The sequence below is a fragment of the Elephas maximus genome, chromosome 8 (assembly GCF_024166365.1).
Source record: "Elephas maximus indicus isolate mEleMax1 chromosome 8, mEleMax1 primary haplotype, whole genome shotgun sequence".
Lineage (NCBI taxonomy): Eukaryota > Metazoa > Chordata > Mammalia > Proboscidea > Elephantidae > Elephas > Elephas maximus.
This window is the reverse complement of record NC_064826.1, coordinates 114,746,500-114,890,678: the sequence shown is the minus strand read 5'-3', so window position 1 is coordinate 114,890,678 and position 144,179 is coordinate 114,746,500.

The window sequence follows — 144,179 nt, the reverse complement described above, 5'->3', positions numbered from 1 at the left end:
GTAATCTTTTTTCCCATTTCTTTTGACTTCAACTGGCCAGGGCTTAATAACTGACTCTCCCTCCCACGAAGCTTCACCATAGCCAGCCCAAGAGTCAACCTTGACCAGGAGTCAAAAATTCAATTATCCATGTGGCCAAAATCAGAAACAAACAAGTAAGTGACATTTGCTCCTGCAAGCCGTGGCCTTGGGGGCCTTCCAAATACCTTCATGTCCACAGATATGTCTTCTTCCTCAACCCTCCTCTTTTATTCCAGGCAGGTCAAGAGAATCTGCCATCCAGAAGTGAAATCGGCTCAGAACCCTACCCAACTTGGATGGACTCTTGGAGATACTAATCTGTCTTCAATTTATTTTATGGCTTTAAAAGCCGAGGTTTGTGATTCTTTCTTAACAAACTTCTTGCCCTTTGAATAAATTCCATCTTTAAGGAGAAAATGTAAAGCTAGTGGGGTCTTATTCATGTTATTATTATTATTTATAAAGAATCACTAACCACATAGGAACACTAATCCTTTTGACTAGGAAACTTTGTGGGATGTTACTAAATTCCACCTTATAAAAGACTCTAAGTCAATTGCTGTCAGTCTTTTATGACTACTGGCTGGTTAGGGGTAGTTTTAGCCCTTCCTTACCAATTTGGATACCCTTCATTTCTTTTTTTCTTGCCTAATTTCTCTAGCTTGGACTGACAGCCAGTGTTGAACAAGAGGGATGATAAAGGGCATCCTTGTCTGGTTCCTGTTCTCAAGAGGAATGTTTTCAGTCTCTCTCCATTTAAAATATTGGTTGTTGGTTTTGTATAAATGTCCTTTATTATGTAGAGGAATTTCCTTTCTATTCCTAGTTTGCTGAGAGTTTTTATCAGTAATATGTGTTGGACTTTGTCAAATGCCTTTTCTGTGTTGATTGGTATGATCAAGTGATTCTTTTGTTTTATTCATGTTGTAGATTATGTTGATTTATTTTCTAATGTTGAACCATGCCTGCATACTGGTATGAATTCCAGCTGATCATGATTTATTTATTGATTGATTGATATACTGTTGAATTCTAGTAGCTAGAATTTTGTTGAGATTTTTTTATCTATGTTCATGAGGGGTATTCATCTGTAGTTTTCTTTTTTGTCGTTTCTTTGCCTCGCATTGGTATCGGGGTTATGCTGGCTTCATAGAATGAATTCTAGGATATTCTTTTATTTTCTATTCTCTGAATTAGCATGATATTATCATTGTTAGTTCTGTGAATGTTTGGTAGAATTCTCCAGTGACGCCATCAGGCCAGAGCTCTGTTTTTGTTGGAATTTTTTTTTTTTTACCCTCTTCATTCTCTTCTTTTGTTATGGGTTTATTTAGTTTTTCTGCCGCAGTTTGTGTTAGTTTAGGTAGATAGTGTGTTTCTTGAAATTTGTCCATTTCAAATTTGTTAGAGTACAATTTTTCGTAGCATTTTGTTATGATACTTTTTATTTCCGTTGGATCTATTATAATATCACTTGTCTCATTTGTTATTCAAGGTATTTTCTTCCTTTTCTGTTTTTCTTTTGTCAGTTTGACCAGTGGTTTGTTGATTTTGTTGATCTTTTCAAAGAGCCACCTTTCAGTCTTGTTGATTCTTTCTATTGTTTTTCTACTCGCTATTTCATTTATTTCTGCTCTAATCTTTATTATTTTCTTCTGGTGTTTGAGGGTTCATTTTGCTGCTCTCTTTCCCATTGTTTGAGTTGTAGGGTTAATGTTTTGGTTTTGGCCCTTCTTTTTTGATGTGTGAAAAACAAAACAAAAAAAAAAAGAATTTTTTCTTTTTTTGTTGTTTTTATTGCTATAAATTTACCTCTAAGCACTGCTTTTGCTGTGTTCCAAAGGTTTGGTAAGATGTGTTTTTATTCTCATTTGATTCTATGAATTTTTTAAATTCAATCCTTGATTTCTTCGATACCCAGTAATTTTTAAACAAGATATTTTTTAGTTTCCATTTTTGTTTTTTTTTTTCTTTGCTGTTTTGTTATTGATTTCTACTTTTATGACATTATGATCAGAGGAGATGCTTTGTATAACTTCAATGCTTTGGATTTTGTTGAGGTTTGTTTTGTGGCCCAAAGTGTGATCTATTCTAGAGAATGTTCCATTTGCACTGGAAAAGAATGTATACTTTGCTGCTGTTTAAGTGGAGTGTCTATGAGGTTGACTTGGTCGATTGTGGCATTTAGATATTTTATATCTTTTTTGAGTTTCTTTCTAGATGTTCTGTCATTCATTGAAAGTGATATGTTGAAGTCTCCTACTATTGCTGTGGAACTATCTAGTTCTCTTTTCAATGCTATTAGAGTTTATTTTCTGTATTTCGGAGCCCTGTCATTGAGCACGTATATATTTATTATGCGTATATCATCCTGGTGTAAAAACCCTTTGATCATTATGTAGTGTCCTTCCTTATCCTTCACAGAGGATTTATCAGAGATTAATATTGCCATTCCTGTTCTTTTTGGTTATTGCTTGCTTGATGTGTTTTTTTTTTTCCATCCTTTGAGTTTTACTTTCTTTGTTTTTGTGTCTGAGGTTGATCTCTTGTAGACAGCATATAGATGGATCATTTTTTTTGTATTCCATTCTGCCACTCTCTGTCTTTTACTAGTGCAATAGGCCATTTATATTTTCTGTAATTATTGATAAGTATGGGTTTACTGCTGTCATTTTGTTGTATTTGTGTGTGTGTGTGTGGCTTTGATGATTTCTTTGCTCTGCTTAATTTTCTGTGCTGAAGTCATTTTGTTTATGTATTTTCTTTTCAAGTCTTTCATTTTTGTCGATTTTGTGTTTGTTGAGACTTTATGTTTTTCTTTTTTAATTTGATGGGTAGGGTAGTTAGCTTCCTTTGTGGTTACCTAGAAATTTACTTTTATTTTTCTAAGTTTAAAGCACTGTATTATATCTGGATATCTCCTTGACTTCCTCTCTATTTGAAGTTCTATTACTACACTGTTTATTCCCTCTTTTTTGTTTTGACATTGTCATCCTTTATACATTGACTTCACTGGTTCCCTATTTTCAGCCTCTTAGCTTTGCTTTGTTTTTGTGAGTTCCTTATCTGGGTTGCTATCTGATTGATCTGTCCTGTGTCTTAGTCTTTGACTGCTGTCTACATGGTGTTGGTTCTCTAATCAGAGGACACCCTTTACTATTTCTTCTAATTTTGGTCTGGTTTTTACATATTCCCTTAATTTCTGTTCATCTGGAAATGACCTAGTTTTGCTATCTTATTTGAGACACAATTTTGCTGGACATATAATTTTTGGTTGGTTTTTTTTTTTCCCTTCAAGGCTTTATATACGTTATTCCATTGGCTTCTTACCTGCATGGTTACTGCTGAGTAATCAGAGCTTAGTCGTCTTGGTTCTCCTTTGTAGGTGACTTTCTTTTATCCTTAGCGGCTCTCAGGATTCTTTCTTTGTCTGGTTTTGGCAAGTTGGATTATGATATGTCTTGATGATTTTCTCTTGGGGTCTATTTTTTACGGGGTTCATCGAATGTCTTGGATGGATATCTTCTCCTCTTTCAGGTTTTAGGGGAATTTTCTGCCAATAAATCTTCATCACTTTTCTCTGTGTTTTCTTTTATTCTCCCCTATCCTGGTACTCTCATTGCTCAAGATATTTCCTCTTAATAGTATCCCATATAATTCTTAGGTTTTCTTCATTCTTTTTTTTTTTTTCCTGAGTTTTCCACAAACAAATTGGTGTCAAGGGATTTGTCTTCAATCTCACTAATTCTGACTTTCATTGTCTCAATTCTGCTCTTATGACCTTCTGTTGAGCTACCTACTTCTGAAATTTTATTATTAATCTTTTGGGTTTCTAGTTGCTATTTTTGCAAGGTTTCTAGCATCCTCTTTATTCAGTCATTTTGTTCTTGTATCGTTTTCCTGAATTTTTCTATTTCTTTGTCTATTAAAAAAAAAAAATTTTTTTTTTTTTTTTTTATGTATTCCTTGATTTGGTGTGTGTTTTGCCTGATCTCTTCCTGATCTCTTGGAGAGCTCTGTATATTAGACTTTTGAATTCTTTATCAGGTAATTTATTGCCTTATCTTCCTCTGGAAGATTTTTTGGTTCTTTATTTTGTTCACTTGCTAGAGCCACCTTGTCCTGCTTCTTTATGTGATTTAATATTGACTGTTGTCTCTGAGGCATCAATAAGTTATTGTATTTATTTACTGTATTTTGTTTACTGCATCCTGAATTTTTGTTTTGTTTTGTTTTGATATGTCCAAGTAAACTAGGTGTGTGTGCTACTCTAGTTGCACACACACCTTCAATCTGGCATCATTGAAGCTCTCACCTCCTTTCTCCAAGTGGTCAGAGAAGCTACTGTGTGTGTTAACTGGAGTCTGTTCACTCTTCTTGCAGGGGTACTGAAGGTGTAGGTCACGTTTTTGGTGATGTGATGAATCTGTCCTGTTGGTTACCTGGCTGTGAGTGCAGAGAGTGTTATCCCTGGTCATTGGATTGCGTGTTGCGCGTGTGCTCACTGCTTACTGGTTGGTTGGGGTGCAGGTGTGTGGGTCATCAGTCACTGAGTATGTGTTGCAGAGACTGTCACCTACAGCCTGGGGTAGGTAGGGCTACTTGGGGGTTCTTGGTGTAGGCCTAGGTCTCTGGTTGCAGTGGGAGGCAATGTGGGGAGGCCAGGCAACAGATTGTCAGCTGCTCCTAGGTGCCCAGATGGAGGAGATGCCCCTTTCTGCTAGAGCACAACATGGTGGGGTACTGCAGCTGGTCCTTGGACATTGGGTACCATTGCCTAGAGGGGTTGGATGGCACCACTAGTTCTCAGGCTCCTGTTCTGGGCAGCTAGATGGAGTGGGTGGTACTTACAATCCTCAGGCCCCTGATGTGGGTGAGTGGGGGCCGTCCCTAGGGGTGGGGCAGTGTCAAATGTCAAAAATCTCCAGCTCTTACTTGGCTACTACTAGCGAAAATGGGCTTCAGGTGGATGCCCTGCCCTTTTTTATCCTATTGAGGGCATGCCATGCTGGATTGGGCAGAAAGGCACTGGTGTGGGTACTCATCAGGGGTGAAGGATGCAGCAAGTCCGTGGACCCCCTACGCCAGCAACTGGGTGAATAGGCAGGCAACAGTGGACCTGCCATGAGTCCCCAACTGTCAAAGATTGAATTGTGTTCTTCCCAAAATACGTGTCAACTTGGCTAGGCCATAATTCCCAGTATTGTGTGGTTGCCCTCCATTTTTTGATTATAATTTTATGTTAAGAGGATTAGGATGGAATTGTAACACCACCCTTACTCAGATCACCTCCCTGATCCATTGTAAAGGGAGTTTCCCTGGGGTGCGGCCTGCACCACCTTTTATCTCTCAAGAAATAAAAGGAAAGGGAACCAGAGAGTTGGGGGCCTCATGCCACCAAGAAAGCAGCACGATGAATAGAGTGCATCCTTTGAACCCAGGGTCTCTGTGCCTGAGAAGCTCCTTGACCATGGGAAGATTGAGGACAAGGGCCTCCTCCCAGAGCCAACAGAGAGAGAAAGCCTTCGCCTGGAACTGATGCCTTGAATTTTGACTTTTAGCCTAGTTTAGTGCGAGGAAATAAATTTCTCTTTGTTAAAGACATCCACTTGGGGTATTTCTGTTACAGCAGCACTAGATAACTAAGACATCAGCTTAAAGGGTGTGGTGATATTGAATGCCGCTGAACAGGTGTCTTTAGCCTTTTATTCTCTTGTAGTAGTGCTTTATAGTTTTCCTTTTGTAAGTCTTTTGTGTCCCAGGTTAGGTTTATTCCTACATATTTTATCCTTTCGGAGAGCATTGTAAATGGTATTGTTCTCTTGATTTTGTTTTCAGAGACCTCCTTGTTAGTGTAGAGGAACCCAACTGATTTTTGTGTGTTGATCTTGTACCTTGCCACTTTGCTGAATATTTCTATCAGTTCCAGTAACTTTCTTATGGAGTCTCTGGAATTTTCTATGTATAAGATCATGTTATCTACAAATAAGGATAGTTTTACTTATTTTCCAATTTGGACATACTTTATTTCCTTTTTTTTTTTAATTTCCCTTTCTTGCCTTAGTGCTCTAGCCAGGGCTTCCAGTATATTACTGAATAAGAGTGGTGATAAGGGATATCCTTATTTCATTCCCATTCTCAAGGAGAATGCTCTCAGTCTTTCTCTTTTGAGAATAATTCTGGCTGTTGGTGTTGCATATATGCCCTTAATTATGTTGAGGAATTTCCCTTCTATCCCTATTTTGCTGAGAATTGTTAGCAGGAATATGTGTTGGACCTTATCAAATTCCTTTTATTCATAGATTGAGATGATCATGTTATTCTTTACCTTTGTTTTATTTATGTGGTTAATTACATTGATTGATTTTGTAAGGTTGACGCATCCTGGTATAAAACCCCCTTGATCAAGATATCCTATTTTTTTGATATGCTGTTGAATTCTATTGGGTAGAATTTTGTTGAGAATTTTTGTGCCTATATTCATGAATGATATTGGTCTGTAATATTCTTTTTTAGTGGTGCCTTTGCCTAGTTTTTCTATCAGGGTTATGCTGGCTTCACAGAAGGAATTAGGGAGTATTCCTTTGTTTTCTATGTACCAGAATAGTTTGAGTAGAATAGGTGTCTATTTTTTTTTTCTAAATGTTTGGTAAAATTCTCCAGTGAAGCCATCAGAGCCAAGGCTCATTTTGTTGGAAGTTTTTTTTTTTTTTTTTTTTTAATGACTTCTTCAATTTCTTCTTTTGTTGTGGATTTATTCTATTTTTTTTCTCTTTTTATAATCAACAACTGATTGTATTGAAGGAAGAAGTCCAAGCTGCACTGAAGGCATTGGTGAAAAATAAGGCTCTAGGAATTGAAGGAATATCAATTGAGCTGTTTCAACAAATACATGCAATGATGGAAGCACTTCCTCATGTAGGCCAAGAAATATGGGAGACAGCCAAATGAAAAACTGACTGAAATAGATCCATATTTGTGCCCATTGCAAATAAAGGTGATTCAACAGAATGTAGAAAGTATCAATCAATATTGTTAATATCACACACAAGTAAAATTTTCCTAAAAATAATTAAAACATGATTGTAGGTGTACATTGACAGGGAACTGCCAGAAATTCAAGCTGGATTCAGAAGAGTAGGTGGAATATGGGTATCATTACTGATGTCTGATAGATCCTGGCCAAAAGCAGAGAGTACCAGAAAGATGTTTACCTGTGCTTTACTAAACTACGTTTCATTAAGCTATGCAAATGTATTCAGGAGTGTGGGTCAGAACAAATTAATGATAACATTGTGAAGAATGGGAATTCCAGAAAACTTAATTGTGCTTCTTGAGAACCTGTACATGGACCAAGAGGCAGTTGTTCAGACAGAAAAAGGGGATACTGCATGGTTTAAAATCAAGAAAGTTGTGCGTCTGGTTTGTATCCGTTCACCATATTTATAGGATCTGTATGATGAGCAAATAACCTGATAAGCTCAACTACATGAAGAAGAATGGGTCATCAGGATTAAAGGAAGTCTCATTAACAACCTATGATATGTAGATGACACAATCTTGGTTGCTGAAAGTGAAGAGGCTTGAAGAACAAAGACCACAGCCTACAGACCTCAACATAAAGAAAATAAAAGTCCTCACAACTGAACCAATAAGCGACATCATGATAAATAGCCAAAAAAAAAATGAAGTTGTCAAGCATTTCATCATTTCATTTTACTTGGATCCACAATTAGCGCTCATGGAAGCAGCAGCCAAGAAATCAAATGATGCATTGCATTGGGCAAATCTGCTGCAAAAGATCTCTTTAAAATGTTAAAAAGGAAAGATGTCACTTTGAAGACACCTGGCCCAAGCCCTGATACTTTCAATCACCTCATATTCATTCAAAAGTCGGACAATGAAAATGGAAGACTGAAGAAGAATTGATACCTTTGAATGATGGTGTTGGCAAGGAATATTGAATACAGCATGAACTTCCAGAAGAATGAACAAATGTGTCTTGGAAGAAGTACAACCAGAGTGCTCCTTAGAAGTGAGGATGGCAAGACTTTGTCTCACATACTTTAGACACGTTATCAGGAGGGACCAGTCCCTGGAGAAAGACATCATGCTTGGTAAAGTAGAAAGTTAGCAAGAAGGAGGAAGACCCTTGATGAGATGGATTGACACAGAGTCTGCAACAATGGGCTGAAACATAGCAACAATTGTGAGGATGGCGCAGGATCAGGCAGTGTTTCTTCCTGTTTTACAAATTGTTGCTATGAATTGGAACTGACTCAATGGCACCTGTCAACGACAAAAACAAATTTGTGTTAGTTTAGGTAGGTATTGTGTTTTTATAAATTTGTCCATTTCTTCTGGTTTTTCAAATTTGTTGGCATACAATATTTCATAATATTATGTTATGATACCTTTTGTCTCAATTGGTTCTGTTGTAATGTCTCCCATCTCATTTCTTATGTTGGTTATTTTCTTCTCATTTTAATCTGTTGTCATTTTGGCAGGTGGTTTGTCAATTTATTGATTGTCTCAAAGAACCAGCTTCTAATCTTGTCGATTTTTTTCTATTGAATCTCTGTTTTCTATTTCATTTATTTCTGCTCTTATGTTTGTTATTTCCTTTCTTCTTCTGCTCCTCTTTTTCTGTTTGTTTGATTTCTTGGGTTAAGCTATTGATTTTGGCCCTTTCTTCTTTTTTGGTGTTTACATTCATTGCTATAAATTCTCCTCTGAGCACTGCCTTTGCTGTGTCTCAAATGTTTTGATATGTTGTGTTCTCATTCTAATTTGGTTCTAAGAGTTTTTTTAACCCATTTTAAATTTCATCTATTATTGAATAGTTTTTAAGTAAGATGTTATGCTGTTTCCATGCATTTAATTTTTTCTTTGTTCTTTCAATTACTGATTTCTATTTTCTAGCATTTTGATCATAAAAAAGGCTTAGCATTATTTCAATATTTTTTAATTTATTGAGGCTTACTTTGTGACCTAAAATATGTTCTATTCTGGAGAATGATCCATGTGCATTGGAGAATAATGTGGACTGTGCTGCTGTTCAGTGTTTTGTTCTGTATACTTCTATGAGGTCAAGTTGGTTGAATGTGTCATTTAGATATTCTACATCTCTGTTGAATTTCTTTCTAGTTGTTCTCTCCATCATCAAAATAGGTGTGTTAAAATATCGTACTAGTATTGTAGAGCTGTCAATTTCTCTTTTCAATTCTGTTAGAGTTGTTTTATGTATTTTGGAGCTCTGTCATTGGGTGAGTAAATATTTGTTATGACTATATCCTCTTGGGAGACTGACCCTTTAATCATTATATAATGCCCATATGATAACCTTCTTTGATTTTCATTTAATTCTTATAAAGAATTTTGACTTAAAACATTTTTTTCAGGGATATCATTGCCACTTCTGCTCTTTTTGGTTACTGTTTACACCATTTTTTCCCCTCTTTTTGTTTTGAATTTGTTGTATTTTACATACTGATATCTGGTTTCCTGTTTTCAGTTTCACAGCTTTATTTTACCTTTGATAAATCTTTTTCTGTATTGGTATCTGGATGATGCTGTCATGTGTCTTAATTTCAGGTTGTTGTCTGATGTCATTGGTTGTCTCTCTGAAGGACTCCCTTTCATATTTCTAGTAAGCTTGGTCTGGTTTTTATAAATTCCCTTAATTTCTGTTTATCTGGGAATGTCCTAGTTTTGCCATCATATTTGAAAGACAATTTTGTTGGGTGTATGATTCTTGGTTGATAATTCTTTTCTTTAAAAGTTATATACATGCCATTAAATTGCCTTCTTGCCTGCATGGTTTCTGCCAAAAAATCATCACTTAGTCTTAATGATGCTCCTTTGTAATTGATATTTTGTTTTTCACAAGCTGCTCTGAAAATTCTTTCTTTGGTTTTCGAAAGTTTGATTAAGATATGTCTTATTGACTTTCTTTTTAGGATCTATTCTATATGGGGTCCTTTGAACTTCTTGAATGGAAACCTTCTCATCTTTTATGATATTAAGGAAGTTTTCTGCCAATAAATCTTCAAAAATTCTCACTGTATTTTTTTTTCTCCTCCTCTTCTGGAATTCCTATTACACGCAAATTATTCCTCTTGCTAGTGTCCCACATTACTCTTAGTTTCTTAAGTTTTCTTCATTCTTTTTCTGATTGTTCCTCAAACAAATTAGTAGCAAGGGACATGTCTTCTATTTCATTGATTCTTTCTTTTATTGATTCAATTTTATTTCTCTGTCCTTCCATTGAATTATCTATTTCTGATATTTTATTGTTAATCTGAATTTCTAGTTCCTTTTTGCATGGTTTTTAATTGTCTATTTAAGTTGTCATTTTGTTTTTGTAGTGCTTTTCTGAATTCTTCTAGGGTTTTGTCTGTATTTTCCTTGATCTCTTTGAGGATCAAATATTTAAGTTTTTGAATTCTTTACCAAGTGGTTCTATTACCATTTTTTCTTCAGGAAGGTTTTTGCCCCTTTATTTACCTCACTTGTTTTGAGTCATCTTATCCTGTTTCTTCATATGATTTGTTATTGTCTGCTGTCTCCAAAGCATTAAGGTGTTAATTAATTGATGTATTTCTTTATTGATTGTATATACACTTGTTTCATGCTAGATTTTTGTTTTGTTTTGATGTATCAAGAACTTTGTTCCTTCTCTTTCTCTTTAAAATTTCCTTGTATTATTTTAATTGCTGAAGTTTTGTGGTTCTGCTGTGTGTGTGACTTTTGTGGTGTCTGTTGAGTGGGCATGATTTCCTCTCTGCATGGTCTGTCACACTCACATACAAGTCTTCTGTGGTCAGTCTCATATAACTTCCCTTACCAGACAGAGTGGAGGTGGGAGAGCAGGTTCTTTCCCTGATAGGGATGACAAGTATTGTTGGGTCAGGGTCCCTCCATAGCCCTTATGTGATCATGAGTCCTTCTTAGTTGGCGCTAGCAGTTTGTCTGTTCTGTGGTGGTTAAGGAAGGATGCTCCATATCTACTGTGAGGAAGTATTACCCAAATGGACAGGGTAGGCACAAATTGGCATCTCAGAAGGTGGTTAGGTGTCAAAGGGTGTCAGTGCAAGTACAGATGGTCTGTAGGAACTATTTGGGTGTGGGATGTGTGGTGTTGCAGCTGGACAGGTGTTGAATGAGGGCACTAGGGTCTCCTGCTCAAAATTTGGCAGAGGTGCTGATGGTGCCTGTCAGTATGTGACTGGCTTTGATGATGAGGTGATGTGTCTGTCTGGCTGTCCACCAGGTGTGGGTGCAAAGAGCATTCTCACTGGCTGCTGGGTTGAGCAGTCCGTGTGCACCATTAGTTGCCAAGTGGTCAGAGTGAGGATATATGGGGAGCCAGTCACTGGGAGGGTGGCATGGGAGTTCATATCACCAGTTGCCAGGTGGGCAGGGCAGCTGGGGTGGGGGAAGGGAAGATTTCATGCCTTAGTTCCCCAGTCTGGTGGAAGGAGTACACACCAATTGTTGGGTGAGTGAGATCGCACAAGATTGGGCGGGTTGGATACAAGTTTCTGGTTACTGCTCAGATAGTGTGGGAGCATGTGCCACAGATCACTGGGGGGGGGGAGGAATGGGGGAGCAAGCTGCTAGTCACCAGAAAGGCAGCAGTTGGAGAAGGGGTGGGCATGCCCCAGTCTCTGGCTTAAGCACCTGGACACTCAAAGCAGAGTGCAATCAGTGATCAGGATCTAGCCCCAACCAAATGTGAGGAGAGGGGTTTATCCAGAGTCCAGTCAGTAGGGGTTCTCTCTAGCTGTCACTCAAATATCCATCACTCCACAAGTGCAACCCACCCAAATGATCAGGAACCACTGCTGGTGAGTAGTTCTGTCCTTTTTTTCTGACTCCCTCCCAGATCTTTGGTTGCTTGGATTCCTAGGGCTTTTGCCTTCTTTCCTGAATTTTCCCTCCTTAGATCCAGTTCATGTTCTGCTCACTTTCCTTTGCTCTGGGTTTGTCTACACAGTGTTTCTGGCTCCTGTTGGCAATTCCATGAAGCTGCCTTCCTGTGCTCCACACCAGGAAATGCTGCTTGTTTTGTCTCGAGTTGGTCAGGCTGCTTCTGGCCATAAGCCAATATTTTACAGATTTATTATATTATTATGAATCATTTCTTACAGCATGGTAATAAGCATTCTGTAGAATTGTATTCCATAAAGTTTTAGGAAAATAATTATACCCCTTAAAATATTTCATGTTCGCACAATTTTGGCTTCTCATATTCTATGGAAAATTTTGACTCTCCAATTGCTTTAAATTTTCTACAGTCCCTTCATTATATTCTCCACTTTCACATTTCTTCTTATAAACTTACAATCTTTTCAAGATTGTTCTGAACTTATGTATTTCTTTCCCTCGATGTTATCTTATCTGTAATGTGTTTAGGATTTCTTCATCAATATCTAAATTTTGCCCCATGCTAACATCATAGCTAGTTCTAAGCATCATAGTAGTTCTAAGCATGAAGATTCAACTTCTGCTGTGTTTTGTTTTGTTCCTCCTTATAGGCAGTGGTCCCCATTTTGCTAAATGCTGAACTTATAATTTGTATAGTTAGATGACTTTATACTCACAGAATCTCTTTCAAAGTGAAGAGAATAAATGGGTATTTCTCATCTTACACACACCTACTCTTGCATTGCAGTCTATACATTTCCTTCTAATCATTCCAACCAAGTCACTTATTTCCAGCTTAATTTTTCGCCAAGGTTTTGAATGTTTTATATGATAATTAATGGCCCTTTCAATTTTAAAATAATGATAAAATACTTACAGAATAGTTTTCGTATGAACATGAAATTAACAAAATACATTTTTATCTTCCCAAATCTTTTTGTTTGTTTGTTCTTTCTATTTTCATATGCCTTGTTTGATTTCAAAAGCTTGTCTTTAACAAATATATATGACTTTTGTACAACAATTTAACCAGAAAATGGGGGAAAAAGTGAGCAAACAACAGAAAAACATAAAACTTTTCCCATGACTTCAAAAGGAAAGGGAGCAAACAATGCCTAGTGGTGATTTATCATCTTGTTTATAGGGTAACCAGACCGTTTTTTAAGGAGAACATTTCACTCCATTTATGATTGTATAAATTATGGTTAAAGGCATTTTTTGTTGTTTCTCTGTTGCTGCAGCTGCGTAGGGACTGTGTTGAGAGAATTTGATATAGTATTGACACTATTTTATGAAAGCGGTGTCATGTTTTATTTGTGCAAATGATAGCTGAGAGACCCAAGTGACTGTCACTTATTACTGAGAACATCAAAAGAAAAAAGCAGATGGGAGTGAAATAGACTGAGCTTGGGCCAAAAACTAAAAGAGTTTGGAGAAAAAGAAAAGCTATGCTAATTTCTGTCATGTAAAAATACTGCTTAATGCTCTATTCACCCTTCCTAAAAGTGGCAGAAAACTAGTTAATTAGTTAGAACAAATAACCTTTTCAAGCAAGACTCTAAGGAACACATCTGCAGAATAATCTTCAGAGGGTCTGATTTTATTTTAATTTCATATTTTTAAAAGCAAATTGTTTTTCCTTTCCTTTTGAACTAATATAACTTTTATAGATTTACACATATACTCTAGAGGAGGTAAATGGGATTTAAAAAAATAAAAATAAAAACAATAGCATTTCTGGGCACAGGTGGTTTATTCCCAAACTAGAAATAATCACAACATGCTCTCAATAAAAATGGCTAAAGGAGTCCCATTTCTAATGCTGCAGAGCTCTTTCTTACCATAATATTCAAGGCTATCTGAAGTCTGACCTCAACTCATCCACTTACTATTTCTCCTACTAAATCACAACACTTTCTCCTCACCCCATTCTTCCCAAAGTGTCCCCGTTTCTGGCCACACCTGATTAATTTCCATTCCTGATAAAAACAGGGATTTTCAGGCTCTGTGTCTTTGTGAAATTATGACAGAGAACAGAGTGCTCCCCTTGTGTCTATTATGTACTTCTCTGAAAAATTTCACCATCTTTCACAAGAGGTCTTGAAAGTATTCCAGAATTTTCTCCACTTTTCAAACATGCCCCCCAGTCATTATCGTTCTCATTCTTCCCATCATGGTCACTATAATCATAACCAAACCTAACAAAATTAGAGATTATTTTCATTGGCCTCACATTTCTATTTCAAATAATAGGGAAGTGGAGTCTTGAGTTCAGTTTGTAAGGCAACTGAAACTTACAAAGTTTAGATGACCCTCTTTAAGAAAAAGAACACAAAATTACAAATATCTCATATATAGAGTGAATATGAGTTTAGAATGCAAAAATGTATTCAAAAAAAAGTTGAGAAGCTGACAAATACTACAAAAATCAAATCCATTATGTAGAGTCAATTTGGACTCACAGTGACCTATAGAACAGGGTAGAACTGCCCCATAGGGTTTCCAAGGCTGTAAATTTTTACAGAAGCTGACTGCCACCTTTTCTCTTAGTAGCCGAGCACTTAATCATTGCACCACCAGGGCTCCTGACAAATAAGACATTACAAAATCCAGAAAAATAACATTATATTTTCATTAATAAACTATCTGAAACATTTTAATCATATTTTATTGTACATTTTAGTTACATACCCTTTGATTGCTCTTTCAGATACAATTATTTTGGAGTATCGATTTTTTCTTTCAGAGAGAATGAAAAATAATTTAGTACTCCTTTAGAATGGCTGATCAAAAGGTTTATTATTGATAATTCAGAAAAAAAAATTTTTTTCCACCTATACAACTCATCATTGGTAAAATCATGTAAATTTTTAGTGTTGTATTAAACTTGGAAAATCTTCCATCACATTTCTTTTCTGTTTGAGTTATAAGACTTGGAAGAAATTCCCAAGCAATAGGATCTGCCTCTGTATTTTTAAAATTATGTTTTTTTTCCGCTAAGACACACTTCCAGTGCCAGTCACTGAATATGACTTGCCCTTCACCCACCTGCTTCAATGCCTGGTGAATCTGCAGACACAGTGGAACAGTATTCCTGGAATTCATTCCTTCTCCAGATCAGCTAGCAAAGGCATAAACGTTCAGAAAGGTAAGGATAACCACAAGAGCAATAAACCCAGACTACAATATATCCCTGAGTTAAGTTTTCCCTAGCAGATTCCCAAATTCTCAAAGCTATAGCAATACCACCCAACAACTACAGAAATGTAAGAAACATAAATTTTAGGGAATTACAATTAAAATAAATATCTCTTTCTCTGATGTATATCTGTATCTATAGCTGTAGTGGTAGATGTTGCTATCTGCATCTCTGTCTCTATATATTGTTGTTGTTATTAGGTGTTATTGAGTCCATTCCAACTCATAGCTCCCCTAAGTACAAAAGAAGGAAACACTGCCCAGCTCTGCACCACTCTAGCAATCACTGCTATGCTTGAGCCCATCATTGCAGCCACTGTGCGAATCTATCACATAGAGGGTCTTCCTCTATTTTGGTGATCCTCTGTTCTATCAAGTATGATGTCCTTCTCCAGGGACTGGTCTCTCCTGATAACATGTCCAAAGTACATGAGATGAATTCTCACCATCCTTGCTTCTAAGGAGCATTCTGGCTGTACTTCTTCCAAGACAGAATTGTTTTTCTTCTAGCTGTCCATGGTATATTCAATATTCTTCACCAACACCATAGGACAAGTGTACCAATTCTTCTTGGGTCTTCCTTATTCATTGTCCAGCTTTTGCATGCATATGACCCAGTGGCATATGAGACGACTGAAAATGCAGGCTTTGGTGCAGGTGCACCTTTGCCCTCAAAGTGACATCTTTGCTTTTGAACACTTGAAAGAGGCCTTTAGAGCAGATTTGAACAATGCAATACAGTGTTTGATTTACTGACTGTGTTCATAGGCATTGATTGTGAATCCCAGTAAAATGAAATTCTTGACAACTTCTACCTTTTCTCCATTTATCTTGATGTTGCTTATTGGTCCATTTGTGAGGAGTTTTGTTTTCTTTATATTCAGGTATAATCCATACTGAAGACTGTAGTCTTTGTTCTTTATCAGTAAGTGCTTCAAGCCCTCTTCACATTCAGCAAGCCAGATTGTGTCATCTGTGTATGGCAGACTGTTAATGAGTCTTCCTCCAATTCTGATGCTTCATTCTGCATATATTCCAGCTTCTTAGATTGAATAAGTATGATGAAAGGATACAACCCTGACAAACACCTTTCCTGACTTGAAATCAACCACTATCCCCTTGTTCTGTTCAAAAGACTGCCTCTCGATCCAGGTACATGTTCTTCACGAGCAAAATTAAGTGTTCTGAAATCCCCATTCTTTCCAATGTTATTCATAACTTTTTATGATCTACACAGTTGAATGTCTGCATAGTCAATAAAACACAGGTAAACATCATTCTGGTAGTCTCTGCTTTCAGCCATGACCCATCTGACTTCAGCAATGATATCCCTCATTCCATGTCCTCTTCTGAATCCAGATTGAATTTCTGGCAGTTCCCTGTTTGCCTACTCCTACAACCACCTTTGAACGATCTTTAGCAAAATTTTACTTGTGTGTGATATTAACAATATTGTTTTGTAATTTCTGCATTCTGTTTCATCACCTTTCTTTGGAATGGGCACAAATATGAGTTACTTCCAGTTGGTTTGCCAGGTAGCTACTTCCAAATTTCTTGGCATAGATGAGTGAGCTCCTCCAGTACTACACCTGTTTGTTGAAATAATTGGTATTACATCAATTCTTGAAGACTTGTCTTTCACCAATGCTGTTGGTGAAGCTTGAACTTCTCACTTCAATACCATGAGTTCTTGATCATGTGCCACCTCCTGAAAGGGCTGAATGTCAACCAATTCTTTTTAGTACAATAACCCTGTGTATTCCTTCCATCTTCTTTTGGTGTTTCCTGTGTCATTCAGGATCTTGCCCACAGAATTCTTCAATATTGCAAGTCAAGGCTTGAATTTCTTTCAGCTTGAGAAATGCCAAGTTTGTTCTTCCTTTTTGATTTACTAACAGCTGTTTCTTCTCATTTTGAGTCCTGCCATATCAGCAAATGAAGGTCCTGAAAGCTTTACTCCAACCATGTCATTAAGGTCAACTATATTTTGAGGCGCCAGCACTTACCCAGTTTTATTTTGAGTGCCTTCCAACCTGAGGGGCTTATCTTCTGGCACTATATCAGACACTGTTCAGACACTATTCGTAAGGTTTTCACTGGCCAATTTTTTTTTCAGAAGGAGACCACCAGGCCCTTCTTCCTAGTCTGTCTTAGTCTGGAAGCTTTGCTGAAACCAGTCCACCATAGGGTGACCCTGCTAGTATTTGAAATACCAGTTGCATAGCTTCCAGTATCACAGCAATATGCAAGCCACCACAGTATGACAAACTGATACACTAGTGGTAGATATATATATATATACACACACACACACTTTAGAAATAAAAATACTAAAACTTCTGGGCACAGATGATATATATATATGATTTTAGTAAGCAACCATAGCGCTTAACCACCGTACCACCAGGGCTCTATATACATATGTATGTATGTATGTGTGTGTGTGTGTATATATATATATATATATATATATGGAGCCTTGGTGGCGTAGTGGTTAAGAGCTCGCTGCTAACCAAAAGATCAGCAGTTCAAATCCACCAGCCACTCCTTGGGAACTCTATGGAGCAGTTCTACTCTGTCTTACCAGGGTAGCTATGACTCCATGGCAATAGGTGTATTTTGTTTATATATATATATGTATACATATATATAATATATATATGTATGTATGTATGTATATATGCCTTCTTGTGAGGAGCAATTTTTGTGATCCCTACCAGCCAGGTCCTGGGGATGGCCAGCAGGTGGAGGGAGGAACCCTGAAATCTCAGCTTTTGTTGACACAGCAACAATTCCACTGCTGGAAGGTGGAGGCAGACCCCTCTTACTCATGCAGGAGGACTTTAGAGGGAATGTGTAAAATCCCCAGGGCTCACTAGCTAGCTCCAGCCCAAAGCTACATTGCCTAGAGCTCTGAACACTCTGGACCCACTCCTTTCAGGAGGAGCAAGGTTATGTGACTGTTATGGATTGAACTGTGTCTCTTAAAAGTATGTGTCAAGTTGGCAAGGCTATGATTCCCTGTATTCTGTGATTGTCCACCTTTTTATCATCTGATATGATTTTCCTTTGTGTTGTAAATCCTACTTATTCGTTGTCAATGAGGCAGGATTAGAAGCAGGTATGTTAATGAGGCAGGACTCAATCTACAAGGTTGGGTTTTGTTTTAAGTCAATCTCTCTTGGAAGTGAGCAGAGAGGCAGGGGAACCTCCAAAACTTCCAAGAAAGTAGTGCCAGGAGCAGAGCGCATCCTTTGGACCTGGGGCCCCTGCACTGGGAAACTCCAAGACCAGGGGAAGATTGATAAGAATACCTTCCTCCAGAGCCAACATACAGAGAAAACCTTCCCATGGAGCTGGTACCCTGAATTCACACTTCTAGCCTCATAAACTGTGAGAGAATAAATGACTCTTGTTAAAGCCATCCACTTGTGGTATTTTTGTTACAGCCATACTAGATGGTCTTTAGACATTCTTGGCAATGGCTAATGCTCATTTCTTGTCTGGTTTCTGGGCAGTGAGAGGGTCACCTCTGTGGAGCAGACCAACCCTGCTTCCCCCAGTGGTGAGGGGACTGAGGGAAAGCAGATGCTCAGCCGTCCATATCATCGAGGAGGGATCAATACCTTCACTCAGGATCCAGGTTTATCACCATTTACCTACTGGCTTATGAACCTGATCTGTCTCATATTTGCCTATTGCAATTGCATGTGTATGATTTCCTTTCAATAGAAGTCCTTAAAAGAAAAAAAAAGTAGTAGATGATGTATATTTTATCACTAAAACTTCCATTGACTCTCCAGCAATCTGAGCATACAGAACTCTCAGGTGCATAGCTAATAAAAATGTAATTGGGGCCATAGCTCTGAAAGTGCATCATGGCTGAATGGCGGGTTTTATCAATCCTTTCTTTACCAGCTACTAATGATTTAAAGAAGGCAGTTGTTGTTCAGCGGTAGAATTCTCCCCTTCCATGGGGGAGACTCAGGTTTGATTCTTGGCCAATACTCTTCATACATAGCAACCGCTTGACCATCAGTGGAGGCTATGGTGCTGAACAGGCTTCAGCAGAGCTTTCCAACTAAGATGGATTAAGAAGAAAGGCCTGGCAATCTCTTTCCAAAAATCAGCAATGAAGACCGTGTGGCTTCCATGGATCAGATCTGCAACTGATTGTGGTGATCGACCAGGAGCAGTAAGCATTTCATTCCATCGTGCATGAGCCAAGCAGTTGTGCTATGAGTCCGGGACCCACTGGACAGCAGCTAACAACAACAATGGCTTAAACTTCTTAGCGAATGATTCTTTATTAAGATTATCAGTGAAAATGTGTTGGTTTATTCTTCATTCTAGTTCCTGCTTCATTAAAACCAAGATATTTCTAAACCTCCGAGACTTTCTTGGTTATTTAAGTGTTAGTAAATGTTATTGTTTAGTTGTCTCAAATGTTATAAATTTCAATATCATTTTCATTAAAAAAAATTCTATTTTTTTAAACCATAATAATTTCACACAAATTTGACAAGGTGAAAAATTAGATTCCCCTGCAGGGGAGAATTTATGAACTAGCACAGAAAACTTGTGGTATGTTAGTATCTGGATCTCCCTGAAAAGAACAACTGAAGCAAAGTTCAATCTTTGTCTTATTTCTTCAAAACGATAAAAACATATTTAAAATGAAATGTGAACAAGTTATAAAATATTTGACAAACATGAATAGCTATATTGTTAATGATGTTTCTATTTAATAATAAAACAATTATTACTCACAGACATAAAAATAAATTAAATTTGAAATTTACATTATACATCATTTATTGTTACAGGTCAAAAATGTGAGGGACCATATTGTTTTGTCAAATTATTTAAAACATTTCAGTTATAATTATTTGACTACTGATTATGAAGTAACAATTACAACCTTAGCCATCATGTTTATTGTTAAATACTACTATTCTCAAAGAAGTGGCTGGTTTCAACATAGCGGGGAAGAAGCTAACTACGAAAGTAAGAGAAGTCAGAAAAAGCTCTGTTGTTTAACAACAACTTACTTAAACATATATATGAAATGCATATTTCGAGGGAAAAAAAAAAAGGAAAGAGGGTGGTTACCCCAAAGACCAGTTCTGGAGCACTGTATAATAATGCGATCATGATTTTCAGCTTTTATTTTTCCTAATTCATTTTGCATGTTTCTTCTCAAAATATCATATATAAGCCAACTATGTTATGGCTATAGTCACTAACTTATGGTGTTGTACATGCAAGGCCTGTGGTCAGAATGTAAGGGAATATTCGTGACAGTCTGTGCAAGGTCTTGTTGTTAAGTGACTTACTAAAATTCATCGATGAAATAAGAAAGGCACAAATCACTACATTATAAAGGTTTTTTCTTTTTTTTTTGTAATTTGTTCTTAACTTCCTGGGAAAATGTAACAAAACAAGTGCTACAGTGGTATAAAGAGTAGAGTGGAAACAGAGAACCCCTGAGGGACCAGGAGAGCAGTGGGATGCAGACCTTAAATTCTCATAAAAAGACCAGACTTAATGGTCTGGATGAGACTAGAAGAATCCCGACGGTCATGGTCCCCAAGCCTTCTGTTGGCCCAGGATAGGAACCATTCCCGAAGACAACTCATCAGACATGGATTAGACTGGACAATGCTGATGAAGAGTGAGCTACTTGTATCAGGTGGACACTTGAGACTGTATTGGCATCTCCTGTCTAGTGGGGAGATGGGAGAGTAGAGAGGGTTAGAAACTGGCCAAACGGTCATGAAAGGAGAGACTGAAAGGAGGGAGCGGGCTGACTCATTAGGGGGAGAGTAAATGGGAGTATGTAGTAAGGTGTATATAAGTTTATATGTGACAGACTGACTTGATTTGTAAACTTTCACTTAAAGCACAATAAAAATTATTAAAAAAAAAAAGAGTAGAGTGGATGTTTTCTACTTGACGACATCAAGAAAAGTCTCATAAAAGTGATGGTTTATAAGATGGGCCTTGAAAGTTAGTAATTGAAGGCAAGGCCCACACCAGTCAAGGGGAACCAGGAGATTGATCAACAGTTGATTCATGCAGCATTAAAAGAGCTACAGAAATCAGACTTTCTAAAATAAAAGAGGGAAAGTAAAATTGCCTAAGTCCTAAGAGTTTTGGAGTGAAAGGGGTCTGAGAAAAGTCGATGAATTTAGTAAATAGAATTGACAAAATCTGCAACTGTATTAGATAGCACTTGGAGAATAACCTTAATCCCATATAAAATGGCATTTCTTCCCTATTGATTTTCAGTTAAAAAATCTACTCTCCAATGCTGGGCTCTTCCATCACTATGCTATGCAACATTGGGCTCAGGAGAATTTTTTTGTTTTCATCTATTTCTTGTAGTAATTTATTATCTGTATTTTCACTTTCTCCTCCCAAATGTATTCTTCCTGTGCATTGGGAGTTTAGGCTATTTTTCTTTTCAAATGATGATCTTTTTAGAGGCTTGTGCCTGGTTTTGTTTTCTCATTACTCACTAACTCACTATTTAGGAGGGACTGGACAGGCTCAGAATCTCCTGTAAACAAGCTGACAGATGGCCTGTTCAGCGTTAATCAGGGCGTTGTCTTGCAGCTGTGCACAGGACTCTATCATGAACCTGTGTTCATGCCCTGTGTCTGTTCTAATAGCTGGAGATGCCCCTTCTAAGAGGTTGGTGCCTGTTTCATACTGGTTGCTAAATGTTGATCTAATAATTATTTCTATTCTCAGATCTCTATACGGAATATTAGATGATGCACCTGCTGTTTTGCAGTCTTTTATTACGTGTGACTCTGTCCCCTGAGGGGAGATTCCTCTTACTCCTGTTATCTGGTTGATTTAGCATGAGGAATGGGGTTTATTGCTGCATAAGTTAAAATAGTATGTAAGTAATGAGTAAATAAACTAGTCCTTCTCTTTCCAAAACACACTCACATGCACGCAGACACACATCGGCAAATGTCAAATCACGCTGTCTACTTCACCCTTCCAGACTCTGTTATTTAATATCATTTGACTCAGAAAATCAACAAAGCTGTACCTATTATCTACTTTCAGCAACAGATTCATTGCCTTTCTGGGAACTGAAGTACCTGTACCAGGGCTGAAGTAAGACTATTAATGGACATATTAGGCTGGGTGGTGGAAAGACCCTACTGTCTTAGAAAACACTGCTTATTTCTGTCTTTTCTCACTGTGCCCCACTTTTTGGCTAAGGACACCAACGAGTGTTGATTGGTAGAAATCTCTCCAACTATTTGTCAAATGTGTGTTAAAAGTTTGCTCTTGTTACATTTTAGTGCATATTTCTACAGCAACATGGTGGAGAGAAGGCATGAAGATAAATTAGCTTCATCTTCATAACTCTTGAACTCTTTGATGAATGCAATTATGTAGCAAACAATTATCAAAATATTTAGCCAATATTTTAGGCCTATTTCCCCTCTTGATATTTCCAGGTATTTTCTCACTTCTTGTCTCCTTTAGGTGTGGATTTCATTCCCAATGGTAGTAGGGTTGTTTCTCTTTGTGATACCATCACCCCACCAATAGTAACACAGAGGTGGCCCCTCTTAACCTTGAAGCAGAAACAGCTGTGATTTTAACATCTAAGTTTGAAAATGACAGCACATTTCTCTAAATCTGACTGGTCAATCTCAGGAATTTGTTCAAATATATAAGTATTTCTTTTTAAAGTAAATTGGTGTATTTTCAAAATCAAACACATTTTCTATTCTTTCACTTGTGCCCTTTTATAGCTAAACTGTTCTCAGCCTCCTCCAAGAACATGATAATCTTGTGGAAAAAGGTCCACGTAGACGGAGAGTCAGCAGCAAGATTGACAGCTAAAGGTTGCTGTTTTAGAATATTTGTGGAAAAGTACAGGATAATGATATGTCTTTTCAAATACGACACACATTGGGTACCACTTAGGTAGCTTTTTCAACTATCAGAGAAAATGTGTCTCTTTGTAGTGTGTTCTGACTCCTATAATTTACAAAGTTTTAGTTTTTCTCTGTTCTTTTGTAGCTGTAGACACCATTAACTTAGCAATCTTAAAATAACACACTCGAAAGTGAAAGGCATGAACTATGAGAACAAATTAAAACTTTCTATTTAGAGAATAATTCTTAAAAAATACGTCAGTGCCGTGGCCATTCCTTGGGCAAGTATCATAGATTTTTAAAAGCTGGTAGGATGGTGGTTAAGTTCTCTATGGAGAAGAGTACAGAGGAGATTATCCTACATCTACCCTGGCCAGGGATCAAGGAATCCAGGTGGCCCAGGACATACATATTGCTTACTTAGCGAGGGGGTGGGGGGAGGCGGGCAGGGCTCAGGCAGGGAGAGGGCTAGTTTTTCTTTCTCCGTTTCTCCTTTCTATACTCACTCGACACATATGCACTGCCATTAGTCTCTACGTCTGAACCAAATTTTGGGTGACTGATCTAACCTACTCCTGAGAAGTGATCACAACAAAGGATGCTAGTTATGAGCGTGTGTACTGAAGGTTAGAAGTGGTTCATCTGTTGTGGTGGTGACTGAAAAATATCTTGGATTTTTATGTGCCCCCTAAGAATGGGAAGGGGACAGCAGTAATGACTGAGAACATAGCTAAAATAGCCCAAACACTGGGCCACCAAGATGCCTTAAATATGACATAAGCGAGATTTACATAATTAATTTTAAACAGTAAGCACATATTGAAGGCCCAAATTCATTGAGTAAACTGCATGCCAATTATAAACAGAGATGTCAAATGGGATGATTTAATGTTGTTGGATATAATGGGAAAGAATGGGAATAATATATTCTTATGGTCTCATTCTTAAAAGTTGCAGGGAAAAGCATGAGCAGATTTCCAAAACCAGATGATTATTATTTTTTTTTAATAGAAAGCATGTTTTAGTATAATTAAGATTATAAATTATTTTATAACAGTTCAGAAGGTCTTCATCAAAACAGAAAACTGTTAATGGAAAGGCAGCCTGGTCAAATTCAAAGACTTAAATGAAGAGGACAGCTGATGAACATTCTTGCTACTTCTATAGTTTGGTCCATAAAACCAAAAAAAACCAAACCTGTTGCCGTCAGTCAGTTCTGACTCATAGCAACCCTATAGGACAGTGTAGAACTGCCCCATAGGGTTTCGAAGGAGTGCCTGGTCGGTTGAAACTGCTGACTTTTTGGTTAGCAGCCCAACTCTTAACCACTACACCACCAGGGTTTCCAGTTTGATCCATAAAGAACATCATTACATACATGATAAACCATATTTTGATTTTTTTTTTTAATGTGAAGGGGAAGCTATTAAAGACATAGCCATGTTTCTTGAATATGTTTACCAAAATATTTGTAAAGGAGCCCTGGTGAAAAAATGGAAAAGTGCTCGGCTGCTAACTGAAAGGATGGGAATTCGAATTCACTCAGCTACTCTGCAGGAGAAAGATCAGGCTTTCTGCTCCCCGATAAAGATACCGGCCAAGAAAACTCTATGTAGTAGTTCTACTTTGTGGCATGGGGTCACTATGAGTCAGAATAGGCTCAAAAGAACCTAAAAATAACAACACCAATTTGTAAATATTTCAAATTCTTGATCTTTTCACATGTGCAATAATTTCTCTTTTGTAGAGATATTTTAAAAATAAAATGAAAGAGTGTGTTTGGAAATGTTTAGTAATATTTAACATGCAAAGATAGTATTTAATATGCTAAATGTAATTATTATATTTAATAGTAAGAGTTTCTTTGTAAGCAAGACTTGCATTTTCTCCCTTAGTTGAATTTAATCTTAAAGTTAGAATTGCCACAGTGGTGATTTTCAAATATGGGAAATCGGTATTTTCTTAGGATGGGTTCTCTAGAGGAACAAAACCAGTGATGTGTATGTATAAGTATCTATAGATTTACTTGAAGGAAATGGCTCGTGCAATTGTGGGGGTTGGCAAATTCAAAATCTGCTGGCCAAGCAACCTGCTGAAGACTTCTTCAGGCTTACATCCCAAGAACCGGAGGTCAGGCAATGAGTAGAGCACACAGTTGAGAGAGAGAGAGAGCCTTGCTGAAACATCCATTTATATACTGGAGGCAGGCCATACCCCCAAAGAAACTCACCTTTTAACTGATTGGCTGATCACATTAGATCACATCATGGAGATTTATTTTATATTTTATACCATACCATACCATACCATACCATACCATACCATACCATACCATACCATACCATACCATACCATACCATACCATACCATACCATACCATACCATACCATACCATACCATACCATACCATACCATACCATACCATACCATACCATACCATACCATACCATACCATACCATACCATACCATACCATACCATACCATACCATACCATACCATACCATACCATACCATACCATACCATACCATACCATACCATACCATACCATACCATACCATACCATACCATACCATACCATACCATACCATACCATACCATACCATACCATACCATACTATATTATATTATGGAAGAGCAATTAGTCCAATGTCTGTCAAACCACTGAAAATCATAGCCTAGCCAAGTTGACACATAACATTAACCATCACAAGTATCAAGACTAAAATAAGTGAGGTCACACAATGTTTGCCTTTTGGTGATTGACTTATTTCACTCAGTATAATGTCTTTCAGCACCATCTATACTGTAGCATGCATCAAGACTTGAATTCTCTTACTGGCTGAGTAGTATTCCGTTGTATGTATATACCACATTTTGTTTATGCATTCATCTGTTGATGGACACTTAGGTTGTCTCCACCTTTTGGCTATTGTGAATAGTTCAGTGAACATTGGTGTACAAGTCTCTTTTTTAGTCTCTGCTTTCAGGTCTTTTGGGTATATATCTAGGAGTGGAATTGCTGGGTCTTACGGTAGTTTTGAAAACCCTGGTGGTGTAGTGGTTAATAGCTATGGCTGCTAACAAAAAGGTCAGCAGTTTGAATCCACCAGGTGCTTCATGGAAACCCTATGGGGCAGTTCTACTCTGTCCTATAGGGTTGCTATGAGTCAGAATCTACTTTACAGCAATGGGTTTAGGTTTTTTTTTTGTATGATAGTTCTATTTTTACTTTTTTTGAGGAACTACCATACTGTTTTCCACAAAGGCTATAACATTTTGCATTCCCACCAGCAATGGATAAAATTCCGATTTTGCCACGTCCTTGCCAAAATTTGTTATTTTCTCCTTTTTTTTGTTGTTGTTCAATCTGTCATCTTAGTGGGAGTGAAATATTATCTCATTGTAGTTTTGATTAGCATTTCTCTGATGGCTAAAGACCCTGAGCATCTTTTCATGTGTTTGGTGGCCATTTGAATATATAACATTGATTAAGTATAGGGTTGCACAGCCGATTACTGTTGTCACTGTCAGTAAGTTGTACACCTGTAAAAAGTTGAATTGGTGATAGCTATTTTTTTTTTTTTATGTGATAGATTTATTTACAACAACGACAAAAAAAGAGTACCACTGAGGTTGCTTATGTACAATCAAATACCTCACGGGATTTGTTTCTTGATTTGGAGGTTTAGGGTCATGGTTTCCTGAGACATCCCAGTTAATTGGGCTAAGAGCATATTTAGTGCTTCTGATATACCGCCTTGTTCATTGTGTAATGCCTGGGGTCTTAAAGTGACCATCCAAGGCACGACAATTGGTCTCTATTTTCCTGGAGCAATATAGGAAGAAGCAGAATAAGGAATAGGAGGAGGTTTATGGAATGTGTGGCTAATTGCCTCCATGAACAACTTCTTCCTTTGCCATGAGACCAGAAGAACTGGGTGGTGTCCTGCTGCCATTACTGAACATTCTGATCAAAGTTTACATAGAAGAACCCTGATCAAAAGGGGTAAAATGCAGAACAGAATTTCAAATTCTCATGGAATCCAGACTGAAACTATTTTCCTGAGATAATCTTTAAAGCTTAAACTAAAAACATCCCCTGAAGCCTTCTTAAAACTGAACAATAAAAAAAAAAAAAAAAATTTTTTTTTTTTTTAGATTAGCTTAATTAGTGAAAAAGGACTGCTTTGAGCATTGTGCTCTTTTAAGAACTGTCTATATGGGATTGAAGTGACAATGCAATTCAAAAGATTAGATAGGAAGCTTAGGGTGCAGTGGATTTACGTCAATGAGGGATAATTGTCACGGATTGAATTATGTCCCCCCAAAAAGTGTGTATCAGTTTGGCTGGGCCATGATTCCCGGTATTGTGTGATTTTCCTATATGCTATAAATCTTGCCTTATGATGTTAATGAGGGAGGATGGGAGGCAGTTGTGTTAGTGAGGCAGGACTTAATTTACAAGATTGGAATTGTGTCTTGAGGCAATCTCTTGAGATATAAAAGACAGAAGTGAGCAGACAGGGGGACCTCATACCATCAAGAGAGAAGCACCGGAAGCAGGGCACATCATTTGGACCTGGGGTCTATGCATGGAGAAGCTCCTAGTCTGGGGGAACATTGATGAGGAGGCTGACACAGAGAAAAAGGCTTTCCCTGTAGCTGATGCCCTGAATTCAGACTTCTAGCCTACTGGACTGTGAGAGAATAAACTCTTTGTTAAAGCCATCTACTTGTGGTATTTTTGTTATAGCACCACAGGTGACTAATACAATAATCAACTCAGAAAAGGAGGGTGAGTATGACTGCACAATTCAAAGAATATGATCAATGTCACTAAATTGTATATGTGGAAATTGTTGTATTGGTGTATGTTTTGCTGTGTATATGCTCAACAACAACAAAATAAAATTTAGAGAAAAAAGTTTGTGTCACATTTATATTTCACTTATTTTTCTCATAATTGTTTTTTCTATACTTGAAGAACTGAGAAAGATGAGAATTAAAAGAAAATTTGGCTGTGTGGAGTACCACTTTGTAGGTAGTCCTGCGTGTTCCTGTGTTCTTTGGCTTATCGATGACCCTCATATAGTGTCTGTCTTCCCCCATATGTGCATACCTTTGTATCTAATCTTCTCTTTTTATAGCTGAAAAGTGATTGGATTCAGCACCCACATTAATGGGGTATGATCTAATTAGTATAAAAAAGAAAAACTTATTTCCAAACAAGATTACATCCACAGGCATAGGGGTTAGGATTCCAACACATCTTTCAGGGAGACACAATTTAATCCATGATAGGCAGTTTGCCATCCTTACCAAACTTCTTTATCTTTTATCTGATGTGCTTTAATTTCTCCTTCGTTTTGAAGGATAGTTTTGCCAGATATAAAATATGAAATTCTTGGTTGACAGTTTTTTGTGGGTTTTTTTTTTTTTTGCACTTCGACTATGTCAAGTAATGTCCAGAAATTTCCATCACATGATGAAACATATTAAAAATCCAAGAATCACAACAAATTCCAAGTAGGACGAAGTCAAAGATATCCATACCTAGATATGACATAATCAAAGCACAACTGGAATATTGAAAGCATCAAGATGTAAATTTCCTCAATGATTGTTTAATATATGCAACCCACCTGCATATAAAAAGTATTATACACTATGACAAAATCAAAATTATCCACAACTAGACGTATAATCAAACTGTGGAAAGCCAAAGACAAAGAGAGAATATTGAAAGCAGCAAGGAGAAAGCGTCTTGTCCTAAGCAAGAGTTTGATCTTGTCCTACTTGGAGATTATTGAGCTTCTTGAATATTTAATATTTTTTATCATATTTGGGAAGTTTTGGCCATAATTTTTTCAAACGTTCCTTATGCTGCTTTCTCTCTCTTCTCTTCTTCTGGGGCTTTGTTATGCATATGCATATATTGGTACACTTGAAGGTGTCCCACAGTTCCCTGAGACCCTGTTTATGAGTTTTCTTTCTTTTTTTTCGTTCTGTTCTTCAGAATGAATAATCTCAATTGGCCTATCTTGTAGTTCACTAATTCTTTTGCCCTAAGACATCTGATATTGACTCTCTCTAGCAAATTTTTTAATTCCTTTATCGTACTTTTCATTTCCAGAATTTCTAATTGATTCATTTTTATAATGTATATCTCTTTTGATATTTTCTATTTGGCCAGACATTGTTCTCATATTTTCCTTTATGTATTTTTACATGGTTTTCTTTAGCTCTTTGAGCATTTTTAAAACAGCTGATTTAAAATCTTTGTGTAGTAGGTCCAACATCTGGGCTTCCAGAGGACAGTTTCTATTGATTTTTTCCCCCTGTACATAGGCCAAACTTGCTTGTTTCTTTGCACCTTGCATTTTTTTTTGGTCAAAAATAGGACATTTGAGATAATATAATGATATCAGATTTTTTCCTTCTCCCCAGGGTTTGCTGTCATTGCTGTTTAGTGACTTTTCTGCACTTGATTTTTAAAGCCTGTATCTTTGTTGTGTGTCTCTACTCAGTAAGTTTAGCAGTCAGGTAATGATTGGATAGAAATTTCATTAGATACCTGGAACTAATGAATCTCCCAGTCTTTTCTGAGGGGATGTGTTTGCGTGTGTGTGTTCACGTGTTGGAGCAAACTGTAAGCACTCAGAGAGTTTACAATTTTGCCCTAGCCCTCACTTTCTGCTTGTGCACAGCCTCAGTGCGAACCAGAGATGAGATCTTAGGGCCTTCTCAGTCTCTGAGTATGTGCACAGTCTTACATGTCAGGGAAGCCTTCTGGAATCCCAGGAATGGGTTGGACTTTTTCAAAGTCTCTATAGACATCTCATTACTCAGCTTTTCCTCTAAGGTGTTTTATTAGACTACTATTTTCCCCAGTTGTTATCCATAGAAACCATGGTGGTGTAGTAGCTAAGTGCTATGGCTGCTAACCTAAAGGTCAGCAGTTCGAATTCACCAGGCACTCCCTGGAAACCCTATGGGGCAGTTCTACTCTGTCCTATAGGGTCGCTATGAGTCGGAATTGACTTGATGGCAATGGTTTTTTTTTTTTTTGGTTTTGGTTTCCCCAATTGTTATCCATATTAAGTAGCCATAGTATTAAGCCAATCAACAAATACTCCCCAAGAAGAGGGTTTTAGCACTGGGAGAGTTCAGGTGAGTTTAAATAAATCTTTTGAGTGGGGTCTTCCAGGGAACTACCAGGCAGATCAAATCATAACTATTCTTTGAGAGTGAGAATCTGAAAGAACTCCAGCTGCCCTTCTGCTCCCTCTGGCATCGTAAATGTGGACTGATAAATTTCAACTCTACTGCTGAGCTAAGGAGTTGGGGATGGAACTAAGGTAAATTAAAACACCAAAAATTTAACATTCTTACCTAGATTCAGTTGTTTTTCTTGACTAAATATGTCCCAGGTTGCTGCAAGTTTTAGGCTAATTTTCAGAGTTCTGTAAATGTTGATTTTGATAGCTTTTCCAATGCTTTCATGGAGGGACAAATTTTTGGAAGTTCTTACTCTGACATTTTGACTTATGCCACCACAAAAAGTAAGTTTTTAATTAAAGGTTTGATTTTTTTATTAGAATAAGAATATTAACATTTTGCATTTCCTTTATGCCATTTTTGGGAGGTTGGGTTTCTAGCACAATGTCCATTTTATTTATACGTGTAGCTCCTGACTTTTGATAGGGTTCTGTTTTGATTACTCCTTCTTAAGTCAGTACTGACCTAAGTGGAATACCTCATTTTTAAAAAATTTTATTATTATGGCCATAGCCTACTACACGCAGTGTTTTGAACAGTAAATCATACAATTGAATGCCTGAGAGTGAACATCCGAAAATGATAACATCAGCAAACTACGTGCTGCAACATTGTACGTCATACATATTACATATACATATTACTAATGACAAGATCCACACACACGCACATAATTGTGGTTTGTTATAACTCAAATACACCGTAAGTTGGAGACTACCTGTATTATCAAATTTATGTAATATCTTCATATTGTCTTTAAGTATTTTCATGATAAGTATTTATGTCACTTTCATTCCTGACATTGCAAATTTTATTTCTCTCTTTCTTTTTTTTTATAATAAGTCTTGCCAAGTATTTATCCAATCTGTTAGTCTTTTTTAGAATAATCATCTTATGGTTTTTATTAGTTTTGCATTGTTGCTGTTCCTTAGTGCTTTAGTACCTTAAAACAACAAAAATTATCATCTTAGAGTTATGGGGATCAGGACTGTGAAATGTTTCCTATAGGGAGAAAATGAAGATGTTGGCAGGGTTGCATTACATCTTGAGTCTCTAGGGAAGATTCTTTTTCCTTTCTTTTTTCTATTTATAGAGGCTTCCTGCATTAATTGGCTCATGGCCACAGTCAGTAACTGCATAATTCTGACATCTGTATCTACTGTCATCTCCTTTTCTCTTACCTCCCTCTTTCCCTTATATAGTCCTGTATGATTATACCAGTAGCATATGAATTATCCAGGCTAATCTCCTATTTCAAGATTCTTAAATTAATCATATCTTTAATTTTTTGCCATGTAAGGTAACATAATCACAAGTTTCGGGAATTAGGACATGGATATCTTTGGGGGGCATTATCCTGATTACTGTCTTCTTTTATGGCTGTTCCAAATGTATAATTGTTTTATTTCATTAAATTCTGCTGTTTATTCTTTTCTTTTACTTTTTTTAGTTTAATGTGATGTTTCTTTCTGACTTTTAGAAATTCATGACTACACCTTGATTCTTTGTTTCTAATATATGCACTGAAGGTTAAAATTCCCTCTAAATACATCTTCAGCTATAAACTGCAGGTTTTGCTATGCTCCGTTTTTGTTATCATTCTACTGAAATATCTCCTAATTTTAATCCTGATTTAATCTTTGATCCCTGGACTATTTGGAAAAGCCCTGCCTGCATAATTTCCAAATATTTTGAAACCTCTAACCTATTATTGTTGTTGTTAAATCATCCAAATTCAACCATGGATTGAGATCTAGGGCATATAAAAGCACCCACAAATCAAGTAATGGACAAGCTATGCAATGGAAAGTAGGACAGGATAAAAATAAGCATGCCACTGAAGGAAAAGCCCAGTGGCTGGCAATGTATAAAGATATTCTCAAAGTCACAAATATTCAGATAAATGTCAATGAAGACAATAAGTTATTACTTTAATACCATCAAAATTGCATAAGTTACTAAGTGGATAATGCAGATCGTTGCTGATGTTCTAAGGAGAGGTGGCTGGATGGCATGTGGGTACATGCACATAGCCAGTTTCTCTGACAGATGTTTGTTTTTATATTCCTGGAATTATAAACAATGCTAGAGTATATCTCATGTATCTGTGTGTGTGTACGAAAACACATGTTGTTGTTGGGTGCCGTTGAGTTGATTTCAACTTGTAGCAATCTCATTTGACAGAGTGGAAATGCCCGATAGGGTTTATTCCACTATGATCTTTACAGGAGCAGATCACCAGATCTCTCTCCCATGGAGCTGCTGGGTCTTTTAGTTAGCAGTGCTTGACCGTTGTACCACCAGGGCTCCTTATTTTAGCTGGTATATTTGAGGACAAATTGTTGGATATGGTATTTTACCAAATCTTATGAGACAGTGTCAAAGGAAGGTTTTCATAGATTACATAGATTTCATAGGTTAAAACTGTGTCCTAATGGACTGGAATTGTAAGAAGTTGTTAGATATTCTCCGCGTTAAAAAAAAAAAAAAAAAGTGGCAAAATAGATTAAGCATTACCAAATTGCTCTGCAAAGTACATATTTACATTATTAATATTTTTGGGCAGCCTGGTATATTTTTCCTAACCTCACCCAAACTAGCTCCTAGACTGTTTTACTATTTTTTCTTTTGGTTGGTCTAAACTGATATCTCATTTATTCTGTATTTCTGTGATTTATACCATTATTATTTTATTTTTCTGAAAATATTAACTAAATTAATCAGAAAACAAGAAAATAATAAATGTTAAAAAGGAGGAAGAATAATTATTATGAAAATTATGAAAAGTTGAAGATACAATAGTGTACCTAACAAGCTCAAAAAAAATAATTAAAAAAATGAGAGTTAATAACTTGGTCTATTTCATCAAAATTTTTTAAAATGCATTTTTCTTATATTGTAAATAATCAATTTAAAAGTTTATTGGGAGAAAAGATTGTAAGCTTCATAAAAGACAAATAAAATGTAGTTAAAATTCTGTCTTAAAATGAACGGTGCATGAATTAAGACCATTATATTGAGAGATGTGACATTTTCTTGGATCGAAGACTAAAAAATCTACTAATTCAATCCACTAACACTATATTAAATTCATCTTACATTTCTTGAAGGTAGTACTGAAATTTATACAAACATTGAGTTATTTAAGTATTACAACATCCCTTCGTGGATAAGAATCAACATAAATCCTGTTCCCCAAAATGTGAAGATTAATAAAACCCCTACTTTCTCACTACTCAATCATCTCTGTCATAAGCTGCCCATGCAGCTCTCTCTCTCTCTCTCGCTGCCCCTAGTTACCTGAGCTAAATCAGAACTCACAAATTAACAGGACACTGTCCTTCACACATCCAAATTGACAGATGCCAGCTGCAAACTTGCAAGTTCACATGACACCTTCGGATCTGGTGGTTGCAAATTTGGGACTTTCCCACCTACTCCTTCAGGATGCTAGCTTCAAACTAAGGGGCCTCCTCAGACTTCCTCACTTTCACCTTCTGGCTCCCACTACTATTTAGGGTTTGACAATTCACTGTAATAACTCACAGAACCCACAGAAGGTACTATATTTGTGATTACAGATTTATTCTGGCAAAAAGATACAAATCAGGATTGTCATAAGGAAGAGATGCTTGAGTGAGGCCTGCAAGAGTCCTACTACAGACCTTCCATACCTCAAAGAGGACACACCACCCTTCATTCACCAATCAGGAAGCTCTCAGAGCTTCCATGGTCAGAACCTTTATTGGCTTCATTATGTAATCATGTTTGAGGCCTCATTGCATATGCGTGAGAGCTTAAATCATGCCTCTTAAGGTTAGTTGATGTCTACCAGGTGGTCTTTCTGGTTTGGCCAGTCCCCACTCATCAGAAAAAATCCTCAGTCATGGTCTGGAGGTTTTAGATAACCAAAAATACCAAACCCACTGCCATTGAGTCTATTGTGACTCATTGTGACCCTATGGGGTTTCCAAGGCTGCAAATCTTTACAGAAGCAGACAGCCACATCTTTCTCCCGCGGAGAGACTCGTGGACTTGAACAGCTGACCTTTTGGTTAGTAGCTAAGCAGTGGTTAAAATGCTTTTTTAGATAATAAAGCCACCTTAATTACTCAGGAAATGCAGTGGGTTATCTCTCAGGAGCCAAGGACAAAGGTCAAATTGCTTGTGTTTTTGGTATGGTGATTCACTACCACATAGTCCCCAAGGTGCTATTATTCTACTGCTTATTGTTATTTCTATTTCAAAGTAGCAAATGACAGCAGAGCAACTCCTTCCAGTCATGAATCTAAGACCATGTAACCAACATCCTAAAAATATTTCTAATAAAATCTAACAAAATGATTCTCTTGTTTACCTTGATAAATAAATACAGAAGAATAGCCTGGGAGTCCCTGAAGTAAATAACTTCCAAAAAGTACCCTGTTTTAACTGATTTTAGAAATGAAGAAAGCACCAAACAAAAATCAAACAAGCTGTGCTGCTGCTGGAAGAGTCAGACAGATGCATGAAATCAAATATTTACTCCGGAAGAAGTTAACCATCTGTGAATGTGAAAATTTTCTCTATATAACATTTTCGTTTTTGTTTTATTTCAAATAGAGAGGATAACAATGAATTATTCTAAAGTACTATAGGGGCAATTGCAAAAATAAAAGATATACCCAGTCCACTTGCTCCACGGCTCACACCATAACCAGTTCAGGGCTAATCTCAAGACTGTACAAAATCATTGAAAATATGTGCACTCTAGATATAAGAAAGCTTTTTAGAAGCATGTTATTAAAAGTAGAACTGAAAACAAAGTTTACAGATATGACCAAATATATATTTTAACCTTCTCTACGGAAAACAATACACAGCACAACTAACCCACTGTATAAAAGGTTTTCAAAAATGGCAGTCGCTAACAAAATGCAAATATATAACATATGGAATATTATAATCCTGATTACATAGAGTTCTCATGAAAGTGATAGTTACAAAAAAAATATTGTAATCCTGATTACATAGAGTTCTCAGGGAGTGATAGTTACAAAAAAAAAATTAGTTACAAGGATAGGAAAAATATCAGCAAAGAACATTAGCAATAAATTCACAAAAGAAGAACTATATTTGAAAGCATAATACTATATAACATTAATATATAATGGTACAGTAACGAATTACTATTTCTGTTGTCGTTAGCTGTCGTTGAGCCTGCCCCTGACTCATGACAGCCCCACACACAATGGAACTGTCTTGTGCCATACTGATGAAACAGTTGCAAATCAGACCACTGTGATCACTAGGGTTGTCATTGCTTTTTGGAAGCCAGGATTTTCTTCTTAATCCATCTTAGCTACACTAAAAACTTTTAGCCTCGTAGCAAAAAGCAAGCCTCTACTGACAGGCAGGTGATGGCTGTGCGTGAGGTGTATTGGCCAATAATCTAACTGGGTTCTTCCTCATGGAAGGCAAGAATTCTACTACTGAACCATCCTTGTCTTTCATACATTACCTTGATATAATCATATTAATATGAATTGAACTGCAATTCAACATACTGTATCACTCACTGGATTAGCTAAGATATATGGCATAAGATATATGGCATACTTATATAAAATATAGAATCTGCCAAATGTACCAACATTCCCAAGGAAAAGTATAAAGTTTGAAACAAAAATAGAACTTCTAGCAATTTATCCTGATCAAATGGGAGTATTTACAAAGGTGAATTCATTAGGTTACTTATCATAGTCTATTTATAGTCATGAAAGTAAAAGAAAGACTTTCCATAAGAGTACAAATTAAAATGTTCTGCAGCCATTCAAAATTATTACCTAACTCTATATAGCTTGAAACAGAAGTGTGTCCTGTGAATGAAAAAAATCATTATGTAGTATGTTCCAATTTTGTGTGGTACAGTACTATACGTATACAGTAATGTCTCATTGTGGCTAAATATTTGCATTAACTTACAACCAGAGAAACACACATGTACTTATGTGTTCATGATGAAATTTCTGTAGTTAGGCATACAGTATTGTTGTTTCTGGGTTACTGAATTTTTTCTTATTATATTTTCTTTTGATAATTAAAGATTATAAACATAATAAATGATTACTTCAGAATAAACTAGTTTTATCATTTTATCATTAGCAATTATTTTACCCCTTAAAAATGAAACAAAGGCAAACATTTCTAATGAAATGTCAAAGAAAACTCTGACCTTTCAAACAAGTATTAATGTCGATTACAATAACCATAAATTCAGGTAAATCTTTTCATTATGATTTTGTGATTTTGCTGTAATATATTGCATTTTTAATCATAAATTGATCCCAGGGATGTATATTACTTAAGTAGGTTAAAGAGGAATTTAAATATTTTGCACAATTTTTCAAGATGCTCAAAAGCAAAAGACAGGAGGAGTTTTAGTGGAAAAATTCCATATTCTTTGGGGAAAAGGATCCACTGCTATGTGTCTTGCTTGGTTCTGTGTGTCTCTCTGACAGCAGTGAGTCTATGAGGCAGGCAGGTGTCCTGAAGGAAACTCCTGCAAAGAGAGCCAGTGAAGCCGAACAGCAACTTGGCTTAGCTTTCTCTTAACCATTTTTAAATAAGCTCTTTGCTGGTGTATCTGATGTCACCACCAACAAAATTAACTTCTCTGATAAGAGCACAGCCACTGTTACCTTTATCTGGTGTGCTGAGAGAGTTTTCTGAGAGCAGAAAATCAGTGTTCTCTGGAGGGAGGTCGGCTGCCTCAATTGCCCAGTGCTGAGCTATCAAGCACCTGCTCCAAGAGAATGACTATTTATTTCCCTATAGCTTGTCTCAAAGGCATTTTCTTTTCAGAAAGCAACCAGTCGTGTACCTGTCAATTTCTAGCAACAAAACAGGCAAGCTATATATTTAATATGAAAATAAAGTAAAACTTTTAGCCTCATTATTGTTCCACATCTGACTAGAAGAATCTTCTCCATGTTGCCATGAAACTGTCTGTTATTTCCATCTGCATCATTTGAACATCATCCAGTTGCTAGAAATAATCATTTGTGATTGTGTTACAACAATATCATTCCTTTTTATTAGAACTACTTGTCTCCAAGAAAGGATTTTTGTAATAAATTCCTGCTTATTCCACATTAGCTACGTGCCATATTTTTCAAAAAAATTAAAAATAACTTTTTTTTCCCAGCTATTTAACATGAGTTTCAAAATATTCTGACTAAATTGAGAAGAAAGGGTAAAGGCAAGCAGTTTCTTAACTCAGAGAATTAACAATCACCAATACATATTAATTTATTTATGTTTTAAATAAATTACTCTGCATAGTTTTGCTTTCACAATAAGAATGACTTCAGCTCACAGATCATTGAAGGACATTCAAGGATGCATGCTGAAGACTACTGAAAAGAAGAAAATGCAAAGTCACGTCAAATATTCCATTGAATTCTAACATCATATAAATGCAGAACCCTCTCATAGAAAGTAAATAAATACAACTAAAAATGCCAGATGGTATGATTTCATACCTGATATAATGTAATCAGATGAAATAGGTAGCAAAGTTAATTTATTAAATTCCACCCAAAAACCAAACCCATTGCTGTCAGATCGATTCTGACTCATAGCAACCCTACTGGGCAGAGTGGAACTGCGCCATAGGGTTTCCAAAGAGTGCCTCGTGGATTTGAACTGCTGACCTTTTGGTTACCAGCCATAGCTCTTAACCACTATGCCACCAGGGTTTCCATTAAATTCCCAGGGAGATATAAAAGAAGTAGTGTTTCCTTCTCACCTGTAAGTTTATTTAATATGTACTCATTTAAAGTAAGTTATTATAATAAAATGTGCAAAGATCAGGAGTTAGAAAAGGGAAGAACACACTCAGCATTTTTCAAGATGAATGAACTGAAGAAAAAAATCAAGACTTGGGTTGCAACATTAAAGGATTCTATGGGGAAGTTATTGAATGATACAGGAAGCATCAAAAGAAGATGGAAGGAAGATGCAGAGTCACTGTACTAAAAAGAATTAGTCAATGTTCAACCATTTCAGGAGGTGGTCCATGATCAAGAACCGGTTGTATTGAAGGAAGAAGCCCAAGCTGCACTGATGGCATTGGCGAAAAACAAGACTTCAGGAATTGACAAAATAACAATTGAGATGTTCCCACAAGCAGATGCAGTGCAGATGGTGCTCACTCCTCTATTCCAAGAAATTTGGAAGACAGCTTCCTGGAAACCTACAGGAAGAGATTTATATTCGTGCCCATTCCCAAGAATGGTGATGCAACAGAAGGAGAAAATAATCAAACAAATTCATTAATATCACACGCAAGAAAAATTCTGCTGAAAATCATTCAAAAATGATTGCAGCAGTACATCAACAGAGAACTTCCAGAAGTTCAAGACAGATTTAGAAGAGGATGCGGAACAAGGGATATCTTTGCTGATGTCAGATGGATCTTGGCTGAAATCAGAGAATACCAGAAAGATGTTTACCTGTGTTTTATTGACTATGAAAAGGCATTCGACTGTGTGTATCATAACAAATTATGGGTAACATTGCAAAGAATGGGAGTTCCAGAACACTTAACTGTGCTCATGTGGAACCTGTACGTAGATCAAGAGGTAGTCATTCAGACAAAACAAGGGGATACTGAGTGGTTTAAAGTCAGGAGAGGTGTGCATCAGGATTGTATCCTTTCATGATGCTTATTTCAATCTGTATGCTGAGCAAATAATCTGAGAAGCTGGACTATAGCAAGAAGAACAAGGCATCAGGATTGGAGGGAGGCTTATTAACAGCCTGCAATATACAGATGACACAAACTTGTTTCCTGAAAGTGAAGAGGACTTGAAGCACTTAGTGATGAAGATCAAAGACCACAGCCTTCAGTACAGATTGCTTCTCAACATAAAACCAAAATTCTCACAACTGGACCAATAAACAACATCATGATAAATGGAGAAAAGAAGTGAAGTTGTCAAAGATTTCCTTTTACTTGGATCCGCAATCAACACCCATGGGAGCAGAAGTCTAGAAATCAAACGAGAATAATTCTTTTTTCAAATCTGCTCTAAGACCTCTTTAAAACACTAAAAAGCAAAGCTATCACATTGAGGACTAAGGTGGTCCTGACCCAAGCCATGGCATTTTCACTTACCTCACACGCATATTTTTTTTTTCATATGCGTGTGAAAGCTGGACAGTGAGTAAGGAAGACAGAAGAAGTGACACCTTCTAATTATGGTGCTGGCAAAGAATATTGAATATACTTTAGACTGCCAGAAGAATGAACAAATCTGTCTTGGAGGAAGTACAGCCAGAATGCTCCTGGAAGGCAAGTATGGCGAGACTTCATCTCACATACTTTGGACATGTTATCAGGAGGGACCCGTCCCTGGAGAAGGGCACCATGCTTGCTAAAGTGTTACTGAAAAAGAGGAAGACCCTCAATAAGATGCACTGATACAGAGGCAGCAACAGTGGGCTTGAGCATAACAATGATTGTGAGGGTGGTGCAGGACCAGGTAGTATTTTGTTCTGTGGTACAACAGCCACCCCATTCCCTCATCCGCAGTTTTGCTTTTCACAGTTTCAGTTACCTATGGTCAACCGCAGTTTGAAAATGTTAAATATGTACATAGCATGATGAAATATCATGCTGTTTCACTCCATAGTCCACATAAATTTTATTACAGTATAGTGCTGTAATTGTTCTATTTTATTATTAATTATAGTTGTAAATCTCTTACTGTGCATAATTTATAAATTAAACTTTGCCATAGGTATATATGTATAGACCAAATTATAGTATATAGGGTTTGAAACTATCTGTGATTTCAGGTATCCATGGGAGGTCTTAGAACATATCCCCTGCAGATAAGAGATGACTACTGTTCTTGTATATATGTACAACTGTGCATATAGAAAGAACTGACTAGAGGGCACCTAAAAACAACACTCATTTAAATTCTGCAAACCATTTTTATATTTTCCTTTTACACATGGGATTACGTTTGACCCAGAGTAGATTTGCAGCTCCTGACTTCTCTATTTTATGAAAGGTAGAACCTAGCAGGGTTGCATGGTTGATTGGCATCTGGTGAAGGAGAAACCAAGTGCTAACTTGACCACTTTGGTTAAGCGAAATTAATTATTTCACTGAAGCCTACAATAGCCACAGGTTTCTCCCAAAGCAACAGTAAAACCTCTCTCCACATTCCAGTCTACGTTTAACTAAAATCTGTAGGAATCAGTGCGGAAAGGGAATTTTATAGAAGAAAATGCCCTGGTGACACAAGGGTTAACCACTCACTGTTAATCGAAAGGTTGGTGGTTCAAACCCACCCTGTAGCTCAGTGGGAAAAAGACATGATGATCTGCTTCTATAAAGATTACAGCGTAGAAAGCCCTGTAAGTCTGTCACATGAGTCACTAGGAGTTGAAAACAGGTTGGCACATAACAACAACAGAAAGAAATTCAAACAAAAGGAAAATAACCCTAAAGTGAGAAGAGGGAAGGAAATAATAAAGAGAAAAGCAGAAATCAATACAATTAAAAACATAAAAACAAGTGAAAAAATCAATGAAACAAAAAGTTGGTTCTTAGAAAAAAATAATGTCTTAATTATCTAGTTCTGCTATAACAGAAATACCACAAGTGAATGGCTTTAACAAACAAAAGTTTATTCTCTCACAGTTTAAGAGGTTAGAAGTCTGAAATGAGGGTGCGGGCAGTAGGGGAAGATTTTCTCCCTCTGGCCTCTGTGGGAGAAGGTCCTCATCAATCTCTCCCTGATCTAGTAGTTCTCAGTGTGGGGACCCCAGATCCAAAGGAAGTGCTCCCCTCCTAATTCCTTTTTCTCGGTGGTGGTAGGTCCCCCTCTCTCTGCTTGTTTTTCTCTCCTTTTATCTCTCGTAAGATAAAAGGTGATGCAGGCCACATCCCAGGGAAACAGTTCTTACATCAGATCAGGACTATGGCATGAGTAAGGGTGTTGCGTCTTACCCTAAACCTCATTTACATATCCTAATCTTGCCTCATTAACCATAGACAGAGATTAGGATTTACAACACATAGGACAATTACATCAGATCACAAAATGGAGGACAAACACATAATACTGGCGATCATTGCCTAACCAAGTAGACACATATTTTGTGGGAACACAATTTAATCCATGGCATTCTCCCCTTTGGCCTCAAAAAATTCATGTTCTTACCACATGTAAAATACTTTCACCCTATTATACAATCCCAAAAGTCTTAAATCAAGTGCAAGTCCAATTTCATCATGGATCAAAATTCCTCTTCATCTGTGAAGCTGTGAAATCTAAAATACAAATTATCTACTTCCAAAGTACAGTGGTGGAAAAGGCACAAGGTAGACATTTCTATCACAAATGGGAGAAATTATAGGAAAAAAAGAAATAATAGGTATCAAGTCAAAAACCCAATAGAATAATTTACATTAGCTCTCAAGTCTTGAAAATAATTTTCTGTTCTCCGAGAACGTCTAGGCAGTGGTTCTGTCCTCCAGACTCTGGGTGTTGGCCATGCTTTCTGGATTCTGGGTGGAAGCACCTTGGCCCTGGGCCTTAACTCTACCTTCTGGGCTCACTGGAATGACAGCTCTACTCCCTCAGCTTTGGAGGGCCCCATTCTTTTAGTCTGACTGATGACCTGACTTCCTCAGCCTTGGCAGGCTCTGTTTTTCTGCCCATTGAGCATGGTAGCCTAACCCCCTCGGCTTCGGTAGCATTCCAGTCCCCGTCTCTCTAGCACTCATGAAAAGCAGCCCTACATTCTGGAACCAAGTTGGTGAAGATCTGGCTCTTTGAAACCTGGGAGACTGTGGCCCCACACTATGAAACCCCAGAGGCCATGGCTGCACCTCTTGAAATTAAGAAGGCCCTCTTGCCATGCTCCTTTACAACAGTTTCACTGATCCTTTGGTCTGTTTAATGCCTGCAGAATTCCAAGAAGCAGGCACTTTTCTTTCCTATCGTTCTTTCTCTGCCCCCTTCAGGCTTGATCTCTTTAAAAAAGTTTGTGTAGCCATGACCTTGGCGAACATTATAGGACACATATCCTTAGTTTGTACAACAGAATTTTCCAGATCTTTAAGTTCTGTTTTCATTTTGAACAGTTCATTTTAAAGTCTGTCTCTTTCTGTTCAAGTTTTACTATAAGGAGCAAGGAGAAACCATGCAGTCCCTTTAAGATTTTGCTTAGAAATCTCTTAAGCAAGATATTGAAGTTCATCACTTATGTGTTCTACCTTCCATTAAACTTTTGAACGTAATTCCGACATGTTCTTTGTTACCGCGTAAAAAGCATTGCTCTTTCTCCATTGTCCATTCACATGTTCATCATTTTCTTTTAAAGCCTCACCAGAAGCACATTTAATGCCCACATTTCTAGCGACATTCTATTGCTGGAGTCATACTATTCTCTAAAACTATAGAGACTTTCTGTAAGGTGCTCTGCACTTCCTTTTGAGCCCTTTCCAGAATTGCCTTTGATGTCCATAATTCTACTAACAGTCCCTTCAAGGAAATCTAGGCTTTTACTATTAGGTACTTTAAAACCTCTACCCATTACCCAATTCCAAAACCACTTTCACATTTTAGGTATCTATTAGGGTAACACCCTACTCCTGGTACCAAATTTTATCTTAGTTATCTAGTGCTGCTATAACATAAATACAAGTAGATGGATTTAACAAACAGAAATTTATTTCCTCACAGTTTAGATGGGTAGAAGTCCAAATTCAGAGCACTGCCTTGGAGGAAGTCTGTGTGTCTACTCTTGAGGAAAGTCTGCATTGATCAAGACAGCCTCTTCTCAGCCATGTCAGCAGGCAGGCCTCTCTCTGCCCCTAAGCCCCTCAGCCCCTCGGTCCTTTGGTCTGGCCTCTGCCCTGCTTGCATAAGTCTTAGAAAGATCTTTAGCTCTGCCAGTAAGTGCCCAGATGTACCCTACTCCACCAAGAAGCCTTCTGCACAAAGGTACTCATCTGTTTTGCTCCATTGGTTGGCCCCCCTGCTGTCTTGTGCCAGTTTCCTGGTTCTGCTGCCACTGTTTCTCTGCTGCTGTTTCTCACTGTCTTGCACCATCTCTGGTGTTACAGATCTCTCTCTGTGTCTCCCGGTTCTAGGAGGTTCTCAGGACAGGGACTCCAGGTCCAAAGCACACACTCCACTCACATCTCTTTTGGTCATATTGAGGTCCCCCTCTCTCTGTTCTTTTCTCTCTCCTTTTATCTCTTATAAGATAAAAGGTGATGCAGAAAACTCCCCTTACATCAGATCAGGGCTGTGACAAAAGAAAGTGTGTTGCATCCCACCCTAATCCTCTTTAAAATAAACTAATCTTGTCTCATTAACCATAGGCAGAGATTAGAATTTACAACACATAGGACAATTAGATTACAAAATGGAGGACAACCACACAGTACTGGGAATCATTGCCTAGCCAACTTGACACATGTTATGGGAGGACACAATTCAATCCACAACAATTTTCAAAATTCTGGTAAGGCTGGAATAAAAAAAGGAAGACACAATTTACTAATATCAGAAAAGAAGTAGGAGCTATCACCACAGACCCAGAAGACATTAAAATGACAATAAAGAATACCATGAACAACATAAATTTTACAACCAATGGACCAATGTCTTTAAAAGTACTAACAATCACCCCTCACCAAATCTATAGCAGATAATTTACATCTTATAAATGTAAAAAAAAAAAAACTGCAATTTCAAAAATTCATGAAAAAAAAATTTTCCAGGCCTAAATGGTTTTATTGGAGATTTTTATCAAACATTCAAAGAAGAATTAACACCAGTTTTATACAATATCTTCAAGAAAATACACTTCCCAACTCATTTTAAGAGATCAGTATTACCATGATATCAAAACTAAGAAGAGACTGCATGAACAAAATAAATGAATAAAACTACAACAAAGAGGTAGCATGAGAGATATTTCTTAGGGCCATTTAACTACAAGGTTTGCTAACTAAGACTTGGAACCAACTTGAGGGCACCTAAAACAACACAACACATCCTGTTTACGAGAATGCATTAAAAAAAATTTTTTTTTACATATTCTGAAATGCATATTAAATTATGTAGAAGTAAACTGATAACAAGCCTAGAAATTTACCCAAAATAATTCAGCAAGATAAAAAAAAAGTGCTGAAATAATGAGTGTACATGGCAAAATCTTGGTAATTAACAAATAGGGGTGATAGACATTAACTTGTATTATTCTACTTTTATGTATGTTTCCAAATTCTCTCTCTTTTACAAACACAGACACGTATTTCCCCCACCCCTGAACCATTTGAAAGCAAGTTGCAAACATGTAGCCACCTGACTTCTTAAAATTTGTGGTTATTTTCTATAAACAAGAACACTCTCCTACATGTCTGTAGTACAAAGATCAAAATCAGGAAACTGATATTGATAACATTCAATACTACCATATAATCCAGAGGCCCCATTTAAATTTTGCCAATTATCGCAATGGTTTCCTTAACCATGCTATACATGATTTATTTAGTTATCATGTCATTTTAATCTCCCTCTATCTGGAACAGTTTCTTAGTCTTTGGCCCATTATTTTCTATTAGAGTGATATTTTGGTATGCATAGTCTAGCTTCCTTGTAGAATATTCCTCAGTTTGCGCCTGTTTGATGCTTCCTCATGATTTATGATTTTTGGTAGAAATACCACAGAAATGATGCTCGGTTCTCATTGTATCATGTCAGGAGACACATGATAGTGATTGGTCCCATTACCGATCACGTGAAGTTTTTCACTTTGTTATGATATTATCTGGGTTTTTCCACGCTAAAAAGCTAACAAATGGTTATGTTTTGTTTATTAGTTAATATTTTATATATTTGTGAATAATGTCTAGAAGACACTTCGACACTATATAAATACCCTATTCCACATCAAACCTTCACCCACATTTTAGCATCCACTGCAGATTCATTGTCGGATCAATTATTACAAGGGTGGTTGTCAAATGGCGGTTATCTAATTATGTCACTCCGTTTATATTTATTAGTTGGTATTCTACTGCGTGGGTGAGCTCAACTCTCTCCCTTGTGTGTTGATTTATATCACCCTGGACTCATAGATTCCTATTTAACTCAATGTGTCACAATTCATTACTATCATTACTTATTTTGAAGCTCAATATTTTCCAGGCATGGTCAGTGGAAGCTCCTTCAAGCTGTGTCTTTTTGACAAGTCTTATCATTCTTTCAGCACTTCCTTACATTCTGACACAATACGTTTCAGCCTTATCTTGTGCTTTCTCTGCCCCAGCTTTGCTGGCAGCCATTTATCCAAGGATCCCTGGTTCTTTGCTACTGGGATGTCATTTCTTCCGTGCCCTCTCAGGAGACAGAGCTGGAAAACATATTCATTCACACACACACACATATACATTCAACTATATCTACTTCTATATTTATCTTTTATATAAATATTAACAACCATGAAATCACACCTAGACCTTCAATTCTTGTTCAGCACCCCATAGTTAATATTAGGCTTATTTGTTTCCACATTCGTAACTGCCTTCTGTAACAAAGGTTCCAATATATTCAGTATAGTAATTTATGTGCTTATGCTTCCTGTGCATAATCTCTTGAGCACAAGGTCCATTTCCAAGGCCCCAGACACCCTCTGCACACTGCCTTCTCTAGGGGTACTGTCCCAATACCTTTCTCCGGACATGACTCCCTCACTCATACTAAGAGGGCTAACTCATTGTTTGTTCTCAACCAAGAGGAAGATGTTTGAAAACTTTATAATAAAAAAAAAAATTATGAAGCACATAGCAACTTGAAGAGCACATAGAAAGTACTCAGTAAAATTTAGCTAAAAATTAATATTTTCCCATAAAATATTTCATATACTTTTCCAAAGTAAAAATTGTATTGCTCACATTTTCTGGAAAGAAAAAAACTGTTATCTGTACCATGCACTCTGTTTTTCCCACAATTTTTTTTTTTAATATTTAGATTTCAATTATTGGCTCTATTTTCTGTAGTAATGTCAAAAATAGATTTAAAAAATTCTTCTAACATTTACACAGTTTTAATTACAGTTCAGAATACGCTTTCTCAAGTACATATTTTGACTCTATTTTTCTAACCATCAAAGTCAAGAACAAAGCTACAGCTTTGGAATCTTCTCTCACCACAAGAACTTCAGTGCAGCTTCATTTCTCTTGCTCTTCCCCAGTTTGTTTATTTCTATCTAAATGCACGCATGCAGCTTGCTATTACGAAATTCCTTTTGTTCTCTTTTTAAAGAAAAACACTTTCATTTCATCTTCAAGGCTTTAGTTTTGCCTTTTGCCTCAATAAAGTCACTACATTACAATATTATTTAAAGCCACATCTTTATACTTAATTTCTCAACATTACTGTCAAACATATTTATTTTTCTGTAATTTTGATTTGTTAGTCAATTACCTGACCGATTGAAGCAAAAATAAAGTATTTCATGGTCTTTATGCTATGCCCAATAAAAATTCTCTTCAAAGTGTCTTTGTATCATTGCTTCAGAATCATGAAATAGACAAAAATTAGCTTTCTAAAATCTGCAACTGGTGATTAATTAAGTTTGTCTTAATTCCTTATAGCTGTGGAATTATTTAACCGATTCCACAAAGTTAGGTTAATTTATGTTTTAACTGTTTAGCATTTCCTTTCACAGAACTCTCCCTAGGAATACAGCAGAAGCAAATTGGTTCTGGAGATAAAAGCTACACGTGATGTTTAGCTATTAAGGATGATTTAACGTTTAGGAACTTCTTATTCTTCCCACCAAATAATGGCATAGACCTTTTGATTAAAATGTTTACAAATAGGTGTTTTTGAAGGTTGTTTGCATGGATATCTCACATAGTAAAAGTCAATACATCTTTGCACAGCTCTAAGAGTGTTGTTTAACTAATTGGATAAATTGCCAAGTTTTACAAAGCAATTTTAGACCGTTAGATTTAGAATGCATCAGAACCGATCTCTATTTAAATTTTCCATTACAAGATAAATGTGTATGAACAAATTCTGACACCTGAAATAATGCTGCTAAAACCTCTGGAAGAAGAAGAAGTGGTGCTTATGAAAAGAAACTAAATATCATTTGAAACTGCTCCAAAGTTGTGTTCTTGGGTCATACATCATGGTACATCAAAACAATAGTTTTTGTATTGTAGGCTAATGATTAGTTTGCTTTTCTTTCTTCCCCTCCAGGTTATAAATAACTTGATTTCTTTTTTTTAATAATGATAAATAGGCTTCAGAAATAAAATCAGCAATATTAAAGCACATTCTAGACTAACAATCCAAAAATTTTATGACTATGTTGCCAAATTAATCCAGTAGTAGTCGTTGACTATACACATGCTGGGCCATTCTGGAATAAGACACACATGCTATGCTTCTTGAATTAGTCACAAGAATGAGCATTGTGTTTGAGAGAGCTGGCTCTGTATCTGGACTTCCTGGTTTGGAACCCCAATGCCATCACTCTAGCTGTGTGAGCTTAGTCATGCCATTTAATATTCTGTAGCTCAGTTTTCTGCTTAGTAAAAATGGGGGATGGGGAACACTTCAATAATTTAGCACATATACAGCTTTTAGAGCATAGTGAGCGATCAATCAACATTACCTTTTTTTTGAAAGGTTACACATTATTTGAGTCTTATTTGAATTAATATTACCAAGAGATACTAATCAGTATTAACTCCAACCTATCTGTTAGTTAGTTGGAAACACTGGTGTCATAGTGGTTAAGTGCTGCTAACCAAAAGATCACCAGTTCGAATCCACCAGCTATTCCTTGGAAACTCTGGGGCAGTTCTACTCTGTCCTATATGGTTGCTGTGAGTTAGAATCGACTCAACGGCAACAGATTTGTTTTTTTCTTTTTTTTAATCTATGTGTTTGTGTACGCTGGTGCTTGCGTGTTGCTATGATGCTGGAAGCTGTGCCAGTAGTATTCCAAATACTGTCACAGTTACCCATGGTGGACAGGTTTCAACAGAGCAGCCAAACTCAGACAGACAGGACGAATGGCCTGACAATCTACTTCTGAAAATTAGCCAGTGAAAATCCTATGGACGACAACAGAGTATTGACAAATATAGCACTGGAAAATGAGCCCCTGAGACTTGAAGTCATTTAAAATACACAGTGGCCACGACAATGGACTCAAGTATACCAACTGTCATGAAGATGTTGCAGGATGAGGCAACATTTCATTCTGTTGTACATGGGGTCAACACAAATTGGAGCCAATTCTGCAGCAGCTACCAACAACTACAGACAGTATTAACGAAATGTTTCTGGGCTACACACTTAAGTGACGGAGTTTTGTAGACAAATTTATTATAGCTAATATCTTTTCCATTATTTTCTTTAGCATTAAGTACTGTTATGGCCTTCTGTCATCCTGAATTCTCATCCAGCGATAATATAAACTGTATTTTATATTAGAATGTTTTCCCTGTAAACTTCCCTCATCTTTTATCAGTGATTCCTTTAATTTTTATTTTAGATTTGGCTAGTGATATTGAATATGGAAGGATGAATCAAAGGTGACACTTATGCTGAGATACTCTGCATTTTCCTATGGTAATTTCTTCGAGTTCGTAAGTGAATGCTGAATCCCTAAAAAAGAGGTTATTAATTTGATTATTTATCCATTCACTCATTAATTCATTCAATAGACATTTATTACCTTCTATGTAGTACACACTGCTAGATGATGGGAAGGGAGTGGTGAGTAATACTGATGAGACTCCTGTCCTCATGAAGTTACATTGATAGATATAAGAGAGGTAAGGAGATACCTCCAACATCAAACCATTGGCAACCCTGTAACAGAAGCTTCTTCTCTTATCTCTGCTGTCAAAGGATGTGCGTTGTTTGGACAATGGGAAATGGGACATGTTTGGGCAAAAGATGATTTCTTTTTAACTTATATAAATCTTTGTCAAAATGTTCTCCTTTGAGCTGCGCTTGAGTTGATAATAGCATAAAATGTTTTAATCCATAACACTTTCTCTCTTCTCTGTGTTAACTAGGTCCTTACGGAGACCTGGCTTTTAAAATTGGTATTCTTGAAATAATAGCAGCATAATAAAATGACACATAATCAATTTAATTGCACTTTGTGAAAGTCTATATCACAGTACTTGTGTTGCACTTTACCCCTTTATCACCAGAGCACTGAACATCTAGGGCACGGTGTATATTATTTATCTTTGTACTCATCACTACACCAGAGTGAATGCAAAATAATGTATGCCCCAAATAAGTTAATACATTGATGGTAAAATTAATTTGTGAGTGAATATTCAAAACTCGCCATATACTAGAGTGGAAGTATCCACTGAAGGAAGAGATTTATCTGGGCACTTAAAAACAAGTAATATAATCTACTAAATTAAAAATTTAGGGAATGAATGTTACGTGCTAGAGGCAGGATTGCAGGAGGGTCTCCCTTCCAAATATATCAAATATATTTTTTTCACCTTTTTTGTTAAAGTATCAAAATACTTATAGACTAACAGTGAAAATATCACAAAGATAGAAAAGTAAGAAATGTCAAAAATTTGATGATGCATACACGGGCGATATAAATGACAAATCACTCTGGCCAGCCTGACTCAAAATATAATTGGTTTCAGAAGGAAACACTGAATATGACATCCAAAGCCACATCAAAACTCTGGCCAGAGCTTTCTACCCCGACATTCTCATCTACACAGAAAATCTTGTCACTTCTTAGTGATGGCATGAAAAGAGGAGTCAGGGCAAGTGAGGAAACGATTATCCTCTAAAGGTGGGGAATTTCTTTGACAGGAAAGATGATCTTCAAGGTTTTGGTTCCAACTCAAACCAAACCAAAGCCACTGCTGTACAGTTGATTCCGACTCAGAGCAACCCTGTAGGATAGAGTAGAAATGCCCCATAAGATTTCCAAGACTCTAATCTTTATGGATTATACATATATAAGTATATATATAACTTCTAAAACTTAACAAAAAGGCAAAAAACTTACTTAAAAAAATGGGAGAAGACTTCGACAGACATGTCACCAGGCGGGGTATACAAATAACTGAAAAACACATGAAAAGATGCTCAATGTCATTAACTATTAAAAAGAAAAACAAACAAACCCTTTGGTGTTGAGTCAATTCTGACTCATAGTGACCCTATAGGACAGAGTAGAACTGCCCCACATGGTTTCCAAGGAGTGGCTAATGGATTTGAACTGCCGACTTTTTGGTTAGCAACCAAGCTCTTAACCACTATACCACATTAGGGAGATGCAAATCAAAACCTCAGTGAAATACCATGTCGCCTCCATTAGTGTTGCAAACAAAAATCAGAAAACAGTTATTGGCAAGGTTGTAGAGAAAGACACATTTTATAGACAAGATACGGATACTTCTAAAATAATTGAGACCTTTGTGAATAAAAAAGAGAATCTGGGGGTTTGCAATGAAATGCCAAAGAGAAATACGGGAACTTGTGAATGCAAAATGGGCCCAGATGAAAGCATAATGATCCAAAGAAACAACTGGCTGACCTTTTAGACAAAACCGGCAGTAACATATCTTCTCACTTTCTCTTTCGCCAGGTAAGACAATTTCAGAGACCTCAAATGTTTATTAGAGGTTGTGAATCTTTCTTTTTCTAGTGACTTCATAGGAAACCCAATGTGGATTGACACAACTGAACTGTACAAATGTTGCCATGAAAAAGAGTTTGTAAAATATTTATGACAACACCATATTTTATTTGTACATTTTGTTGTGCAATGAGCAAAAGGTCTCAAGTGTTTCCTTCATCAAGCTATCCAGCAACTATTTTCACTCTACAACATATACGCAAATGTACACAGACACATCCTAAGCAATCCGGGAAGAGGTAATTTAGACTTTTTTACACAGTGCTTACAGTATGATCGTCTATTAGCCCATTGCCACTGAGTGGATTCCAACTCACAGCGACCCTGTAGGACAGAGTAGAACTGCCCATAGGAGTGACTGGTGGATTTGAACTGCCAACTTTTTGATTAGCAGTCAAGCTCTTATCCACTGCACCACCAGCATGAGACATACCTGTAAATGCTCCCTGCAGTTCTGTGGGTAAATTCCACAGTGAGCTAAATGACTGATTTTAATTTTTGTAAGTTATAATTTCTAAAAAAAAAATCTTTTTTTTTCTATGTTGAAACTACTCATTTATTCACCAGGAAGTGATAACTCTTCCTGGACATGGGCCATTGTTTCCATATTCCTGTCACGGCTCTAATTTATCTTGTACCTAGTTATGGCAATATGTTCCTACTTTACAGCAGTGTCTTGAGTCCTTCTATAACCAATACTTACAGTTGACTTCTTTAACAGTGATTTTAAGGGCCTTTACATAATTCCTAGGCTTATAAGAAAAAATATGTAGAGTAAATCCTAAACCCATTACTACTTAACCCTCTCCTACCTTTTTACAGTCTATATTCTGAACTACCTAGCCATAGTCATCACAATCCACTCCTGGAACAAGAGTGCCTTTGTACATCTAACAATGTTTTCTTCTCTCCCCGTGAACCCTGGTTTTATTATTTAAAACATAGCATAAATATCAGGCTATCCATGTTGCCGTTCCTTACTCTTCAGGCAAGGTTATGAATTCCTTGTTCACTTTTCCCTTTGCTCATTTTGATATTCCACTATAGGAATTGGCTAATATTGCAATCACTTGCCTTCTAGGAACCCCACATGATTATGGGTCCCTGCAGTTGAAGGATCATGCCTTCTTCCTCTCCATTGTGACCTTCATGACTTAACAGTATGCCTGACTGCAGCACTTTTATGAGGAATACCTTTTTATTGGCTTTGGTTCACATCATGATTAAGAGGGCACTAAAGGAAAAAAAAAATTTTTTTTTTTTTTTTTTTAGGGAAAAACTTGTATCTTAGTGCCTTCACTGAGCAATTGTGTATAATGTGCAGAAAGGAAGGTTAGATTTGTGGCCTAATAAATTTGCATTATATAACACTTATTCTTAAAACAAATTTAAACTTAGCTTCTCAAATTCTCACCATAGCTTTGTGCATCTTAAGGTAGAGGTTAACATCAAGGTAAAGAAACTGAGATATGAAGAGGCAAATGATAAATAATGTGACCTTTGAGATACCATTATAAGTTGGCTTTGCTCATGTCAGCATTTGGATCTTTAATGTAGTCAAGAGAAGTTTGGAGAAATTATACTAAGCTGATATTTTATATTGTGTCAGCGATTTCGTAGAGTATTACATCGTGTTGCTAATTCATATTGTATTCATCCTTGCTACTCTATAAACATATGGTTATTAGATTTAGAATATTATTAGCATAAATGAAATCTGCAGCAACATGGAAATTAACATCAGAAATCTGAATCAACCAAGAAATACTGTTTGTACGGGTTTTGTTGAAACACTGCTTATTAGCATTAAGGAACAAGCAAATCAGTTAATGTTTTAGGAATAATAGGACAACCACAGTATTTATTGGGCAATAACATTAGGCAATGATAAGAAGCAACTTGTACTTTGGTGGCCATTAAAAATGTCTTTTACCTCAAGATTCTGGAGCTAAATTTGTGAGATATTTGGGAAGATGTTTTTATTATTATATTATTATTATTATTAACTATTCTGACCCTCTTGTAGGTTCTTACAAAGACTGATTGTCCAAAGGTAAGAATTGAGAAGGGGTATTTTACCTTCTATACCATAAAAAATAGCTCAAAATTATTCTGATACCCATTGACTTTGTCTAGCGTTTTGCAGACTTCAGAAATGAGATTTTATCATATTGCACTATAAACCTGGTTCTCTGTTTCCACTGTGAAAACAGCTTGGCAGCATCCTAAGTGGATGAACTATGAAACTGGAAGCAGACTGACTTCCGTTCCAATGAAGGAACTGGATTATGTTTGAGAAAAATAAATATTATACCCATCCTGATATCATTTTTATTCAACATGGGGGAATATAAGTGGAGATATCTGAAAGTAAATGAGAATGTCTTGAAATTATTGAAAAGCCATGCTTGGTTAAGTTAGTCTCAGAGGTACTCACAGCAAGAACTTAGATGCCAAAATGTAGCAGGAAGAGTAAGGAAACAGAAAAACTTAGAACTTTCAGAAAAAATGGCACTTAAGTGGAGAGAAGCTTGAAATTTTGGAAGGAGAAGCACCAATAAGTAATAAAATCAAAATTAAACCAAACCAAAAACCAAACCTGTTGCCATCAAGTCGTTTTCAACTCACAGGACAGAATAGAACCACCCCATAGAATTCTCAAGGAGCAGCTGGTGGATTCAAACTGTCAAATTTTTTAAGCAGCTGTACCATTTAACCACTACACCACCAGGGTGATTTATTAAATTTGAAGAAGTTTCAAAATAAGTTTGTTTTAAACCTATGTTGTTCAATCATTATTCATATAAAGACTAAGAAACTTGTAGCCAGTGAGAGGGGCACACATGTCCTTTGGACTCTGCTTTAAAATATACGAAGGGAGCTCTGGAGTCCTCTTAAAAATCGAACAATCAAAAAAGATATAACGCCATGTGCAAAAATCTCTGTAACCTAGAAATGTATCTCTTCGGTTCTTGGTCTTCTTTTTCAATTTTTATTTCTACTACATTTTTTTGTTTGTATCAGTTGCCCTTGAGATGATTTAGACTCACGGAGGCTCTATCAGTGTCAGAGGAGAACTGTGCTCCATAGAGTTTTCAATGGCTGGTTTTTTGGAAGTTGGTATTTCTTCCAAAGCACCTCTAGATGGACTCTGACCTCCAACGTTTTGGTTAGCAGCCAAGCACACTAACCCTTTGCACTACCCAAAGACTCCTCTTGTTTATAATAATTAGTTAAGAGCACATAGTTAGTAATAGTAACAATATTAATATAAAGAGATATCACTTCAGAATCGACTCGACAGCAGTGGGTTTTTTAGTGGGTCACTTTTATAGTGCTTTCTATGTACTAGACAGAGTTTTGGTGGTGCAAACAGTTACACACTCGGCTCCTAATCAAAAGTTTGAAGGTTTGAGTCCATTCAGAGGTGTCTCAGAAGAAACGCCTGGAGATCTGCTTCCAAAAAATCAGCCATTGAAAACTCTATAGAGCATGATTCTATTCCGACACATATGGGGTCATCATTAGTCAGAATCAACTTGGCAGCACTTTTTTGTAATGTACTCGGCAGTATGTTAGTACAGATATGTGACTGATGCTGTGTTCTTCCTCCACACAGCCATTTTAATAGAGAACCTGTTATAGGGAGAGATGGTGCGATGCTGTCAGGGGGGCAGATCAATGCGACACATGCTCACTGATCTCTATCCAGGAGACCTGGGTTTATGGGTCAGATTTCATGGCAGCCAGATCTGGGGTTTTGGGGTTAATGCCTCACTCTCGGTCTATTCAATTTCAAATTGAAGATTAAATTAACCCAAGGTTTTCATCAGTAAAAGATTTATGTGATAATATTCTGTTTTAATAACTTCATTTTAAAAGCTTCATTCTTGCAAAGCGGAGTAACACCCAACTTTTGAGATTTTTCGCTTTTGTCTCTGCACCTCTGTTATATTTACTCATCCTTATTATTATTATTTTTTTTATTAAGCCATTTTAATATTATGTGTTTCCCCCTGAAAAGCACCTAAACTCTCTGTGGAAGGAAAAAATATATGTACAAATATATAACTACATGCATACATGCATATCAAACTACAAACTTTGTAGTAATGAAAACAAAAGCTGTGGCTATTTCTTTTTTTCCTGGGAATGGTGAGGTGAAATAAGAGGAAGGGACCAAACATATATATTTTTAAATCCTCTGTAAAGACAGTGTACTAAACAGTTTTTAATGTACTTTATCACTTTATTTCATGAAATTGTTACTCACTGGGGTAAAAGTATTGTTATTATTTCCATACAAATAAGAAAACTGAGACTCAGGGAAGATACATAACGTGAACAATGATGAGGCGAAAATTTAGCCTTCACATCTCTTGTTTTCTGGTTACAACTGTAGCCCGTCATTTTTTAGCACTGTGCTTCGAATCTTAAAGTCAAAAGCCCTCATTCTGAGATCTTACTTTTTTTTTTCCCCAAATTGCATTAGACACTTCACTTTTTCCAACCCTCAGGTTCTTTGATGTTCAACCATTTCGGAAAGTAGCATATGACCAAAAACAAATGGTATTGAATAAAGAAGTCCAAGCTGCACTGATGACATTGGCGAAAAACAAGTCTCCCGGAACCAATGGAATACCAACTGAGATGTTTCAACAAGCAGATGAAACAATGGAAGCGCGCACTCCTCTATACCAAGAAATGTGGAAGACAGCTGGCTGAAAGAGGCTCGTATTTGTGACCATTACAAAGAAAGTGATCAAACAGAATGCAGGAATAATCAAACAATATAATTTACATCACACACAAGTAAAATTTAATGAGGATAATTTTAAAGTGGTTGCAGCAGTACATAGAAAGGGAAATGCCAGAAGTTCAAGCCAGATTCAGAGAAAGATGTGGAATGAGGGATATCATCGCTGATGTCAGATGGATTCTGGTTAAAAGCAGAGAATACCAGAAGGATATTTGACTGTGTTTTATTGACTATGCAAAGGCATTCGACTGTGTGGTTGATAACAAATTACGGATAACACTGTGAAGAATGGGAATTCCAAAACACTTACTTGTGCTTATGAGGAACCTGTACATGGACCAAGAAGTAGTCAACCCAACAGAATAAGGGGAAACTGTGTGATTTATAATTAGGACAGGTGTGCAACAGGGTTGTATCCTTTCACCACACTTATTTAATGTCTATGATGAGCAAATTAGTCCAAGAAGCTGGACTATATGAAGAATAATGCAGGATCAAGACTGGAGGTAGACTCATTAACAACCTGCACTATGCATATGACACAACCTAGCTTGTTGAAAGGGAAGAGGACTTGAAGCACTTAGAGGAAGATTAAAGACTACAGCCTTCAGTATGAGTTGCACCTCAACATCAAGAAAAAAAAATTCTCACAACTGTACTAATAAGCAACATCCTGATAAGCAGAGACAAGACTGAGGTTGTTAAGAATTTCATTTTACTTGCATGTACAATCAACACCCCTGGGAGCAGCAGTCAAGAACTCAGATAACATGTTGCATTAGGAAATCCATTGCAACAGATTTCTTCAAATTGTTAAAAAAAACAAAGATGTCGTTTTGAGGACTAAGTTGTGCCTGACTCATTGCCTGGTATTTTCAATCACTTCATATGCATGAGAAAGCTGGACAATGGATAAGGAATACTGAAGAAGCATTGATGCATTTCAATATTGGTGAAGAACATTGAATATACTGTGGACTGTCAGAAGAATGATAATATCTGTCTTGGAAGAAGTACAGCCAGAATGCTCTTTAGAAACAAGGACGGTGAGGCTTTGTCTCAAGTTCTTTAGAATTGTTATCAGGAGGGACCAGTTCCTGGAGAAGGACATCATGCTTGGTAAAATAGAGGTCATTGAATAAGAGGAAGACCCTCAATGAGATGGATTGACACAGTGGCTACAACAATGGGCTCAAGCATAACAACAGTTGTGAGGTTGGTGCAGAAGTGGGCAGTGTTTCATTCTGTTGTACACAGGGTTGCTATGAGTCAGAACAGACTCAATGGCACCTAACAACAACAGTTTCTTCAGCTGCAAAACTGGCTCAAAGAATCCTGTCCTAAATTTATTATGACACGTGACATAATTCATAGGATTTTTTTATTTTAACCAGTTGTAAGTATTTACACATATAACAGCATTTTACTATTATTATTTTCTAATTTTGAATTGAAACTAGGCAGTATATGATATAGAGACCAAAGGCTTTTTAAAAAGCATGTAAAACATTAATAGATAATCTACTTGTCCCAAAGTGATATCTGAGGCATGAAGGGTAAGGATCATTATTTTAAATCTGTTACCACAGGGCAATTGAGTGGGTCTCTGAAGAGAATGGGTGGGGTGAAGGAGAACAAATTTATTCTTAGCAGTTTGATCAGAAAAGAAAGTTTACCAAAAATAAATACATTAGCAACTCAATTGTGAGCTTCTTCATTTTTCTCAAAGAATAGTAATTCAGTAATATGCAATAACCCAAATATGTTCATTGTTCAGAAAATATTTTTATTTTAGTGGTGCCATATCTCTATCAACACAGGCCAAGAAAGATGATATAGTAAATAAGAAAAAAAAAATCTCCAAAACTAGTTTTCAAAGCAAAGATATTTTCTAATTAATTTTTCCAACCTGTCTTTATGGTCTATTTTAAGCAGGAATGACAAAAAGGAAATAAAACAACATTTCCAGTGGCTGTCCTAGTTATAATTCCAGTTATAAGTCAGATGTATAGTTAGGTCATTTATGAAATAAAGAAAGAGGAATTCCTGGTTTATTTCAACAGTGAGCTGTAGGAGGATTTTTTTTTTTTGACCAATTGAGAAGCTAAAATAAATATTTAATATCATTTTCTACAGAGAGATGACGAAGAGGTATATTTACATACAAACTTTAAAGTATGTATGTGGTTGATGCTTGGATATCTATATTTTATGACAGGTCTTCAAAGCAGTATTGAATCACAAATTTGGCTCCTAAGGGAGATACTGTTAAAATGCTGAAAGCTCTCATAGAAAAACTAGTTATTACTACCAAAGTCAATGACCTGTGTTCATTTAGACTTGAAAATCAAACTCATTTTCTTATAAAGTTGTTGGCTTAAAGTACTATCTTGAGTATTTTATGACAGTACAGGACAAAAAATCCGATCAAACCTCTGTTAATTTAGAGTTCATTACCCTTTTCATTTAGAACCTTATTAGAAGCGTGTTCTCAATAATATTTCTTATAAAATAGCTTTATAAACATAACAAATGTTACATCATAGGACAAGAGACTCCTAAGATTCCTCACATCTCTGGAGAAATGGCTCCTGATGGGAAGTTATGTAGAAAAGATAGAATTCTCATAGGTGAGACTGTTGACTGCCCCCTCTTTGTGGGAACATTTTGACAGACCTTGGCTTCTATGGAATCATACAATGATGGTTTTCCTTTCACCTGCACCCACCTTTTTCAATCTCCTTTATGGGCTCCTATTGTACTGGAAGTGCCCTGGTGGTATTGTGGCTAAGAGCTCCGCTGCTAACCAAAAGGTTGCCAGTTTGAATCCACCAGCCGCTCCTTGGAAACTCTATGGGGCAGTTCTACTCTGTCCTATAGGGTCACTATGGATCAGAATTGACACCATGACAACAGGTCTGTTTATTTGTTTTTTGGTTTATTGTATTGGATGTTCTTAAATGTTGGTGTTATCCAAGTTTCCAGATATACTTGAGCTTTCTATTCAATCTACATATCCTCCTGGACAACTCGTATACTCCAAGTCTACAACAGCCTTCTATATATTACTGATTTCCTAATTGTTAGCTTGACGACAGTGGGTTTTTTGGATCTACTCTTCTTTCCTTAATTACATTAACCATCTTCCTTTGCCATTTTTCTCATTATATTCTTATGCTACTACATGGGGCCCTGCCGGAGAGACACAGAGAAAATGAATTTATTCCTGTGCAAATTCCAGAGGTTAATATTATCTGTCAACTTGGCTAGGCTATGGTTACTAGTAGTTTGGCCAAACACTAGTGTAATCGCTGTCACGGAGTAGTTACATATGATTAAATCACTTGTCAGTGGGTAGAACCTTCCATACTGTAATATAATGTAATGAAATATAATATAGTGTAATATAATGACTTTACCTCTAATGTAATATAATGCAATCACTTTCTACAAAATACTGTAATGCAAAGTAATGTATTATAATGTAGTGTTACCATTGTCCATAATGCAATCTAACTTAATATAATCAGTCAGATGAGGTCACACCAGTGTAGAGTGAATCCTAAAAGAATCACTTTTGAGCTTAAAAAAAAAGAGCAGAATGGACACATAGACACATACACGGGGAAGACAGACAATATTTGAGGATCATCTACACGCAAAGGAATGCAAAGATGACCAGTAGACATCAGAAACTAGAAGAGTGGCTCGCAGAAGGAACTGACATGGCTGGAACCGTGATTTGGTCTTTCAGCCTCCAGAACTGTGAGGAAACAAATTAAGCCACTCACTCATGGTACTTATATTACAGCAGCACCAGGCAACTAAGACAAGAGGTGCTCTCTCTCTATTTCCTTCCAAACTATAGGCTACATTTAGGTTTGCCCGTTTTAATAGTTTGTTTCCTTTTGATATTGTACATGTTACATACTCTGACTACAGTATGTTTTTCCACTTTTTTACTTTGTTGATTTCTACTCATCCTTCAAGTCTCAGCTCAAGCATGACCTGTTCTTGTAATATTGTTGAAAAACCCAGCCATGTGCTCTCAAACATACTGAGAATATCTCTTTCATAGCACTTATACACTACATGCAGTTATCTGGGTAATTGTATACTTCTGGTATCAAGCATTTGGCTATTTGGTATGAGTGCCCATCTTGCATTAATGTTGGTATTCCAATGACTATACTGTTTTTTGCATAAAAAGTACTAATTATTTATTGAACAATTAAATTAATATACAATAGAGTAAATAAATCAGTGAATGGGGATGTCTGCCTCATTTCTTCTTGGGAAAATAATGGCTGCTACTGCTGTAGATACATTAAGTATACTGTTAGAAAAATAGTTACATGCAAAGGGTGAAGAAGAGATGGAGAATAATTTTTAACCAGGTTCTGAATCTTAAAATAACCTGATGATTGTTTATTAGAATAATATACCTAGTTTGTTACTGTGTAAAAGTGGACTGATCATTGGCCAGCATCATGAAGACCCTCTATCTTTCAGTGATCTAACCCCCTGCCGTGGCTTTTACTACTATCTGTATTCCAAGGTCTCATAGTTTTCAATATTGTGATAGAGGTAATTAACTGCCTTTATGGAAGTTAGCATGACAGAGTTCCATTTAAAGTTCCAGAGAACATATAGAGCAACTAGTTCTTCCTAAGCATCAAGAAAAGTTTCAAAGAGAAGGTGACATTTGATGTAGCTCTGGAAAAATACCCACATAAATTGTAAAAGGGCAGATAACAAATGAAGTGTCTGGAAAACAGCATTTAAAAGAGAGCAAACTGAATTAATGGTGTAAGAACACCTAGTGAGTTAAGGAATGGTGACCAGGTCAGTGTGGCATTGTGATAGGAACATAATCTACATGATGATGAGTGCTCAAGCAGTATACTGGCAATAAGAATGGAAAGGGAGTAGAGACCAAATAAGGAATTCTGCGTAAAGTATTAGGTGAGGAAAACGATGTCTATTGTCACTGTCACTGCTATCTAACAGTCATTAAGGTTTTGCTACGTACCAGAGATAGGTCTGAGACCATTAAACTTACTATCTCGTTTAATCTCAACAAAAATTATGAGGTACTTCTTATTTTTATGCTTGTTTTACACATGAGGAAACTGATATTTGATAAAATAAGTAACTTCCTCTTGGTCATACTGCTAGTATATGGCAGAGTAAGAATTTGAAGCCACTGTTTTGAAGCACTCTAAAGCCACATTTCAAAGTCTGACTTTCACTCATTCGGAGTAATTCACAGATGGCAATGATTTTCATGTCATGAGCTATACCTGCACCTTCCCTCCAGCTCAACTAACTATACTTGGCTCCTTTGGTTTGCTACTGTATTTCCTGGGGTCTGTATATGCTGCTGTGCAGTTTTGACACAACTTATTTTTATGCCTGCTGCATCCTACACATCACACACCAAAACCCCCACAGTCACATTGACCCTTTGCTTGCTTTGCTCCTTCGCTTGGAAAGATTTTCACTTTCCTCTCTCTAGATCCCAGAGCCCTGGTGGCGTAGTGGTTAAGAGCTCAGCTGCTAACCAAAAGGTTGGCAGTTCAAATCCACCAGCCACTCCTTGGAAATCTTATGGGGCAGTTCTACTCTGTCCTATAGGGTGGCTATGAGTTGGAACCGAATCAATGGCATGTAACAAAAACAACAAGTCTCTGGACCCCAGTCTTACCCATTCCCTGAGGCCCTCTTCAGCCCCACCTCAATCAAGAAGAAGTCTTCTCTGATTACTTCACATTTCATATTTATCATTTGGTATTTGACAGTAGCAGTGGTATTTAGGTTTAATGAGCTTTGAATTTTTAAACCCAAATTATTTACCTGAGATATGCTTTAGAGAAAGCCATATGCATTAAAATTTCAGATGCTGCAATTAACTGTGTGGAGTATCTAAGGTCACCATTTGCAGGATATTCTGTATGCCTTTGACCCACACTTCACTCCTCTTTTGTTTTTTTCAGTTGACACCATTAGCCCCATAGTTTCTGTTATGACTGACAGTCCTTTTTATTCTTGAAACAACAAATCTTTCTCTTTTGTGTTTGAGAGTTAAAGTTAACGTTGGGTTTATTGAGCTGAATACTGATGAACACGTCACTTTGTGAGGAAGAATTTTCCTAAATAATATTGTCATTTTATCTTAGGAAAAGTAAAATAAAAGTCATACTGAATATCAAATTAGATGTAAAATTATACTTATCAGCTGATGAAAACTGTAAGATTAAGATTAGTAGTTTTTTTTTCTTCTTCTTCTTTAAGAGACATAAAGTATTTTAATCAACAGGAACAAATTCCCCTCCACTTCTAATAACTTTGTATTTGGAAGAAAAAGATGATGATAAGAGAGCATTATTTTATGATGTATCTTCTGTGAGAAGGATTGCCTAACAGGGCAACATTTATAACAACAAAGGCAGAGGAGTAAGACTATAAGAAGACTGTTGGAGACTGACTAGAACTGAAATGTATTGCAAAGGCCTCACTCTCCTTCTTATCTTTTCCTTGAAGTGAAGCCTTTGATGGGAATTTGCAACACCCAAGTCACCCTTGTAACTATTTTATCTAGACCAGTTGCATTCGCACTGCATAGCAAAGCAAAGACCAGAAGTGTGCGCTATCAACAGACCAGGAATTTGAAGACTAAGTCACAGAGAGTACATCCCTCTTTGTCCACACTTTAACACACCTTGATATAAAACAAAAAACTAAACCCTTTGCCATTGAGTCTATTCCGACTCATAGCGACCCTATAGGACACAGTAGAACTGCTCCATAGAGTTTCCAAGGAGTGGCTGGTGGATTCAAACTGCTAACCTTTTGGTTAGCAGGCCAGCTCTTAACCACTTTGATATATAGGGCTTTTTTTTGAGAGCATGGGTATTGTAGGCACCTAATTGGGTTTGCTCACATAGTTGGTGCTTTAGTTTCCTAGTGCAACACTTGTGAATTCTGTAGCACAGATATCACAAGTGGGTGGATGTAAAGAACAGAAGTATATTTTCTCACAGTCAGGAGATTAGATGTCTAAATTAATCTACATTTAGTGATCTAATTTCAGGCATATACTTCATTAGTTCTCCAGAAGGGAAATTTATCATATCCCCCTAGATTGATTTGGGGCTTAGTCTGAGGTTCCCTGAGAATGAAATCCACCAAAACCTGGATATGCAAGTGAGTCACAGTGACAATTAAAATAGACCAGGGTTATTGTTGAGATTGGTGGCAATGCTATAACAGCATCAGGTCAGCCTAATCCCCCTGTGTGAACTGACTTAGCTGCACCCAGTGTGGAAGATAAAGTGCTTAGAGCATCTGTTAACACAGATAATGTCTTAGTTATATAGTGCTACTTTAACAGAAATACCACAAGTGGATGGTTTTAGAAAACAGAAATTTATTCTCTCACAGTTTAGGAGGCTAGACATCTGAAATAAGGGCACCAGATCTAGGGGAAGGTTTTCTCTCTCTGTTGGCTCTACGGAAGGTCCTTTTCACCTTTCAACAACTGTGGGCCTGGCATTCCTTGGAGGTTTCCATGTGTCTTGGCATCAATCTTCCCCTGGGTCTAGAAGGTTCTCAACACAGGGATCCAGGGTCCAATGGATGCTCTGCTCCTGGCTTTTCTTTCTTGGTGGTAGTGACCTCCCTCCCTCCCTGCTCACTTCTGTCTCCTTTTATCTCTTGTAAGATAAAAAGTGATGGAGGCAACACTCCAGGGAAATTCCTCTTTTATTAGATTAGGGATGTGACCTGAGAAAGGGTGTTGCTTCCCACCAAAATTCTTATTAACATGAACAAATCATGCCTCCTACAACTCCTCTCTCAGTTTGTTGTACTTTGATGGCTTGTGTGTTGCTGTGATGCTGGAAGGCATACTACTGGTATTTCAAATACCAGCAGGGTCACCTATGGTGCACAGGGTTCAGTGAAGCTTCCTGACAGACTAGGAAGAAACACCTAGCCATCTACTTCTAAAGAAATTGGCCAGTGAAAACCTTATGAATATCAACAGATCATTGTCTGATGTAGTGCTGGAAGATGAACCCTTCAGGCATGAACACACTCAAAATAAGACTGGGAAAGAGCTGCCTCCTCAAAGTAGAGTCAACCTTCAAAATGCGGATGGAATGAAGCTTTAAGGACCTTCATCTGCTGATGTAGCACAACTCAAAATGAAAAGAAAGAACTGAAAACATCCATTAATAATCCGAATGTGGAATATACAAGGTACTAACCTAGGAAAATTGGAAGTCATCAGAAATGACATGGAACTCACAAAGATGGATATCCTAGGTATTAGTGAGCTGAAATGAACTTGTATGGACAATTTTGAATCAGAAAATCATATGATCTAGTATGCTGGGAATGACAAATTGAAGAATGTCATCACATTCATCATCAAAAAGAACATTTCAAGATCTATCCTGAAGTACAATGTTATCAGTGATAGGATAATATCCATACGCCTACAAAGAAGACTAGTTAATACAACTATTATTCAAATTTAAGTGCCAAACATTAAGGCCAAGGATGAAATTGAAGATGTTTACCAACTTCTGCAATCTAAAATTGATCATACGTGCAATCAATACACATTAATAATTATTGGTGATTGGGATGGGAAAGTTGGAAACCAAGAAGAAGGATCAGTAGTTGGAATATATGGCCTTGGTAATAGAAACAAAGACAGAGATTACATGATAGAATTTTGCAAGACCAATGATTTATTCATAGGAAATATTTTTATCAACAACATAAATGGTGACTATACACATGGACCTCAATGGATGGAATACACAGGAATCAAATCGATTACATCTGTGGAAAGAGATGATGGAGAAGCTCAATATCATCAGTCAGAACAAGGCCAGGTGCTGTGCTCATATGCAAGTTCAAGCTGAGGCTGAAGAAAATTAACACAAGTCCCCAAAAGGCAAAGTATGACCCTGTGTATATTCTACCTGAATTTAAAGACCATTTCAAGAATCAATTTAATGCATTAAACACTAATGACAGAAGGAAGGACAAGTTGTAGGATGACATAAAGGACATCATACATGAAGAACCCAAAAATCTTTAAAAAGGTAGGAAAGAAAGAAAAGACCAAAATGGATATCAGAAGAGACTCTGAAACTTGCTCTTGTATGTAGAGTAGCTAAAGTGAGTAGAAGAAATGATGAAGTAAAATAGCTGAACAAAAGACTTCAATGGGCAGCTCAAGAAGACAAAGTAAAGTATTGTAATGAAATATGCAAAGATCTGTAGTTAGAAAACCAAAGAGGAAGAACACATTTCGCATATCTCAAGCTGAAAGAATTGAAGAAAAAAACTCATCTCAGGTTGGAATATTGAAGGATTCTATGGGCGAGATTTTGAACATCACAAGAAGCATCAAAAGAAAATGGAAGGAATATAGAATCACTGTACCAAAAAGAATTGGTCAATGTTCAAACATTTCAGGAGGCAGCATATGATCCAGAACAGATGGTATTGACGGAAGAAGTCCAAGCTACACTAAAGGCATTGGTGAAAAACAAGGTTCCAGGAATTGACAGAATACCAGTTGAGATGTTTCAACAAATGGGTCAACTATGGAAGTGCTCAATCATATATGCCAAGAAATTTGGAAGACAGCTACCTGGCCAACTGACTGGAAGAGATACATATTTGTGCCTATTCCAAAGAAAGATAATGCAACATAATATGGAAATTACCAAACAATATCATTAATATCACATGCAAGTAAAATTTTACTGAAGATAATTCAAAAACTGTTGCAGTAGTACATCAACAGGAGCTACCAGAAACTAAAGCTAGATTCAGAAGAGGATGTGGAATGAGGTATGTCATTTCTAATAGATGAATATTGGCTGAAAGATGTTTACTTGTATTTCATTGACCATACAAAGGTGTTAGACTGTGTGTATTATAACAAATCATGGACAGCGTTGTGAAAAATGGGAATTCCGGAACACTTAATTGTGTTCACGTGGAACCTGCATAGACGAAGTAGCAGTTGTTCCGAAAGAACAGGGGGAGGATGTGTGGTTTATAATCAGGAAAAGTGTGCATTAAGGTTGGATTTTTTCACCATACCTGTTCAATCTGTATGCTGAGCAAATAATCTGAGAAGCTGGACTATATGAAGACAAACACAGCATCAGGATTGGAGAAAGACTCATTAACAACCTGCATTATGCAGATGACACAGTCTTGCTTGCTGAAAGTGAAGAGGACTTGAAGCACTTTCTGATGAAGATCAAAGTCTACAGCCATCAGTATGGACTGCACCTCAATATAAAGAAAACTGAACTTCTCACAACTGGACCAATAAGCAACACCCTAATAAATAGAGAAAATATTGACATTGTCAAGGATTTTATTTTACTTGCATCCACAATCAACGCCCATGGGAGCAACTTCAAGAAATCAAAAGACATGTTGCATTGGGCAAATCTACTGCAAAAAAAAGAACTCTTTAAATCACTAAAAAGGAAAGATGTCACTTTGAGGACTAAGGTGTGCCTGAACCAAGGCTCGATATCTTCAAATACCTCATATGCATGTGAATGAAAGCTAGAAAATGAATAAAGGAGATGAAGAAACATTGACATCTTTGAATTTTGGTGTTGGTGAAGATATTGAATATGCTGTGGACTGTCAGAAGAATGCGCAATCTGTTTTGGAAAAAGTAGAGCCAGAATGCTCCTTAGAAGTGAGGATGTTGAGACTTCATCTCGTGTACCTTGGACATGTTGTCAGAAGGGACCAGTCCCTGGAGAAGAACAACATTCTTGGTAAAGTAGAGGGTCAGCGAAAAAGAGGAAGACTGTCAACAAGATGGATTGACACAGTGACTCCTACAATGGGCTCCAACATAGCAAAGATAGTGAGGATGGCACAGGACCAGGCATGATTTTATTCAGTTGTCAGAACTGACTTTATGGCACCTAACAACAAAAACAATCCTGACTCATTATCATGACAGAGAGCTCATGCCCAAATGGGACCATAATATAGGCATAGAGGCTGAGATTTATAAAAAAAAAAAAAAAAAAAAAAACTTTTTTTTTTTTAATAACACATCACAAAATGGAGCATAATCAGACCACAAAATAGAGGACAACCACACAATACTGGGAATCATGGTCTAGCCAATTTGACACATATTTTTTGAGGAGTGACAATTCAACCCATAACACCAGGATTACTGTTGAGATCAAGGACAGTGCTGCAACAGGATCAACTCAGCCTAATCCTCTTGTGTGAACTGACTAAAGTGCACCCCGCGTGGAGGATAAAAAGTTTAGAGCACCTGTTATCACAATAGCCAATCTCCCTAAGATAGAGGGAGACCTGTGCTTTCTGGCAGGCCTTGTGCTTTGGTGGCTCCTCTAAAAAGAGGGTTAGTCCTCACCCTGAGGATGGCCAGAATGGAGGGTAAAATGATGAGGAAGCTAGGGCATCTTCCAGTTTGCCCTCTTTTCAGGTCCTTTCCATTCTTATTCTTCTAGGTCATCGGTTTTTCCACTCACATCAACTAGTCCCATCTCTGCTTGCCTGAATGTTCTAAAAGTATACAGAGAGCTTGGTATCATTTTAAGCTTTGTCTTAGTTCAAGAGACATAAGAACCCCAATCACTCTCCTGGCTAAGATTTCAGATTACTAACATACATTCTTTGTCAGTTCCAGCCACTGTTCTTTGTTATTTTTCTCTATGCTTATAATCATAGCTTACATAGGGTGGACATTCTTAATCATGTCTTACCTCTCTACATACAACTCAACAACATTATCCTATATTCAGTTCCTGAAAAGCTTGAAACTCTCTCTCACCCTGTATTTATGAACATGTTTTCTTCTCCCTGGCGTGCCTTTTCCCACAACCAATTTTATGACCTAACTCTGACCTTCCCTCCAAAACTCAGCCCAGGTTCCACTCTTCAAGGCAGACTCTCCTGGTGTCCCTGGGTTCAGTAGCTCTCAGCTTGGTTTCCTTAGCACATACCTCTAGTTTCTGAACCTAACTCACCATCCAAAACTTAATTATTTGCTGGCTTTTCCATTAAAGTTATTTTCCACTAGAATTGTAGTTCCTTGAGGGCAGGTAATATGGTTTATTAGAGCTTTTACTCCCAGCCTGGTGGTGTAGTGGTTAAGTGCTACAGCTGCTGACCAAAAGATCAGCAGTTCAAATCCACCAGGCACTCCTTGGAAACCTTATGGGGCAGTTCTACTCTGTCCTATAGGGTCGCTATGAGTCAGGATTGACTCGACGGCAATGGGTTTGGGTTTTCTTTTTTTTATCTTCTTCAACACCACTCAATATACTTTTTTAATTTTATTGTGGTAAAATATATATATATATAAAACATTTGCCTTTTTAACCCTTTTTTAAGTGTACAATTCAGTGATATTAATTGCATTCCCTATTTTTGTAACAATTATCCATTTCCAAATGCTTTTATCACCCTAAACAGAAACTCAGTAACCCTTAAGCAGTAACTTCCCCTTTCCCCAGCCCCTGGCAACCACTAATAAACTTTGTCTCTTGAATTTGCGTATTTTATAATTTAGTTATTTGTTTTTCAATTATTTGATTTCTTGTCATTAAATCTATTCACAAATATTATTTTAGTAACATAATAATTGTGAAAACAGGAAAGCAGTAATTGCTAACCTAGTTCTAATATTATCTTCTTAGAGCCTTAGGTGCCTTACATTTACACGCATTTTCTCCCGAAATATTCCTAACAATCACTAAGGAAAGCGACTACTGTTAGTCTCATTTTACAGATGAAGAAACTGGAGCATTTAAATAACATGCCCAAGATTTCATATCTTATAAGTAGCTGAAATGGGATATCAATCTAAATGCTTACTAAACAAATAATTGGTTGAAAGCAGTAGAGTTTATTTGGGAGATTAATTTTGATATCTTCCTCTAAAAATATAAAATTAATTACTGAGACGGGTGTTGATGAATTGGTTGATGATTTTCTTCTCGCACAAGTGTTTTGCAATGAGAAAGAGCGTACAACATGCAATCTATATTCAGATGCCAAGTTATAGCTTTACTTTCATAAGACGAATGAATTTCACATATTTTCACGAATTAGCTGTGAATTCTTTTGTCAGTAAATAAATTGCGTTTAACTAATTTAAGAAAGAAAAGCCATCTGTCAGGTGTGCGAATCTGATCAGCCAGTGTGTTTTGAATGGACAGATATATCATGGTAGTGATTTTATTATCAAGAGTTACAATTCAAACACACAAAATTTTATCATTCCATTTCCCGTGAATCTCAACCACTCATGAAAAGCCTATTTTGGGAGAACCTTCATACTTTGGCTTGATAGAGAATGTTTTATGGGAGACTGGATCTGAATGAAGACTTCTGTGGTAAGGTCAGTGTTTATAGAATGCCTCTTGTGGAAAGAAATAACCAGTTCAACCAAGCACATTTATATTTGTTATATATTTTGGACATGCTGCAAACATTTTCTGAGCACCCTTGTAGTATGTGCTGTGCTAGACTGTGAGAACTGAGGATGAACGTGACAGTTGTTACACGCAGTATTTTGTAGGATAGGCAAGGGAGATATTGTTGTAGGCTTAATGGAAGAAATCTAAAACTGCCTGAAGTCGAAGTATCCAGCTTTGTTCTAGTTAATTCTCAGTTAATCCTCACAGAGTCCTCATCAGTGGGTCTTTGTATTTTTCATGAGGACACTATAGCTGATGAAGGCAAAATGTAGTCAGCAAGGCCTGCTTCCAAGAAGCAATCACAGACTTCTAAGCGAGAGTTCCTTCATGAGACACCTACTTAGATGTTCTTCTTTTAGTGCCTAAAGATGTGTGGTCTGAGCAGCTCCCAGCTGAGCCCCACCCATCAGCATCATGTAAGGTTTTGTTTGCTAGTGGGACAGGAGGAGTAGGTAAGCAGCTCCTGGCTGCCTTTGCTATCACTCACTCTATTACTCCCCCTCTTCTTTCTTTCCCTCTTTTGACTTCCTTCTTCATATTATTTTATATTGTCATGTACTTTCCTATGGTCCTTATAGAGTCACAATAGCTCTAAACTTGGATAATATGTTAACTCAGTTAACTTTACATACATCAAAAGAATATTAATACAGGTAGGGTGAAAATAAGAGGTTGTGAAAGCATGGTGTATTAGGTAAAAAATGTGCAGTAACAAAATAAAACCATGAAAAAATACAATTGGTGAATATTTACACAGGTGTTGCAATTTTAGAGGACGATGCATATAACATTTTAAGCAAGGTGTGCCCCTCTGAGAACATAGCCTGCTTAGATCCCCAAACAGGTAAGGAGTGATTTTAATTTCAACTACCCTCCTGTGACCCAAGAAGTTCATTAACATATGCAGTTCTGAAGTCAAAGACCTCCTCCCTCTGGTAGCATTGCCTTTGCACTCTTTGGTCCAATCCTTTGCTGGGAAAGTTGAGGAAAAAATGGGGGTGGATGTTTATGACAAATTCTTTTCTAAGTTTCCAAGGACTTTTGTTACCTGTCTGCTACCTTGTCATCAGGAGGCAGGCAAATTTTTGGGGTAATGATTTTTTGTGGTAATGGGCAAAAAGATATGCAATATGACAACTAACACTAGGCACTCCCTCACTGGGAAAATTCCTTTGTTTGAAGTTTCTATGGGAGAAACTTTCTGGTGCCATCAGACTTCACTCGAGCTGGTGAAGATCAAGCCAAAAAAAAAAAAAAAAAGAAACACCAAACCCATTGCTGTTGAGTTAATTCCTACTCACAGCAACCCTACAGGACAAAGTAGAACTGCTTCATAGGGTTTCCAAGGAGCAGCTGGTGGATTACAACTACTGACCTTTTGGTTAGCAGCCATAGCATGTAACTCTTCTGCCACCAAAGACTCAAAAGGAGAAAGAGAACTATCAGCATCATTTATGAGGGACATATGAAAAACTTTTGTGTCTCTTTAATAATTTTAATCATAACTTTCCTATATGAAAAATTTGCTTTTCTCAAAATCACCTTATTTCATGGTCATTTAGCAGTAATAACATCTGAATATTTACCTATTATCTGCTTCTAAGAAGAGAGGCCTGGTGATCTACTTCCGAAAATCAGCCAATGAAAACCTCACGGATCACAATGATCCAATCTGCAACAAAACATGGGGATTGCAGAAGACCAGGCAGCATTTCATTCTGTTGTGCCTAGGGTCACCATGACGCAGGAGGGCCAACCTGAGAGGAGGTAACAACAACAACAACAAATCTGTTTGTATACTCATTAATGAAATATCTCAAAATAATTTAATTTTCCAGGAAATTTCATTATAGAACCAAAACTCACTTTCTGATTTAGTAATAAGGTTATCAGTATAATCAATAAGTTTCCATTATTTTTAAAAAATGGTTGCCATTTACTGTTTAACATGTAGCCAACACTGTATAGTGTCTTTATTTATATTATATTTACATGATATATAGTTATACAGCAAGCTTTATATAACGTCTATGTAAATATTTTTGCATATATTCTGTGCTCAATACTTCTTATGTATTAGTATCACTTAGACTTGTTAAATAATTGCCTGGGGTTCATTGCTATTACAATTTTACAGTTGGAACACAAACTGCTATCTTTCTGATTCCAAAGTCAGTATGCTTAAGTTAATTACTCTACGTTACTCTCTCCTGTGAAACTGGGCTTAATTGATTTATATTTCAAAAAAAGTGGACCACAATTTATGTCTAAAGAAACAGTTTTTTTATGACCTGAACTGAAGGCAGAACCTTCTGCTTTCTTCCTGTTTACATATTACTCTATTTTATAAATTTTGCTTAAGACCTATTCCTCCATGAAACGTTCATTCATTCCTTCAACAAGTATATAGCAAACTCATTCTCTGCACAGTGTTTTTTTAGGCACTGGGGGTGCTTCAGTTCAAAGATGGGCACTCTCCTCCTCTCACAGAGGTTTCAATATAGGTTAAGGTGGGGAAATAGTTAAAAAAAAGAGAGAGAGATTATATATACATATATATGTGTTGTAGTTGGTGTTTGCTGCTATCAAGTCAGTTCCAACTCATGGCAACCCCATGTGTGCAGAGTAGAACTGTTCCATGGGAATTTCAAAGCTGTGACCTTTTGGAAGCAGATTATCAGCCCCATGTTCTGAAGCATCTCTGGGTAGATTTGAACCACCAATCTTTCTGCTAGTAGTCAAGCGCTTAACAGAGCCACCCAGGGACTCAATTATATTTATATATACACATGCAAATACATGCATTCTAATTAAATAAAATTGGTTTTTTTTTGTTTCATTAATAATTTTGTGATCACCTTTTATAACCCAGGTATTTGATCCATTGAACTCCTTCGAAGACTTGATCCTGTACAAGTATCAGTTACTGATACTGTAACACTCTATTTACAATGATCTCTTCTGTGCACGTAATCACTGGCCTATTAATATTAAGAAATTTTTTTAAGGAAAAATAAAAAGTACACTAGCAGTTAGAGTACATTTTCTGTAAGAAAGAAGATATTAAAATATATATTTTAAAATATATACATAACAATATACATTTGTTTACAATACAAAACAATTCAAGACAGATTCAGAAGAGGACATGGAACGAGGGCTGTCATTGCTGATGTCAGATGGATCCTGGCTGAAAGCAGAGAATACCAGAAAGATGTTTACCTGTGTTTTATTGACTGTGTAAAGGCATTCTACTGTGTAGATCATAACAAATTACGGATAACATTTCAAAGAGTGGGAATTCCAGAACACTTAATTGTGTTCATGTGGGACCTGTACATAGATTAAGAGCCAGTCCTTTGAACAGAACAAGGGGATACTGCAGGGTTTAAAGTCAGTCTGGTGTGTGTCAGGGTTGTATCCTTTCCTCACAATTATTCAACCTGTATGCTGAGCAGATAATTCGAGACACTGGACTGTATGAAGAAGAACAGGGTGTCAGGATTGGAGGAAGACCCATTAACAACCTGTGATATGCAGATGACACAACCTCGCTTGCTGAAAGTGAAGAGGACTTGAAGCACTTACTGATGAAGATCGAAGACTATAGCCTTCAGTATGGATTACACATCAACATAAAGAAAACAAAAATCCTCACAACTGGACCACTAAACAGCATCATGATAAATGGAGAAAAAATTGAACTTGTCAAGGGTTTCATTTTATTTGGATCCACAATCAACACCCATGGAAGCAGCAGTCAAGAAATCAAGCAATGCATTGCATTGAGCAAATCTGCTGCAAAAGACCTCTTCAAAGTGTTAAAAACCAAAAATGTCACCTTGAAGACTAATGAGCCTGACCCAAGCCATGGTATTTTCAGCATATGCCTCATATGCATGCCAAAGCTGGATGATGAATAAGGAAGACTGAAGAAGAATCTGTGCCTTTGAATTGTTGTGTTGGCAAAGAATATTGAATATACTATGGAGTGCTAAAAGAATGAACGAACAAGTCTGTCTTGGAAGAAGTACAACCAGAATGTTCCTTAGAAGCAAGGATAGCAAGACTATGTCTCACATGCTTTGGACATGTTACCAGGAGGGACCAGTCCCTGGAGAAGGATATCATGCTCGGTAGAGGGTCAGCGAAAAAGAAAACTCTCAACGAGATGGATTAACACAGTGGTAGCAACAATGAGCTCAAGTATAACATCAGTTGTGAGAATGGCACAGGACTGGGCAGTGTTTCATTCTGTTGTACTTAGGGTCAGTAAGAGTCAGAACTAACTTGGCTACACCTAACAATAAAAACAAAATAAACATTACCTGCAGATTACTTGATATTTAAAAAAAATTACTTATTATAATATTTAATTTTGTTTTTGGGTGAATGTTTACACAGCAAATTAGCTTCCATTTAGCAATTTCTATATACATTTTTTCAGTACCCTAGCGGCATAGTGGTTAAGAGCTAGGGCTGCTAACCAAAAGGTCAGCAGTTCAAATCCACAATCTGCTCCTTGGAAACCCTATAGGACAGTTCTACTCCATCCTATAGGGTTGCTATGAATCAGAACTGACTCAACAGCACCTAGCAACAACAACATATATATTGTTAAGTGACATTGGTTACGTTTTTAAAAATGTGTCTACATTCTCATTATTTCCATCATGTTTTTTCTGTTTCCATTCGTCCAGCTTCCTTGGCCCACCTTAAAAAAAACCTTACATTCTCATATTTACTTTAGGATAATTATTGACCATTTAGTCTCATACAGGTAATTAAAGGAGCCCAGTACTAAGGGTGATATCATTTATTTTATAAGTTGATCTGTTATTTGGCTGAAAGGTGACCTCTGGGAGTGGCTTCAGTTCCAAGTTTAAAGGGTATCTCAGGGTGATAGTTGCAGGGGTTCCTCTAATCTCTACCAGTCCAGTAAGTCTGATCTTTTTAGGAATTTAAGTTCTGTTTCATATTTTTCTTGCATCCTATCCTGGGTCTTCTATTGTGTCCCTGGTCAGAATGGTATGTAGTGGAAGTTGGGTACCATCTAGTTCTGGTCTCAGGATAGACAAGGCCATGGTTCGTGTAGGATATTAGTCCTATAGACTAGTTTCTTCTTTGAGTCTTTGGTTTCTTTCATTCTCTTTTGCCCCAGAGGAATACAAACCAATAGTTGTATCTTAGATGGCCACTTACAAGCTTTTAAGACCCCAGACATTACTTGTGAAACTAGGATGTAAAACATTACCATTATGAATGATGTTACATGAATTAACTGAGTTGTCCCACAAGACTATGACCCTAAGCTTTCAAACTAATCCTGAGAGGTATTTGGTTATGTCTAGGAAGTATCTGTAACTGCACTCCCTGTGTACTTTATTGTATATATGAATATATATGCAGTATATACAACCATGTATATAGTTATACCCACAGATATACCTATACATACAGACCCATATACTCACATGTGCCTTCCTATACACATATATGCATACATATCTATGTATGTGGAAACACTGGTGGTGTAGTGGTTAAGCACTATGGCTGCTAACCAAAAGGACAGCAGTTCCAATCCACCAGGCACTCCTTGGAAAACCTATGAGGTAGTTCTACTCTGTCCTATAGGGTCACTATGAGTCACTATCGACTTGATAGCAATGGATTTAGTTTGATTTTTTTGGTTATCTAAGTAACAATACAAATATTTTTTGATTGTTATTACTGTTGTTGCAAAATTGTGTATGTTATAAAAAACCAAGCCAAATCCACTGCCGTCGAGTTGATTCCGACTCATAGCTAACCTATAGGACAGAGTAGAACTACCTCATAGGAGCGCCTGGCAAATTTGAACTGCCAACCTCTTGGTTATCACCCATAGCACTTAACCACTACGCCACCAGGGTTTCCATATATGTTATAGCATTTACCAAAATTGTCTCTTATTCTTATATACTTATTAATGTCGTTGTTTACCTTGGTCAAATTGTGCAGATTTCACACCTGTTTGGTATTGCCTTTCCCATCACCAAAAATAATAAGTATCTACTATCTAGAAAGTGATTCTGCCTCCCTCTCCTTTCCATCCCTGGTAACCACCAAAAAAATGTTGTTTTCTGTACGTATACCTATTCTTGTCTTTTTATAAAATCGAGACCATATATTTGTCCTTTTGTGACTGAATTTTTCACTCAGCATTATGTCTTCCAGATTAATGCATGTTATAAGATGTTTTGAGAATAAAGCCAGCATCATTATTTTTTATAGCTGCAAAGTACTCCATTGTATGTATGTACCACAATTTATTTATCCATTCATCAGTTTAGGTTGTTTCTTTCTTTTTTTTTTTTTTGCTATTGTGAATAATGCTGCAATGAACACAGGAATGCATATATCTATTCATGTCACTTCTGTTAGATTTCTAGGCTATATACCTAGTAGTGGTTTTGCTGGATCATAAGGTATTTCTATTTCTAGCTTTGTGAGGAAGTGCCATACCATTTTCCATAGTGGTTTTACTATTTTATGATTCCAGCAGCAGTGTATAAGAGTTTCAGTCCTCCCACAACCTTGCCAGAATTTGTTTTCTGCTTTTTTTTTTTTCTCGATCAATGCCATTTTAGCAGAGGTGAGATTTAATCTCACTGTGATTTTGATTTTCATCCCTCTAAGGGCTGGTAAGGGCTAGGGCTAATGATTGACAACATACTTTGATGTGTTTGTGGGCTGTCTGAATGCCTTCTTTGGTGAAGTGTCTATTCGTGAACTTTGCCTATTTTGATGGAATTCTGCATCTTTTCACTGTTGAGTTGTTGAAGTTTTCCATGTATTTTAGAGATTAGACCCTTATCGGATATGTCATTCCCAAAGAATTTTTTTCCCAGTCTGAAGGTTCTGTTTTTACTCTTTTGGTAGTCTTTTGATGAGCATAATTAATTTTTAGTAAGTCTTGTTTATCTAACTTGTCTTCTGTTGTTCTTGCATTAGTAGTTGTGCTTTATAATCTATTTCTGAAGAAAATTAGGTCCCATAGTTTTGTTCCTATGTTATCTTCCAGGAACTTTATAGTTTTCACTTTAACATTTAGGTCTTTGGCCCATTTTGAGTTAGTTTTTGCGTATAGTGTGAGATATGGATTCTGTTTCATTTTTTTCTGCAAATGGATATTCAATTTTGCCAGCATCATTTGTTAAAGAGACTGCTCCTTCTGCATAGTGGACGTTGACCCCTTGTTGAAAATCAGCTGCCCGTAGGTGGATCAATTTACTTCTGGGCTCTCAGATACATTCTTATTTGTCAATGTGTCTGTCATTGAACCAATACCAGGCTGTTTGAATTACTGTGGCTGTATACTATGTTTTTGGAGACCTGGTGATGCAATGGTTAAGACCTATGGCTGCTAACCAAAAGGTCAACAGTTTGAATCACCAGATGGTCCTTGAAAACCCTATGGGGTAGATCTACTTTGTTCTACATAGGGTTGCTATGACTCAGAATCGACTTGGCAATGGGTGTGGTCTCTTTTTTGGTATGCTATGTTTTGAGATTAGGAAATGTGAGGAAGTGTGAAGCCTCCTACTTTTTTCTTCAATTTTTCTCTGGCTATTCGAAGCCTCTTTCCTTGCCATGAGGAGCCCTAGTGGCGCAGTGGTTAAACACTCAGCTGCTAACCAAAAAGATTCGTAGTTTGAACACACCAGCTGCTCAGCTGCTCTGCAGGAGAAAGATGTGGCAGTCTGCTTCCATAAAGACTACTACTTTGGAAACTCTATGGGACCGTTTTTACTCTGTCCTTTAGGGTCGCTATGTGTCAGAATCAACTCAATGGCCATGGGTTGGGTTTGGGTTTGGTTCCTTGACATATAAAGTTGGTGATTTTTTTTTTTTTTTCAGTAAACAATGTTGTTAGAATCTGAATTGGGATTGAATTATATACATAGATCGTTTTGGATAGTATTGATATTTTCACAATGTTAAATCTTCTGACCCATAAGCAAGGAATGTACTTTTATTTATGTAGGTCTCAGTTTCTTGCAGTAATGTTTTACAGTTTTCTTTGCATAGGTCTTTTACATCCCTGGTTAGGTTCATTCTAGATATTTTACCCTTTTGGAGGCTACTGTGAATTTTTTTTTTTTTCCTTTTCAGAATTCTCATTGTTAGTGTAAAGGAACCCAACTGATACTTGTGCTGATCTTGTGTTCCCTGCCACTTTGCAATCCTTCTCTTAGATCCAGTGGTTTTCTTCTATCTCTTTGTATAAAATCATGTCATCTGCAAATACAGATAATTTTACTTCTTCTTTTCTCATTTGGATACTTTTTATTTCTTTCTTGTGTTATTGTACTGCCTAGGCCTTCCAGAACAATATTGAATGAGTGGTGATAATAAGCCTCCTTTTTTCATTCCTGTTCTCAAGGGGAAAGCTCTAAGATATTCTCCGTTGAGAATAATGGTGGCTGTTGGTTTTGCATACATGTCCTTAATTATGTTGAGGAATTTCCCTTTTATTCCTATTTTGCTACAAGTTTTTACCAGCAAAGTGTGTTAGATTTTTTTGGATTTTATCACATGCCTTTTTTGCATCAATTGATATGATCATATGAGTCCTTTGTTTTACTTATGTAGTAAATTGCATTGATTGATTTTTTAATGTTGAACCAGCCTTGCATTACTGGTACGAATCCCACCTGATCATGATGTATGATTTCCTTAATGTGTTGCTGAATTCTTTTAGCTAGAATTTTGTTGAAAAATTTTACATATATATTCATTAGGGATACTGATGTGTTTTTTATATATATATATATATATAGTTTTTTTTTTTTTTTTGGTCACATCTTTATCTTGCTGGAAACACTGGTGGCATGGTGGTTAAGAGCTACATCTGCTAACCAAAAGGTTGGCAGTTCGAAGCTACCAAGTGCTCCTTGGAAACCGTATGGGCAGTTCTACTCTGTCCTGTAGAGTTACTATAGGGTAGGTACAAGTTGGAATCGACTTGATGGCGATGGGTTTGTTTTTTTTAGCCTGGCTGGTATTGGGGTGATGCTGGCTTCATAGGGCGAGTCATGGGGTATTTCTTCCATTTCTGTTTTGGAAGAGTTTGAGTAGAATTGGTGTCAACTTTTCCCCGAATGTTTGGTAAAATTCCCCAGTGAAGCCACATAAGCTGGACTTCTTATTTGTTGGAAGATTTTTGACGACATCTTCAATTTCTTTTTTCATTATGGGTCTGTTTAGATTTTCTACTTCTATGTTAGCTTAGGTAGGTAATGTGTTTTTATAAATTAGTCCTTTTCTTCTTGGTTTTCAAAATTGTTGCAGTACAATTTTTCATAGTATCTTGTTATGATCCTCTTTATCTCAGTTGGATCTGTTGTAATGTCTTCAATTTCAATTCTTATTTTGCTTGTCTGTATCTTCTCATTTTTTTTCCTTTGATAATTTGGCCAATATTTTGTCATTTTATTGATCTTCTTGAAAAACCAACTTTTAGTCTTGTTGATTCTTTCTATTGTCTTTATGTTTTCTCTTTCATTTATTTCTGCTTTGACTTTTACTTTTTCCTTTCTTCTGGTCTTTTTCTCTTTACTATTTGTTCAAGTTGTCGGGTTAAGTTATTGATTTTGGACCTTTCTCCTTTTTTATTTTATGCATTTATTGCTATAAATTTTCCTTTGAGCACTGCTTTTGCTGCATACCATATGTTTTAGTATATTGTGTTTTCAGTCTCACTTGATTATAAAATTTTAAAAAAACCATTGCCATCATCGATTCTGACTCATAGCGATAGGACAGAGTAGAACTGCCCCATAAAGTTTCCAAGGCGTGCCTCGTGGATTTGAACTGCCAGCCTTTTGGTCAGGAATCATAGCTCTTAACTACTATGATACTAGGGTTTCCCGTTTGATTATAAGCATTTTTTTGAATTTCACTTTTGATTTCTTTTATTATTCAATAGTTTTTTAGTAATATGTTATTTAGTTTCCATTTATTTAATTTTCCTTGTTCTTCCTGTTATTGATTTCTAGTTTCATGCCATTATGGTAAGAGAAGATGCTTTGTATAATTTCAGTCTTTTAATGCTTGCTTTGTGGCTTAAAATATGGTCTATTCTGGAGAATGTTCCATTTGTGTTGGAGAAGAATATGTTTTGTGTTGCTGTTGGGTATTGTGATCTATACATGTCTCTGAGGTCCGGTTGTTTATTAATAGTGTTATTTAGATCTTCTGCATCTTTATTAATTTTCTTTCTAGTTGTTCTGCCCATCATCTAAAGTAATGTGCTAAAATCTCCTACTATTATTGCAAGTCTTTCTATTTCTCTCTCCCATTCTTTTAGAGTTTATTTTATAAGTTTTGGAACTCTGGCACGGGGTGAATAAATATTTATAATTGTTATGTCTTCTTGCTGAATTGACACTTTTATCATTATATAATATCATTCTTTGTATTTTTAATGGATTTTGACTTAAAGTCCATTTTGTCAGATATTAATATTGCCACTTTTGCTCTCTTTTGGTTACTGTTTGCTTGGTATATTTTTTTTTTCCAACCTTTGATTTCTTCTTTGTATCTTTGTGCCTAAGGTGTGTCTCTTGTACACAACATATTGATTGGTCATTTTTGTTTTTTGATCCATTCTGTCACTCTCTGACTCATTTGTCTTCTTGGATGGGGCATTTAATGCATTTATATTTAGTGTGATTTTCAATAGGTAAGAATTTACTGCTGTCATTTGTTATACTTTTTTTGTGGTGTTAGTGTTTACTTTCTGTGTTGAGCCCTTTCTGTATATGGATTTTCTTTTTATTTGGTATTTTTTTTTTTTTTTCTGTTTACTGAGTCTTTTTTTATTTCTTCTTCATTTTGGTGAGTAGATTTATTAATTTTCTTTGTGGTTACCGTGAAGTTTACATTTGACATCCAATATTTAAAACAACCTGTCATGTCTTAAAATCACTTTGACTTCCTCTGCATATGAAAGACCTGTAACTACACCATTCATTCTCCCTTTTGTTTTGAAGCCGTCATTATTTATAACTTAATATCTCTGATTCCCTGTAATCAATTTTGTGGCTTTATATTGCTTTTGTGAAGTCTTTATCTTCCTTGATATCTGGGTGATGCTGCTACACGTCTTTATCTTAGGTTGTTGGTTTTCTACCTGAAGGACTATGTTTCATATTTCTTGTAGGATTGGTCTGATGGTTACAAATTCCTTTAATTTCTGCTTATCTGAGAATGTCCTAATTTTACCCTCAAAATTGTCAAACTAAAGGAAGACAATTTTGCTGGATATATGCTTCTTGGTTGGCAGTTCTTTTCTTTCATGGCTTTGTATATGTCATTCCATTATCTTCTTACCTGCACGGTTTCTGATGAGAAATCATTGCTTAGACTTATCGAGTTTCCTTTTTAAATATTTCACTTTTCACAAGCTGCTGTCAAAATTCTTTCTTTGTTTTTGGTTCTGGAAAGTTTGAATGTGATATGCCTTTGCAAATTTCTTTTCAGGTCTATCCTGTATGGGGTTTGTTAAGCTGCTCGTATGGAAATCTTCTCATCTTCCATAATATCTACTAAGTTTTCTGCCATTATATCTTCAAAAATTCTCTCTGTACTCTTTTTTTCTCTCTTCCCTTTCTGGGATTCCTAAGATGTGTATATTACGTATCTCAATGGTGTACCACATAGCCCTTAGGCTTTTGACATTTTACTGCAGTCTTTTTTCTTATTGTTTCTCAAACAAATTAGTAGAAGAGGATTTGTTCTTTATTTCACTGATTCTTTCTTCCTTCGATTCAACTCTACTTCTGTGGCCTTTCATTGGGTTGTTTATTTCTGATATTGTTAAGCTTCTGAATTTTTAGTTGTTGGTTTTGCATGATTTCTATATCTTTATTGATTTGTCATTGTATTTCTTTATTATTTTCCTGAATTTCTTCTAGGTTTTTTTCTGTGTTTTCTTTGATCTCTTTGAAGAGCTTAAATATCCATCTTTTGAATTCTTTGTCAAGTAGTTCTGTTATCAGTTCTTCAGAAAAATTTTCTGTCCCTTTATTTTACTGGTTTGTTTGAGCCATCTTATCCTGTTTCTTCATATGATTTGTGATTGACATCTTTGAGATATTAAAGTCCTATTTAATTTATTTATATATTTCCTTATTAATTGTATGTTTGCTTGTGTTTTATCATTGTTTACTTTCGTTTTGGTATATCTGGATCTTAGTTTTCCCTTCCTCTTTATATCCTCTGCCTTCCTTTGTATTGTTTTGTAGTATCAGTCTGTGTATGACCATGGATGCTGCTGGTTGGTTGGGAGCAATTTTCTCTCACTGGTGGGTATGATGGAAACCCTGGTGATGTAGTGGTTAAGAGTTCAACTGCTAACCAAAGGCTGGCAGTTTGAATCCACCAGGTGCTCCTTGGAAACCATATAGGGCAGTTCTTCTCTGTCCTATAGGGTCACTATGAGTCAGAATTGACTCGATGGCAATGGTTTTTTTTTTTTTTTTTTTTTTGGTGGGTATGGTGGATCACATACACACAGGAATCCCTGTCATTGGGCACGTGTTTTCCCCCTGTAGGGATGCATGGAGGTGTGACAGCAGGACCCTTCTCCATTGTATGGCTCCAAGTGTCAGGTGGTCAGGATCCTTGCACAGCTCTTGTGGGACCATGTGGTCATTCCATGTTGCCATGTGCTGTTAGCGCATCCTCTGGAGAGCAGGGTAAATTGTCTTCTCAGTCTTAGGGTTGCAGTATACTTATGGGTAAGGTCTGCCCTCTGCTTTGTTATTGATTGTTGTCCTAGAGGCAGGGAGAAGGCAGTGGGTCTCTGCATATGCTCGGATGGCCTGAGGGAATAATTAGAGTGTGAGAGTGGTGTGTCTTGGGAAGATTGGCTGGGGGCCCTTGCCTTGTGGGCTGGCAAGGTTCATGATGGGCTTGGGAAGTGTGAGACAAGCAGTAAATGGGGAAAGCCACTTGAATGTCTTGTTGCACAGGCCAGGTGGAGCCCACAGTGTGCTTGGGCCAGGCATGAGGAATAGTGGGTGGTCCTCTGGGGCTTCTAGCCACATGGGCTAGGTAAGGTGAAGTGAAGGGTTTATGTCCAGTGCTTCTCGCTGCACAGGCTAGGTGTAGGAAGTGGTGGGCATGTCTCCTGTCCATCTTACTATGCTGGCTGGGCCAGGAGAAACAATGGGTGTGTGTCCAGTGCTCCTCACCTTGTGGGCTGCAGAGGGAGTGGTAAGCATGCCTCTGGTGCTCCTTAATGTGCTGATCTGGTGGGGAAAGTAGTGAGCATGTCTCTGATCTCCTCATCATGTGCACAGGGTGGAGAACAATGGGCATGTCTCAACTGCTCCTCGCTGCACTGACTGGGTAGGGAGAGAAGTGGGTATGTCTCCAGGCTCCTTCTTGCCATCTGGGCCTGGACTGGATGATCTGCAGTGTGTCTATAGGGCTTCTCTTCACACAGGCCAGGCAAGGGGAGTGATGGGCATGTGAAAAGTTGGGCAAGTCATTGATGGTGCCTTGCTACATGGGCAAAGAGGGTGAGGGAACTGCTCAACTGGGAGGGGAGGGGGCTGGTTAAGCATGGCTGGTCAAGGAGGAAACTTATGATTATTACTCTGCTGTTTCAATATTCAGTGAATGTCTCTCACCCAAATGGATGTGCACCACTGATGAAAGGACGTCCCATCTCTATTTTCTAGGTCCCTCCATTCTCTTCATTTGCCAGAAACTCTGAAGTTCTCGTCCACCTTCATGCCCTCTCCCTTTTTCCTCCACAGAATTGAGCTCTCTGTCTTATCGGTCCCTGAAGCTTCAACAATTCAGTTTGTCCATTTTTACTCCAGTGGCACTTCCCTGTTTTTCCCTAGTTTCAAAGCTTAGGGTCTCCTTTGTGTCTCCTTCTCAGGTTTGAATGGACCTGACACAAGAAGGTTAGTTCACTCAGTATCTCTGCCTCCAGCTGTGTTTTCTGTGAAGTTGCCTACCTGGGCTCCTTGCCCAGGGATGTTGTTTGCTACTGTCTCAAAATAGCCACACTGTGCTGGGCCAGTTGGCAATGTGTGAACTCTCTGAGAATCTCCATATTCCTGCTTTCATTCTAAATCTCTTTCCAGTTGGTGCTCAGTCCAATTTTTTGATCATCCCATTGATGTTCAGAGATCCAGGGTTATTGTTTGTGTCAATTTCACTTGGTGTATTGAGTCAGTGTTGTAAGGGGACATCAGGTCACAACTATCTAAGCCACCATCCTCTTCTGACCTTAGATTACTTGATATTTCCAAGGGGGATGCATTTCTTTACAAGAGTCTTGTTTGTCCCCACTATAGTCTGGTGATCAATTTACTCTCAGTTTCCTCACCCTTTCATCTCTTGGAAAGAAATGTATCATATGTTTGGTGTGTCTGGGGGAAAGGGCTAGGCTTACAAAGATCATCTCCTTCCTACTTCACCTCTCTTGGAATTTCATTACCTGCAAAAGGTACATGTTGCATACTCCTCCATCTCATATACTTCACAGCAGTAACCCCTAATTCAGCCACGGAGACTGGGCTGTGGTTTTCCAATAATGTACAGGATTAGTGGGGGCAATCAAATTTGAAATGCAGTAGTGGCATGCAATATATGGTTTCTAATTAAATACAATTTTTTTTTGAAGCTTTAAAAGCAAAACTTGTTTGGTGTAGAAAATTTAGAAAATAATAAAAATTATAATATTGGCAATAATTCCATCGTTTTTAATAAGCCATCATTTGATAGTTCATATCATTCAGTCTTTTCTATGCATATATAACATAATTGCAAAATTTCATGTATTTGTTCTTATCTTTTCTCTTATACTACAGCGCTTTTTTTGCAAATCATTTTCAAGCATTGTTTTAGTGGTTATTATTAAGAATATTTGACATAATTTACTTACATCTTAACATATATTGAGACATTTACATTATTTCTGAGTCTGATGTGCTGTTAGTGTACAAATCACTGAGTAAATACTTTTCTATACAAATTTTGTTTTGTGCTTATGATTATTACTGCAGATATAATATTAGTAGTAGTATTTGTTTACTCAGATCAATTAGTGAAAGAGTTCAGATTTCCAAAATTGCCGTATAAAATATAACCATCTTCTGGTGAGAGTTTTATTTTAAATTAAGCAAAGAAATGTTCACGGCTCTCATGCATAAACTCATTTAGTTTATTGCAAGGTAGTCAAGGCATAGAACAAAGGTAAGACACCAAAATATTTATTTAGAGCTAGAAAATCAGGGTGGGGGGTGAAAATAGTGGTGGCAGTGAGCAGAGTCTCCAACACATCATTTGATTTCAAATGTGTTCCTTAGATGTCTAGATGGTGCTTCAAGAGACTGGTCTTAGTTGGAAAAAGGTATGGGTGGAGTTTCCTCTTTTCCTGACCTCTTCCTCCCTATCTCCCACCCTCCCAAAGCACACACTTAACTTGAGTTTACCTGCTTTATGCATTTGTCCTCTTGTGCTACTCCATGACTTAAAAAAAAAAAAAAAAAAAAACAGTGGCTAAAATATTGGAAGATAAAATTGAAGGCCATGTATTTTCAACATTTTTGGGTAACATAATCCAGAATCTACCTGTGTCTCCTCACTTTTTTTTTTTAATCCAGAATCTACCTGTGTCTCCTCATATCCCTTCAGAGTGTGCTCCTTCCTCTCAGTATGGAAAATAAAATGCTCTTTGATACCTATGACCCCCAAACAGAAGAAAGAATAATTATCTGTAAACTCAAGTACACTCAAGGCCAAACTTTGAAAATAAATGATACTTACGTTTGCAGAATTTTTTTTCTCATATAGAAATATTAAAAGTTCAGTAACAAAATATTTCAAGTGATCTTCATTATCTAAATGCCACACTCAGTGAATGTACCTGCTAAAATTTTACCTCCTTTTGACATTTAGAAGAGGACTTTTTTTCTTTTTCTCACTGTTATGCTCATAAAAAATGTTAGACTGTTTCAGGAGGAGGTAACTTAATCCTGTGATTTAGAATAACATTTTATAAATGTAACTACCATTCATAATTATCTTAATTTCAGATTTGCAAAATCATTTTTTAAATGCGTGTCTCTAGAACTTACCTACTAGATGTGGAGAAAAGAAAAAAAAGTAGCTATAATGAGTTCGGAAACCCTGGTGGCATAGTGGTTAAGTGCTACGTCTGCTAACCAAAGGGTTGGCAGTTCAAATCTGCCAAGTGCTCCTAGGGTTGCTATGAGTTGGAACTGACTCAACTGCACTGGGTTTACTGGGTTTTTTAATGAGTTCATCTTGTGAAGACTTTATGCCTCTTAGTTGTGATTTCCCCCACATGTCTGTCAGTTTGTCATACTGTGGGAGCTTGTGTACTGCTGTGATGTCGGAAGCCGTGCTATCAGTGTTCAGATAGCAGCAGGGTCACTCATGGAGGACAGGTTTCAGCTGAGCTTCCAGGCCAAGACAGACTAGGAAGACAGACCCGGCAGTCTACTTCTGAAAAGCATTAGCCAGTGAAAACCTTATGAACAGCAGCCGAACATTGTCTGATATAGGGCTAGAAGATGAGCCCCCAGGGTGGAAGGCACTCAAAAGATGAGTGGAGAAGAGCTACCTCCTCAAAGGACAGTTGACCTTAATGACGTGGATGGAGTAAAGCTTTTGGGACCTTCATGTGGTGATGTGGCACAACTCAAAATGAGAAGAAACAGCTACAAAACATCCATTAATAATCAGAACCAGGAATGTACAAAGTATGAATCTAGGAAAATTGGAAATCGTCAAAAATGAAATGGAACATGTAAACATCAATAACCTAGGCATTACTGAGCTGAAATGGACTGGTATTGGCCATTTTAAATCAGACAATCATATAGTCTACTACACTGGGAATGACAGCTTGAAGAGGAATGGCGTTGCATTCATCGTCAAAAAGAATGTTTCAAGATCTATCCTGAAGTACAATGCTGTCAGAGATAGGATAATATCCCTGCGCCTACAAAGAAGACCAGTTAATAGGACTATTATTCAAATTTACGCACCAACCACTAGGGCCAAAGATGAAGAAATAGAAGATTTTAATTAGCTGCTGCAGTCTGAAATTGATTGAACATACAATCAAGATGTATTGATAATTACTGGCAATTGGAATGTGAAAGTTGGAAACGAAGAAGGATCAGTAGTTGGAAAATATGGCCTTGGTGATAGAAACAATGCCAGAGATCACAAGATAGAATTTTGCAAGATCAACGACTTCTTTATTGCAAACGCCTTCTTTTACCAAGATAAACAGCATGGACCTCGCCGAATGGAACACACAGAAATCAAATTGACTACATCTGCGGAAAGAGACGATGGAAAAGTTCAATATCATCAATCAGAACAAGGCCAGGGGGCGACTATGGAACAGACCATCAATTGTTCATATGCAAGTTCAAGCTGAAGCTGAAGAAAATCAGAGAAAGTCCACGAGAACCAAAATATGATCTCGAGTACATCCCACTTGAATTTAGAGACCATCTGAAGAATAGATTCGATGCATTGAACACTAGTGACTGAAGACCAGGCAAGTTGTGGAATGACATCATACGTGAAGAAAGCAAGAGGTAATTGAAAAGACAAGAAGGAGAAAAGACCAAGATGGATGTCAGAGGAGACTCTGAAACTTGCTCTTGAACATCGAGCAGGTGAAGTAAAAGGAAGAATTGATGAAGTAAAAGAATTGAACAGAAGATTTCAAAGGGCTTCTCAAGAAGACAAAGTAAAGTATTATGATGACATGTGCAAAGAGCTATAGATGGAAAACCAAAAGGGAAGAACACACTTGGCATTTCTCAAGCAGAAAGAACTGAAAAAAAAAAAAAAAATCAAGCCTCAAGTTGAAATTGTGAAGGATTCCATGGGGAAAATATTAAATGACACAGGAAGCATCAAAAGAAGATGGAAGGGATACACACAATCATTACACCAAAAAGAATTAGTCAATGTTCAACCATTTCAAGAGGTGGCATATGATCAGGAACGGATGTACTGAAGGAAGAAGCCCAAGCTGCACTGAAGGCATTGGCAAAAAACAAGGCTCCAGGAATTGATGGAATATCAATTGAGATGTTTCAACAAACAGATGCAGCACTGGAGATGCTTACTCGTTTATGCCAAGAAATATGGAAGATGGCTTCCTGGTCAACTGACTGGAAGAGATCCATATTTATGCCTATTCCCAAGAGAGGTGATCCAACAGAATGTGGAAATTATAGAACAATATCATTAATATCACATGCAAGCAAAATTTTGCTGAAGATCATTCAAAAAGGGCTGCAGCCGTATATTGACAGGGAACTGCCAGAAATTCAGGCCAGTTTTAGAAGAGGACGTGGAACCAGGGATATCATTGCTTATTTCAGATGGACCCTGACTGAAAGCAGAAAATACCAGAAGGATGTTTGCCTGTGTTTTATTAAGATGCGAAGGCACTTGACTGTGTGGATCATAACAAACTATGGATAACATTTCAAAGAATGGGAATTCCAGAACACTTAAGTGTGCTCATGAGGAACCTCACATGGATAAAGAAGCAGTTGTTTGGACAGAACAAGGGGATACTGATTGACTTCAAGTCAGGAAAGGTGTGTGTCAGGGTCGTATTCTTTCACCATACCTATTCAATCTGTATGCTGAGCAAATAATACGAGAAGCTGGACTATACGATGAAGAACAGGGCATCAGGATTGGAGGAAGACTCATTAACAACCTGTGTTATGCAGATGGCACAACCTAGCTTGCTGAAAGTGAAGAGGACTTGAAGCACTTACTAATGAAGGTCAAAGACCCCAGCCTTCAGTATGGATTGCACCTCAACATAAAGAAAACAAAAATCCTCACAACTGGACCAATGAGCAACATCATGATAAACGGAGAAAAGATTGAAGTTGTCAAGGATTTCATTTTACTTGGATCCACAATCAACAGGTATGGAAGAAGCAGTCAAGAAATCAAAAGATGTATTGCACTGGGTAAATCAGCTGCAAAGAACCTCTTTAAAGTGTTGAAGAGCAAAGATACCACCTTGAAGACTAAGGTGCACCTGACCCAAGCCATGGTATTTTCAGTCACATCATATGCATGTGAAAGCTGGACAATGAATAAGGAAGACCAAAGAATTGAAGCCTTTGATTTGTGGTGTTGGCGAAGAATGTGGAATATGCCATGGACTGCGAAAAGAACAAAGAAATCTGTCTTAGAAGAAGTACAACCAGAATGCTCCTTAGAGGCAAGGATGGCGAGACTGTGTCTTACATACTTTGGACATATTATCAGTTGGTATCAGTCCCTGGAGAAGGACATCCATAGTTGGCAGAGTACAGGGTCAGGGGAAAAGAGGAAGACCCTCAATGAGGTGGATTGACAGAGTGGTTGCAACAACGAGCTCAAGCATAACAACTATTGTAAGGATGGCTCAGGGCTGGGCAGCCTTTCGTTCTGTTGTGCATAGGGTAGCTGTGAATTGGAACTGGCTCAAAGGCACCTAACAACAACAACAGTTGTGATTTAGATGACAGTGGTTTCTCATCTGTCCATCTCTGCCTTATTATGCCAAACTCGAATTCCCTACTTTTACCGCTTAGAGGCCATGTGCCATTTTTAGAGACACCAAAAGTAACCAGTGTGTGCCCTATTTAGGGTTTATTAGGAGAGTTTGTAGCCTAAAAGCTTAGTCTCAAAAGCACTGTAGTGATATTCCGCCCTGAATAGCCTGAGCTGGGAGTCCTCTGGGATCATGACAGCAAGCCAGCTCAAAGGAGTCAGAAACGGCTGTCAAAAGGCAAAGGTTTACTTTATGACTTCAGTGCACTTTTATTTTAGAAACATCCCTCTCTCATTTTTTTGGTGAAAATATACATAGCAAAAATACACTATTTCAGCAATTTCTACAGGTACAATTCAGTGACACTGAGTACATTATTCAAGTTATTCAAGCATTCTTGCTATCCTTTTTCAAATTATTCAACCACCATTAACTTAAACTTACTGCCCCTAAGGTTCTCATTCCAAACTTTCAAGTTTTTGTCAATTTGTTATCACATAGATAATTCTTCAAAAGAAAACAGTGTTCAAGGCATACGTGTTTTACTAATTAAGTTTTTTTTTTTTTTTATTGTTTGGGTTAAAGAAGACTTCAGGGGATAGTTTTGTTGTAGATGGTATTTAGAGACCACTTGCTGGCTGCTGTCCTGCAGTGTCGCTATGAGTCAGAATCAATTTGAGGGCAATAGTTTTTTTTTTTTAGCTGACTGCTAAGGGTCAGCACTAGTGGTTGCATTGTTTATGGTATATGTAATGGACAGAGCTAGGAAACGTTTTTCAAGCCATTTTAAAAAATCAAATTATAAAATGCATATAGAAAATAGGAAAAAATCATACATAAGAAGCTTAATACATTTTCAAAATGTAAAAACAACCATTGAACTAGCACACAGAGCAAGCAATATAAAAGAAGTAATGTAACACCAAGCACCCTTCCTCACAATCCCCCGAGAATAATTACAAACCCTAATTTTAGCATGATAGTTTTGCTGATTTTTAAACCTCATAAAAACAGAATCCTATGATGCTTTTTTTTTTTTTTCTCAACAAGGTAAGTCTACAGTTTTTTCATTCTCCTCTCATCGATGTTAGGTAATCTATTATGCGATATACTATAATCATTTTATTCTTTCTACTTGTTGAAGGATAATAACTTTTATTCCAGTTTTGGATATTGTGAATGGTGCTGCTACTTCATTTTTGAACTAGTCTTTTGGTAACTCTAATGCATTGAATTGTGTACTCCAAAAATGTGTGTCAACTCAGCTAGGCCATGGCTTCCGGTATTGTGTGGCTGTCAACCATTTTGTGGTCTGATGTGATTATACTATGTGGTGTAAATCCTAACCTCTAGGATGTTGATGAAGTAGGATTAAAGACTATTATGTTAATAAAACAGGACTCAAACTACAAGGTCAGGCTGTATATTGAGTCAATCTCTTTTGAGATATAAAAGTGAAAACTGAGCAGAGAGAGAGGGACCTAATACCACCAAGAAAGTAGCACCGGGAGCAGAGAAAGAATAAAATGGTTACAGTATATCACATAATAGATTACCCAACGTTGATGAGAGGAGAATGAAAAAATTGTACAATTACCTTGTTGAGTAAAATTAAAAAAAAAAACACATCATGGGATTCTAGTTCTATGAGGTTTAAAAATCAGCAAAGCTAATCTATTGTGCTAAAATTAAGGTTTGTGATTATTCTCAGGGGGATTGTGAGGAATGGTGCTTCATGTTACTTCTCTGTGTGCCAGTTTGATGGTTGTGTTTACATTTTGAAAGCATATTAAGCTTCTTATGTATTATTTTTTCCTTATTTTCTATATGCATGTTATAATTCGATTTAAAGAAATTATAAAGAAGCTCCTAGACCAGGGGAAGATTGGTGACAAGGACTTTTCCCTAGAGCCAACAGAGAGAGAAAGGCTTCCCCTGGAGCTGGTGCCCTGAATTCTAGCCTCCTAGACTGTAAAAGAATAAATTTCTCTTTGTCAAATCCGTTCACTTGTGGTATTTCTGTTACAGCAGCACCAGATAACTAAGGCTATAAACATCCAGATGACATTTGTTAGTTATATCGTTAGGGATAAGATTTATGGGACATATGCTATACATACAGATTGAATAGGTATGGTGAAAGAATACAACCCTGACGCACACCTTTCCTGACTTTAAACCATGTAGTATCCCCTTGTTCTGTCTGAACAACTGCCTCTTGATATATGTAAGGGTTCTTCATGAGCACAATTTAAGTATTCTGGAATTCCCATGGTTTGCAATTTTATCCATAATTTGCAATGATGCACACAGTCGAATGCCTTTGCATAGTCAATAAAACAGAGGTAAACATCCTTCTGGTATTCTTTGCTTTCAGCCAGGATCCATCTGACATAAGCAACGATATCCCTGGTTCCACATTCTCTTCTAAAACCGGCCTGAATTTCTGGCAGTTCCCTGTCAATATACTGCTGCAGCCATTTTTGAATGATCTTCAGCAAAATTTTTCTTGTGTGTGATATTAATGATATTGTTCTATAATTTCCACATTCGGTTGGATCACCTTTCTTGAGAATAGGCAGAAATGTGGATCTCTTCCAGTCAGTTGACCAGGAAGTTGTCTTCCATATTTCTTGATGTAGACAAGTGAGCACCTCCAGCACTGCATCTGTTTGTTGAAACATCTCAATTGATATTCCATCAATTCCTGGAGCCTTGTTTTTCCCCAATGCCTTCAGAGCAGCTTGGGCTTCTTCCTTCAGTACCACTGGTTCCTGATCATATGCTACCTCTTGAAACGGTTGAACGTCAGCTAATTCTTTTTGGTATAATGGCTCTGTGTATTCCTTCCATGAGCAAATAATCTCATATAGCTGGACTATATGAAGAAGAACGGGACATCAGGATTGGAGGAAAACTCATTAACAACCTGCGTTATGCAGATGACACAACCTTGCTTGCTGAAAGTGAAGAGGACTTGAAACACTATTGAAGATCAAAGACCACAGCCTTCAGTATGGGTTGCACCTTAACATAAAGAAAACAAAAATCCTCACAACTGGACCAGTGAGCAACATCATGATAAATGGAAAAAAGATTGAAGTTGTCAAGGATTTCATTTCACTTGTACCCACAATCAACAACCATGGAAGCAGCAGTCAAGAAATCAAAAGACACATTGCATTGGGTAAATCTGCTGCAAGAGACTTCTTTAAAGTGCTCAAGAGCAAAGATGTCACCTACAAGACTAAGGTGCACCTGATCCAAGCCATGATATTTTCAATCACATCATATGCATGTGAGAGTTGGACAATGAATAAGGAAGACAGAAGAAGAGTTGATGCCTTTGAATTGTGGTGTTGGCAAAGAATATTGAATATACCATGGACTGCCAAAAGAATGAACAAATCTGTCTTTGAAGAAGTATAACCAGAATGCTTCTTAGAAGTAAGAATGGCGAGACTGCATTTTACATACTTTGGACACGTTGTCAGGAGGGATCAGTCCCTGGAGAAGGATATCATGCTTGGCAGGGGACAGGGTCAACGGAAAAGAGGAAGACCCTCAACAAGGTGGATTGACACTGTGGCTGCAACAATGAACTCAAGCATAACAACAATAGTAAGGATGGCTCAGGACCTAGCAGTGTTTTGTTTTGTTGTGCATAGGGTCGCTATGAGTCAGAACCGACTTGATGGCACCAAAGAACAACAACATGCTATACATATGTACACCTTTAGGATATACTGTTAAACCATTTTACAAAGTAGTTGTACTAGTCTGTCCTTTCATCAGTAGGGTAAGAGAGTTTCAGATGCTCCATATCCTTGCCAATATGTTTGTCATTTAAATTTTAACCTTTCTGGTAAATATGGAGTGATACTTCATTGTGGTGTTAGTTTTAAGAAATTTGTTGTCTTAGGTTGAGTTCCCTAGAGAAGCAAAACCAAAAAAGCATACATACATATATAGAGAGAGAAAGATTTATATCAAGGAAATCGCTCACATAGTTGTAGAGGCTGGAATGTCCCAAGTCGATGGGTCATGCTAGAGGCTTCTCCTGAGTCATGTAACTGCAGGGACTGGCAAATCCAAGATCGGCAAGTCAGACAGCAGAGCTCTGCCTTACAGTCTGTGAAGACCAACAAATCCCACGATCAGCAGACAAGATGGCAGGTAAGCTGCTAGCTCAAGACCCAAAAAGTGGAGGTCAGATGAGCAGGGGCCAGCGGCAGGATCCAGAGCTAGCAAAACTCACAAAACTTACCTGAAAGCCCACCTATACTGAATGCAGGCCACACATCCAAGGATACTCTCTTTCAACTGATTGGCTACTCACAGCAGACCCTATCATGGTTTTTGCTGTTAGGTGACATCCAGTAGCTTCCAGCTCATAGAAACATTATGTAAAACACAATGAAAGACTGCCCAGTCCTGTGCCATCCTCACAATCATTGTTATGCTTGAGCCAATTGTTGCAGCTACTGAGTCAATCCATCTCACTGAGGGTTGCTTGGTCATCTGGTACTGCTATAACAGAAATACCTCAAGTGGATGGCTTTACCAAAGAGAAATTTATTTTCTCACAGTCTAGTAGGCTAGAAGTCCAAATTCACTGAGCCAGCTCTAGGGGAAGGCTATCTTTCTGTCAGCTCTGGGGGAAGGTCCTTGTGAAGGGTCAGTCTTCCCTTGGTCTGGGAGCATCTCAGCACAGGAACCTCAGGTCCAAAGGATATGCTCTGCTCCTGGTACTGCTTTCTTGGTGGTATGGGGTCTCCCATGTCTTTCTGCTTGCTTTTCTCTTTTATATCTCAAAGACACTGGCTTAAGACCCTATCTAATCTTCCATATCTCATCAATGTAACTGCCATTAATATATCTCATTTCATCATAGTTATAGGATTTACAACACATAGGAAAATCACATAAATGGTGGACAATCGCAAAATACTGGGACTCATGGCCCAACTAAGTCAACAGATATTTTTAGGGGACACAATTCAATCCATGAAAAGGGTCTTCCTCTTTTTTGATGACCCTCTATTTTAGCAAGCATTATGCCCTTCTCCAGGGATGGGTCCCTCCTGATAACATGTCCAAAGTACTCGAGATGAAGTCTCACCATCCTTGCTTCCAAGGAGCATTCTGGCTGTACTTCTTCCAAGACAGTTTTGTTCATTCTTCTGGTAGTCCATGGTATATTCAATATTCTTCAACAATACCATAATTCAAAGGAGCCATTTCTTCTTTGGTCTTCCTTATTCACTGTCCAGTTTTTGCATGCCTAAAAAATACCATGACTTGGGTCATGTGCACTGTCTTAGGGTGGGTTATCTAGAGAAGGAAACCCAGTAAAGTGTATGAATATATATATAGAGAGAGATTCATATCAAGGAAAAGGCTCACATGGTTGTAGAGGCTAGGAAGTCCCAAGTCTGTGGGTCAGTATAGAGTATTCTCCTGATTCATGTAGCTGCAGGGGAGGTAGATCCCAAGATCTGCACATGAGAGAACAGGGCTCTTGCTCACAGGCTGCAAAGATTGATGAATCCCAAGATTGGCAGGCAAGACCACAGGAAAGCAACTAACTCAGGTCCCAAGTACTGGAGGTCAGATGAACAGGAGCTAGCTGCAGGATCCGGAGTGAGCAAAAGCCCTGGAATCTTACTAGAATGTCAACTTTTGTTTGACTCAGACCACATGCTCAAGAAAACTCCCTTTCAACTGATTGGCTACTCACAGCAGATCCTATCATGGAGGTGATCACATTATATTAAATCTCATCACAGAAATGATCACAACATCATGTAACTGTCAAACCACTGAGAACGATGGCCCAGCCAAGTTGACACACAACCTTGACCATCACTTGAACCTTAGTCCTAAAAGTGACATCTTTGCTTTAAAAAGGTCTTTTGCAGCAGATTTTCCCAGTGCGATATGTTCTTTGATATCTTGACTGCTGCTTCTATGGGCAGTGTTTCTGGATCCAAGTAAAATGAAATCCTTGACAACTTCAATATTTTCTCCATTTATTATGATGTTTCTTATTGGTCCAGTTGGGAGGATTTTTGTTTTCTTTATGTTGAGATTCAATCCATACTGAAGGCCGTGGTTCTTGATCTTCATCAGTAAGTGCTTCAAGTCTTCTTCATGTTTGGCAAGCAAGGCTTTGTTGTCTGCATATCATAGGTCATTAATGAGTATTACTCCAATCCTGATGCTGCATTCTTCTTCATACAGTCCAGCTCCTTGGATTATTTGCTCAGCAAACAGACTGAATAAGTATGGTGAAAGGATACAATGCTGATATACATATTTCCTGATTTTAAACCACACAATATGCCCTTGAAGTAAAAGAGCTGAATAGAAGATTTCAAAGCGTGGCTCGAGAAAACAAGGTAAAGTGTTATGCTGACGTGTGCAAAGACCTGTAGATAGAAAACCAAAAAGGAAGAACATGCTCAGCGTTTCTCAAGCTGGAAGAACTGAAGAAAAAATTCAAGCCTTGAGTTGCAATAGTGAAGGATTCTACAGGAAAAATATTAAATGACACAGGGAGCATCAAAAGAAGATGGAAGGAATACACAGAGTCACTATACCAAAACTGGTCTATGTTCATCTGTTTCAGGAGGTAACATATGATCAGGAACTGATGGTACTGAAGGAAGAAGTCCAAGCTGTGCTGAAGGAATTGGCGAAAAACAAGGTTCTGGGAATTGGGGGAATACCAATTGAGATATTTAAACAGATGAAGCACTGCAAGTGCTCACTTGACTATGCCAAGAAATTTGGAAGCCAACCGACTGGAAGAGATCCATATTTATGCTTATTCCCAAGAAAGGTGATCCAACTGAATGTGGGAATTATTGAGCAATATCATTAATATCACCTGCAAGCAAAATTTTGCTGAAGATCATTCAGAAGCGGCCACAGCACTATAACAACAAGGAAGTGCCAGAAATTCAAGCTGGATTTAGAAGAGGAAGTGAATCCAGGGATATCATCGCTGATGTCAGATGGATACTGGCTGAAAGCAAAGAATACCAGGATGTTTACCTGTGTTTTATCGACTATGTTAAGGCATTCAACTCTATGGTTCATAACAAGTTATGGATAACACTGCGGAGAAAGGGAATTCCAGAACACTTAATCTTGCTCATGAGGAATCTGTACATGGATCAAGAGGAAATTGTTTGAAGAGAACAGGAATTTTACTGCATAATTTAAAGTCAGGAAAGGTGTGGGTCAGGGTTGTATTGTTTTATCATACCTATTCAATCTGTATGCTGAGCAAATAATCCGAGAAGCTGGACTATATGAAGAAGAATGGAGCATCAGGATTGAAGGAAGATTCTCTAACAACCTGTGTTATGCAGATGACAGAACCTTGCTTGCTGAAAGTGAAGAGGACTCGAAGCACTCACTAATGGAGATCAAGGACCACAGCCTTCAATATGGATTACACCTCAACATAAAGAGAACAGAAATCTTCCCTACTGGATCAATAAGCAACATCGTGATAAATGGAGAAAAGATTGAGATTGTCAAGGATTTCATTTTACTTGGATCCACAATCAATATCCATGGAAGCAGCAGTCAAGAAATCAAAAGACACATTGCATTGAGCAAATCAGCTGCAAAAGACCTCTTTAAAGTGTTGAAAAGCAAAGATGTCACCTTGAGGAATAAAGTACACCTCACCCAAGACATGGTAGTTTTAATCGCCTCACACGCATGTGAAAGATGGACAATGAGTAAGGAAGGCCAAAGAAGAACTGACGCCTTTGAATTGTGGTGTTGGTGAAGAATATTGAATATATGCCATGGACTGCCAAAAGAATGAACAAGTCTATCTTGGAAGAAGTACAACCAGATTGCTCCTTAAAAGCGAGCATGGTGAGGCTACATCTTCTCACATACTTTGGGCATGTTATCATGAAGGATGATTCCCTGTTCAAGGACATCACGCTTGATGAAACAGAGGGTCAGAGAAAAAGAGGAAGACCCTCAATGAGATGGATTGACACAGTGCCTACAACAATGGGCTCAAGCATAGGAACAATTTTGAGGATGCCACAGGACCGGGCAGTGTTTTGTTGTTCTGTTGTGCAAAGGGTTGCTTTGAGTTGGAATGGACTCAACGGCACCTAACAAAAATAACAGTCCAATTAACAGTCATAGAACCATGACCCAAAACCTCCAAACCAAGCAACGAAATCCCATGAGTTTTTCTTTGTACATAAGCAGCATCAGAAGCTACTTTTTGTTACTGTTGTTATAGATATACCTATCACATAGATTTCTCAATTTAACTCTTTACAGGTGTACAATTATTGACAGCACTTAACAATAATCAACTTTGCAACCTACACTTAATTAGTTTGCTTTTTCCATTGTAGTAAACTGAAACTCAGTACTCCATAAGTAATAACTACCCCTTTCACCCTTCCTCCTGCTCCCAGTAACAACTAATGAACTTTGATCTCTATACATTTACCTGTTTTTATCTTTTTATATAAGTGAGGTCATACAATATTTTTCCTTCTGTTATTGACTTACTTGACTTGGCATAGTATCTCTAAGTTCCATCCATATTATAGCATATATCAAGACTTCATTTATCTTACTGGCTGATACTGTTCCATTGTATGTATGTACTACATTTTTATCCATTCATTATAATTTTTTGAAGGTTCGTCCATGTTGTATTATGTACTTCATTCAATTTTATGGCTGAATAATGTTGCATTGTAAGGATACATCACATTTACTTATCCATTCATTAGTTAATGGACAGTTAATTTGTTGCCACTGATCGTATCTGTAATTTAAGGTAGAAAACTACATAACAGATTTGAGAAAGATTTCTTTTCTTTTTTTCCAATAAAAGCACGTATCTCTATAAAGTTTCCTCTGAGCGCTGCTTTAGCTGTACTTCACACATTGTACGTTATAGTTTTTATTTAAAAAATATTTTCTAATTTATCTTGTGATATTTTCAATCACAGGTGTATTGTACAAGTCTTGTTTTTAGTTATTTTATGAGTCGGAGTCGACTCGATTGCACTGGGTTTGGTTTTTTTTTTTTGGTTTTTTTAATTGCTATTAAATAGGAGTAAGGAGGTTCCGTCTATAATAGGTGCTCTGCAAAATATCTATACTGACATGGTACATGCCTATCACCTGGAAAATGACTCTGTTTCTTTCTCTTTTTCTTTAGCATGGAGTTTGACTGAATTATATTGGATGTGCCTGTTCTAGAATTTTCAAAGTTTTCTAAGGTTCAAAGAGTTCTCTAGGATATCAATAAAAAATTCCTTTCCTGAATAAAGAAATCCTTTGCTAACAAAACTACTTCTTCCATCTGTATCAAATATTCTCCAGATTTTGCTAAAAACTATACTGTGAGGACATTGGTATGCAGTATTCAGTATTTCAGCAAATATATGCAGGTTTTCTGAGTGAAGAATATAAACATCGTGGCATTGGTGGAATCTGTGATTCTATGTAATCAAGATTAAACTAAATAGTTGAACTATTGTGGTATTGTTTTGCTGTCAGAATTTTTTTTTTTTTTTTAATAGTACACAGGTATTATGCTGAAGAATCCAACTTCCTGTATCTGGAGCCCTAAAAGCGAATTGTTAGATCAACCTAGCTGAAAGAAGTTATTTGATGAAAGATGGGAAGACAAGTTAGCATCAAAGAGATTTCAAAGTGCAGGAAATTGTAGTTCAATTATGATTATCATAATATCAAAATCCACAAGCAAAAATCAAAACAAATGGATATAATCATTTTTTTTTGAACTGGTAAAATCTCTAAAATTGTGGTTCTTTAATTTTTGGGCATCTAAGAATCACCTGGAAAAGTTATACAGATTCTTATCAAAGATTCTAGCACAGTAATTTTTTTGGCTGCATGTTGATAGTAACTACCGGTGATTCTGCTGTAGGTAGCTCACTGATTGCAGTTTAAGACACGCTGGTCCAGAATATCTTACACAAATGTTAATGTTAACAATTTGGGTTGCATAATTCCTGGCTTTCTAAACTAAGATGGACTTTCTTTTTTCAACCTCAGTTACCTTTAGGATTTCAAAAAACTTTAAGTCACTGCCAATAAATCATTGTAATATTATGATTTATTCAACTAGGAACCTAGCTGCTCCACTCACCCCCACTGCCTTCCCTTAGGTGGTTATGTTGCTAAGCAATACCCATCCCACCCTTTCCGGGATTAATCCACTCAATCCCTGAATAATAACCTGTAAAAATTTTCGATCACCTCATACACATGTGAAAGCTGGATGATGAATAAGGAAGACCCAACAATAACTGATGCCTTTGAATGGTGGTGTTGGCAAAGAATATTGAATATACCAGGAATGCCAAAAGAATGAACAAATCTGTCTTGGAAGAAGTACAATTAGAATGCTCCTTAGAACCAAGGATGACGAGACTACGCCTCACACACTTTGAACATGTTGTCAAGAAGGCTCAGTTCCTGGACAAGGACTTTACGCTTGGTAGACTAGAGGGTGATGGAAAAAGAAGACCTTCACGAGGTGGATTGACACAGTAGTTGAAACATCAGATTCAGGTGTAACAAGAAATACAGATTTGTAATCAGGAATCCGGGAATTATGTGTAGCTATAAAAAAAAAAAAATTTTTTTTTTTTTTTTTTAATCGATATAGATAAGCCCTGGTGGCACAGTTAAGAGCTCAGGCTGCTAACGAAGAGGTTGACTGTTCAAATCCACCAGCCGCTGCTCCTTGGAAACCCTATGGAGCAGTTCTAATCTGTCCTATAGGGTTGCTATGGGTTGGAATTGGGTGAAATGCAATGATTTGGGATTTTTTGATACATTTGGTAGACAGATATAAATATAGATATAAATTTGTATGATGCTTTATATTTTACAAAGAACTGTTGCACATTTATTTTATTTGAGCTTTAAAATATCACTATAAGTTCCATAGATCCTATTTGATTTTAAATATCTCTGTTACTTATGACCTTCCAACTCCATAAATACTTAGGACAAGGATGGTGTCTTATTCAGATGGGTATCCCTACAGGGGTGCTGGAGAACATCCTCCACTCTTTCTTCCTAAAGGATATATGAATGGCAAACATTCTGTGACTGAATGTCTGATAATATCTTGATCTTGTCTTCACTCAGGAGAGTGGTTATTTCTTGGAATATGGCAGATATTTGTTAATCGCTGTCATCTTACAGAAAGGAACTCGAGACCCTGAGAAGTTAATATGCTTATCGAAAGTCACTCACGTGATCAGATGTAGAGTCCAGTGACAGAACTCAAATCCTCTCTTTGAAATAATTTAGTCATGAAATAGTTATTCCTTACTCATCTAACATTTGTTAAATGTCTATTATGCTCCATTTGCTAGCAATACAAAGGTGAATAAAGATACTTTTCTTTCCTAAGAAGTTCACAGTATAGTCATGAAGACAGAAATGTTCTTCCTTTATTCTATTTTGATCAGACTGAATCATTGTTCACTTTATAGATCCTGTGCCTTACTAAGACTGTGCCCTTGAACCTGTATTCCCATCCCCCTCCCCAACCAGTTGTTCTTAAGGTTAGTGCTTAATCTTCAACTATTTATACCTCCTGTTACATGAAGCTTCCATGGATGGCATCTCTTCCAGGCTGGAAGTCTACTCTTCCTTTACTGTATTCCCAAAACACTATTTGTACCTTTTATATCACCCATCACTTTCTACTTGCCATAACCCAGTGCCTTCGAGTCTATTCCAACTCATAGTGACCCTGTAGGACAGAGTAGAACTGCCCCATAGAGTTTCCAAGGAGCGCCTGATGGATTTGAACTGCAGACTCATTGCACTTATGAATTTGTAGCTAGATTACACAGACAAAACTGTTAAAAACTTAATGATGTCTATTTTTTTGTCTCTGTAACTGAGCTTAGTAAACCTCCCTGCCCTGTACATTAGTTGTCCAGTAGGTTTAATCCATTAATATAAATGAATAACAATCCCTTATTTCCCTCTGCTAAAATAACAAGTTCTCAGAATGGCCTTCCTTGACCACCCAATCTAAAATAGCTGCCCCCATTATTATCTATCATCATTCACTGCTATTTTTCTTTAAAACACTGGTTATTGTATTATACAATTATTTTGTGTAGTGTACACTAGCCTTTATACTCCCTAAGGGTAAGGTAGAAACCCTGGAGATATAGTGGTTAAAAGCTACCCTGCTGACCAAAAAAGTTGACAGTTCGAATCCACCAGGTGCTCTTTGGAAACCCTATGGGGCAGTTCTACTCTCTCCTTCAGGGTCGTTATGAGTCAGAATTGACTGGATAGCAATGTTTTTTTTTTTTTTTTAAGGGTAGGGTTGCGGTTTATTTCATTACTATACTGCTTGTGACTGAAATAGTTATTTGACATCTAGAATGTGCTTGAAAAATACCTCTAAATAAATGAATTGATTATTAATATTTGAAAAAAAAATGGCACTAAGAAAGTAAAACAAAAGCATTTGAGCAATAGCACTGACTCAGAGGTGCCAAAGACATTTTGCAACAAATAAATTAGATAAACATTTTCTCTACCCTCCTCTCCATTTTTGGGTATGAACAAACACCTGCTGGTTTCCGCCTGGCAGGGCTTCAATGATTAATGAAGATACTTCTTCATATGTTTGAATAAGAGCTTAATGTTTTCTAGTCAGAGCTAGAGGCACTACACGTAAAAAAAAATCATAACCTGGAGTTCTAATAACAAGAAAATTATCACTGAATGGAAATAATGAATGAAAATCCATGTTTTGTTATTATTATTGTTGTTTTTTAATAAGCCTTCATTATCTACTGAGACATTTAGGGGAAACATTGTCATTTTGTTCCCAGAAAAAATAGATGTAAATATTTTATATGGTTATAAAAACACTGAATCAATCCAGATTTAACAAGTATTTATGGAACACTTGTTATAGACAAATTATCTGGGTATTTCATAAAAATCTCACAGAAGTATTAAATAATCCTCCCTCTACACATGTGGAAGCTGTAACTCAGTGAGATTAAATGGCATGGCATAATGACTTCATAAATACTAACAGAAGAGTTTCTGAAACCACTCTTTAGCTTGTTTTTGAATTAATCAGCCAACATTTTATAGTGTTCTAAGATCCGTAAATGATTACTAAGAAAACATGTAAGTGAACTGCTACACCCTCTGGGGATCTCTGTCATACAGTTTGTTTCTTTGTGATAGAATATATTGTTGTTGTTGTTAGGTGCTGTTGAGTTGAATCTGACTCATAGTGACCTTATGTACAACAGAACCAAATACTGCCCAGCCCTGTGCCATCCTCACAATTGCTTTTAGGCTTGAGCCCATGGTTCTAGCCACCATGTCAATCCATCTCATTGAGGGTCTTCCTCTTTTTTGCTGACCCTCTACTTTACCAAGCATGATGTCCTTCTCCAGGAACTGGTCCCTCCTAATAACATGTCCAAAGTAAGTGAGATGAAGTCTCGCCATCCCCACTTCCAAGGAGTTCTCTGGCTTTATTTCTTCCAAGACAGACTTCTTCATTCTTCTGGCAGTCCATAGTATATTCAGTATACTTTGCCAACACTTTAATTTAGAAGCATTAATTTTTCTTTGATCTTTCTTATTCATTTTCTAGCTTTTGCATGTGTATGAGGGGATTGAAAATATCATGGCTTGGGTCAGGCACACTATTGTCTTCAAAGTGATGTCTTAGCTTTTTAACACTTCACAGAGATCTTTTGCCCAATGGAATTTGTCGTTTCATTTCCTGGCTGCTGCTTCCATGGGCATTGATTGTGGATCCAAGTAAAATGAAATCCTTGACAACTTCAATCTTCTGTCCATTTATCATGATGTTGCTTATTGGTCCAGATGTGAGGATTTTTGTTTTATTTAGGAGGATGTTTGTTTTATTTATGTTGAGGTGTACTCCATACTGAAGACTGTAGTCTTTGATCTTCATCAGTAAGTACTTCAAGTACTTTTCACTTTCAGCAAGAAATGTGTTATCTGCATATCTCAGGCAGTTAATGAGTCTTCTACCAATAGAGATATCACATTCTCCTTCATATAGCCCAGCTTCTCAAATTACTTTCTCAGCATACAGATTGAATAAGCATAGTGAAAGATACAACCTTGACACACACCTTTCTTGATTTTAAACCATGCAGTATCCCCTTGCTCTGATGGAAAGGTTGCCTCTTCGTCTATGTACAGATGCTGCATGAGCTCTACTTAGAGTTCTGGAATTCCCATTCTTTGCAAAGTTATCCATAATTTGTTATGACCCACACAGTTGAATGCCTTTGCATAGTCAATAAAACACAGTTAAACATCTTTCTGGTATTCTCTGCTTTCAGCCAGGATCCATCTGACATCAGCAATGATGTCCCTCATTCCACATCCTCTCTGAATCCTTCCTTGTCAATAGACTGCTGCAAATATTTTTGAATTGTCTTCAGCAAAATTTTACTTGTGTGTGATATTAATGATATTGTTCAATAATTTCTGCAATCTGTTGGATCACCTTTCTTTGAAATGGCACAAATATGGATCTCTTCTAGTCTGCTGGCTAGGTAGCTGTGTTCCAGATTTCTTGGCATAGATGAGTGAGCATTTCCACTACTGCATCTGTTTGTTGAAACATCTCAGTTGGTATTCTGCCAATTCCTGGAGCCTTATTTTTCACCAGTGTCATTCGTGCATCTTGGACTACTTCCTTTAGTACCAGCAGTTCTTGATCATATGCTGCCTCCTGAAATGACTGAACATCAACCAGTTCTTTTTGGTATAGTGACTCTGTGTATTCCTTCCCTCTAGTTTTGATGCTTTCTGCATCATTCAATTTTTTTGCTCATAGAAGACCTCAATAGGGCAACTCAAGGCTTGAAGTTTTTGTTCTGTTCTTTCAGCTTGAGAAATACGGAGAGTATTCCTTCCTTTTGGTTTTCTAACTCCAGGTCTTTGCACATTTCATTATAATATTTTACTTTGTCTTCTCCAGCTGCCCTTTGAAATCTTCCCTTCAGCTGTTTTACTTATTTCTTCTATTTGCTTTAGCTACTCTACATTGTAGAGCGAGTTTCAGAGTCTCTTCTGATGTCTGTTTTGGTCTTTTCTTTTCTTCCTGTCTTTTTAATGACCTTTCACTTTCTTCATGCATGATGTCCTTGATGTCTTCCCAGAACTCATCTGGTTTTCAGTCATTAGTGTTCAATGTGTTAAATCTACCCTGAGATGGTCTCCAAATTCAGGTGGGGTATACTCAAATTAATATTTGGGCTCTCTTGGACTTGTTCTAATTTTCTTCGGTTTCAACTTGAACTCGCATATAAGCAATTGGTTATTCTGCAGTTGGCCCCTGGCCTTGTTCAGACTGATGACATTGAGCTTTTCCATTGTCTCCTTCCACAGATGTTGTCAATTTGATTCCTGTGTTTTCTATCTGGTGAGGTCTGTGTGTAAAATAGCCATTTATGTTGTTGAAAAAAGGTATTTGCAATGAAGAAGTAGTTGATCATGCAAAATTCTATCATTCGAACTGTAGCATCATTTTTATCACCAAGGCGATATTTCTCAACTACCAATCCTTCTTAGGTTCCAACTTTCACATTCCAACTGCCAGTAATTATCAATGTATCTTAATTACATTGAATAAATATATTGTCAGAGATATTGTTGTATGCTAACAGCAACTAACTGGTGTCCTCAACTCATCGAATTCCATAGATTTTTGCTTCTTTTCTCCTCACTAGCTTTGATGTTTTCTTCCTTACATTGACCTTAACAGAGAGATGCAGAACTCAAGCAGTGGGCATGCCAAGGCAAGCTAGTTTTCTCTCACTATCTAAGTACATTTGTCTAGGTCTCTTGCTTAGTTTGGGTTTTCCCAGAAGCAGACCCTGAGATAGGTTCCAATACTTTATTTAGGAGATAGTCCTGGGAAGTACTGTTAAGGTAAGAGGAAGTGAGGCAGGAAAGAGAGGAAAACCCATGCTATGGCAGTGTGTCTTAGTGAACATAGTACTATGGGGGTTCCCTCTGGGAACATGTATAAAACAATTCTCTGAGTTATCCCAGATGAAAGACAAGGAAGCCGGGTTATTCATCCTTCATTTGTTGAGGTATGTTCCCTACAGCACTAATATCCACTCACTTCCAGCCTGCCCAGTTCATTGACTTGGGCCTGCTCAAGTGGCAAGGGGAAGCTTTCAGGCAGAAACCCAAAGGGGCTTGGAGTAGGAGATCAGCAGTGTACATGGCAACAATGTAAGGACATGAGTGATGCACCACCTGCATTATTGTGACCTGTGACCCTCCATCTACCTTCATTTATTTCTGCTTGAAATCTGATGCCATCAATCAGATCCCTTGCTCCCCATAGCCCGCTTCAACTGCAGCTTCTTTCCTTCAAAAAATTCGCTTAGAATGCATTAACTGAGTTTCTGTATGAAGCCAGTCACGTTTTGGGGCCAGGCACTCCTTGGAAACTCTATGGGGCAGTTCTACTCTGTCCTATAGGGTCATTAGGAGTTAGAATCAACTCGACGGCACTGGGTTAGGAGTATATATATATATATATACATGAGTAAAACATCATCCCTGTTCTTAATATATGAGAGGACAGAAACAATTTTACCATTTCTTATCTTATAGAAGAACCACGACAAAGACATGATCAAGTTGCAATGGTGTATTAAGGAAGGAGACATGGACACTTCCAGGTAAGGTATGGGATTTTTTTTCTAAATTCACTTTTAAACTGAGTCTTGAAGTATAAGTAGGACCATAAAAGTGCACAATTTGAAAGGACATTTAAGGTAGAGATAAAATTGTCTGATAATATATGAGTCACTATTTTCAAGAAATTACATAGCAAGATTTGAGACTACAGAAGGGGTCAGGATCAAGGGCATTAAGGGTGTTGCACACCACAAAAAGAAGCTGCAACATCAACTAAAGTATTTGATTCCCATGTGAGGGCTATAGGTAAATGAGCAGAATATATGTAAGGAAGGGCCCCTTGCCTCAGTTGGAAGATGAACTTAACAATAAGAGTATTTAACATCAAGATGGCTAGTTAGACTGTTAAAGCAATAGACCAGATGTTAACATGAAACGACCTCTGCTAGGGAAAGGTCAGTGGGGACAGAGAAGAGAGAGCAGTCTAGACATTTCTACTGCATAAAAAATTTGTTGTTGTATCTTGTTATAGTTTACAAGTCATGCTATGAAGTCAGACTGCCTGAAATCAATTTTAGTTTCTGTGACTTGGTAGCAATATAAATATCTCCTTAGTTTTCTCATTGGCTTTGTAGAGACTGGAGCCTCTGAGTGCTGCAAACAGTTAACTCACTCAGTTACTAGCCAAAAGGTTGGAGGTTAGAGCCTAGTTAGACACTTCTTGAATGAAAGGCCTGGCAATCTACTTCCGAAAAGTAAGTCATTGAAAATCCTATGGAGTGCAGTTATGTTATCATGAGTTGGGATGGACTTGAAGACAACTAGTAAGCAGAGATAAGTACATCTGCAATCTCACAGGGTTGTCGGAAGGATTAGTTGAGATAACCCCCATTGATCAGGTAGTATGGCACCTGGCATATAGTTCTTGGTTAATAGATAAAAGATAATGCTGTTATTAGTATTATTATCCTATTTATTTTCACAAGCATTAAGATAAAAAATTTCATCAAAACGTGCTCGTTAATTTTGTACAGGCTAGAGGTTTATTTTCGTCACTAATTGTAGTCTTTTTCAAATCAGACACAGCCATACTATTGTATAATCACATATTACTTGAATGATATATTAATTTTAAATGAGTAAAAACATAACTAAATTTGATTAATGTGTTTTGCTTAATTGTATAAGTACAGCATATTTTTCATTGACTACTACAAAAACTTAATAGTTAATAGGTCATTACCATTTCCAGCATGATGAGAAACCACTGTGTATCAGTGGCTCATCCAGGTCCCCATGTAAAATCCTTCAAAAAAAAAAATTGCTGAAATTAGTTGTATCATTTAGACTTTTTTGCTTTTTAAAATATTTTGTAATTATTTTATATTCAATTTTAAATTACAAGTGATTTACCCTAATGACTGTGAACCAGGAATATTTAAATGATGATTTAAATAAATCCTAGAACCTCAACTACTTTACTTATTTATACCCTGACTCTTTCCAGGTATATTAGGCCAGAATTAACAAGAAACATACATACTAAAAGAGTAAAAATTGACATAGAAAAGAAAAGGCTCAAGAAAGAAAGCATAAAACTGCAAAGGAAATTAATGCATGCATGAAACACTGTAAAAGGGGGTATAGTTAATGGAAGCAAAGGCAAAAATAAAATAAAATAAAATGAGTTGTGATCTCTCATTATGAGAAGAATCAGACTAATGCCTTATACAGGTCAACTTTTTTCCATGCACCAATTCAAAAATTCATTTCTTTGGCAGTATCAACAATTCGTATAGCTGCTTCTTATATCTATAAGTACTATCATAGTATATGCACCACGGAAATGCAGATTGGTGAATGTGAATATTTGACACTTAATCCTAGCCAGGTGTGTGGGAGTTTCACTCATCACTGATCATTCTTAACAGCAATAAACGTGATCTAAGCCTTCCCAGGAAAACCTGGTGGCGTAGTGGTTAAGGGCTATGGCTGCTAACCAAAAGGTCAGCAGTTCAAATCCACCAGGCACTCCCTGGAAACTCTACAGGGCAGTTCTACTCTGTCCTATTGGGTCGCTATAAGTCAGAATCAACTTGAAGGTAATGATTTTTTTTTTAAGCCTTCCCATTTTACAAACAAAGCAAAACAGGCATACAAACAAGCAACCACCATCACAATAATAAACAAGTGCTACTGTGAGGCCTTATCTCCATCCAACTACCATCTCCATGCTCACACTTAATCTCCTCAGCATTTTCTCCACATACTGCCTCCACTTTCCACTTCCCATTCGTGACTACCTGGCTTTTCCCAAATCACTCCCCAACAACTCCCCTGGTAGAAATCCTCTTGGTCTGCACTCTGATGAACTGTATGGGGCATCCTTTATCTTGCTCTTCCTCTTGACTGGATTCAATAGTGTTGCAAATCCCACTGTTCCTGACAGCCTGTCCTCTCTTGGGTTTCCCACTTTTACGGTTTTCTTTCTGCCCCTAGGCCTTTCTTTCCTAGTCTCCTTTGCTTGTTTTCCTTCCTTTTCAATGCCATGCCCCTCCCGTGTCATTCCCTCCTATGGCCCTATAATTCAAACATCATTTCTATCCTAATAACTGGCTTATAGTCACAGCAACCCTAGATATCTTCTTGGACCTTCATGAGTCAAATGAAACATGAGCATCTCTACCATCAGAATTTCAAACTTAAAGCCTCAATTCTATTGTATATACGTCAATAATAAAACCAACAATGATCGGTTGCTTAATTTAGAAATAGTGGATCAGTCTTCACTGCTAACATTTTCCTGCCTGTTATACCAATCTCCAAATTTTATCAAACTCTCCTTCAAAATACATATGAAATCTGGGTTTGTCTGATATTTCTCATAATTAGACTGGGGTTATGGGTTTTGGAGAATAATCTCACAGAGATGAAGTATGTTTCACATCATATCCCATTGGTGGTAAATGATATCAACATGACTTATCAGCAGTGATGATAACCTTGACCTTTTCTTTAAGGTGATGTCTTCTGCATTACAGTAGCAAGCAAAAGATATAGTCTCTGTTTTTTCTCCACTGTAAAGTTACTATTTTTTCTCTCCCCATACTTTATTCTTTAGAAATAAGTTGATAAATACAGCCCAGCTTAAAAGAAAACGAAAAACACCAAACCTGTTGCTATCAAATCAAGTGTGACTCATTGTGACCCTATAGGACAGAGTAGAACTGCCCCAAAGGGTTTCCCGTTCAAACTGCCAACCTTTCCCTTAGCAACAGAGCCTTAAGCACTGCACCACCAGGGCTCCATCCATATAAACCCTTTGCCGTCGAGTCAATTCCAACTCATAGTGACCCTCATAGGACAGAGTAGAAATGCCCTGTAGAGTTTCCAAGGAGGGCCTGGAGATTCGAACTGCTGACCTTTTGGTTAGCAAGAGTAGAACTTAAACAATATGCAACCGTCTAGCTGAAGAGGAAAGGAATTAATTCTCTCTCTTGGAAGGAGGAGTAAATACATATTTCATCTGGAATTCTTATGAAAAGAAGAGCAAAACACTCTTTCTTATTCCCTTTTAGGTTTCAGACTTTAAAGTTATCTCTTTACTTGCTCATTTACTTGTTTATTTTCTGTCTTCCCTACCAGTCTATATGCTCCACAAAGAAAATATTGTCTAGTTTACTTGCTGCTGTAACACAGAGGATTATCCAGCACCTGATGTACATAGTGAGCACTGGGTAAATATTTGTTAAAAGAATGAGTTAGTGAAAAAAATGACTGGTAAAAAATACTATAAAATATTTACAACATATTTAGTTTTTACAGTTTATAACTGGCTTCCCATGTTATTTCATTAAAAAAAGTTTCTGCTAAAACTGAAAATAACACAAATTGCTATTGAAGAATCCTTTTTCATCATTGTTACATATATTTCATTACCTTGGTAAATTGATCAGTGTGACATTTGTGTTCTACACCTCCTTCGAATGTTTTGTGCCAGTGTAAACAGCAGGTCAAGGCACTGTAACTAATTTTCACATGATCTTGAGATATGGCAGATAAATTCTTTATTTAATCAATGTAATTGAAGATTCCCCAGCAAGAGTACATTCCTTCACTCTTCCAAAAAAAAAAGCCATAAAATCATTATGTGTTCAAAGAACTTCTGGTCAACTTGGAGCCTAGGGAAATGCTGTGTAATTGTGCTGCAGATGCTCTTAAAGTTTGTCAAGAGAAAGATGAGATGACTAGAAAGGATAGATGAGTGTATGTGTCTCCTAAGTGGAATTAAAATATGTATAAGTTGGAGATGGGTCAGCATTGCCTGAAATACAGAATTAAAAACCCTATGATTCAAGGAGCAAAATCAGCTACTGAGGACTTCCTTTGTTGCAGGAATCTAGAAGATTCCTGTCTTAGTCATCTAGTGCTGCTACAACAGAAATACCACAAGTGGATGGCTTCAACAAACAGAATTTTATTCTCTCAGTCCAGTATACTAGAAGTCCAAATTCAGGGTGTCAGCCTCAGGGGAAGTTTGTTTCTCGCTGTTGGTTCTCGGGGAAGGTCCTTATCATCAATCTTCCCTTTGTGTAGGACCTTCTCTGCACAGGAACCCTAGGTCCAAAGGATGTGCTCTGCTCCTAGTGCTGCTTTCTTGGTGGTATAAGATCACCCTGTCTCTCTGCTAGCTTCTCTCTTTTATATCTCAAAAGAGATTGGCTCAAGACACAACCTAATCTTGTAAATTGAGTTCTGTTTCATTAACATAACTGTTGTTAATCCCATCTCATCAACATCATAGAGAAAGAATTTACAACATGTAGGAAATCACATCAGACAATAAAATGGTGGACAATCACACAATACTGGGAATCATGGCCCAGCCAAGTTGATAGATATTTTTGGGGGACACAATTCAATCCATGACATTCCACTCTTTGGCCCCCAAAAATCCGTGTCCTTGCCACATGCAAAACACATTCACCCTATTATATCACAGCAAAGTCTTAAATCAACTACAAGTTCAAATTCATCCTGGGGCAAAATTCCTCTTCATATGTGAAATCTAGAATATAAGTTATCTGCTTCCAAAGTACAATGGTGGAACAGGTACAAGCTAGGCATTTTCATTAGAAATGAAATGTTACAAATGGCTGCTAATAAGAAGATTGGAGGTTTGAGTTCACTCGGAGACAGTTTTGGAAGAAAGGCTTGGCAATTTACTTCCGAAAAATCAGTCGTCGAAAACTCTGTGGAACACACACAGTGTGGTCATAAGTTGGAATCATCTATATGGCAACTGGTTAGTCATGGTAAGGAGTAGGAAAGGGAAGTGAGATCTCAGGAAATGGAATATTTTTCTCCTCTCCTTTCTCTTGCACTGCCATCTCTTTGTCCAGGGAACCAAGCTCAGGCAGCTGTTCCTTTATTCACATATGAGTTGTTCTTACATTTACATATGAGCTGAGAGTTTGTGCAGATTATCACACTGTTGTTCTTGATGGATCCACATTTATTACCACAACGTTCTAGCTCTTACTTGGCTTATCTGGGTTAGGACCTTTTAAAACTATTTCATATGCTATGCTTGATATTATCTACATTCTCCTGTGACAATGTAGTATTGACCAGAGGCCTTGTTAGAAGCTAAAAATGACTCTCATAAAGGAAAGGAAAATGATTAAAAAATATACAGGCTTACCTTGCAGATATTGTGGGTTCAGTTCCAGACCACCATAATAAAGTGAACATTGTAATGTAAGTGAGTCACATGAATTTTTTGGTTTCCCAGTGCATATAAAAGTTATGTTTACACTGTACTACAGTCTATTAAGTGTACAACAGCATTATGACTAAAAAAAAGTACATACTTTAATTTAAAATATTTTATTGCTAAAAAATGGTAACCATCACCTGAGGCTTCAGTGAGTCATAATATTTTTGCTGCTGGAGGGTCTTGCCTCAGGGTTGATGGCTGCTGACTGATTAGGGTGGTGGTTGCTCAAGACTGGTGTGGCTGTGGCAATTTCTTTAAATAAGGCAACAATGAAATTTGCTACATTGATTGACTCTTCTTTTCATGAAAACTTTTATTGTGTTTGATAGCATTTTATCCACAGCAGAACTTTCAAAATTGGAGTCAAGCCTCTCAAACCCTGACACTGCTATATCAATTAAGTTTATATAATATTCTAAATCCTTTGTTGTCATTTCAACAATGTTCCTAGCATCTTCACTGGGAGTAGATGCCATCTCAAGAAACCACTTTCCTTGCTCATCCATAAGAAGCAATTCTTCATCCATTAAATTTTTATTATAAGACTGAAGCAATTCAGTCAAATCTTCAGGCTCCACTTCTAATTCTGTCATATCTAGGAAAATTCTTTCTATCCCTTTCTTTCTCTCCTCTTCTGGAATTCCCAGAATCCTAATGTTGGATTTCTTAATTGAGTCTCATAATTCCATTTGGCTTTGTTCACTTTTCTTTGTTCTTTTGTCTTGTTTCTGCTGAGACTTGATAAATTCAGTTGCCAAGTCGTCTATTTCACTTATTCTGTCTTCTGTCTGTTCCAATCTGCTGTTGAATTCCTCCCTTGCATTTTCCAAGTCAGTTATTTTATTTCTCAATTCTAGTGTTTCTCTTTGATTCTTTTCAATTTTTAAAAAACTTTTTATTGAATTTTTTTCATTTTGTTTTCTGATCTCCATTAGCTTGTTTTCTATGTGTTCTTTGCTTTCTTTAAACATGATATTGTTGTCTGCAGGCTCTATATTTTTCTCATTAACCTCACCACCATAGGGCAAATTTCTACTCATTCATGGTTTTATTTTAATTGGGCTATTTTCTCCTGTGTTCTTGTATGACTTATAATTTTTGTTGAACTTAAGGCATTTGAGTATTTCACTGTGGTAGTCTGTAACTCAGAATCTTCTCTTTCCCGAGGGATAATTTTTTCTCCCCTTTACTTTTTCCTTCTTCCCCTAAATTCTACTAAATGATGTTCTGGCCATTTAGCTCTTCCAGCACTAACTTAGCCATTCCGGGGATGTGTGCCCTCTCCCCTTTTCTATAGCAGGGCCTTGGGCACTTTTTTTTGCTAATATAAACTTCTTATCTGTTTCCACAGGTTTTAGGGGATTTGGAAAATTTTATGTCTCTGGGGGTTGGTTCATAAAATCACCTGTGATGTTGGGGTGAGACTTCCCATGGCTGCTGATGGCATTAGGACAGGACCTTTCCACTGCAGGCTGCATCAAATTAAGCTGGTGTAGAATCTGCCCTTGTTGGTTAGTAGCATTGGGGCCTGGCTTTTCCACAGCGCATGGCTCTGCTGGGGAGGGACCTTCCTACTGTACTCTGTGGATGGAGGCATGGCCTTCACACAGTGACAGCAGTGCTGGGGTGGGACTTATGTGTGTTGCTGGGGATGCCAGGGCAAGATTTTTCCACATCAATCAGTAATGTTGGGATGTGGCTGTTCCTTGGCAGCTGATGGCACTGGGGTATGGCTTTCCTACAGTGGCCAGTGGCACAGTGTGACCTTCCAACACTGGCAGCACTGAACCAATTCTCCTGCTGTATCTGGCTGTTGGGGGAGGGACTGGTTTCTGGTAGGCTGCGTGGTTGATTGGACATTCTCACTCCGCTTGATGAATGGGTCCTGTGGTTGTCCTGTGGTCCCAGGTCCTAGAACTCTCCTGTGACTGCATGCAGCAAGACACAGTAGCACTCAACTGAACTAATGCACCTTCCCTCGGCAAGAACATTCAGGCTTTTGTGAACCCTGCTCATGAATCCCCACAGTTCAATTTGGATGACTTTAGTTAGGAAGCAGTTTCCTAGGTTTCAAATCTGTGTTGTACGCATATCCCACTCTCAGTCTTTCCCAGTCTGAGTACACACCTTACCTTACCTGCTGTTCCTTTCCAAGGCTATTTATCCAGTACCTCTGAACCAATCTGTGATCTGTGTTCTCAGCATAGCTCTCGTTCTGGGCTCCTTGTTCGGAGGTACTGTCTATTGTCATCCCCAAATGGCCACACTGAACTGGGCCAAGAGGTATGGTGTGGGCAGTCATTGAATCTCAGCCTTCCTGCTGTTCTTGCTCTATCTCTCTCCTGATTCAGCAGCCACCTTGGTTTTCCAATTCTTCAAATGCTGTTCAGGGCTCCAACATAACCTGCTGCATTAATTTTTATCTGTTTTTTTCTGACAGTTTTGGGGTATGTAAGGGTGCGACAGTTTATACCACCATCTTAACCCAACCAAGACTGTATTTTTCAAAGTAGTATCCAGCATCATATTTAAATATGAAACAGGAAAGAAAGAAAGAACAAATTTAGTGTCTCAAAGAGCCTTGATGGCACAGTGTTTAACCATTCAGCTGCTAACCAAAAGGTCAGCAGTTCAAATCCACCAACCACTCCTTGGAAACCCTGTGGGGAAGTTCTACTCAGTCCTATAGGGTTGCCGAGTCAAAATTGACTCAACGGCATTCAACATTTTTGCTATTCCAGCCAATGCAATTAGATAAAAAGGAAAAAAAAAAAAATCTATGTAGAGGCATACATATGTGAAAAGAAATGATGTATTTCTTGTTATTTACAGATAAACATGACTATTTACCTGTAAAACTTAAAAAAAAAAAAAAACATGTTATAGGAACTCGTTAGAGTGTACAGCAACATCAGCTACAAAATGGGTAAAAAAAGTTAACACTTTTACATAGTAACATTAAGCACATAGATAATATAATGTGTGAGAATAGTCCATTAATAATTCTGGCAAAAAAATACCTCTAAGGAAATATAACAAGATATTAATAAGCCCTACATGGAAATGCAAACACTCTAAACAACAACAACAAAAAAATACAGAATTTACAACAAACTATAGAAGTTTATTGAATGGTATAAAGTTCTGAAAGATCTCTCCCTAGAAGAAAAATGCTTCTTATGGAAAAGATTTAAAATTTGTCCTTAAATTTTATTAGTTATGATAGTGGCCGCTGCAAGTACGAGATCCTAAATGTGTAATTGGCTGAATGCGGGAAGTAGAATAGTGGCAGTGGGGACTTAACTACTCCAAGAAGTGAAGTTAACCACCATTGTTTTACAAGAATTAAAGGTTTGGCTACAATACCATCTGCAATGATCTGCAAGGCAAACCTCATGCATGTCATGGCTGTAATATTAGGGGAAATAGCAAGAATATTTCACCGTGTTGGCCAGTGTTGGCTACTTCATGCATCATTTCCCAAATTCTTGTAATAGAGCTAGGGGACTGGATAGCTGTGGCAGGTCAAAGATCAGAAAGGTGAAAAAAATAAAGACTTTGTCAAGTTATATCACCCACAGTAAATCATTTAAAGAAAGCAGTATTCTTACTGCTGATAAAATATTGTTAGCTTCAAGTTGATCTCTGACTCATGGCTACCTCATGCACAATGGAAAAAAACAAAACAAAACAACAAATCTGCCCAGTCCTGCATCATCTCCATTATCATTTGTGAATGCATCCATTGTGATTCATAGTTTTCACTGGTTAATTTTCAGAAGCAGATCATCAGGCCTTTCTTCATAGTCCATCTTATCCTGAAAGCTCACAGATACCCATTGACCATCACAGAAACACGGAAGCCTCCACTGACAAATGAGTGGTGACTGAGCACGAGGACTAGTGGCCAGGAATCAAACCTGGGTCTCCTGAATGGGAAGGGAGAAATCTATCACTGAAGCACCAGTCATTCCTGCTGATAAAATAGGACCATGTCATCTTTCCAAGCATCTTTTAATTACATCTCCTACCGGTCCAAAAGGGTGAGCCTGGGAGTAAGAATTACATTGAAAGAGGAGGTACTGACCTTGAGGCAGTAATTTCTTTTTGCTTCAAGCCAGAGGACATTGACTCAAAGACTAGGGGAATGAACACTGCACTGAGACCTGTGGCTAAGATACAGCAAACTTGAGGCTTAAAAACTGTGTCTATACAATATTTTTTTGGATGTGGTTAGGGGATATGTAACTGACTGGAAGAAAACAGTCCAGAAGCCTACTAAGTTTTAAGAAGAGAGAAATCCAGCTGGTAGCATTCTGTGACTAGCCATTCTGTGACTAAGATGATCTCTTAGTTCCAGAGCTCTTGCCAGCAGGAAGTGAGCTGCAAAACCTGTGCAGGTCCCTAGGGACTATCCTCTCCAATGTCTGTCTCAGAGGTGAGACAGAGAGAGAGACTGTTTTTTTTTTTTTTTTTTTTTAATCTCGTTACCTCTTCCTGTCACTGAGCACAGTGTGCCAATGGGATGCTCTGAGAAACTGAGGTGACACGCATAAGGAAAACATGCAGTGCTCAGCAGAAAGAAAGGAGATAGACCTCCAGCACTTGGTCATAGCAGGTGTTACTGAGCATCTTTGGAACATCGACTCACATCTCACTGGTGCTTCAGACAGCAAATGTTTCTGATCTTTAACCCATCTTTAGGTACTCTTTTTAGGTACTCTACCACTAAAGCCATTTTTAACTACTACATCTCTTATTCTCTACATTGTTTTAGCTTATATGTTTTTTGGTCTTTTTGCAATCTTTTGGGGTCTTAGTAACAAGAAATGGTAAACGGGTATATAGTTTGTGACATTTTAAATAAGAAGTCTGAGAACCAAGCATATTATGAATGTGTTATTTTTGATCATTACAGAAAGGACAGGTTAATTTAAAAATAATTGTAGAAGATGGGCTAATCTCTTCAGAAAATGGAACTATAATATTTTACTCCAAATTTGCAATTCAATTTTACCTCAGAACTAAAAAGCATTGCATTTTTTTTAACAAATAATGGAATTTAAACTCATAAAAATTTGATTCTTGCCCTAGCTATGTAGTTTACTAACTTGGTCATCCTAAGAAAAAGTCATATAGCCTAAACCTTAATTTTCTGAACAATTTAGGAGAATAATATTTATATTTTATAGGGCTACCGTGAAAATTGAAACACATGTTGGCATCCAGTTTAGATACACTAAATCTAGTTCTTGTCATTGGTTTTTGCTGAAATTCAGCTCTATGACATGAAGTTTGTGTGTTTCTTAGACAAAATATACCATACTATCCAGAGAACTAGAGAAACTCTTTCCTTTTCTCTCTCTCGCTTTCTCTCCCTATATCTATCTCTATATCCTATTTGACATTTTGCCTTTCTCTTGTTTAATACTCAGAAAAATACTGCATCATAGTCATTATTATTTTTTGCCTATAGGGAGAAAACAGAACAAAGAAGTTAAATAACTTACTGAGCATTTTATAGCTAATAAGACAAGGAGTCAAAATTGCAACCCAGAAACCAGTTCTTTTTCTTCCAGATATTGATATGCATACTTAGATTCTAAAATAATTCTAAATGCCTAAGACTATCTCAACACTTTATGTTTACTTGAAATCTGTCTTCCTCTTGTTGTATGCTATTCATTTTTTTTTTTTTTTTGTGACTGAATCCATATTTTAGTGGTGTCTGGGTAGAATTAGAAAAACATGATTTAGCAAAAATTTCTCCTTAGATTTCTTCACTCGCTGTAAATTCTCCACTTGCCTACATTTTTTACACCTGTTTTACAATCATCTCTGCAGATGGGAATGCCTCAAACCCTTGCCTCTGAGCATAGAGTAGCCAGTAGAGCACAGATGCACTCGGAGTACAAAATGAGTGAATCAAATGAGTCAGTGCTAGTGGGAAATCAGTACTGAATAAGAGGAAAATATAAGGAACTGAATACGGAGGGTACAACTGCACACATGCCAGTACTAATGTGACATAATAGAAGACAGATAATTAAATGAAAGCTCTTTAAATAAGATCTTGCAGCAACTTTTGTAACATAGTTTATTTCAAGTCAATGTAGCATAACATTTAAATTTATTAGACATGCAGAAAAATTATCTGCAGTAGACAGAAATGCTATTTTTATTCTTCTCTGACCTTTGGAATATTCCCAGAAAAGTCCTCCTCCCAGCCCTCCTGTCCCCTGGAGTTCCCACTCATTTAGTGCATACAGCAGATTTCACCTTGATATCCAAAAAATGTTAGAGGTTATTAAATATCAAAGCTGGGGTTACTGCTGTGGCTTCATAAGGAACCTACTGAATGAAAATTGTTCTTAAAAAAGGAAAAACGTAGTCATATGCTATCTGCTCCATCCAAGGGTAAGCAATTATTTTGGCTTCTTTTAATTTACAAACTTAACTATTCATTTTTACTCATCTTATAGTTTAAAAATGAAGAATAATTTGTGTATATTTGGATGCATTACTGTTTTATCTCAGCTCTAGGTCTCCAGATTCTACTCCCATTTACCAGTAACAGACCATTATTTGGACACAAAAAAACAAAAACAAAAGAAAAGCAAACCCATTGTCGTCAAGTGGATTCCGACTCATAGCAACCTTGTAGGACAGAGTAGAACTGGCCATAGTGTTTCCAAAGAGTGGCTGATGGATTCGAACTGCAGACCTTTTGGTCAGCAGCTGAGCTCTTAATCACTGCACCACCAGGGCTCCATTTGGATGTTAAACCCAGTGCCATCGAGTTGATTCCGACTCATAGCAACCCTGTAGGACAGAGTAGAACTGCCCCATAGAGTTTCCAAGGAGCGCCTGGTGGATTCGAACTGCCGACCCTTTGGTTGGCAGCCGTAGCATTTAACCACTACGCCACCAGGGTTTCCCATTTGGATGTTAGCACTACAAAATAAGTAAGTGAATAAGTCAACAAATAAATAAATAAAAATAAACAATCAAGTAAAATAGACATGATTCCCAGGTCTGTGACTCCTTTATAGAGAGAGATAGTAGCATATTCATCTTTGTATCCTTAGAAAGTATCAGAGTGCTTTGCATATTGTAGAAACTTTCAAAAAAGTGGATCAATGAACAAAATTAAGTATACAGTAAAATAGTTATTATTAATTCCTAATAAAATTCTGCAGATTTTTGAATATATCATGGACCGCTTTGTGCTGAATTGCCTGTTGTCAGCTCAACATTGTTACCACCCCCTTCCAAGGCTGCGTCTGCATTACAGATAAAGAGCCAGGAACTGTGTTCCCCATATGATTTGGATTTCAAATTTTCCAGTGTGAGGAACTGTACAAGATTTGAGCAGCTGAAGGGAAGGAGAGGTCATTATTCTGGAGATAATCATTTAGCTGTCAGACTTATGACCAGACATTAGAGTCATGGCTTCCAGCGTGCTCCTGAGAACATCCCACTTCGTTGTGCTCTGAGAGGTTTGGTAGGAGCTAACCAGAGATTCTTCAAAGTTCAAGTGACTCCCTGAGGATCGCTCATCTTGTGGAGATCTTCCATAGCAGATTCCTGGACCTCAATCTCTCAGTTTTTTCATTATGACGTATATCCTTACTCCCCAATATTAAAACCTCCAACACCTGATGTACCTAAATTCCAAGTTCAAGGGCAGGTTCTCTGTTCCTGATCAAACTCTGAGTGAACCCCCATTATAATCATCCAGCCTTAGAACTATAATACTTCTGTGTAATAAGCATGAAATTGTCTCCAACCCCCAGTTCCCTCTACATCTTTATAGCCAACCAATGGCACTAAGACTCCCAGCCCCATTATCTTTGTCATCAAAGCTATCAAATCATTCCTGACAACACAGTTGTCTGGGCTTTACTCTTCTCTGTCATGTTTGCCCCTAATATGCATCTTGAGCTTCCACAAAACAATGTGCCCCCCATAGCTAACCTCATCACCAAGACTTGTGTATATTTTCAGATTTTACTTTAAAAATGGACTCATTTTCCGAATCCACTAGCTTATTTGCAGTCTCTTCAGTGAGGCATGAACATTCAACAAGTGAATGCCATCATGAAGATAACAGAGTAAGAAACTCCATGTGCCTATTTCCATAGACACGTCAAGGAAAAAAAAAAAAAAGAAACTGTCAGACCTAACTTTGTCAGAATTCTGGTAAACAGAATTATAGCAGCCAAGAAAACACTGAATTAAGAAAAAGGCAACGTCAAAAACATGGTAGGAAAGCCCTGTGGCTTTTTGGTATTGGACCCTGTCCCTGTCCCTTTCTGACCTGGAAGCCATTTTGAACTAGCAGCTGGCATTTCCAGCTTGGTACCCTACTCTTCAGTTCTGATGGGTGCAGACAACATTATCCAGGCTTTCACTCTGAAAGAGCACTTGACTGGCAGGGGCTGGTATCTATGAATAGACCAGATAACCCCATGGGAACATTGTCTGCCCTGACTTTCTACATTAGCAGTTTCCCTGCATATATGTCTTGTTCTATGTAGTGGGAGAAGGGTCCTGGTCCCTCTTCTCCCTCAGTGACATTAGTGTTAGGATGAATGATAGTGTTCCCAGTCCAGTATTACTCACAGGAGAAAACAATTCACTAGAAAGATAAGTTCTGCAGTAATTATCAGGTAGTTGCTAACTCCTAAAGAAAAATAAACCTGCAGAGACATCTGCTTGTAATATTGGAAGCAGACATGAGTACACTTTGTTCAACAAATTAATATTTCTCTGCAAGCAGGATTGTGTGCCGACAAACATTGACTGTAGCTAAGGCATGACACAAAAAGGTTGAACCTGACATTTCCAGTTCAGGGACGCCTGGCAGGACAGAAAGAGAAAGATCTGGTCTAGTTTCTCTAAGGAAGATTTTGTGACTTAGCAATACATGGGTAACCCAGATCACTTCAGACCATTGGGAAGACCAATATCCAGATATTAGGCCTTTTCACCTCTAACCCTCAGTTTTTCTGTTTATAAAAATGAAAATAATCAGTTTGTCCAGAAGAGCTCTCGAGAAACTAGTCAGATTTTCAGGTCAAGCAAGTGCAGAGGCAGAAGGTGATGGAGTGAGAAGTTAGCTTTAGCAAAGTTCAACAGTCATAAGGAGGCATCATGATATCCTGATACCCAGGAGGGTGAAGTGCAGGATTTCTGCTATTACCGAGGGCTTTCAAGGCCCCTATCACTTGATCACTACAGCTTTGATCAAGTCTCTCCTCAGGTTTTAGCCTCAGATTTTTAAGGTGTATTAAATGGGGTAATAATAGGGCCCACCTCATCGAGCTGTGAGGGACTTAGATAACCCATGAGAAGTTCCTACCATAGTGATTGTTCCTAATAAGTTATATTACTATTATTTTTACCTAGTTGGAAAAGTGGACTGAATGTCAACAGAACAATTTGTGACTAGAAGTTAGTCCTAGATACAGAAGTCTAGTTTAGGAACAAAATTTTAGTTTTAAAACTTAAGTCATTCTCAGTGAAATATTATTCAGTATTTTGTTATAAGAGCCAATGTAAAGATTAGGAGATAGATCCCACGTACTTGGCCAAAGCTTGGTCTGGTGAGCTGAACTATGAGTCCTATGATGCTACATATGAGATTCTAAAATTCTCCTGGGCTGAGAGCAGGATTCTAAATCCTCCAGTGAGAGCAGAGTCGAACAACAAGGCTACTCCAGACTGTGGTGGGTGAGGAGTCCTGGAGCACAAGCCTTCCTTTGTCTTGGCATGGACCTGCTAGAATTTGTCAAGTTAGGTTTGAAAGCCAGGTCTTCAATAAAAAAATTAGGCTGTATCTTCTGGGGTCACACTCTGAAAAACAGCTTGATAAGTAAGTGATGTCACTTTGAGAACTACAGTGCACCTCACCTAGGCTCTGGTATTTTCAATTGCCTTATTTGCATGTGAAAGCTGGACAATGAATAAGGAAGACCAAAGAATAATTGATGCCTTGAATTATCTTGTTGGAGAAGAATATCGATTATACCATGAACTTCCGGAAGAACAAACAAATCTGTCTTGGAAGAAGTGCAGCCAGAACACTCCTTAGAAGCAAAAATAGCGATACTTCTACTCAAGTACTTTGGACATGTTATCTGGAGGAACCAGTCCCTGGAGAAGGACATCATGCCTGGTAAAGTAGAGGGTCAGCAGAAAAAGGAAGGTTCTCAATGAGATGGATTGAGGAAGTGGCTGCAACAATGGGCTCAAGCATAACAACAGTTGTGAAGATGGCACAGGACCAGGCAGTGTTTTGTTCTGTTGTACACAGGGTCGCTATGAGTAGGGACTAACTCGAGAGCAACTAACAACAAGCCTGACATTAAAACTTAAATGTGTGTGCCATTTGGAGCCTTTTACATTCCCTTCCACCACCTGTTTGTCAGTTTGTCATATTGTGTGGCTTGCATGTTACTCAGGCTAATAGTTAGGCCCCTGGTGTTTCAAATACCAGCAGGGTCACCCGTGGTGGACAGGTTTCACCAGTATAGTTTCCAGACTAAGACAAATTAGGAAGAAAAGCCTAATGATCTACTTCTAAAAATCAGCCAGTGAAAACCCTATGGATCACAACAGAATATTGTCCATTATTGTGTGGAAAGATGACCTCTCCCCTTGGATATAATGCAGTACACAATAGCCACAACAATGCACCCAAACATACCAAAAATTATACAGCACCAGGCAACACTTGGTTCTATTATGTGTAAGATTGCTGTGTGTTAGAGCTGACTGAACAGTAACTAACATCAACAACGTATTTCCTTACAAGTCTGTACACAAAGGGGACTTTCGAGGCCCTGCTTAAATTTTCCAGTGGCTTCAATCCCTCACCATGTCTACCTGCCCATATTTCTGACCACATCACCGACCACTCCCTCTGCACTCAACAAGCTCGTTTTCCTGTTACTACTACATGCTAATCTCATTCTGTCTTTAGGACTTTATGTTTATTGTATTCTTCTCTTCACACAGTATGACCCATATGTTTCATGCCCAGCTTTTTATTTTTAATTTTTATCGTGCTTTAACTGAAACTTTACAAATCAAGTCAATCTCTCATACAAAAATTTATATATACCTTGCTATCTACTTTTAATTGCTCTCCCCCTAATAAGACAGCCTGCTCCTCCCCTCCACTCTCTTTTCATGTCCATTCCACCAGCTTCTAACCCTCTCTTCCCTCTCATCTCCTCTCCAGATGGGAGATGCCAACATAGTCTCAAGCATCTACTTGACCCAAGAAGCTCATTCTTCACCAGCATCTTTTTCTATCCCATTGTCCAGTCCAACCCCTGTCTGAAGAGTTGGCTTTGGGAGTGGTTCCTGTCCTGGACTAACAGAAGGTCTGAGAGGCATGACCACTGAGGTCCTTCTAGTCTCAGTCAGACCATTAAGTCTGGTCTTTTTATGAGAATTTGGGGTCTGCATCCCACTGTTCTCCTGCTCCTGTAGGGATTCTCCTTTGTGTTCCCTGTTAGGGCTGTCTTCAGTTGTAGCCAGGCACCATCTAGCTCTTCTAGTCTCAGGCTGATATAGTCTCTAGTTTAAGTGACCCTTTCTGTCTCTTCAGCTCTTAATTACCTTGTGTCCTTGAAGTTCTTCATTCTCCTTTGCTCCAGGTGGATTGAGACTCATTGATGCATCTTAGATGGCTGCTCGCTAGCATTTAAGACCCCAGACACCACTCACCAAAGTGAGATGCAGAATATTTTCTTAACAAATTTTATTATGCCAATTGACTTAGATGTCCCCTGAAACCATGGTCCCCAAACCCCCACCCCTGTTACGCTGGCCTTCGAAGCATTCAGTTTATTCCAGAAACTTCTTTGCTTTTGGTTTAGTCCAGTTGTGCTGACCTCTACTATATTGTATGTTGTCTTTCTCTGCACCTAAAGTAGTTCTTATCTACTGTCCAATTAGCGAAAGCACCCTCCTTCCTTCCCTCCCTCCCGCCTCTCGTAACCATCAAAGAATATTTTCTTCTCTGTTTAAAGTATTTCTCGAGTTCTTATAATAGTGGTCTTATACAATATTTGTCCTTTTGCAACCGACTAATTTCACTCACCATAATGCCTTCCAGATTCCTCCATGTTACGAAGTTTCACAGATTCATCACTGTTCTTTATCGATACGTAGTATTCCACTGTGTAAATATACCATAATGTATTTATCCATTCATCCAGTGAAGGGCGCCTTTGTTGTTTCCATCTTTTTGCTATGGTAAACAGTGCTGCAGTGAACATGGGTGTGCATATATCTGTTCATGTAAAGCCTCTTATTTCTCTAGGATGTATTCCAAGGAGTGGAATTGCTGGATCATATGGTAGTTCTATTCTAACTTTTTATGGAAATGCCAAACCATTTCCAAAATGGTTGTGCCATTTTGCATTCCTACCAGTAGTGAAGAAATGTTCCAGTCTCTCCACAACCCCTCCAACATTTATTATTTTGTGTTTTTTTGATTAATGCCAGCCTCGTTGGAGTGAGATGGAATCTCATTGTAGATTTGATTTGCATTTCTCTAATGCCTAATGATCGTGAACATTTCCTCATGTGTCTGCAAGCTACCTGAATGTCTTCTTTAGTAAAGTGTCTGTTCATATCCTTTGCCTATTTTTTAATTGTGTTATTTGTCTTTTTATACTTGCGTTTTTGCAGTATCATGTAGATTTTAGAGATCAGGCACTGATAGGAAATGTCATAGCTAAAAACTCTTTCCCAGTCTGCAGGTAATCTTTTCACTCTTTTGGTGAAGTTTAGGAGCTCCCAGTTATCTAGTTTTTCTTCTGCATTGTTAGTAATGTTTTGCATACCGTTTATGCCATGTTTTAGGGCTCCTAACACTGTCTCTATTTTTTCTTCCATGGAATTTATCATTTTAGATTTTATATTTAGGTCTTTGATCCATTTTGGTTCATTTTTGTGCATGGTGTGAGGTATGGGTCTTGTTTCATTTTTTTGCAGATGGATATCCAGTTATGCCAGCACCATTTGTTAAAAAGACTGTCTTTTCCCCATTTTACTGATTTGGGGCCTTTGTCAAATAACAACTGCTCATATGTGGATGGATTTATGCCTGGATCCTCAACTCTGTTCCATTGGTCTATGTATCTGTTGTTGTACCAGTACCAGGCTGTTTTGACTACTGTGGCAGTACAATAGGTTCTAAAATCAGGTAGTGAGGCCTACCACTTTGTTCTTTTTTTCAGTAATGCTTTACTTATCCGGGGCCTCTTTCTCTTCCATATGAATGTGGTGATTTGTTTCGGCAACTCACTAAAAAATGTTGCTGGAATTTGGATCAGAATTGCATTAAATCTATAGATAACTTTTGGTAGAATAGAGATTTTTGTAATGTTAACTCTTCCTATCCATGAGCAAGGAACAATTTTTCCTTCTATGTAGGTCTCTTTTGCTTTCTTGCAGAAGTGTTTTGTAGTTTTTTTTTTTTTTTTTGGATAAGTCTTTTACATCTCTGTTAAGTTTTATTCCTAAGTGTTTTATCTTCTTGGGGGCTACTGTAATGGTATTGATTTGGTGATTTCCTCTTCAATGTTCTTTTTGTTGGTGTAGAGGAATCCAACTGACTTTTGCATGTTTATCTTGTACCCTGTTACTCTGTTGAACTCTTCTATTAGTTTCAGTAGTTTTCTTGAGGATTCCTTAGGGTTTTCTATGTATAAGATCATGTCATCTGCAAACAGAGATACTTTTACTTCTTCCTTGCCAATCTAGATGTCCTTTATTTCTTTATCTAGCCTAATGGCTCTGGCTAGGACCTCCAGCACAATGTTGAATAAGAGTGGTGGTAAAGGACATTCTTGCACTCTTGTCTGGTTCCCAATCTCAAGGGGAATGCTTTCAGGCTCCCACCATTTAGGATGATGTTGGCTATTGGCTTCGTATTAATGCCCTTTATTATGTTGAGGAATTTTCCTCCTATTCCTGTTTTGCTGAGATTTTTTATCATGAATTGGTGTTGAATTTTGTCAAATGCCTTATCTGCATCAATTGATAAAATCATGTGATTCTTGTCTTTTGTTTCATTTTATATAATGGATTACATTAATTATTTTGCTAATATTGAGCCATCCCTGCATACCTGGTATGAATCTCACTTGGTCATGGTGAATTATTTTTTTGATATGTTGTTGAATTCTATTGGCTAGAATTTAGTTGAGGATTTTTGCGTCTAAGTTCATGAGGGATATAGGTCTGTAATTTTCTTTTTTTTGTGGTGTCTTTAGCTGGTTTTGGTATCAGGTGTATGCTGGCTTTATAGAGTGAGTTTGGGAGTATTCCATCCTTTTCTATGCTCTGGAATACCTTTAGTAGTAGTGGTGTTAACTCTTTCTGTTAATTCTTATGCTGGAGTTTTGTAGAACTCTGCAGTGAAGTCATCCAGACCAGGGCTTTTTTTTTTTTTTTTTTTAGAGGGGAGGTTTTTGATTACCTTTTCAATCTCTTCTTTTGTTATGGGTCTATTTAGTTGTTCTACCTCTGTTTGTGTTAGTTTACATAGGTAGTGTGTTTCTAGGAATTCCTCCATTTCTTCTAGATTGTCAAATTTGTTAAAGTACAATTTTTCGTATTAATGTGATATGTATGATTCTTTTAATTTCAGTTCGGTCTGTTGTGAAATCGCCCATCTCATTTCTTATTCTGGTTATTTGTTTCTTCTCCTGTTTTACTTTTGTCAGTTTGGCTAGTAGTTTATCAATTTTGTTGATTTTTTCAAAGAACCAGCTTTTGGTCTTGTTAATTCTTTCAATTGTTTTCCTGTTTTCTTTTTCATTTAGTTCTGCTCTAATTTTTATTATTTGTTTTCTTCTAGTGCCCAAGGGTTTCTTTTGTTGCTCTCTTTCTATTTGTTCAAGTTGTAGGGATAATTGTTTGATTTTGGCCCTTTTTTCTTTTTGGATATGTGCATTTATTGATATAAATTGACCTCTGAGCACTGCTTTCATTGTGTCATGAAGATTCTGATAGGAAGTGTTTTCATTCTCATTGGATTCTATGAATTTCTTTATTCCATTCTTAATGTCTTCTCTAATCCAGTCTTTTTTAATCAGAATACTGTTCAGTTTCCTAGTGTTTGATTTATTTTCCCTGCTTTTCTGTTACTGATTTCTACTTTTATGGCCTTATGGTTAGAGAAGATGCTTTGTAATATTTCAGTGTTTTGGATTCTGCTAAGGCTTGCTTTATGACCTAATATGTGGACTATTCTAGAGAATGTTCCATGGGCACTAGAAAAGAAAGTATACTTGGCTGCAGTTGGGTGGAGTGTTCTGTATGTGTCTACGAGGTCAAGTTGATTTATTGAGGCATTTAGATCTTCTGTCTTTATTGAGCTTCTTTCTGGATGTTCTGTCCACCACGAGTGGTAGGTTGAAGCCTCCTATTATAATTGTGGCACTGTCTATCTCACTTTTCAATGCTGGTAGATTTTGTTTTATGTATCTTGTAGCCCTGTCACTGGATGTATGACTATCTAATATGGTTATATTCTCCTGGTATATTGTCCTTTTAATCATTATACAGTGTCCTTCCTTATCCTTTCTGATGGATTTAACTTTAAAGTCTATTTTGTCAGAAATTAATACTGCCACTCCTGCTCTTTTTTGATTGTTGTTTGCTTGATATTTTTTTTTCCACCCTTTAAGTTTTAGTTTGTGGCTCTAAGTCTCAGGTGTGTCTCTTGTAGGCAGCATATAGATGAATCATGTTTTTTAATCCATTCTGCCACTCTCTGTCTATTGGTTCATTTAGCGCATTTACATTCAGTGTTTATGGATAGGTATAAATTTAGTGCTATCATTTTGATTTTTTTGTGTGTTGCTGACAGTTTCTTTTTCCCACTTAATTTTTTGTGCTGAGTAGATTATCTTTATATATTGTCTTTTCCTTATATTTGTTGTTGTTGATTTTGTTTCTGCTGAGACCCTATTTTTTTCTTGTATTTTGTTTTGATGTGTGCAATACATTGTCTCCTTTGTGGTTACCTTAATATTTACAACTATTTTTTTTTTATTTAAACTTAACTTTTATTTCTTTGTATCGCCTTATCTTCCTCTCCATACGAAAGATCTATGACTACACTTTTTAGACCCTCTTTATTCTTTTAATGTTGTTGTCTTTTACATAATAACATCGCCATTTCCCTGTTTTGAGAGTTTTTTTTTAATCTTGTTTTATTTTTGTGATTTCCCTATCTGAGTTGACTTCTGATTGCTCTGCCCAGTGTTCTAGTCTTGGGTTGATAAATGATAATATTGATTTTCTCATCAAAGAACTCCCTTTAGTATTTCTTGTAGTTTTGGTTTGGTTTTTACAAATTCCCAAACTTCTGTTTATTTGGAAATGTCCTAATTTCACCTTCATATTTGAGAGACAGTTTTGCTGGATATATGATTCTTGGCTGGCAATTTTTTTCCTTCAGTTTTTTATATAAGTCGTCCCATTGCCTTCTTGCCTGCCTGGTTTCCTCTGAGCAGTCAGAGCTTATTCTTATTGACTCTCCTTTGTAGGTGACTTTTCATTTATCCCTATCTGCTCTTAAAATTTTCTCTTTATCTTTTGTTTTAGCAAGTTTGATTATAATATGTCTTAGTTACTCTCGTTTAAAATCCACCTTATGTGGAGTTCAATGGATGTCTTGGAGAGATATCTTCTCTCCTTTCACAATATCAGGAAAGTTTTCTGCCAACAAATCTTCAATAATTCTCTCTGTGTTTTCTGATATCCCTCCCTGTTCTATGAGTCGGAATCGACTTGACGGCACTGGGTTTCCCTGTTATGGACCTCCAATCACTCGTAGGTTATTTCTCCTGATAGATTCCCACATGATTCTTAAGGTTTCTTCATTTTTTAAAATTCTTTTACCTAATTTTTCTTCAAATATATTGGTGCCAAATGCTTTATCTTGAAGTTCAAAAATTCTGCCTTCCACTTGCTCAATTCCACTCCTCTGACTTTCCTTTGAGTTGTCTAATTCTGTAATTTTATTGTTAATCTTCTGAATTTCTGATTGCTTTCTGTCTATGGATTCTTGCAGCTTTTTAAATTTTTCATTGTGTTCCTGAATAACCTTTTTTAATTTTGTCAAGTGCTTTATCTGTGTGTTCCTTGGCTTGTTCTGCGTATTGCCTCATTTGCTTCCTGATTTCTTGAAAGGTTCTGTATATTAATCTTTTGTATTCCGCCTCTGGTAATTCCAGGGCATTTTTATCTAGAAGATCCCTTGACTCTTTGTTTTCAGAGCTTGTTGAGTAGTCATGGTCTGTTTCTTAATGTGACTTGATATTGACTGTTGTTTCCTAGCCACCTATAAGTTATTTTATTAGTTTATTTTATGTTTGCTTATGGTATCACAGCTTCTTGGTTTGTTCTGTTTTGATATACCCAAATGGATTTCTTGAGTGAGCTAAATGGCTAGAGCTATTATCAGGTTTACCAGTCTAGGAGCCCATTCACTTTTCTTGTATAAATTCAGCTCATGTGTCCAGGTAGCTGATAATCAGGTGTGTGGTACAGGTTCTGTCCTACCGTCTTAGAGGGGCAGGGGTGATTGGTGTAGGCACCAGTAGGGGGTCATGCTCTGAACAAAGTAGAGGGCTGTGAATCATCCCCCAGGTGTTTCTGAGGAGAGCATGTCCCTGTTCCCTAGAGCATACAGGTGGGTGGGTTCTGCAAACAGACCATGGACACCCAATATTTTTCATTGTAAGGAGTGGGAGGTACCAGTTATCCTTGGACTCTTGTCACAGGTGGCTGGGTAACCTGAGTGGAGCCACCAGTCCTTAAGCCCCTGATGTGGTTAGGTGAGGACCCTGTTTAATAGGCAAAGCATTGTCAAACATCAAACACCCGTCTCTCTACCACACAGCTGAAACAGTTGTAGCCTGCCAACAAGGGCCTATTCTCCTGAAATAGGCCCACACAGCTCCACGAAGGGGGGAAAGGTACTCAAAATCCACGGATCATTTATTCCTGGACAGAAGCCACTTCTGTCCAAGCTCCCTTGGTCAGTGGAGCTGGCAAATTATCTTTTCCCCCCATTTGTGAATTTTTTCCTTCTCCAGGGCCTGGAGGGTGGCTCTAGGTGCTCAATGGGGGCTATCTCAGGCCCAGTTAAATGAACAGCTGCTGAATTCAGCTTGGGGGCAGAGGGCATGGTACTTAGCTTTTGACGAGAGAGCGGTTCTTCTCTGGTTCTGGAGGCCTGAGTAGGCCATGTGGCTGGCTGTTTCTCCCTGAGGAAACTGTGACCCAACGCTAGTACCAGCCTGCTGTAGCCACTGCCAGGAATGGTGCCTGAGGGCTTCCAGAGATTCAGGTCTGGTAATTCCTCTCTGCTTCTGACCTGCCTCTTCCTCCCCTGCCCCTCAGTTCATTTTCTAAGCTTGCCTTTGATGTTCAGGGCTCCTAGCTTGTCATAAATATACTCGTTTCAGTTGTTTTTTGGGTCTTTGTTGTAAGAGGGCTCACCAGAAGTAACTGTCTATTCTGCCATGTTGGTCCCACCTCTATTTTTATTTTTTTTTTAATACGCAGTTCTCAGATCAAATGACACCTCCTTGGTTTGCTTTTATGAGCTCCATCTAAGGCACCACGTCTCCTCCTCCTGCTTTTATAATAACATAATGCTGTTTTACTTACTTTTAAGCATATATGTCTATCTGAAACTATCTTCTCTGTATGCTTACTCACTTATTTACACTTCCTTTCCATTAGCATCCAAGATTCAAGGAATCAGATAATTTATCTAGTTAGCCCCTGCAACCTCAGTGCCTGGGATCTGACACTGTATTGTGAAATGAAGGGCAGTTGCCTCCTATGCAATGAAGAAGCAGTGGAGAAGGGACTACCTGCTATTTATTACCTATATAAATGACAGCACATTTACTGAGTTTTTGGTGTATAAAATGTAATAATATGTTTAATGTGCTATGGTAAGAAAGGTGAAATTTTCTTTCTTTTCATCAACTGGTTAAACAGCAGAAATCATCATGGCAAAGACTGTAGACTTCACTTTATGGAAATGGTATAGTTTTTAGGGCAGTGAGACTTAAAATCAGGCAGCATGCTGATTTTAAGGTTTACCTACAACACAAGACAGCCCGAAGACAGCAATAATAGAAAATCTTAGAATCTTAGAAAAACACATATATTTTTAACTAAAGCACATAGTTCACATTAGAATTCACTCTGTGTTGTACAATATTATGGGTTTTGACAAAAAACATAATGTGCCCACCATTAACTGTATCAAGCACAATAGTTGCACTGTCCTAAAAGTGCCCTATGCTCCACCTATTGATCCCTCCCCATTGCCTTGAACTGTTAGCAATCACTGATCTTTTCACTATCTCTATTGTTTTAACTCCTTCAGAGTATCATATAGTTGGAATCTGTAGTATGCTGCTTTTTCAGACTGGCTTCTTTCACTTAGTAATATGCATTTAAATTTCTTCCATGTCTTTTAATAGCTTGATAGCTCATTTCTTTTTAGTAGTGAATGATGCTTCATTGTATGGAGATGACACAGTTTGTTTATCAATTCACCTACTAAAGGGCATCTTGGTTGCTTCCAGTTTTGTCAATTATCACAAAGCTACTATAAACATTCACATGCAGGTTTTTATGTGGACTTTTTTTTTTTTTTTCCAGCTCATTTGAGTAAATAACAAGCAGCGTGATTGCTGGATCATGTGCTAAGCCTATGTTTAGCTTTGTAAAAGACTGAAGACTGTCTTCCAAAATGGCTACACAATTTTACATCTCTACCAGCAATGAATGAGAGTTCTTATTCCTTCACGTTCTAGCCAGTATTTGGTGTTCTCAATGTTTTGGATTTTAACTATTATAATAGGTGTGTAGTGGTACCTCATTGTTGTTTTGACTTAACAATTCTCCAATAATATGTGGTGTTAAAGCTTTTCTGAATATTTATTTCCCATCTGTATATCTTCTTTGGTGAAACATCTGTTCAGATTGTTTAGCCATGTTGTGATTTTTTTTTTATCTTATTGTTGAGTTTTAAGAATTCTTCATGTATTTTGAATACATGTTCTTCTCAGAGATATGTTTTACAAATATTCTCCCCCACCCCCAGTCGGTGGCTTGTAATTTCATTCTCTTAACAGAGTCTTTCACAGAGTGGATGTTTTTAGTTTTACTGAAACCCAATTTGTCAACTTTTTATTTTATGGGTCATGTTTTTGGTGTTGTAACTGAAAAGTCATTGCCAAACCCATGTTCACCTAAATTTTCTCTTAAGGCATCTTCTAGACATTGTATAGTTTTGCATATTGCATTAGTATCTATGCTGTTTTTTGAGTTAATTTTTTGTGAAAGATGTAAAACCTGTGTAGATTCTTTTTTTTTTTTTTTTTGCATATGGATGTTCAGCTGACTCAGCATCATTTCTCAGAAAGACTATTCTTCCTACATTAAATTGCCTTTGCTCCTTTGTCAAACAACAGTGAATGTATTTATGAGCTTTCTATTCTGCCCCTCTCATCTATTCATTCCTTCACCAATACTATACTGTCTTGGTCACTTTGGCTTAAGTCTTGTAGTCAGATAGTGTAAGTCTTCCAACACTGTTCTTCTTCAGTATTCTGGTGGTTATTCTGAGTTTTTTGGCTTTCCATATAAAATTTAGAATCAGTTTGTCAACATCTACAAAATAGCTTTCTGGGATTTTGATTGAGATTTCTTTTAATCTACAGATCAAGTTGGTTGGAACTGATATTTGAATAACATTGGGTTTTGCAATCCAGGGACACAAATATTTCATTCATTTTCATCTTCTTTGATTTATTTCATAAGAGTTCCATAGTTTTCCTCATATAGATCCCATACATATTTTGTTAGACTTATGCCTGAATATTTCAATTTTTGGTGATAATATAAAGTGTCGTGATTTTAATTTCAAATTCCTATTTTTTTTGCTGGTATGTAGGAAAGCAATTGACATTTGTATATTAACCTTGTGTTCTGAAACCTTGCTATAATTGCTTATTAGTTACAGGAGTTTTTGTTGTTATTGTTGTTTTGCTTCTTTGGAGTTCTCTGCATAGATGATCATATAATCTGCACACACAGTATTATTTATTCCTTCACAATATGTATAATTTTATTTTCTTTTTCTTGTCTAATTGCATAGCTTGGACTTCCAGTATAATGTTGAATGTAAGTGGTGAGAGAAGACATCTTTATCTTGTTCCTGATCTTTGTGGGAAATAATCCATTTTCTCCCCACTAAGTATAATGCTAGCTGTAGGTTTTTAAGATGTTCTTTATCAGGTTGAGTAAGATGTCCTCTATTTCTAGTTTGTTCAGTGTTTTTATCATGAATGAATGCCTAAAAACAGACAAGTCTGAGTCTCTGTGATTTATTTGTAGCTATGAATCAATGTGAAATAGTAATTTATTTGTTACAGTTGGAGAGAATTCTCTTGTTTTGTCCCGTGCAATTTCCGAATAATAAGACTAGACTGGACTTTGACTTTTAGCATCTCCTTTTCATATGACTGACTACAGTTCTTAAGTCCTATTTTTCTTTTTTCTTCAAGGACACAACTATAATGACTGTTCATTGAAGAACATGAACTTACCCTTAAGAGTTATCAGGAGAAGTCACTCCACTAGCCTCTGAGAGTATACTAGTGAATTTAAAAGTCCCTATGACAAAGTTGCAGAAGTATATTGGAAGGCATTCTATATAAATTCAAATTTGCTTGGCTGGGCTCAAAAGTAGTATGGAAAAGAAGTAATTTGGCAAGTCTATTCTTGATACAAACACCCTTGTTCTATTGCACTTTTTTTCATGGTGTTTACTGTACTGTGTATATGGCTGAAATAATTACACTCACCACCATATTTCATCCATAGTAGCCAACAGTCAGTCTTAGTAAGTCTTCTGCATTGGACCTAGCCAAAATGAGTTTGTTAAAAATGGGTTAGTTGAAATCAGCTCTCCAACTTCATCCATTCCATTCATCAATTAAGTGGTTTCTTATTTTGACTTTAGAATTCCACATTACTTAATTTTCCACAGAGAAAAGCTTGGGTAATTACAAAAGTCCCCATGTTCCATGAACATAAACTGGGCAAAATGTTGACTTGATCAACATCCATATTGGTAGAATGGTAGGGGCAGATCTCCATAATACTAATCTTAATTATGTGTCTAGGTCACAGTGAAACAACCATACCTGCTGTTCATTTCTTAATTTGCATTTTAACCACAATCTTACCACCCTCAACCACATCTCTGTAACTTTTCAAACTTCATATTTTAGCAGTATAGATTGTCCTTTTTATCCCTAATTGGCATCTCTGTGCCTTCTCTAGTAATCTCCAAAAGTTTTCATAACGCCTCAGGTCATTTCACCCGTATCATTGAAATGGGCCTTCAGTCCTCCATCAGGGTTTAAATAAGCATATCCTAGACCTACTGATAATTCTTTTAAGATTGCATCAATTAAACTGAAGGGATAAGTTAGGTCTGTCTTCAGATACTTTTTTTTTTTCATTTTGTAGGTATCGATTCCCATAAGTAGACGTGAATTGTTCCGACTTGTCCTTTATGGAGCAAATGTGATGGACCCTTTAAGCAGTCATGACCACTATTGAAACTTCTTTCTCTCCACACCTCCAACTGTCAGTAATACATTACCATTCTTCTAGTAGGCATCTCATTCAACTTTACCTGGTTATGTTTTCTTTCCTCATTTTTGTATGTTTCTCATTGATGGCACCTTTCTTTTGGATAGCATAAATATGTCCCCATCATGTAGCCCTTTGAGTGGTAACTAAGTTATCACATCAAGTACTGATTCTTGTATGTTTTGATGACCCTCAAAGAGCAAAGATGCATAAGATACCCAAAATTGGGGTACTTCCTGTATCACAGCATCTATCATGATCTGGGAAACACTGGTGGCATAATGGTTAAGAGCTATAGCTGCTAACCAAAAAGTTGACAGTTGAAATCCACCAGACACTCCTTGGAAACCATATGGGGCAGTTCCACTCTGTCCTATAGGGTCACAATGAGTCAGAATCCACTTGACAACAATGGGTTTGGTGGTTTGGGATCATGGTCTGAGTCAGTGGTCGCTGGCATTAAATTAGGTGTACCTGAGAGCCACTAAAAAAAAAAAAAATAGGGGTGCCAAGATGGCTGACTAGGCAGAAGCTACCTCGGATCCCTCTTGCAACAAAGACTTGGAAAAACAAGTGAATCGATCACATACATGACAATCTACGAACCCTGACCATCAAACACAGATCTAAAGAGTTGACCTGAGTGACAGAGACTGAGAACAAACAACCATGGGGAAGCAGTGACTGTTTTTGGAGTGTGGAGCCAGCGTCCCAGTCAGGAAACCTTGGCGCCGGGCTTTGGACTGGGCGTGGGGGAGCTGAACACCATATCCTGAGACAGCACAAACACAGGATGAAGCAGTAGCCCCCAGAAGTGACCTCAGGGGAAGCTCAGCCAGTGCACGCAGGCAGCGCAGCTACCCGGCTGACAGGAGGAGAAGTCACCAGGAGGCAGTGACTGGTTTTGGAGCCAGGAGTGCGGAGTCCCAGCCGGGGAACCTTGGCACTGGGCTTTGGAATGGGAGTGGAGGAAATGATCAGGGCTTCTAGGACAGTACGAGCACAGTATGCAGGCCTGACCCTCGGGGGCAATCTTGACCCAGCCCATGCACACAGGCTACACACCCCTTGGGAATCTCAGATAAAACAGTACTCACCAAGAAAGAAAAGTAACTTTGTCTATATTCCTGGGTACTACTCTCTCCTATCTATCTGATCCCTCCCCTCCCCTTCCCAGGTGGCTTCATTAACATTGGAATTTCCTGAGCCAGAGAGTGAAATGCGCTGTGGTTTTTCATTTTTTGTTTTTTTTTTTTTTATCTTTTCCTAACCCATTTTCCTGGCCTGAGAGAAGCAGCTACAAAAAACCCAGAGACCAAAAATCCTTCCCTAATTAGACTAAAAATGCAGAACCAGCTCCAGCCAAGCATATGTGATCCACAGTTTTGGGCTTTCATCCCTACAGGGAACAAGGTGGCTATTATAATGCAAAGGCAATTCTGTTAGGGATCTGACTGTAACTGTTTTAGCGGATTACTGGAAAGACAAGTTTCCCAGGTCTGATATCTCTGCATATTCAACAGAGCCCTCTCTGACCCACAACAGGGAACTGAGGGCTGAAGCTCCCCCCAGGCCACCCAGCCTCCTGCCTTAGGGGTGTAAGAGGGGTAACACCTACCAATCTGTAGAGGTACTGACATTGGGGACCTAAGGTACAGCTGCAGAGCCCACCTACCCAAGTGCTTTAGGAATAGAGACACAACTACCTCACTGGCACTTGGGGAGGAAGCCTGTCAGCATCCTGCCCCCCCTGGAGTGTGAACCCCTGCTGCTACTAGAATCTGGTGCACACAACTATTACCACTACTTCTCTAGGCGGATAGATGACAGTCTGCACCACACACTTGATGACCCAAAATCAGAATCTACTCAATAGTGAAGGGACTCTAACCAGCTGGTAATAGGACATAAGTGATTCAAGGGCTACAACAATCAAGACAGTGCAATCTAATAGCCCATCTATGTATATTGAAAGAAAACAAAACAAGATAAGATTCAGTGAGCAAATATAAAATAAATCACTACAGTATCTTAGAGATGGCTCGGAGACAGCAGTTGCTATCAAACCACATAAAGAAGCAGACCATGATTGCTTCTACAACTGCCCAAACTAAAGAATCAAAATCTTTCCCAAATGAAGATGCAATCCTGGAATTGCCAGATGCAGAATATAAAAAATCAATATATGGAATGCTTCAAGACATCAGGGATGACCTCAGAAATGAAATAAGGCAATCTACAGAAAAAGCCAAAGGACACACTGATAAAGCAGTTGAAGAAATCAGAAGATTATTCAAGAACATAGAGGAAAAATTAAAAAGCTGCAAGAATCCATAGAGAGAGAGCATCCAGAAATCCAAAAGATTAACAGTAAAATTACAGAATTAGACACCTCAACATGAAGTCAGAGGAGCAGACTCAAGCAATTGGAAAGCAGGGTGGGGGAACTGGAGGACAAGGGAATTGACACCAAAATAACTGAAAAAAAAATCAGATAAAAGAATTTAAAAAAATGAAGAAATCCTAAGAATCATATGGGACTCTATCAAGAAAAATAACTTGCATGTGATTGGACTCCCAGAACAGGGAGGGATAACAGAAAATACAGAGAGAATAGTTGAAGATCTGTTGGCAGAAAACTTCCCTGACATCATGAAAGACAAAAGGATATCTATCCAAGATGCTCATTGAACCCCATTTAAGATTGATCCAAAAAGAAAATCACCAAGACATATTATCATCAAACTTGCCAAAACCAAAGATAAAGAGAAAATTTTAAAAGCAGCCAGGGATAAAAGAAAGGTGTCCTAGAAAGGAGAATCAATAAGAATAAGTTCAGACTACTCAGCAGAAACCATGCAGGCAAGAAGGCAATGGGATGACATATACAGAGCACTGAAGGAGAAAAACTGCCAGCCAAGGATCATATATCCAGCAAAACTGTCTCTGAAATATGAAGGAGAAATTAAGATATTTACAGATAAACACAAGCTTAAAGGATTTGCAAAAACCAAACCAAAGCTACAAGAAATACTAAAGGAAATTGTTTGGTCTGAAAATCAGTAATATCAGATACCAGCAGAACACAAGGTCACAGAACAGAACATCCTGATATCAACTCAAATATGGAAATCACAAAAACAAATTAAGATTAATTTCAAAAAGGAAAAAAAAAGCTCAAAACAGGGAATCACTGAAGTCAATATGTAAAGGATCACAATAATCAAAAAGAGGAACTAAATACAGGAGACATAGAACTGCCATATGGAGAAGGATACAAGGCGATATAGGACAATACAACTTAGATTTTTATTTAGAAAAATAGGGGTAAATATTAAGGTAACCACAAAGAGGACTAACAACTCCATAACTCAAAAAAACCCAAGAAGAACATAATGACTCAGCAAACATAAAGTCAACTGCTATGAAAATGAGGAACACACAATTTACAAAGAAAAACATCTCAGCACAAAAAAGGAAGTGGAAAAATGAAATTGTCAACAACATACACAAAAAGGCATCAAAATGACAGCACTAAACACATACTTATCTATAATTATGCTGAATGTAAATGGATTAAATGCACCAATAAAGAGACAGAGAGTCACAGACTGGATAAAGAAACACGATCCACCTATATGCTGCCTACAAGAGACACACCTTAGACTTAGAGACACAAACAAACTAAAACTCAAAGAATGGAAAAAAATATATCAAGCAAACAATAAGCAAAAAAGAGCAGGAGTAGCAATATTAATTTCTGACAAAATAGACTTTAAAGTTAAATCCACCACAAAGGATAAAGAAAGACACTACATAATGATTAAAGGGACAATCGACCAGGAAGATATAACCATATTAAATATTTATGCACCCAATGACAGGGCGGCAAGATACATAAATCAAACTTTAACAGAACTGAAAAGTGAGATAGACACCTCCACAATTATAGTAGGAGACTTCAACACACCACTTTCAGAGAAGGACAGGACATCCAGTAAGAAGCTCAACAGAGACACGGAAGACGTAATTGCTACAATCAAACAACGTGACCTCATAGACTTATACAGAACACTCCACCCAACAGCTGCAAAGTATACTTTTTTTTCTAGGGCACATGGAACATTCTCTAGAATAGATCACATATTAGGTCATAAAACAAACTTTTGCAGAATCCAAAACATCGAAATATTACAAAGCATCTTCTCAGACCACAAGGCAATAAAAGTGGAATTCAATAACAGAAAAATCAGGGAAAAGAAATCAAATACTTGGAAACTGAACAATACCCTGCTTAAAAAAGACTGGGTTATAGAAGACATTAAGGAGGGAATAAAGAAATTCATAGAATGCAACGAGAATGAAAATACTTCCTATCAAAACCTCTGGGACACAGCAAAAGCAGTGCTCAGAGGTCAATTTATATCAATAAATGCATACATACATAAAGAAGAAAGAGCCAAAATCAGAGAACTGTCCCTACAACTTGAACAAATAGAAAGTGAGCAACAAAAGAATCCATCAGGCACCAGAAGAAAACAAATAATAAAAATTAGAGCTGAACTAAATGAATTAGAGAACAGAAAAACCATTGAAAGAATTAACAAAGCCAAAAGCTTGTTCTTTGAAAAAATTAACAAAATTGATAAACCATTGGCAAGACTGACTAAAGAAATACAGGAAAGGAAACAAATAACCTGGAATAAGAAACGAGATGGGCCACATCAAAACAGACCCAAATGAAATTAAAAGAATCATATCGCATTAGTACAAAAAATTGTATTCTAACAAATTTGCAAACCTAGAAGAAACGGATGAATTCCTAGAAAAACACTACCTACCTAAACTAACACAGTCAGAAGTAGAACAACTAAATAGACCTATAACAAAAAAAGAGATTGAAACAGTAATCAAAAAACTCCCAGCAAAAAAAAGCCCTGACCCGGACAGCTTCACTGCAGAGTTCTACCAAACTTTCAGAGAAGAGTTAACACCACTACTACTAAAGGTATTTCAAAGCATTCTATGAAGCCACCATAACCCTGATACCAAAACCAGGTAAAGACACCACAAAAAAAGAAAATTACAGACCTATATCCCTCATGAACATAGATGCAAAAATCCTCAACAAAATTCTAGCAAATAGAATTCAACAACATATCCAAAAAATAATCTACCGCAATCAAGTGGGATTTGTACTATGTATGCAAGGTTGGTTCAATATTAGAAAAAGCATTAATGTAATCCACCATATAAATAAAACAAAAGACAAAAACCACACGATCTTATCAATTGATGCAGAAAAGGCATTTGACAAAGTCCAACACCCATTCATGATAAAAACTCTCACCAAAATAGGAATTGAAGGAAAATTCCTCAACATAATAAAGGGCATCTATACAAAGCCAACAGCCAACATCACTCTAAATGGAGAGAGCCTGAAAGCATTTCCCTTGAAAACGGGAACCAGACAAGGATGCCCTTTATCACCGCTCTTATTCAACATTGTGCTAGAGGTCCTAGCCAGAGCAATTAGGCTAGACAAAGAAATAAAGGGCATCCGGATTGGCAAGGAGGAAGTAAAATTATCTTTATCTGCAGATGACATGATCTTATACACAGAAAACTCTAAGGAATCCTCCAGAAAACTAATGAAACTAAAAGAAGAGTTTGGCAGAGTCTCAGGTTATAAGATAAACATACAAAAATCACTTAGATTCCTCTACATCAACAAAAAGAACATCGAAGAGGAAATCACCAAATCAATACCATTCACAGTAGCCCCCAAGAAGATAAAATACTTAGGAATAAATCTTACCAAAGATGTAAAAGATCTATACAAAGAAAACTACAAAGCTCTACTACAAGAAACTAAAAAGGACCTACACAAATGGAAAAACATACCTTGCTAATGGATAGGAAGACTTAACATAGTAAAAATGTCTATTCTACCAAAAGCCATCTATACATACAATGCACTTCTGACCCAAATTCCAATGACATTTTCTAATATGATGGAGAAACAAATCACCAACTTCACATGGAAGGGGAAGAAGCCCCGGATAAGTAAAGCATTCCTGAAAAAGAAGAAGAAAGTGGGAGGCCTTACTCTACCTGATTTCAGAACCTATTATACAGCCACAGTAGTCAAAACAGCCTGGTACTGGTACAACAACAGGCACATAGACCAATGGAACAGAATTGAGAACCCAGACATAAATCCATCCACATATGAGCAGCTGAGATTTGACAAAGGCCCAGTGTCAGTTAACTGGGGAAAAGATAGTCTTTTTAACAAATGGTGCTGGCATAACTGGATATCCATTTGCAAAAAAATGAAACAGGACCCATACCTCACACCATGCACAAAAACTAACTCCAAGTGGATCAAACACCTAAACATAAAGACTAAAACGATAAAGATCATGGAAGAAAAAATTGGGACAACGTTGGGAGCCCTAATACAAGGCATAAACAGAATACAAAACATTACCAAAAATGACGAAGAGAAACCAGATAACTGGGAGCTCCTAAAAATCAAACACCTATGCTCATCTAAAGACTTCACCAAAAGAGTAAAAAGACCACCTACAGACTGGGAAAGAATTTTCAGCTATGACATCTCCGACCAGCGCCTGATCTCTAAAATCTATATGATTCTGTTAAAACTCAACCACAAAAAGACAAACAACCCAATCAAGAAGTGGGCAAAGGATATGAACACGTACTTCACTGAAGAAGATATTCAGGCAGCTAACAGATACATGAGAAAATGCTCTCGATCATTAGCCATTAGAGAAATGCAAATTAAAACTACGATGAGATTCCATCTCACTCCAACAAGGCTGGCATTAATCCAAAAACACAAAATAATAAATGTTGGAGAGGCTGCGGAGAGATTGGAACTCTCATACACTGCTGGTGGGAATGTAAAATGGTACAACCACTTTGGAAATCTATCTGGCATTATCTTAAACAGTTAGAAATAGAATTACCGTACAACCCAGAAATCCCACTCCTCGGAATATACCCTAGAGAAATAAGAGCCTTCACACGAACAGATATATGCACACCCATGTTTATTGCAGCTCTGTTTACAATAGCAAAAAGCTGGAAGCAACCAAGGTGTCCATCAACAGAGGAATGGTTAAATAAATTGTGGTATATTCACACAATGGAATACTAGGCATCGATAAAGAACAGTGACGAATCTGTGAAACATTTCATAACATGGAGGAACCTGGAAGGCATTATGCTGAGCGAAATTAGTCAGAAGCAAAAGGACAAATATTGTATAAGACCAGTATTAGAAGATCTTGAGAAATAGTATAAACTGAGAAGAACACATTCTTTTGTGGTTACGAGGAGGGGAGGGAGAGAGGGTGGAAGAGGGTTATTTACGGTTTAGTTAGTAGATAAGAACTACTTTAGGTGAAGGGAAGGACAATACTCAATGCATGGAAGGTCAGCTCAACTGGACTGGACCAAAAGCAAAGAAGTTTCCGGGATAAACTGAATGCTTCAAAGGCCAGCGGAGCAAGGGCGGGGGTTTGGAGTCTATGGCTTAAGGGGACTTCTAAGTCAATTGGTAAAATAATTCTATTATGAAAACATTCTGCATCCCACTTTGAAATGTGGCATCTGGGGTCTTAAGTGCTAACAATCGGCCATCTAAGATGCATCAATTGGTCTCACCCCACCTGGATCAAAGCAGAATGAAGAACACTAAGGTCACACGATAACTATGAGCCCAAGAGACAGAAAGGGCCACAAGAACCAGAGACTTACATCATCCTGAGACCAGATGAACTAGATGGTGCTCAGCCACAACCGATGACTGCCCTGACAGGGAGAACAGCAGAGAACCCCTGAGGGAGCAGGAGAACAGTGGCATGCAGACCCCAAATTCTCATAAAAAGACCAGACTTAATGATCTGACTGAGACTAGAAGAATCCCGGTGGTCATGGTCCCCAAGCCTCTGTTGGCCCAGGACAGGAACCATTCCCGAAGACAACTCATCAGACATGGAAGGGACTGGACAATGGGTTGGAGACAGATGCTGATGAGGAGTGAGCTACTTGTATCAGGTGGACACTTGAGACTGTGTTGGCAACTCCTGTCTGGAGGGGAGATGGGAGGGTAGAGAGGGTTAGAAACTGGCAAAATCGTCAGGAAAGGAGAGACTGGAAGGAGGGAGCGGGCTGACTCATTAGGGGGAGAGTAAGTGGGAGTGTGGAGTAAGGCGTATATAAGCTAATATGTGACAGACTGACTTGATTTGTAAACTTTCACTTTAAGCACAATAAAAATTATTAAAAAAAATACGTTGTGTTGCTTAACCCCTAGCTTCCTTAGCATTTATAAGAAACATTCTATTTGTTACTCTATGGAAGTAGAATAGTTGTTCCTCTTCTAAATTTACCCGCTGAAACATGTCATTTGCAATACCATTCTTGTAATGTCTTCTATCCCCAAATTATCCCTTCCACTTACTATTTTCTGTAATTGGCCATGGGCCCCGGTGGTCATTTATACTGAAAATCTATGCTAGCTTGGAAGAACCAAGTTTTTGCTGATAAAGAAATCATAAATATCCCAGATCTTTAGCAGAATATCCTCTGCATTCTGTGGTAATCTGTCTATGGCACCAAATACCTTTGTAGTCTGTTGGGTTATCACTGATTTTGACTTACTTTAGAAGTAAGCATCATTTCTGTGGGGATAGCCATAAAAAAACAGCAAAGCTTCCATTGACTAGAAAGACTGACCTTATACTGTCTCACCCATTACCTAATTTCCTCCTTTAGATTTAATTTTTGGCAATGCTAATAACACTTGTTAACTGCCATCAAGTCTCCCGAACTCATGGTTAACCCATGGATGACAGAATAAAACGTTGCCTGGTCTTGCACCATCTTCACAATGATTGCTATCTGAAACCATTGTTGTGGCCACTGTGTTTTCTGAAAACCTTCCAAAATGGGTGGCTCATCTTCCAGCACTATATTGAAAAATATTTTTTTGTGATACATAAGGGTTTCATTGGCTGATTTTCAGCAGTATATCACCAGGTCTTTCTTCGTAGCCTATCTTAGTCTGGAAGATCTGTTGAAACCTGTCCACTATGGGTGACTTTGTTGGTATTTGAAATACTGGTGGCATAGCTTCTAGCGTAATAGCATACAAGCCACCACATTATGAGAAGCTGACAGACAGGTGGTAGAAAAACACTTAAACCAAAAACCAAACCCCTTGTCTTTGAGTCAATTCTGACTCATAGCGATTCTATAGGTCAGAGTGGAATTGCTCACCAGGTTTTCAATGCTGTAATCTTTACAGAAGCTTACTGCTACATCATTCTTCCATGGAGCAGCTGATGGATTCAAACCACCAACCTTTCAGTTAGCAGCTGAGTGCTTAACCACTGTGGCACCAGCGCTCCTTGGAATGACACTTACCCATTGCCCATTGCCGTCGAGTCAATACTGACTCCTAGCGACCCTATAAGACAGAGTAGAACTGCCTCATAGAGTTTCCAAGGAGAGCCTGGTGGATTCGAACTGCTGACCTTTTGGTTGGCAGCCATAGGACTTAACCGCTATGCCACCAGTTTCCAAATGAAGTGACACTTAGGGACTAGTATTTTTGCTAATGTGTCCTCTCCTTGTCATGCTGTCTCTAACCACTTTGTCAATTCTCTCAGCCTCTATTTCCTTCAAATTTCATTGGCAAGAATTTTTCCACATAATCTGACATAAGTCTTTGATCACTTTATATCAAGGATTCAGAGAGAACAATTCTAGCATCAAATTCTCATCACATTTTTCTCTCCTCTTCATATTTTTAACAAAATGTACCATATCCTCTATGATTTGTAGGTGTGAAAGATAATCCCACCACAGAAACCAATCTGCGTTACTACAAATGGTTGAAATGTCGAAGCAGGCTCACA